This window comes from Thamnophis elegans, chromosome 4 (genome assembly GCF_009769535.1).
Source record: "Thamnophis elegans isolate rThaEle1 chromosome 4, rThaEle1.pri, whole genome shotgun sequence".
NCBI classification, from domain to species: domain Eukaryota; kingdom Metazoa; phylum Chordata; class Lepidosauria; order Squamata; family Colubridae; genus Thamnophis; species Thamnophis elegans.
The window spans coordinates 49,552,210-49,696,388 of NC_045544.1; the positions used below are offsets into that span (position 1 = coordinate 49,552,210).

General features: G+C 40.7%; 1 protein-coding gene across 4 annotated transcripts; it reads left to right on the plus strand.

The window, feature by feature from the left end:
• Positions 1 to 18,826: 18,826 nt before the first annotated feature.
• On the plus strand, positions 18,827 to 93,713 carry AIG1 (androgen induced 1). 4 transcript variants are annotated; one of them, XR_004255177.1, is made up of 6 exons: positions 18,827 to 19,679; positions 24,874 to 25,029; positions 31,983 to 32,084; positions 71,702 to 73,890; positions 76,540 to 76,642; positions 84,566 to 84,652. XR_004255177.1 is itself a non-coding variant. In XM_032215239.1 (6 exons), exons 1-6 carry the CDS (start codon positions 19,539 to 19,541, stop codon positions 91,062 to 91,064), a joined length of 690 nt encoding a protein of 229 aa, XP_032071130.1. In that variant the 5' UTR covers positions 18,834 to 19,538; the 3' UTR covers positions 91,065 to 91,636. The 4 variants fall into 4 exon arrangements, 3 of the variants coding, with proteins under 3 accessions (XP_032071130.1, XP_032071131.1, XP_032071129.1); XM_032215239.1 differs by lacking the exons at positions 71,702 to 73,890; positions 76,540 to 76,642 and adding exons at positions 89,467 to 89,630; positions 91,054 to 91,636 and having other exon boundaries at positions 18,834 to 19,679; positions 84,566 to 84,681; XM_032215238.1 differs by lacking the exons at positions 71,702 to 73,890; positions 76,540 to 76,642 and adding exons at positions 89,467 to 89,630; positions 92,939 to 93,713 and having other exon boundaries at positions 18,840 to 19,679; positions 84,566 to 84,681.
• Positions 93,714 to 144,179: the final 50,466 nt, after the last annotated feature.

A 144,179-nucleotide genomic window follows, 5' to 3' on the forward strand; every position in this document is an offset into this window, starting at 1 on the left:
ATAATGAGTTTGGCTGCTTTCCATTAGAAACATCAAACTGAGGCAAAATATCTAAGGTTTTGCCAAAATAAAAGAAGAGATTTGCATATGCATACAACATCAAATAGATACTAAATACAGTGGGCTGCTTGGGGAATTCTGGGAACTGAAGTCTGCATATGTTAAATAGTGCCAAGGTTGAGAGATCATCCTACAATAAATACAGAAACGTAATTCATATTACCAAATAATCTATACTGTTCCACAGTCTACAATGTATGCATCTTATCCACCAACTCCAGGTCGTCATTGACTTAGAACCACAATTTAGTTTTTGTTGCTATGCAAAACAGTTACCACAGTTATTAAATGAATCACTGCAGTGGTTAAGTTAGTAACCTAGTTGTTGAGTGAATCTGGCTTCCTCGTTGTCTTTGCTTGTCAAAGGTCACAAAAGGTGATCATGTGACCTTGGGACACTGTCATAAAAGCATTCCAATTGCCAAGCATCCAAATTTTGATCATATGACCATGGGAATGCTGCTATGTTGTTAAGTATGAAAAAAACATAAATTCCAATGCCATTGTAACTTTGAACGATCACTAAATGAATGGCTGTAAGTCAAGGAGTACTTGTATTCTTTTTGGTCAGCATCATTCTACTCAGTGAGCTGTAACTTCTCTAGTCAAAAAGCCAAAGAAGAAATGTTGCTTCCAGCCCATTACAGCCATCACACTGATGCTGAATAGCCTGTTTGGCCATGCCATAAGTCACTGTTTGTTGGGTCTTATGAACTCACTTTCTCCATCTTTAGAAAACATAAGAGAGACATGAAGATGAGCTTCCTCTCTGCGACATGTGAGAATCTTCAGGGAGAAACAGTTGGGAGTAGCCAGTATCTGCTGCTAACCACAATAAATCTAGATTTGGGTGGATGAGATGAAATGTTGCCTCCAGTCAAGGATCTTTATAATTAGAACAGTATTTTATTTCAAAAACCTGCTTTAATGCTCCAGGCAAGGGTGTTTCCTACTTACAACTGTATTTATTTCCAAGGTTTGCTTCAAAGCTGAAATTAAACTCCTTCTATTCAAAATAATATTTTATTTTATAAATCTCCCTCAGGCCAGGGTATTTCCTATACAGAATGGTAATTTATTATTATTATTATTATTTAAATTGCCGTGGGGCTGAAATAAAGCACTTCCCCTTTGAAAGGCAATACTTTACAGTATTTCAAAATGTTATTGGTGCATTATACCTATCCAAAAATCCAAGCAAAAATATCATGAATTATATTTTCTCCTTTAACAAAGACATTCTAAAAAGGGAGCTTAAAAGCTGTTTTAACAGAAACTCTTGATGTGCATGTGGTCATTTTGATGTAAAATGTCTAGGAGGTAGACCTGATCTTGGATCTTGCCAGTCCTGGTGAAACATTTTAAATATTATATTACACTAGCTGTTGGCCTAAAACCTAATGTAAGCAAGGAGCTTGATACCTTGAAACATTTATTAATAAGTGTATATTTAAAGTGTTAGGATAAACAACATTTAATCCTGAACCAAAATGTTTATTATAATGGTATCAGGAGTTCTTTCCATGAGAGAGCAAAATTGACACAGCTCACTCTTAAAGTAAGAATAGAGAATGTTTGACTCTGGAAAACTTTATACACAAAGAGGTTGAAATGGGAGACATACTCCTTCCAATTTTCAAGCCACCCACCTACCCACTCCAACAGCCATGTAGGTAAACCTGCATTTTGCAGGTTCTTGCTTTTATTTTATTGTAATGTGGCTATTCAGGAAACTATATTGGAATATGTATTTATACTGTGGTATACTGGCCCTTCATTTTCTAGCAGGTATGGCCAAAGAGGCTTTACAACCTTTCAAAGAATCAAAATAGCCCTGGGACTACAAAACACTTATCTGTGGTTTAGATGTGGTCCAGAGTTTTAAACACTCAATTCTGAATTCAGCATTTGAATTCCTTTTTAAGGTAAAGTAATATTCAATCTAGATATTACAGCATATGAATCAGTGTAGCTAGCCTATCTCTCTATATCCAGGAAATCTGATTAACTAGATAAAGCAAATCAAAGCTGCTCTGAGTCACAATGTTAGATTTTATAGCATGCCCAGGCTGTATCCTTGTTCCTTCAGGAAGAATGCAAAATCAACAAAATAGTATATAAACAAGACATATCAAAATAGATAATTCTTATTTATTCTACCCTGAAAATAATATTGTAAGTTAGTTTCGAGGCATGCTGCAATAGTATCGTACTTGAAATCCCATGATAATGTTATTAGCTTTATAGATAATATCCTGAAGCATACGAAAAATAAGATAGAATTCACTGAAATGGAATGCCAGTTGGAAGGGTTGAAGTCAGTGAGACAAAGAAAGGCACTTTGCAAACAAGTACAGTAGTCATATGACTATTGACTTGAAAAAAGCAAGAGGAAAGACGTGGCGTCTATATAAGGTGACCAGATTTTCAGATTGGAAAAGAGGGACACCCTTGACCGGGGGGGGGGGGGGGGGAGGGGGGGGGCTTGATTAAAAAAAATTTTTTTGTCAAAAGGTCACCCCAGGACACTGAAACCAGCATAAATACGAATCTGTTGCCAAACAAAATTTTGATCACGTGACCATGAGGATGCTGCAACGGTCGCTAAGTGTGAAAAATGGTCGCAACGTTCGCTAAGTGTGAAAAATGGTCATCAGTCACTTTTTTCAATGCCATTGTAACTTTGGTCACTAAATGTTTTCCCCCTCCTCGAGACTCCTCACTTAGCGACCATCAGAAATACGAATCTGTTGCCAAACATCAACATTTTGATCGCGTAACCATGAGGATGCCACAACGGTCGCTAAGTGTGAAAATGGTCGCTAAGTGTGAAAAATGGTCATCAGTCACTTTTTTCAATGCCATTGTATCTTCCTGATTATTAAAAGTGCAAATTCACTCAGAGTCAATCATGACTCCTGAGTCCATTTCAAAGTATTGTGCATAGAAAATTTTAAAATGGCTTGTTTCAATTTATTTTGGATAGAATCTTTTTTTAAATAGTCTAAGACAATTTAAAAAAAGAATCAACACAGAATACCACTATTTTAAAAAATCATATGCACAATAAATAAAATATTATTTTAAAATACATTGAGCCTATACTCCTTACAGTAAATGACTCATCTGGAAACAAGCCAATAGCAGTTTTGTGCTTTAAAATTTACAGATTTTCCAAAATCAGCTTAAAGTCCAAATATTTAAAGACCACCCCCCTCAAAGCTATCTTACCAGAGCTTTAAATATCTTCTGGGGAGGCCCTGCTAGTAATCCCATTCATGACAAAGGTAGGGCTTTCTCAGGAGGAAGGTCTCAGCTGGTGCCCATCCTTTGGAAACCTCCTCCAGAGCAGGGAGCCCTAACCTGCTGTCCATTCAGGAAGGCTGTACAAATTATTCTGTCTTCTAGAATCTAGAGCCATTGGGATTTAATATGGTTTTATCACTGGATTTTCTTTTTATTGTTTTTGTGGAATTGTTACAATGATTTTATAATAATATAATTTTATTTGGCATTTTTGTTGCTGTAAACTGCTGAAAGCCCCTGATAGAATACAAATTATTTAATAATAAATTAGGAAATGTGTAGCTGTTTTCTACACATTGGTTTGTTTGAACAGCTGAAATCAAGCCTGTTCACCCAAGGCAATTCTAGAGTAACATGTGCTTCAGGACAACCTCCCTCTTAGACTGCTTTTTAAAAATGAATTATGCCTTGCTTTTCTATATTATCTTCACTGACACTGTAGTTTTATTGTTTTCTTGAAGAGATATTTTATTATTCTTTTGTAAATCCTTTTGGATTTTTTCATGAAGAATTCCAGTATAAAAATAAAAAAACAACACCATAGAGTAAGCTATCTTTTTCAAATACACTTGCAGTGGCAACCTATTACATATTACCTGGCAAAAGAAATCAGTGTTTCTTAAAATCTCTCCTTGGAGTCCAGAGGGTCAGACCCAATCAAGGGTACTCAAAATTCAAATTTGCCAGCCTATGTTGAAATCCCATCAAACAATTGTGAGAATCCACAGTAGCAGTGAATACTTAGATTTCAATATTTAATGCAATACATATTGATAAATATAACCCATACAAACAAATACCATTTTGGGATCCTGAGAGAAAATTTTTAAAACAAAGACAGTAATATAGATTCAGGCGGCTAACACATACAACTGTAATGTTTTGAACATATTTTTCTCTCTACACTATACAGCCTTCTGATGCATGAAATGAAACTCTTACTCTTAACTCTATAGGCACACAATCTTTCCAGTAGTTCACATACTAGTTGGTAACATCTTAATTTGAGGCTTGATTGGAACATTATACAGTTATTGAAAGACAGTAAAATGGACATCAACAATCTCACACCCTGCTCAAAGTTGTGACAGCAAGTTTAAATTTTGACCTTAACTATCAAGAAAAAAAACAATTTTAAAACTGGCATGTCAGTGACTTCTTAAAAGTCAGGATGCCTGGTCAAGATTAAATTGCAGGTAGATTTCTTATCACTTTCTAAAAAGAGAAAAATTCAGAACATAACAAATAAAAGGTTGTGAATTTCACAGATGAGACAGAAAACCACAAATGGGCAAATATGACCTACAAAGGCATGAATCTCCCATATTATGGGAATCCCATAAACCCTGCAGATGTTCATAATGAAATTATATTTAACTATTTGGGACAGAAAGACAACACAGACTATTTTTTAAAAAATTCACCAATATCACACCATAAGATTCTTTATCTTTTCTTTGCAACAATTCCTAATGGCACAAGAAATCTCCATCAATATCTATCCCCAAGAAGAAAACTCTTCTTTAACAGCAAAATAATGTAGAAAAATTACAAACAATAACTCTTTTCAGCTTTATGCACCACCCCAGTAAACACAAATGTTTGATCAGAAAAAATATGTCCAAGATAGGAGCAATAAGCTATACACCATGATTTAGGAGTTTGATTTTTTTCAAAATAAATGCTAAATACTAAACTGTATATATGCACATTTAGGTAAATAGTGTTCTGTATACCCTCTCGGAGGCGGCGATGGATCCCAATCACGAACGGACGCCGCCAGCAGATAACTTCCACGCGATTCAGGGGCTTTTGCCAGGCGGCGGGACCCCCGAAAGCGAGAGGAAATTGTCTGCGGGTGGCTGGCAGCGCCCCAACCTCTCCTCCTGCCGCGCGGATCCATTTTGATTCACGAACGGATTCCGCGGCGGTTCAGGGGCTTATGCCGGGCGGCGGGACCCCCGGAAGTGAGAGAGGAAGTTCCGGAAGCGAGAGGCTGCCCCGGCGATCGATCCCAATCACGAACGGACGCCGCCCGCAGATAACTTTCCATAACTTTCCGGGCGGCGGGACCCCCGGAAGCGAGAGGATGTTCTGTGTGGGCGGCAGCCGCTGCGCCCATGCTCTCGGAGGCGGCGATCCCATTCACGAAGAGGCAGCTCCTCGTGGGCGCAGCGGCTGCCGCCCGCACAGAGTGGATTCAATTGGGATCGCCTGCGGCCGCGAGGACCCCTGCACAAATGGACTCCTTGCGGCCGCAGGCGATCCCAATTCACTCAGCTGGGGCGGGCAATTTCTGCACGAACGGACTACTCCTCGCGGCCGCAGGAGAGGGAGGAGGAGGGGGCAGCCGAGCCGCCGGCACAGAGTGAATTCAATTGGGATCGCCTGCGGCCGCGAGGACTCCTGCACGAACGGAGTATTCCTCGCGGCCGCAGGCGATCCCAATTCACTCAGCCAGGGCGGGCAATTTCTGCACGAATTGCCCGCCCCGGCTGAGTGAATTGGGATCGCCTGCGGCCGCGAGGAATACTCCGTTCGTGCAGAAATTGCCCGCCCCGGCTGAGTGAATTCAATTGGGATCGCCTGCGGCCGCGAGGACTCCTCACAACCGCAGGCGATCCCAATTCACTCAGCCGGGGCGGGCAATTTCTGCACGAACGGACTACTCCTCGCGGCCGCAGGAGGACAGGGAGGAGGGGGCAGCCGCCCGCACGCGGTTCAGGGGCTTCTGCCGGGCGGCGGGAGCCCCTGAACCGCGTGGAACTTCTCTGCCGCGGGCGGCTGCAGCTGCCCCCACCCTCTCCTCCTGCCGCGGCGAGCGGAAAATTCGATTAGAATTAGATTACTCACCAGTCAGCGCAGCTGCAACCTCTTTCGTCTTTTGTCGAAAGGAAATGGAAACTCGCGCAAGCGTGCTGAAAATTTCCCATCCCAGCCAGCTCACTGATTGGCTGGAGTCCAGGCCAATCCAATCAGTGAGCGGCAGGCTGGGCTGGCTTAAATTTGTAGGTAGTAGGTAAAAGGCTAAAAGCACGCTTATTTTGGCGCTCGCAGCTCCCGCCCATCAGCTGCTAGCTTGCTGGGCTGGCTCATCTGGTAGGATAGAGAACAGAACGATGAGCCAGCCCAGCAAGCTAGCAGCTGATGGGCGGGAGCTGCGAGCGCCAAAAAAAGCGTGCCTTTTAAAAAGGCGGGCGGGACGCGGGAAAATGCATTGGAAAGCGGGTGTGTCCCGCCAAAAGCGGGACGTCTGGTCACCTTAGTCTAATATATATAGGGTGACCAGACGTACCGATTTCAGCGTGACAAGCACGCTTTATAACAATTTTTCCTGTGTCCCTCCGCCTTTTAAAAAGTCCTGATTTTCTGGCTTCATGTTGAAAGCCCAGTGGATTTGCTTAAGAAATCCTAACCGGGGCAAGACAAAAGACACCCTGTCTAATCCCTCTCTCTCTCTGTCTCAGTACTTTCATTGAAGATATTAAAACGTTAAAGCAACAAAACGGACCTCCCCCCCCCCCGCGCGCCGGTCGCGTTTACCACATTTTATAAGAAAAAAATGATGTAGTACCATAGAGCTGCAGGAAATGGCTAGAGAGGTCGCCAGTGTTACTTCCTGGATTTTCCGGAGGGGAGGGAGGTTGGAGGACTCCAAAATGGTGGGAAAGTTTCTTTGAAAAATATTGACTTGGAGTTTCTGCCTGCTGGTAAGTGTGCTGGGTTTTTTCTTTTATTTTTTAATGCATTTTAAAATAATGTAGGTTTTTAAAAATGTGCAGCTGCTGTTTTTTTATTCAAAACAATATGTGATGTGCCATGGAAAAATCATTTTTAAAAACCCCTGAAAGAACAAAAGGGTTTTTTTAGGGTATTTTCCTGATCAAAACTATAATTGTTTCTGCATGACACCCTTAATCACAAATAGCCAACTACACTTCATTCTAAATAGTTTTATTTCCTTTATTGTATGTGATTACTCAAGTCCAAAACTGAGTTAATTGGATAAACTCAGCTCCACCATTTACTAATATACAGTAACAGGAATTTCATGTATAGTATGCTGTCTCTTAGGGGAATAATATGAGAGGGATTTGATGTAAAATAAGCTCTTTTAATGAATTCAAAATCAACGCAGCAGACAAGACATGGGAGTGAACATAATACACACTTTAACAATTTTTTTTTCTTTTAGCCATCAAATACTGCAGCAAGTGTGTCAGTAATTTGTATTTGTATTTGTATTTATTTGTCTTGTATGCCGCCCACTCCCGAAGGACTCCGGGCGGCTCACAATAGACAAGGGAAGGGGAAATAACTAGATAATAGCAAGACAGGCATAGGATTTTCCAGCCAGGTTAATTTTACTTTTTTATGGTTTTGAAGTTGTATTTAATTTTATCTGTATTAGAAACTTATGAAGGCTGTGCAACATTTTGAGGTGATATAGAGTATGTAAAGGCATGAATACAGTAGAACCTCTGGTGACAACCATAATTCGTTCCATAACATTGGTCACAAACTGATTTGGTCATGAATCAAACCTAATTTTGGAAATTTGGCGCTTACAAAAAAAATGGTGCAGAAGGGGAAATCAGCAGCCGGGGGGGGGGGGGGGGAGAGAATGTGAATATTTTGGTCAGAAGCGTTCGTGACCAGAGGTTCTACCGTATAACATCTTCACTTAAGACTTAAGATTCACTTAAGATATAACATCTTCACTTAAGATTCACTTAAGAACTGTGGCAAGAAAGGTGGTATAGTGACCAAAGTTACAATGGCATTGAAAAAAGTGACTGATGACCATTTTCACACTTAGCGACCATTTTCACACTTAGCTACCATTGCAGCATCCTCAGGGTCACGCGATCAAAATTTTGATGTTTGGCAACAGATTCGTATTTATGATGGTTTCAGTGTCCTGGGGTCATATAATCACCTTTTGACAAAGTCAAATGGGGAAACCAGATTCACTTATGTTACTAACTTATCAGCTGCATTTATTCACTTAAGAACTGTGGCAAGAAAGGTGATATAGTGACCAAAGTTACAATGGCATTGAAAAAAGTGACTGATGACCATTTTCACACTTAGCGACCATTTTCACACTTAGCGACCATTGCAGCATCCTCATGGTCACGTGATCAAAATTCGGATGTTTGGCAACAGTTACAATTTATATTTGTAAATTTTTGCATTGTATGAAAATTTTTGTTGCTCCGTATAAAATTTTTAATCAAACCCTCCCCCCCCCCCCGGTCAAAGGTGTCCCTCTTTACCAATCTGAAAATCTGGTCACCTTAAATATATATGAAGGGCAGAATTCATTCCTAGATGTTGTAAGATGGAATACTCATTTTCCGCAGGAAATCTACTTACCTAATTTTGACCTTGTTAGGTAATGTGGAACAGTGGGGAAGGTCTAATGATACAAATCTACCAACTCACATTATTGTTGTTGTTGTTAGGATGAAAGAATCTTTGGTTATCAAAGCAGTATGAAAATGTTTGAAGCCTTCCTTTTCCACCTCTCAAATTAATCTTTTCACACTTGTCAAATTAATATTTTGATATGGCTATCTGTGTGCCCTTAACAGTTCCTGGTTATCCTATGGTTTTCAAAATTCTTCTTGAAATCATAACCTGTAACTGTATTCTGAAATCCATTATGCTTTTAAATTCTATTCCCATCTCCTCTTAAGTACTTGCTAGAGCTCCTGCATATAACTTCCCACGCTTACCTCTGGGTCCCAAACTTTTCAGCACCAGACATTAGTCACACTAATACCGAAAGTCTCAAATCTTACTTAAACAATAAGTTACAGAAAGGTTTAGCATGACTCACAATATCAGGATTTTCTTTTGAAAGCAGGACTTACTACCTGAAGATTAATTTTCATGCCTGATACTTCACACAGTCTCCAAACAAAAGAAAGGCTGTCATCATTATTCTGTTGTAATGATGAGCCTCACAGTTCTCAATATCAAAACCAAGAAGTTTATGCATGTAAGTTCAATGAATAAAGATGAACTTTTCCCCATTGAAAAGTAATGTACTGAGAGATCCTATAAATGTTTCCACTTAAATTTAAGGATTCATTAATACATGCATAGAAAAGTAGAGGAATAACATTTCTGGAAAATTATACTATGAGAAATTGAGAATGATAAAGAAAAAAGAAAAAGACTTTAAACAAAAATGAACATATTTCCTTAGCATTCTTTTTTGATTGAAAGATACTTCTTACTCTGGAAATATCAAATATGAAGTGTATAATTGTTTATTAATAAGGTCATAATGTTCTGTATATTATATTTAAATATGGTTGATTCATACAACCATATTTAAATATAATATAAATTCAATACAAAAGTATTGAAAAACATTTCCATAAAATATCAGAATATGTATTAAATACAACATATGTGTTTAATATGAATTAAATACAACAGATCATCTGTCAATATATTTAATTTTCACATGATTCTATATAATTTTTAAAAAATCTTTTGTGCTATTTGTGGCTCTCAAAAAGAGACTCTTGGGGCCAGAAGTTTCTTAGATGTTCTCTATTGTCTTGGGAAAACAGGACAATCATTTTTTTTTCACAGAGATAACTCATCCACTGTACTCCTGATACTTTGAGTTGTCAGAAAATTAAGACAGAAAGACAGTATTTACCAACCTCTTCAAAAAAGGAAGCTCATTGAGGAAGATCCAACATGGAACTAAGGAGAAATTTCCTGACAGAAAGAAAAATCAATCAATGGAACAGTTTGCCTCCCAAGGTTGTGATCCTATGTCAGAAGTTTAATTTTTTTCACAAAGAGCTGGCTTACCCTCCCACTCTAATATCCCTGTCTAAATCCTTAAATCCTCTAGTGTTGTATGTTTCTAATATTGTTTCTGAAAAGTAACATCATTGAATCATAAATAAAATAGATTTTAGAAAATTGAAGGCAGCATCAAGATTGTATTTCAATTCACCATTCCCTTTGGTAAATAACTTTTGTAGTCTTTCATATTGTTTTAAAATTAAAGCAACCTGCTTGTCTAAGTTCATAATGGGACAAAGTAAATGGATGTGAATGGCAAAACAATTAAGTTTTTGCATCATATCATTGTTATACTTTAAAAAAACACATGACTTTTCTTTTCCATAATTAGCCACATTACCCATTACCCAGCTCTTATTCATTCTATTCTTACAAAATCTGGTTTGAGAAGCCAAATAATTTATGTCATGTTAAGGATTCCCTCATTCCTTTCATATGCTAAATCAGGTGAGCATTTTTCATGTCATAAGGCAATAAAGTAGGTTGTCCCTAACAAGTACAGACTTGTAAAACCAGAATGAACTTCACAAATAGAAAGCAAGAGTATTGCAAGTCCAGTAATGAGTTGCCTGCAGCAAATTGCAGAAACAGAAAGGAATTTACCTCCACTGTCATGTGAGTAGATTTCCATTGGTGCAATAGAAATATTTTTTACTTTTCTCTTAGCTTATCCCTTGAATTTGCTCAGGAGGCTCTCCCAACTTCTTGGATTAGATCTATGATGGCATTGCATGGGAACTTCAGTGAGGAAGGAACATTCAAGACAATTTACCAATTCTGTCCATTCTACTGTCAGACAGTTTCAACCCGATAGAAGTTAGGGAACTGAGATATAAAACAGTCTGATAGGTATAAAGAGAAAGAATGCCCAGAGTGAGAGAGACAGACACACAGACATATATGTGAGAAAAAGTGTTGACATAAACGAAGTGTTTTTCCGGTGAGATCGGTCTATCAGGGCAACCTGATCTACTCAAATATGGGACAGAGCATACTACTTCCACTTTCACCCCAATCAAGGAGCCTTCGCAGGCAGTCGCTTCCACGACAACTATTTTGTGTTAAATTTAAATTTACCGACAAGGAAATAAAGGGAGAAATAGTATAGCTATTTCAAGCTTTTTAGCTTTCATCAGCTAGCCATATCTTTCTGGGATTTGAACATTTTCAGACCTGAGTACTTTGTAGCACATCTGAAAAATAATGTCAGCCTAGACTACTGTTGTTTATATAAACTATTTAATAAAAAGTGAATTCTCCAAGAGATCACGGGGCTAGGATCCTGCACAATTAGATTACAGATTTCTAAAAGCTATTTACTTGCATCGTCCCTCGGATGCTAGGCTTTTACTTATCTGAGGAACCATTGAATCACAGGCTATTTGCATACATTTGCTTAGAATGTGTCCATAAAACAGGGTATGGTATCTTTTTATAATTTGATAACACATTTAATTGGACCTGATATATTAAAAACAAAATACAATCCAATGCAGTATTCGCTAAAAGCAGACAGTGGAGCTCACAGAAGTAACACATGCAATTTATATTTTCCTTTACTCTATATTTCTTTTCTTTCACACAAAAAGAAAATGTAGATTATAGTGCTAATGTTATTCATAGAGATTTTTTATATGGAACAAAACTTCTTTTGGACATTAGCTTATTCATGTTGCTTAAATGTTAAAACCAAAACATATTACTTTACTTAATCTTTTAAAAAATCCCAATCATATTGAGCAAATAATACCTGAATGCATATGACAACATATATGTGTGGTAATTTAATAGAAAAGAAAGAAAAGGAAATTGTAATATTAGGAAATATGCATGTGGACATACATTGTGACAACAAAAGTAATACATCCACGTGAATAGAAGAAAATCAATGTTTATTAAGAAAAATAAAATGTATTTATTGTACATTACAAAAATTCATACAGGTACCTACATATCTGGTTAGATTGTATTGGGAAGTTATTTTTTCCTATGGAACTGCTAGCTCAAATTCAGATCCATCTCACTAATGTGAAAAACTATGTATGTTCCCAATTTCTTTAATATAAATGGATTTTCAATTCCCCCCACCCCGAAGTAATATACTACTATGAAAACAAGATTTAAAAATGTGAATGAAGAAAAAATGATGCCTTTAAACTGTAGTGCTAGAGAAATTGTTGAGACTACTTTGGACTGCGAGAATTAATAATTCAGTAATACATAAAATAAACCATTCTCTTCATTGGAAGCACTAAAATTTAAGGTAAAATTTAAATATTTTAGACACATAATGTGAAGACAAAATCATTGGGAATGCACTGATCATTGGAAAAATGGAGTGGGGTGGGGTGAAAAAAACATGCGGCTTGATATTATCATTGATGACACAAACGAATTTATGAGTACTCGGTTATTGATAGATGATCTTAGAGACTTGAAGCATCAGAAATTATTGAACAGCAATAAGGAAGAAGACTATCAAAGTGCATCATGAGACAAGGGGGAGATGTTGATCCAAGAGATTTTAAATTGTTTATAGCATGCCTAGATGGTTAAGAGTCAACAATGATTTGACGACAACTACTTAATTTACTGCAATAAAACAACAAAGGATATTGTGGCAATTTAAGGACAAACTTTTTATTGCTTATAAAGTTTTCAGGATATTAATCACTTTGACCCAATTCATGTAACATACAACATTTCAGAAAGAAGTATTATATATTCATTAATTTAGGATGGACAAGGGAAATATTAGCTCATAACGTAATGCAATACAGGAACTGCAAGCAATGAAAATTGACAGTCATTAAGAAATCAGTGGTTGATCATGATAAATATATTCTTAATAAGTTGTTTTAAAAGTTTTTCTTAATATTCAGTCAAAATCTTTCTTTCTGACAGTTAAATCCATTATTTCCTCTCTTACACTTGGAACAATAGAGAAGAGATCATGACATTCTTCTCTAACTATTTCACATACATGAAACATATACTTTTCCCTCCTATACCATTCTTCCCTTCTCAAGGCTAAACACTGCCAATCTGTTTGAATGCTCCTTAAAGTGTGGTGCTCAGAACCAGACTCAAGGGATCTGCTCAATACAGAATAATGCAGCACAATTACTTTTCATTATTAAAAACTACTTTAAAAGCTTCTCTTCATGCAGCTAAATTTTTCATTTGTATTTCTGCAGTCACATCACCCTTCTAATTACATTAAACTGATAATCAACTACTATTCCAAGATCTTTCTCACAAGTACTACTATGTGGAGAATTATCCTGTCTTATTCCTATGCATTTGATTTTTGTTTTCTAAGTGCAAGGTTTTGCATTTGATTCTGTGGGGTTTCATTCTATTATTTTCAGCTCATTTTGGAAGAACATTTAAAGTGAATATTGAACTACAACCAGATACCCATGAGAAAGAGTTTATTGCACAGGACTGACTTTACACCTGAATGGTTTACCAATATATAGGTGATGAGTAGCATTCTACATTTTTGGTTCTTGGGCTTTGTTGATAGATATTTCCTCTATTTTATTATGGTTTCAAAATGTTCACTAGAATTTTTTTTTCATTGTGTCTTTGATGAGTTTGAAAAGAAATGACTATATGTTATTGTCTGCTATGTTCTAAACTAAAATTCAAAGCAGGCAAATATTCACAATCAAAATTGACAAGATCTTGAGAGATTTCACACAAGAACAATCTTGCAAAATCTAAACACAGTATCTTATGAATTCTGGAATTTATTGGTAGGTTACTAGAGATCAAAAAAGGACATACAAAATACAAAACAACAGAGTTGGAAGGGACCTTGGAAGTCTTCTAGTCATCATAAATGCACCATCCATGTCTATTGTATTGCTGCTCCACATTCCCAAGTAAGGAGATGCCAGAATAACTTCTCAAGGTACATTTTGTGCATTTGGGAGAAAGTTATTCAGAAAGTCATATAGCTCCTTTTGTTATTCTTCACCAGCTGTACCGCCATCTGTACCACCTCAATAGCTCTAAAATGAAGTACTGGAGCATTGTTTCAATAATCCAGCTTATTGTTTATTGTCATCAGTACTCTCCCTTTATCCACCTCACCAAGAGAAGATGTTGCTTTTTATATTATAGATGACTCAATCTTCTGCAAGCTTAAGAGATATGAGATAATAATGCTATTTGATAAGTACCGATAACTGTCTGAATGCAACAGAATGATTCTGTATAAAACCTTAGGTATATTTAAGGTGATCAGACGTCCCGATTTTGGCAGGACAGTCACGATTTCTAACAATTTGTCCCATGTCCCGCAGCATTTTAAAAAAGTCCCGATTTTCTGGCTTCATGTTGAAAGCGCAGTGGATTTGCTTAATAAATCCTAACCAGGGCAAGACAAAATACACTCTGTCTAAGTTAACCCCTCTCTATGTCTCAGTACTTTCATTGAAGATATTAAAATGCTAAAGCAAGAAAACGGAAACCTCCCCCGCCCCTTTTACTTCCTTTTATAAGAAAAGATGAGCCAGTACCATAGAGCTCCAGGAAATACTTTGGCTAGAGAAGTAGTGACTGTTCCTTCCTGGATTTCCTGGAGGGGAGGAGCACGGAGGTTGGAGGTTGGCTCGTGTGGGAAAAATGGTGGCTCCTCATTATTATCAAGGTTTCTTTGAAAAATATTTCACCATTTTAATTTGCTCAGTTCTTTGTATTAACATCTACATCATTCTGGATTGACTTGGAATGCCTGCCTGCTGGTAAGTGAGCCGGGTTTTTTTCCTTTATTTTTTTAATGTATTTTAAAATAATATTTTATTTATTGTGCAGGATTTTTTAAAATAGTTTTATTCTGTGTGGATTCTTTTTTTAAATTGTCTTAGACTATTTAAAAAAGATTCTATCCAAATAAATTGAAATAAACAATTTTTAAAATTCTATGCACAATACTTTGAAATGTATTGTGTATAGAATTTTTAAAAATAGTTTTACTTCAATTTATTCTGTGTGGAATAGTTTGAAATGTTTTACTTCAATTTATTCTGTGTGGATTCTTTTTTTAAATTGTCTTAGACCATTTTTTAAAAAAATTCTATCCAAAATACAAAATACCAGCTGCAGTTATTCACTTAAGAACTGTGGCAAGAAAAGTGGTATAATGGGTTTAGTGACCAAAGTTACAATGGCATTGAAAAAAGTGACTGATTACCATTTTTCACACTTAGCGACCATTTTCACACTTAGCGACTGTTGCAGCATCCTCATGGTCACGTGATCAAAATTTTGATGTTTGGCAACAGTTACAATTTATATTTGTAAATTGTAGTTATGTTGAAATAAAAAAATATTACAATACTATTTTTGCGTTGTATGAAAATTTTTGTTGCTCCGTATAAAAATTTTAATCAACCCCCCTCCCCCCCATCAAAGGTGTCCCTCTTTACCAATCTGGAAATCTGGTCACCTGCAACCACTGAAAAATCCATTTGGAATTCTGTTTGCCACCACCACCACCACCACCATCCCTTTCTCCCTTTCTCCCTTTCTCCCTTTCTCCCTTTCTCTCTCTCTCTCTCTCTCTCACACACACACACACACACACACACACACGTGTGTGTGTGTGTTTGTGTGTGTGTGTGTGTGTAACTAGATAGCTTTTAACTGCAAGGAATTTCCTACATAGCTGAATTCTTTTTATTCATAAAATAAACTTCTCAACAGTGAAGAATTTTAGGGATGCCAGATACTACCAGGTTCTGTTGAACAGTTTATTCAGAGAATAATTCACAGCAGGAAAGTATACAATGGAATAAATGCAGATGGCAGTGTCAGCGCCTGGGGGAATTATTTTTTTATAATTTTTTTTATTTTTTTGTTACATAAACAACACATACCCACAACAGTGGGGGGAAAAAAAGTCAAAACAAAAAAGAACAAAAACAAAACAAAGAAAAAAACAACAACACAAGTATATGTTATAAAAAAGTATATCAGCTGGTTACAACAAGCAACAATCTCTTCCATTAATTCATATTAATTCAAATATCTTAACTCAAATGTTTACCATATTAACATCATCATACCTCCACTTTTAGTTGACTACAGTTGTTTAAACATCCTTCATCCTTAACTATACCAAAAATTTAATCCATAACCACATGCTGGCATTTCATTTACTTGTTTATAAAATCCTCCATTAACATTAAATCCTCATATCCTGTTTTAGCTAAACATCCATAATATTTAATACCAAAAATTTCATCCTCCATGTATATAATTTATTATCATTCTCCTTTCTTTATTTAATTATATCGTATATCATAGCATTTTCCCCATATTAGTTAAGATTTAACTGTATAGTTTTATTTTATTTTTTATAATGATTATTATTGTTATTAATGATCTTATATATAGTCCATATATATATATATATATATATATATATATATATATATATATATATATATATATATATATATGGCTAATCTGGAAGTCACTGGCAAAGGAGGTTATTTCTAACCTTCCCTTCTCATATCCAATTATTACCCATCATATCAACTCAACATCATATACATTACTATCATTATCAATTTTTATTCATCTATACCTATTGCAAATGAATTCAACTAAGTTTAGCTAATTTTAAGTTATACTCCTCCATTAACATTAATTCCTCATATCCTGTTTTAGCTAAACATCCATAATATTTAATACCAAAGATTTCTAATTTATATAATTTATTATCATTCTCCTTTAATTATTATTGTGATTAATAACCTTTATATATAATCCAAAGTTATTTCTAACTTTCCTTCTCATATCCAATTATTATTTATCATAGCAACTCAACATTATATACATTACTATCATTATCAATTATTATTCAACTATATCTATTATAAATGAGTTTAACTAGGTTTAGCTAGTTTTAAATTATACTCTTCCATCTATCAGCCTGTGTCTCTCCAGTAACAGAACCACCTTAAATTTGTTGCCATTCGTGGGTCCAGTTCTCCAAACATCTTTATGAGCAAGTCCATACAAAAAAATCTTCGCACCTTTTTGCTTATGGTGCCTCTCATATAATGCTGCCGCCCTCCTTTTATTTCCTTTATCAGCTTGTCCTTAATTCTCAGTGGTGGTATCAAAAGTTTTGCAGATGGTATTTCATAAAGTATAAATTCTTTAATGCTTCTCACTCCTCCTGCACCATGTCTTTCGAAGTAAATCTTCTGTGTTGCTGCTCCCCCTTCAGACATTCCATCTTTTTCTCCCTCAAAGGTAAACCAGTTGCCCCGAATATCAGCAAGTTGAGAATCTTTATTCTGACATCCTTAGCTTGTATTTAAGGAACATTCTCAATTTTTCCCTCATATTTTGTTGCTAAAAACACCAAATAATCAAGTTTTCTCTCAATTCTAGCCTGTGTAGCAGATAATTTCTGTAGCGCTGAAAAAATCATTTGAATAGAGGCTTGAATAGACGCCATGTTTATACGCAGTTAGTATTTTTTCTTGAGAGCTCTGAAGTATTTTGCAAATAAGAGCAGGCTGGAGGCTATGCAATCTTATCAGATCTTAGACCAATACAGCCAAGCAATAAAAGTGTCAAGTTGTAAACAACCAAATTATAGTAAATTGGTTTACAGCCCGCTTGCAGAAGATCAGAGGAGATGTTGGAGCAATCTATCCTTTGTCCGTGTGAATAACATTTAAAACATTTAAAAAGTAGAATAACCACCGTCCAGAAACCAATAAAAAAATCAGGATCGCCGCTAGATTCTTCTGTTCATTAATTTAAATTAGCTTGAATTTTTAGGTGAACTGTTTATCTCTGAGTAATAAAATAATCTTACCAGTTGAAAACACTTTCGTCATTCTTTGGGGCTGCCTGCAGTTTCAATTAGCCTTATGGCTAATCTGGAAGTCACTGGCAAAGGAGGTTATTTTCCAATTCCCCAGAGACTTTGCAAACGTCTCTGGGACCACTGGATCTCCTCCTACCTTTCACTGTCTCTCCTGGACAGCTTGGGTCCAAAAAGGGACCGTCCAAATGCTTCGGAATAGAGGAATTTCAGGAATAGCCTGAAAGCCTGTCTTCTCACTGCTAAGCCCCGCCTTCTTCCCCTGGGGGAATTTTGAAGTACTTTATATTCCATTAACTGGTTTTTTATTTTAGCAGCTTTGTGGAAAACAAGAATGGGGAGGGAGGGTTGAGATGAATATGTGCGTTAGAATAATCCCAGGTTGGGAATAATGTAAGAAGACAATCAGACTGAGAAAGTGATTCAGAATGTTTCCGAGTCTAGCAATCAACATCACCGTCCACATTTATTTATTTATTTAGTTTGTCAAACATGTAAAAGATAACAGCTTATAAGTATAAACATAAATATGAACAGTAAATGGGTACGAATAAATGGAGACAGTAGGACAGGGATGGTCTTTGAATAGTGAACGCATACTTAAATGTGAGGTGCGTGTAAGTGCGCTCTCCCTATGAAAAATCTTTAAAAAACACCCCAGAAATTTAGTCGAGCTATAAACGGACAACCTAATTTCTCTGGAAAAAGAAAAAAAGATGTTCTTGCAATTGATAATGCAATGCAACATAGTTGTGTGGGTGTAGGTGCGTTTAGCTTTTAAATAAATGAAAATGCTCTGCGACTTTCAATGACTCCGATCAGGCTGAGGGCATCAGCCCCTTATGCTGGCGGAAGTTGTGGTTTTATTTCTCTATTTACATGGAAAAGTGAAAGCCGAGCGTAGGTCTCGAGCACAACAACGACGCGTACTTTAAACTTAAACCTTCCGAAGCTCCTTCTGTGTTACCCTGCAAATGCAAAGTGGACGGTAACGATGGAAACTACGGACGCATTCTTTTCTTTTTTTTAACCTTCCTGCAACTTTGCATTGTTGCCTGCCGGCAGAAGAGGGGGGAAGCACCTTGGCGCCCAGGTGCCGTCCAAGTCTTCCCTGTTTCCTATGGGCAATTCTCTTTCTTTCTCTTGGGCAATATTAAACGCCATGTTTAAAAATTCATGTCCAAAATCACCCCGGAAGTGGGGCACTGTGGGTGGATCTACTACACCCCAGAAGTCTACGCCTCCGCTCGCGTTGCTTTCATCTCCCTCAAGCGGGGAACACTTGAGCGGCGCCGAACGGGACGCGGAGTTTTTCGCTCGCGCTCCGCTTCCCCGGCTCGATGCCTGCTGACGGCGCGCGCGCACGCGCCCTGAACCGCGAACGAAGCGCGCGCCCGTCGTTTTTAGCCGCCCGCTTTCGTTCGGCGCTCAGGCCTTAATTGGGGAGTGGGGGAGTGTGGTGAAGAAGACACACAACATGGCGCTCGTGCCCGGGCAGGTGCTGCGGGTCGCCATCCTCCTCTCCTATTTTTCCATCCTGTGCAATTACAAAGCCATTGACATGCCAGCGCACCAGACCTATGGAGGCAGCTGGAAATTTCTGACCTTCATTAACCTGGTAAGTCACCTTGTAAGTCCCGCCACCGCCTCTTCTTCCTCGGGATGTGAAGGATGCGATCCCGTATCCCGGACAAGGAGAGTGGCTGCGTTCACCCGGCTAAAAATTTTGCCCCGGGGACGAGGCCTCTTTTGCGCGGAAGGACTGGTGACGGGCAGCGCTTTCAAGGGGACGCCAGAAGGGGAGGTGCTGTGTGAAGGAAGACGCTGTTCATTCGCACCGTCGTTTTTAAAGGAAGAAGAAAAAGGCACCGCGGTCGCAACGCTGTCATTTGGAGATGCCTGTTTATTGACTACGCACATGACCAAGTGCTAGGGAAGAGAGTGAAATATATTAGGATTATTGGCTCCCCCACACATAGAAATAGAGATACGAGGCACTTCTCCAGAAATGATATCTGCAACTCTGTAAGGAGAAAGAGAATTATAGGTAGCTGCTGGAGGATAGCAACCCCAATGAATGACATTATTGTACATTAGGAAAAGGAGAAACCAGAAAATCCAGTTGTCTCTTGAAAAAAACGCCTTTGAGATATTGTGCATTTCGTATATCACAAGCAAAGTGCTTTCCAAGAAGCTAGTTTCTTTTCTTTAGAATTGCCTCATATTTCATGACCATCCAAATTAAAATGTCACTTACATCTAACTATGTTTGATTATTATTTTATTATATTATTATATTATTATTAATGCAAAGTCACAGTTTACCAGTTCTTTAACTGGTGTTGGCTTTCCCGCGCATCAGTTCTTCCCAAGGACCTAGGATGTCTCTTTCTAAGGACCTAGGACGTTGTAATGGCATAATATATGTGTGAATCCAAGCAACGTGGCCTTTTGCAGTTGACAATTGGAAACTTCGTTCATAGTGCAAGTTTTCTAAGTGCTGGGTAAGATTTTTTTTGTTACAGCACCCAGTGTACCCATTTATTACTAGCCGAAGCTTTCTCCTAGTAAGGTAAAGGTAAAGGTTCCCCTTGCAAATATGTGCTAGTTGTTCCTGACTCTAGGGAGTGGTGCTCATCTCCGTTTCAAAGCTGAAGAGCCAGCGCTGTCCGAAGACCTCTGTGGTCATGTGGTCGGCATGACTAAATGCCGAAGTGCACAGAATGCTGTTACCTTCCCACCAAAGGTGATCCCTATTTTTCTACTTGCATTTTTATGTGCTTTCGAACTGCTAGGTTGGCAGAAACTGGGACAAGTAACGAGTTCACGGTGCTAGGGATTTGAACCACCGAACTGCTGACCTTTCTGATTGACAAGCTCAGCGTTTTAGCCACTGAGCCACTGTGTCGCTTTTTCTCCTACTAGGAACACATAAAAATATTATTCCAGCCACACTAAAGTACTGAACTATTATTTATCCTGCCATAGTTAGCTCTGCTCATTTTGGAAGAACTACCTGAAATTTTAAAGAATCTTGCCTCATTTTGTAGTCTAAAGGTTGAATTTGAGTTGCCCACAACTGCCCATAGCTGTCACTGCATATTTACATTGCAAAAGAGTTGTTGGATAATTGTAGGTTGCAGACAGCTGCAGATGGGCTGACGCAAACACTTCCCAAATCCCAACTGCACGTTGTGCAAAGGTGCACTTCCTGCATGCTGGTTGGTTGATCGACTTCCTGTTTTGTGCTTTGCTGTTAGGGTGCCCCCTAGTCAGAACATTACATTTTAGAAATAGAAATGGAACACCTATATAACCATCCCCAAACAACAAATGCATATTTTCCCTTATGTGTAGTGCTGGAGAATTCTGCTAGAGGGTTAAAATTGTGAGAGTAGGAAGTTTTTGTTCATTTTTTTTACTGTATGAGAGCAAGATACCATCTTCCAGTTTAGAAGATCCCACTAAAATTAAGTGTCTTTCCCCTAAAGATCTGAGAATCAGAAGTCATAACAGGGATTCATGACTTTTCTTGATAGATTTAAAAGTGACAAGTATAACTCCAGTGTTTTAGTCTGCCTCCTCAAATGATCTATCTCCAATCTTGGGTATAGTAGGATTGAATATGGGTATAAATAAAAAAGCAAAGAATTGACCCAGAGTTCAATATTAAAATTAAGCTCTATCTTTTGCATCACAGAGACTCAAGGTTTGGGTAGTTGATCTACAATGATATTTAAAAGTTTGAATTTTCAATCTTTATGCAAAAATATGACCTAATCTTGTTTGAATCGGTTTTTGAAGGTTTTTATTTCAGTTATTTATTTGTAACTATTATTGTTTTCTATTTTTAAGTGTGTGAGTTGCCCAGAGTCATATATGTGAGTTGGCCAGCTTATATAAATAAAATGGATAAATAAACAAATAAATCCCTTTCTCAGCATTATGTCTATCTTTTCAAGAATGGAAAAAAAACTTCCAGGTGACCAGGATGGCTTTGTATTGATGTCATATCTTCTTTTCAATTATTTGAGGTTAGACATAATATAGTCTCTTGCTGAGAAAGTGATCCATGTTAAATTGTGTTAAATTGTTTAGAAAAAAGGCGGAAAATAACTACATGTCATAAATATAACCTTTTGCTTTCTCAAATATGTGACAGCACATATTTGACCTTGTCTAGGCTTGGAGGCTAAGTAGTATCGAGACTAGCTGATATTTAGGCGACCTACAGATAGTATCAGAGCTGTGGGTAGAGTGGAAATCAAAAATACATCCCAGTAGAAAGTTATGGCAAATCACTTCCAAATCATTACAGATAAAATTACATGAATCTCTCAATGAAGTCACAGGGAGTCAAGCCAGATCAGAGGAAACTTTATTGTACCTTATTTTTTAATATTTCTAACAATACATTGGAAGCCTTCATAAATGCTTAGGGCACAAAACAAATGCATGATGAAGGAAGTATCAGACTGGGCTTTTCTGTAGAGTTTAATGTCCAATAAATTGTATTCTTTGATGGAATAATGTTTCCCACAGGATAGACCAATTTTACATACTTTTTCAAAGAAGTGTAAATTGTATTGACCAATAAATGTAGGTTGGAATTATTCTTAACTTTTAGTGATTGTCTGGAAAAGCCCTTGCAGTTCTCTTAGCACAATTTTTGAAAGGGTTTGTCATTGCCGCTTCCTAGAGGTGAAAGAAAATGAATGGCCCAACTATTCTATATTATCACTGTTATTAATTAATATTCTTATGATCAATTACAATACTTTGTTTTCCATATATATATGTAGATATTTAAATTGATGATAATTTACAAAATAGTACTAATAAGATTGCTACTAGATGGTGGGAATATACTATATATTATATCACTTAATTCCCTTTCCAGTTATTTATCTTTCTTTTCTCAGAGATAATTCTTCCTCTGTCTTTTTGGTTTCTTGAGACCTCCATATTCTCTGGCCTATTGCACTCAAAACAGGGAGGGGATTCTTGTGGGGATAATAGGAGGAGAAAGGTGCATTGGACCTGTTTGTCACCTTTAGTTATTTTTAAAAATAATAAAGGCAGGCTATAAACAGACAAACAAACCTGAAGTTTGTTAAGGAGAAGTACAGTATTATCTACTATGCAAAAATGCTTGCATTTTTAAAAACTGGATTGAGAGTCATTTGGGTTCATGTTTCATGTCGTTCTGCATTAAGTTGCCTCTGTATGTAGATTTGTTTCTAAAGCTATAAAAAAGACCAAATGATATTTTTTTTCTAGGATTTCCTCATTTCCTTTAGTTTGTTTTTAAATTGAATCATTTTAATAGTATTGTATACTTTTCCTATTCAGTTCTATTCATTCTGATATTATAGAATTGGGGACATAGATGAATTTTGTCAGAAGAGTCCAAATTATTTAGTACTGTATTTTGCATTTTTTTCCAGTTTGGCTAATTAAATATATACATAAAAATTATTTCTGGATGATATACAAAGTATGGATCTAAAATTCAGAGATAACAAAACAAAAATTAAATGTATTTGATGGACAAAATAATAAATTTAAAGCACTTCAAAGAGAAATCTTGCTGGAAACAGTATTTTCAAAATTACTGGATTAATTAGGGATGAACAGTCAAAGCTTATGTCACAGAGGTATCCTAATAGGGCAAGATCTTGCCTTCATCTTACTAAATTAGGAAAGCCACTTTGCTTTAGACCATGTGATATATTGTACATATTTTAGAATTTTCACATAAATAATTTGTCTGCTACTTATCAGAGAAAGACTTCTCTAAATCATTCTCTTTTGGTTGAGTGAACTATTTGTTTTAAAACATGATAGAGTTTTTATGATATTGTCAACTTAATCCATAAGTACAACTTAGTACAAATATCTGCAATAAATGTTTCTTTCCTTGCTCAAAAAGGAAAGTTGCTTACCTAGCTTCTAGTATTAATAGATGTTTGACAGATGGCCAATGTCCTAGGATATATCACTAATCACAACTCTAATATTGTGTGTAATATAAATATATTTAATTCAAAATAATTGTATATGCTGAATAGTAATCAAGCAAAATTAAACTTGAGAAAAGATAATGTGAAATGTGATCTTCATGTGTCTTGTAAACAGGACATGGAAAGTAATAAGGACAGATTTTATACAGACAATTCGGAAGAAACAGCAGCTAGCATATAATTTAGAGCTTTTTAAAATAAAAGGTGATGGTTGCTTATGTACATATCAAGGTGATTTTTATGGTTTTTTTTCATATATGGCAAAAGTGCAAATATGTTGTTGACAGTGGGGACCAGAAATAAACATTGGTGCATCAAGAGAGAAAAACATCCACAGCAACAGACATTATTCTTTCACAATGATGCCAGACTGCCCCTTGTCCTCAGAATTGGCATTAATACCATAATTGAAGAGGAAGAGTTCAGGATGAATGCACATATCCTGTCTACTCTTCCATGCTTGCTAAGCAGCCCTTTCATCACTGTATAAAGAAATGCACTCACACTTGGTAGAGCAGATAATGAGACTAATACATTTTCATTGCATGTTAAGAAACAGTGTTTGATTATTAAGCCAGGCTTACTGTGGACAGTAAAGACTACAGTTCCTCCTATTTTTTATGAAGCAAGGCTTCAGAGTAAGCCTGCACAATATCTAGGCTGAGCATTTTAAAAAGCTCAATAAATTCACTGCTGCCAAATGTCACCATCACCAGGCAGGATCTGCAGCTAAAATTGATATATTGAGACTGAAACATTCATGTTTCAATGTTTATGTTTCTAATGCAGGTTGTTCAAGCAGTCTTTTTTGGGATCTGTGTACTGACTGACCTTTCCAGCCTTCTGACTAAAGGGAATGACAGCCAAGAACAAGAAAGGCAACTAAGAAAACTCATCTCCCTCCGTGACTGGATGATGGCTGTCTTAGCTTTTCCCATTGGGGTTGTAAGTACCGTGGAAAGAAAGGAATTTCCTTCCAATTAGAGTATACCACCCTTAGTTTTAATCTCTTTTTAAAATGTCAGTTATTTAAAGGAAAGCTCATAGTCACCAGTGCAATTTTATAGACTAAAATGTGCCATTTATTTACTGCATTTATAAGTAATTCTATTTATTCATTCAGTGTAATTATATTAACAAAAATGTTTAGTATATAAATTCAGTGGGCAATATAGGACTGCTATATAGAAAAATAAACTGTATTTCCCAGCTTTAAATGTATATTTATCTCTATATGCCTCCAAATTCATATGTAGGATACTTGTAATATAAAAATAATAATTAAAACAATTGAAAGTACTGATAATTTAAAGTGCATTTGTAAGAGAAACAAAACAGCAAAATAGCATACAGTATTTAAAAGTTTGTGAATTGTTTTAATTTTCAAAATTTCAGCATCATAATCTAAAACATGATCTGTTCTTTGTGCAAGACCTACAACTAAAGAGGATGTAATTAACAATGAGTCAAAACCATTAAACTTATTCATTTATTCTTTGAGGGAAATTATCCAAAGCTACATATTTATGTGTGGCAAAAGTATGTGAACTTTTGCTTTCAGTTACTAGTGTGCTCTCCTGCAGCTAAACATTTCTGTTTACTGTTAATCAGTCCTGTGCATTGGCTTGGAGGAATTCTAGTCCATTCCTCCTTACATATAGCAGCTTTAACTTCAGGATGTTGGTGAGCTTCCTCACATGAATTGCCGCCTTCAGGTCAGTTCTAGGTTTAAAGTCAGAATTTTGACTTGGCCTTTCCAAATATTTATTTCTTCTATTTCAATCATTCTTTGGTTGTAAAACTTACCTATTTAAGGTTGTTGTCTTGCTGCATGACCCACTTTCAGCTTCAGTTCATACCAAATACCCTGACATTTTCCTGTAGAATTTTCTGGTACAATTCAGAGTTCATGGTTCCCATCCCAATCCATTGATACTCGTAGTCCTCAAGAGGCAGAAAAGCAGATCCAAACCATGATACTGCCCCCTTCATGTTTCATAGATAGGATAAGGTTCTTATACTGGAATAGTGTTTGCCTTTTGTAAGGTGACCATACGTCCCCTTTTGGCGGGACAGTCACGATTTTTCAAAATTTGTCCCGTGTCCCGCTGCGTGTTCAAAAGTCCCGGTTTTAAAAGGACACTGTAAAAAAAAAGTTTTATTTCTCTGAAGTGTCGTTCCCGATGTGGCCTTTAGAGGGCAGTGGTTTCCCTACCTCGGCTCCCTCCCCTCCTGCTCTTCCAAACACGATCATATCTCCCTTCCTTTCGATCTGGTTGCTTTTCTCTGGTCTCCTTTTGGTGAGGGGGGGGCGGGAGGGGGGGGAGAAGATCTGTCATTTTCCTTCCTTTATAAAAGGGGGGGGGACCCAGGATTTATTGCAAATAAAGAAATCCACCCCAAATGGATCGGGAGGCGGGATGGGGGGGAGTGGAAATTAGGGGAAAGGGGGATGTTCCTCCCGTGCCTTGGATTTCATTTATTTATTTATTTAAAAGTTGCTTTTCTTGTATTTCCTTTGCTCGTTTGTTTGGTTGGGGGCGGGATGAGTGGAGAAAAGAAAGAGAGAGGGAGATCTGGGAGCTTGAATTGGTGCGGCTGGAATTGGGGCTGCGGGATGGGGAGGGCAGTGTCTGTGTGTATAATTTGGAAGAGGCGGGGGGGATGGAGGAGATTTCCTTCTCTCCACTGCTCTTCTCTTGTCTCCTTCTGTCGGATGGGATTGGAAGTGGGTAGGTGGGGGCGTATGATCCCCTCTTATTTTTTTAATCTATCCTTTTCCTACCTTGTGATCTGCCTACTGGTAAGTGAGCCGGGGTTTTTTCTTTTATTTTTTAATGTATTTTAAAATAATATTTTATTTATTGTGCATAGGATTTTTTAAAATAGTTTTATTCTGTGTGGATTCTTTTTTTAAATTGCTTAGACTATATTTTAAATAGTCAGGAGTCATTGACACTGAATTTGCACTTTTAATAATCAGGAAGCACATACTGAGTTTCCTTGAAAAAAATCCAATAATTTAAAAATCCAATAATTTGTTTCCTAGTATAATTTGATTGCTTATTCGTAACCTATGACTATCACTAAGTGTTGTAGCTTATGATTCTTGATGAATGTATTTTTTTCTTTTATGTACACTGAGAGCCTATGCACCAAAGACAAATTCCTTGTGTGTCAAAACACTACACTACACTACTCTACTCTTCTCTACTCTACTCTACTCTACTCTACTCTACTCTACTCTACTCTACTCATTTCTATTTCAATTCTAATAAGGAGTTTAGCTTCTCTCTCTTGAAAATGTAAGCTAGCATAAGGCATTATAATGCAAGCTAGCCTTAGCTTTCAAACAGTTCATTTAGTGACCAAAGTTACAATGGCATTGAAAAAAGTGACCATTTTTCACACTTAGCAACCATTTTCACACTTAGCGACCGTTGCAGCATCCCCATGGTCACGCGATCAAAATTTTGATGTTTGGCAACAGATTTGTATTTATGATGGTTTCAGTGTCCTGGGGTCATGTAATCGCTTTTTGTGTGCTTTTGACAAAGTCAAATGGGGGAACCAGATTCACTTATGTTACAAACTTATTAGCTGCAGTTATTCACTTAAGAACTGTGGCAAGAAAGGTGGTATAGTGACCAAAGTTACAATGGCATTGAAAAAAGTGACCATTTTCACACTTAGCTACCGTTGCAGCATCCCCATGGTCACGCAATCAAAATTTTGATGTTTGGCAACAGTTACAATTTATAGAGCCAAGAGCCAAGGTGGCGCAGTGGTTAAATGCAGCACTGCAGGCTACTGCTAGATCAGCAGGTCAGTGGTTCAAATCTCACCGGCTCAGGGTTGACTCAGCCTTCCATCCTTCCGAGGTGGGTAAAATGAGGACCCAGATTGTTGGGGGCAATATGCTGACTCTCTGTAAACCGCTTAGAGAGGCCTGAAAGGCCTATGAAGCGGTATATAAGTCTACTGCTATTGCTATTGCTATATTTGTAAATTGTAGTTATGTTGAAATAAAAAAAATATTACAATACTATTTTTGCATTGTATGAAAAATTTTGTTGCTCCGTATAAAATTTTTAATCAAGCCCCCCCCCCCCCCCAATCCTCCCGGTCAAAGGTGTCCCTCTTTACCAATCTGAAAATCTGGTCACCTTACCTTTTGTCAAACATAATACTTTTCATTTAGCCAAACCTTTCTATTTAGTCTCATATTTCTACAGAACACTCTTCCAGTAACCTTCTGACATATCCACATGGTATTTTGCAAACTGTAGACGGGCAGCAGTGTTCTTTTTGGAGAGAAGTAGTTCTCTCCTTACAATTGTTCCATGCACACCATTGTTGTTCACTGTTCTCCTAATGTGTGTGTGTGTGTCTCATGATAATTGGGCATTTGCCAGTGTGAGAGGCTTTTAGTTCTACATCAGCAGTTCCCAACCTTTCCAATTCGCAGCCTATGAAAGGGGGGCAGAGAGAATGTTTTGTGTGAGGGACAGGTGCGTGCACACACACAGCTTCATTTGTGCGTGCATGAGTGGGGCTGCTTGTGTGACCCAATTCTCAATGGGCTGCAACTGCAGCCCAATAAAGGGCCATAGGCCAGGAGATTGGGGACCCCTGTCTTAGATCTTACTCTGGTTTCTTTGAAGCTCCTGGAGTATTGTTCTTGGTGTGATCTTCGGGGAGGTAATATTGGTGTTAATGTACATGATCTTCCTGATAGTGAACTGGTGGAGTCAAACTCTTTGGAAATAGTTTTGTAACTTTTTACAGCCTAGTGAGCCTCAATAGCGTGTCCTCAGAAATGTGACTTCGTTAAAGTCACTTTTCTATATATTTGTACAGTGAAGATCAGACTTGGTTAATGAATAGCCAGAATTCTGTACTTTAAGTAAGGCAAAACTTTCCACACTCATACCTGCTGAACATGCGATTGACTAAAATGCCTGAACTCTAATTTCTGCTTAAATAAAAAAAATTCAGGCAGACCTGCAGGGGCTGGCGAAGACTATGGATGGGTGGTAGGGAGCATAAGCAGGTTGGTGAGGGTTGCAAGCAGAGAGGTTGCTGCAGGTTAGTGCATGGTATTAAGGGCAGGCTGGTGAGGTGGTGCTATGGAGTATGAGATCTCTGGGACTTTGCTTCTGGGAAGCTGGCAGGGAGGTTATCAATGCTGATCACATGATTGTGGGATGATGCAGCCATGATAAGTGTGACTGGTTGCCAAATGCCCAAATCCAACTGTTTGTCTATGTGAGTGCTGTGCATCCAAAACCTTAAGTACTGGTTTAATTACCACTCATTCAGTGCCATCCTAAGTTTGAACAGTCACTGAAATTGGGGATAGCTGCATAACTTTGTACATCAATCATCTTTGTATATGTGATATTACCAAGAAATCACTTTGTATCTCAATTTTGTATTTCTGCACTATCAATTTCATTCATTATGCATATTCAGTAGGCTTTTGTCCATTAAAAGAGTTTTGCTGCAGGAAAAAGTCCTTTCCTACTTCCTGAGATGAAGCCATAAAATCTAATAGGTGCAGTTTCTTAAAAAACATATTTTAATAGTATCATTGTAATTTTTGGGGCAGTGATGTCTGTGTGAATTTTAGAAAGCTATGTTAAAAAATTGAACAAATAATGAAAATATAATAAAGATCATACATAGGGAAAAAGCAAAGACTCAATTAAAACCTTGGCAGAATAAAAAAGGCTTCAAGAGCAGGGAGAATATATGAAAACCATGTTCTGTTTTATTACATTTTTCTAGATTCCTAAAGTTGATACATCTTAAGGAATTGTTTGATCCCGATCTACTTTTTAGTAATTATGTCGATTATCTGTTGGGACACTTAGATTTTTAGGCAATGGAATGACTTTTAAGAAATGTTGAATGGGCAACTTGACTAAAATTAGAATAATTTGCTTAAGCATGCTTTTTGAACCTACCTGTTTCATTAAAGACGTTCTGGCCACCTGGAGCAGCAGATGGTTGCAACCAATTTTGCATACATTGGCTGACTTTGACAGGACAGATGGAATTTCCTGTCTTTTCCACTTTTACCTCACAGGCAAGGTCAATAAGCTTTCTGTGCTTCAGAAAATATTCAAATACACACCAGCTTTTAAAATGTTCCATTAATATCAAATTTACTTTTTGAAATCTAGCACTGAAGTTTCTTTTCTAATGCTTTTGTTTAATATGCCAGTTCATCTTGTTCTTTAAATGAAATATAATCTTAGATTTTATTGATATACAGAATTAAGAGACATAATCTTGACATGGATGGTGTGATCAAAATCATTCAATTTTTCAGGAAGTCACAAAGAAGCCCCAGGAAAGCATCCAGGGATTTTCAGGCTTAACTGATAGACTGTGGATTTGATTTGCAGAAGAACACTAATTAAAAATAAGATACATTGGAAAATAGCAAGTGGAAGCCATAACTCACTAATGCATACTATTCTGTAGTTTGCCATAAGCACATAGATGATCCCATCCTTCAATTTTTTTGGATTAATGTTCCAGAATCAAAAGTAGAACCATTCAGACTATTCAGGTGTCCATTATGTCTGGCAGAAATCAAGTATTTCAATAAAAAAGATACCAACTGTTAGGCATGTAAGTGATATTGTCATGGTATATCGAATATGCTTTGCTGCCTCACAACGGTATAACCTGCCATCATTAAAGAAAGAATGAATTGTGCTTTATAGTTTCCACGGGCTAATATTAATTAGTAATCTGCTGTATTTAAAGTTTGTGTTGATATGCCTTCACATTTGTCATCACCTCCTTAAAGAAGCTCCATCTCTTCCTATGCTCTCACAGTATTGGCTTGATCACAGAAAAATATACTTTTGATTTAAGGATGCAATATTTCAAACACCTAATTCATAGTATCATAGGGTTACTATTCAAGGTAGGAAAAGGCACCAACTTTTTAAAGGAAAGTATGACAAATGTGGTATATGTGCATCTGCATCAGCTCTTAAATAGATTTCTGCCTTAGAGCTACACTTCCCTAATATCATAACCAAACATAAGCTAAAACATAAACGAGTCATGCACTGATTGCCAGACATTCAAGCAAGGTCCTAGAGAACAGAAGAAGAAACAATTGGAGTGTTTTAGAATGACAAAGTCAGACTCTGGATCTAAAGTCCATAGTGTGGAGTCCAATCTGGGCATCGCTATATCCGGGTGTGGTGATTATTTGTGGTTTAGAGGAAGCTACGATAGTCCAAAATATCATTCTAACTTCATACAATACAGATCATAGTACAATAAGGAATACAGATAATCCTCAATTTATGACCATTCAAGTTATGACAACACTGAAAAAAGTCACCATTCATTCAGCAATCATTCAGATTTACTACACCACTGGACAAGGAGACTTATTATCATGTCCCCACAGTCATGTGACAGCGATTCAGATACTTGGCAACTGGCTCACAATTATAAAAGTCGTAGTAGCATCCTGCAGTCACATGATAACCACTTGACATTTTCAGCGCAAGCTTCCAGCAAGCAAGTCAATTGAGAAGCTGGCAGGAGGTTGCAAGTGGAGGTCATGTGATGCCATGCATAGCGGCCATGTGGAATTAGTTTAATAACTGAACAATTGAACTTGCTGCAACGGCAGTTGTCCTTAACTATGGGGTTGCCAGTCCCAATTACCGTTGCTAAGTGAAGACCACCCACATATGTATAAGCTTGCCAACCTAGATTTAAACTACTTTGTACGTTAAAAGCATACACAGCTGAACAGTAGTAACTGGTTGATGGTTGATACTGATAAAATGTAATTCTTACAATAAAAATGTGACTTTATATACCTGAAAATATATTTGTATTCTTTCTCTTTGCCCCAGTTTGTTGTGCTAATGTTTTGGAGCATCTATATCTATGACAGAGAACTTGTTTACCCCAAACTCCTTGATAATTTTATACCAACTTGGCTGAATCATGGAATGGTAAGTACAAAACAATTGTTGTTTCTTTGAAAGAATATTAAGGGAAAAAAATCATTTTTTTTTCATCTGTAGATATATGAAGTGTCCATGGATGTCTACAGCATAGTAGCAGAAAAAATGTCTGGTATTTTTTAAAGGAGTAACCTTTCTACAACAGCTTATTGTCACTTACTATTAATATCAGAAGGGAATTAATGTTGCCAAAATTAAGGCCACAGGCAAATAGAAAATCACAAGTTATTAGACAGCTGTTAAATATCCCAAGTTTCAAACCTGATTATTTATAAAATATACATATACATTCATTCCCATTAATGGTATTATTCCAATTTTAGTATATGTGTTGGCTGAAATGAGCACAAGTCCCATTATGGTCACATTAAATAAACAACACATTTTAAAAAAAAAACTTCATTTCCATTTCATGATTTCATGTATTAACTGTCTGAAATGATATCTTTACCTCCATTTTGAAATACTTTTCCGCTGTGTTTTGTTTCTCAATATTAAAAACTATTTAAGTTCTTACTACAAATATTTAAAAATAGGTTAACAATTAGCTTCTTACATAAGTTTATATTCTGCTAGGGTCTTAAATTCATAGAGGCATGGAAGTCCTTTTTTTTAACCTTAATTTCCCCCCCAGGATGTTTCTGTGGTTCAAAATATAAGTACAGGTAGTCCCAACGTACAACCATTCATCTAACAACCATACAGTTATAATGGCACTGAAAAAGTGACTTACAACTAATCCTCACATTTACAACACTCACAGCATCCCCATGGTCACATGATCAAAATTCAGGCACTTGGCATGTATTTACCATGGTTGTAGCATCCTGGAGTCATTGATCACGATTACGATCTTAATTAGCTTCTGACAAGCAAAGTCAGTGTGGAGAGGAAACCCAGATTCACTAACAAGCTCTGTGATTTGCTTAACAACTCTGGCAAAAATAATAAAAATTAGGTTCAATTCACTAACAGATGCCTTGCCTTAACAATGGAAATGTGGGTCCCTTGTGGTTGTAAGACACAAATCACATCTATGATGTTAGGTCAGGCTTTGTGAAAGATTCCCAGAGGATGCATTTTATTTATTTATATATTAAGTCAGCATTTAGAATACCCATGCCACCCTATAGAAATTGCAGAGATATTATATAGATAGTCCTTCATTTAACAACTGTTCATTCAGTAACCATTTGAAATTACAGCATCCCTGAATAAAGGGTCTTATGACCTACACACAAACATATGACCATTGCAGTGCTCCCCACGGTTATTTAATTGGATGTTGGGTGCCCAGAGATCAAGTGATGGCTATCTGCAATCTTTCCTACTGACTTAACCAGAAAGAGCAGAGAAACTGGAGGGAGGCCTGCAGGCCACTAGTCATCCTGAAATTTCTCCTTGGATTTCGGGACAGAGCTTTTTCAGCGATCCTCAATGAGAGCACTGCTTGGTAGAGAGAGTCTACCTCACATGACAGTCTGTCAGACAGCACTTTTGCTCTCAAAGAGGTTGGGCAAAAGTCCCCTGCAAAGGTTAGGGTTATGATATTACTTCAGCTTACCTTTGATTTACAGACCACAAAGTTAATAAATACAGGATTTAGTTGCTTTTTTTCATCACAATTGTCATACATATGGTTTTTGTAAGAGCAGTTGGTAAACAAGGACTATCTGTACTTACCAATGTAGTGAATGGGAATAAAATCTTATTTTGGGACAAAGTAAAACCATCCAGTAGTGAAGCTCAATTCATAGTCTGTCCGTGGCAGTGAAGTCGCAGGAAGGAGGGTAGTGTGCGCATCATTTTGTCAAAAACAGAAAGATTATGGTGCCTATTGTCCAATGATCAGTAATGCTGATTTCTAATTACTGTATTTTACATTCCTATTATAAAATAATTTAGATACTAGAGCATCTTCTTGACATACTTTAAATTTATAGATAGAAAGGCCTTGCTGGTTAATTAGTTACACTATGATGAAGGAAAAAGTAATATATGATTAGAGGATATGTGTTTATGTAGAGCTTCAGTCCTGAAAGGGGTGACATTTCAAACATTTGTGGTGGGAATGTAGATGTCTGACATAGCAACATAACATGTTCATAATTTGAGAGCAGCAAGGAAATGCAATGGAAGGAAATGGGATTTTCTGTAGACTGGAATTGTTAAAATAATTAGTATATGAAATGACTAGTTTTTTCCCTTATTGTCCCCCTCATACAAACAATGTGAACATTCTAATTGTCGATGTGTTTTCTATTGTTAATTTGTATATGCAACTCTGTAAAAGGCCATGCTAAAAAAACTTTAAAAACAAATAGTCTTGTCAATTTTGTTTCTCAAGTGTTTCTCTTTCTGAGACACTATGAAAGTATTTTGTTGTTGTGGTGTTTCAGCACTGTTGCTTTATAATGCTTTAACCATAATATTATCTTTACTGTTGATTTTTATTTTAATTCATTCTGATTTTTTGTACATCATAGGTAACCCATTTGAGGGAAGGGAGGGGGATTTCCTAACAGAATGTTTTATTTTTAAAAACATTAACATATTAACTCTTTGGAGAGAATCATGATTTTAGAGTGGACTTCAAGAACTTTGATTATATGCTGTATCTTTTGAGATGAATTGTAAATCTGAATCTAATTTTTCGTATGTCTAAGGGACAAATGTATGTATCTAAAAGGTGGTATGGATTCTTTAATCAAGTAGTTGTTTTGAGTGCTGCTAGAGCAGCTATTTTGAGTACTTTAAAAGTATCTCTTCAATTTAGTGACAGGAACCACAAAATGGCAAATGCAAGTCAATGTCAGGAAGTGTTATATGTATTGAAGCTAGGATTCCATGCTTCATTTACAAAATGTTGGGACTGAACTGTAACAAGCCAACCAAAAAAGCAGATCTTTAGATCACTGGAATTGTTCAGTGAAATAATCTGCATAGTGTGCATCAGCTCTAAAGAAGCAAATTCTATGGTACGGGTAGTTAGAAAAGGTATAATTTAAAACAAATGTAGATTTGAAGTGCTATCTGGCTGATCTCACAAGACCTGGCTTATGTGCTTGTTTAAACATTTACATGAAATTAAATTTAGTTGATTTACAAATATGCTGCTTTGTCACCTAAATATTTTTGCCATTCGTAACTATTCAAACAGGAAAAGGTATGTCTCCAATAAGACCCATCATACATTTGTAATGTATGTTATTATAACCCAGAAATGCCTGCATGGAATTGATTAAAACCCATTGGCAATTCTTTGCTAGTAAATAAATGTGTTTGGTTTTCTACCAATTCTCCCTGGGATGCCTCAGATGCTGCTGAGAGGGCTTCAGCTCTCCAAAGCTGGTCTCCAAGAAGCACAGCATGAAGAAGAAGATCCCCATCCCCCTCCAGTTTAACAGGGCCCAGAGTAGTACATTCCTGCAGAAAATCTTAATAAATTTGATCTTAATAAAATGTGATTAAAATCAGAGGAATTAATATTTTAAACTAGCTGATAACCTGGCATTGTCCAGGTATTTATTTATAGGGAGAAAATATCCAGACCAAATATAATTTCTAATGTTGGATTTTCCCCCTTACCAGAGGGAGCCCCCTTGTGTAGTACTGTGAAGCTGTTATCATGGCAACTCCACTGTGCTGTACAGTAGAAGCCATTTGAAGGCATAAAAGGCTGCATGGTAACAGAGCACACGGACCAAGGGGTGCTAGGCGTATCTTACCCCCTCCCCCCAGTATTTGTTTCCAGAGAGTAAGTCATCTGTGTACTAAGTTTGGTTGAAATTGCTCGAGGTGTTCCTGAGTTACACTGTTACATACATACATACATACATACATACATACATACATACATACATATTCATTCTGACCCCCGCCCTTGATGGCTCGTTAACAAACGCAGACAATTAAACTTAAAAGGACTTTTCTTTATCAGTTTTCCGTTCAAACTGGCTTCGAGCCCAGAGATACATAAACATCACTCTCCGATAAGAATTCAAAACAAAACCTCTTACAAAGGCAGCAGTTCTTCCACCCTCTGCACAGAGCAGGTTTACATGAAATACCAAAGCACTTTCCAGTGTAACAGCATAAATCACAATTAGTAATCAAACAATGTTTAAACCAAACACGGAACACACGAAGGAACGACATTGACTCCAGTGACTGGGGCATGGCAGCATCTGTCCTTTATCTCCAAACTTCCTCCCACAAGCCCCAGCTGCATACTGAATTTGTATCCCGAAAAAACTCTCAGCAGAACTGCTGAGTCACAACACTATCCCCCACCGCAGGGCCCTTTCCCCAGGGTCCGATGGTCGGGATGACGTGTCCCCAAGATGACCCGCACCCATTTTCCTTGGTGCCGTTTTCATGAATCCCAAACCTCTGGAGGCATAGCCCCCTTGAATCGGAACTCTTCAGGTATCCGGTAGCCACCATGTTTCCTTCCGCCCTTCCCGGCGTCGAAACCCCATCCAGGGACATCCACCGTCCACAAGCCTGACTCACCACCCCTCCTACCGTCAGAGGTTGATGGCAGCTCTACCGACTGCGGCCGAGCCTTCACTCCCTGTCTAGGGTCCTCTACCCTCTGCAAGGCCGACCCACCAACCCCCTTTCCGTCGGAGGTTGACAGCAGCTCTACCGACTTCGGCCGAGCCTTAACTCCTTGTCTAGGGTCCTCCACCCTCTGCAAGGCTGACCCACCAACCCCCTTACCGTCGGAGGTTGACGGCAGCTCTACCGACTTCGGCCGCACCTGAACACCCTGTCCAGGGTCCTCCACCTTCTGCAAGGCTGACCCACCAGCCCCCTTTCCGTCGGAGGTTGTTGGCACCTCTACCGACTTTGGCCGAGCCGCCACACAATCCCCTCCCGCAAAGCCCTTCCCCTGGTTTCAATGTTCGGGGTACAGCCCAGAAGGGTTGGTGACGGCCCCCCCCAGAACACGGTTCAAGACCCCGGCACCCCACCGGGAACCCAGAGACAAAGTCCAATGCTGCGGGAACCGTAGTCGACAAAGACTGGAATCTCGGCGGAGTTCTCTTTGTAGACCTGGCCCAATGACACTGGGCACATGACTGCACGCACCTCCATACATCATCTTTCAGATGGGGCCACCAAAATTGACGGGAGGCCAGGCGCAACGTCCGAACAAACCCCCAATGTCTTGATGCAGACGCGCAATGAATCTGCGAGAGCACCTGTCGACGGATGTGCCCTGCGGGAACATAGAGCCACCCCTGACACTTCAAAAGATCCCCTTCCAAAGTCCATGGGGACGCTGGCCTCACTTCCGCCTTTTGTCGCTCCACCCAGTCGTCACCCCGCTGTGCATCCCGTACCAGAGACTGCGTGCTCCCGGGATGACAAACAGCAGCGCAGATTGCAACGGGTAGAACAGTCCGAGGTGGAAGCGAGTTCGCAGGGTCGGAGTTCTTTACTTTACTCGGCAGGGCATCCGCCCTGGGACCCCACACACCCCGAACGCACACTATCTTGTGCGAACGGGGTATCACTGCCACACCAACGTGCTGATTGTCCGACTTGATCGTGCGTTGCTGAGGGACAGCTGCAGTCTGCGCAACCCTCCTGTTCTTCTTGGGGCAGCATATTTTACAGCTACGCTATATAGAAATGTCCAGGAAAGCCATTACTGCAATTATGCAGAAAGAAAATAAAATCCCTGTGGAAAAAAGTCCTACTGCAAATGTAGGCCTGGAAACAATAATTATAGAAATTATATGTCAGTGTATTATATACAATTTGATCCTCTCTTTGTAGTTACTATGCTTGTTTCCTTGCATGTTTTGTTTTCCTTTCTTCAAGAAGCACGGTAACTCAAAAACATTCTTAAATCCTTTATTGGAATTTAGGCATGTAAATGACCATATGGTCACGTTTTGCACAGAAGAGTAAACAGACAGGCTTCTGCACACATGGTTTTTATACATGCATTTTCATTTGATTGTTTTTAAGATTGAGACTAAGAATGCACAGTGTGATGTATTCATATTACACATGCAGCTAACATTATTGCTTATGGTCATAAAATTTTACACATTTAATAAATGAAGAAAAACCATGCTAAGAAAAATCACAATTCGCCACTATACCATCACTAAAATGATTTAGATTAAATCTAATATAGTGACAATATATAAACAATATTACTGCTACTCCTAAAATAAAATTCATTCATCAGATAAACCAAACTATGACTCACAAGGGAATATATTTGGGGAAGTCGTGCTGCATCTGTGCTACTGGCTGATACTGTGGTCATGTGATCTTCATTTTCAGTGTCCTATGACAGTTTCTCACCAACCTTGCAATCTCTCCCAACCCAGCTGTACCTGCCTGCTAAAAAGGGAAAGAAAGGAGGAAGAAATCCTTGTGCATCTTTCTAGGCTCGTGGTGTTCCCCAGTATGCTCCTCCCAACCTGTGTTGCTTCCCATGACCTCCACACCGTTTCTTGACCCCTACTGTATTTCTTGCCCTTCCTATCTGTGGTCCTCTCAGGCTCCGCCTGATATTTTTTTTCTTGTTATCCTCCTCTAAACCTAGGTGTGTCTTATGGTCCAGGGCATCTTATGGAGCGAAAAATACAGTAGTTAATTTCTGTCTCAGTCACTAAATATTAATATATATCCTTGAAAAAAAAACAAAGTTGAATTTCTGAACCATTGTGAATGCATTTTATGAAGAACAGGGAAATACAATTTAAATAAATAAATAAGGTTAGAATACTGAGTCTTGTTATAATTCTAATAATCATGTCATTAAACAATGGCTATGTCAAAATATATCATATGATAGAATTGAGATACAGTAAAATTTAAATTCTACTTTTCTGCAATAGAGCTGCAAGAAAAAAATGGATTTTTTCCTTTTTATTAACTATTTTTTTCTGAATCTGACTAATTCTGTTTAATTTTACTGCAATTTTTAAATATAATCTATCACGTATGTTGGCTTGTTTTAAAAACTGTAGTTTAATTAGAGCTTAGCATTTAGATATAATTTTAACATTCACATAAGTGGAGGAAAAGGAATACCAGGAAAAAATATTTTAGTTAAAGATTTGTATGATTTATTATCACATCCATAATTTGTTGTATTTATTATCACAACCAACCATAATTTATTATAACATCTAAATGCAGCTATTAGTAGTTTATTATTAAACTTGAAGTAATCAGTACAGGTTCACAATGTATAAAATCCAGATCTAGCTCTTTATAATAAAAGACATGATTCACTTCAATATCAGTATAAGTAACTTACGTTCCATGAACAAAACTAGTGAATTGAGGATGGTAGGGTAGAACTAATGATGGGTAACTTTATAGCAGCAAATATCCAGTAGAAAGTAGGGTGGCAAGGGATCAAAGTTTACTGATATGTTGTATTTTGGTCTAAGGGGCTTTTATGTTTTAAGTTCTTCAAAATGATCAAGAATCTTTATATTCTGTGACTGTATGGTTTAAAAGTAGTATTGCATTTTTTATGGTTTGAAATAAAGCAGGAATTGAGAACTTTTTGTGCGGGGTAGTGCTATAACCTTCTAGTTACATTGACCATCAGGAGTCATCATGTTACCAATTTCATCCTCACTGGGAATTGTCAGGTTTGCACCTGACGATTCTCAATAAGGGTGAGATTGTAACACAGTGCCTCCTGGTGGTCTATATAACTGACAAATACTATAAAAGACCCTAAAATAGAGAAAGTGGAAGGCATGTACCCCAAACACAGGGGCATAATATAACATCTGTGTCTCACTGCTTTTTGAGAGTTTAAGGGATGGTGGACTTATCTGAGAATAGTCAGTCCACCATTGTAGTTTTCAAGAAAACTGTAAGTAGATGAGTAATAGTTCCAGCATTTTAAGAGTATATACTTTTTTTCTCCTCCTTCCCAGCCCTTCCCTTTTCATAGTCTCTTTTCCTTTCATGTATGCAAACACAACACACGAAATTTAAAAGAAAGTACTGTACATCTGTAGGTGGAAGTGCTTTTGAAATATAGTATCAAAAAGTGATTAGAAAATTGTACTTTTTGTGAAATTTCAAAAACATTACAAATGCACTTTTGCTAACTAATATTTTTTGTCACAAAGTCCTCCTTAATAAACTAAAACCTGCTTATTTAAAATTCACTGTGTCTTAATCAGACCACAGATATTCCTTTATAAGCATTCCAAAGTATTTCATTTATTTGTTTAATTTGTTGCTATAGCAACTGAATTCCATCACGTTTAGCATATTGTTGGTGGTGGAGGTTTTTTTTTATTTTTCAAAATCACAACTCTGCAGTATGATCAAGTTGGTTTAGGCTTAGCAAGGAACATTTCTTTCAATTGAAGACATATGCAAAAAATTCAGCAATCCCCATAAAAATCCTCTAATATAATAAGAATTATTTTATAAATGGGTGACATTTAAATTGCCTTAGTTACACCTGGCTGAGAAACTAAACTAATGTTAGACGTGGGCAGTACTTATATTGGAGATATCTTACAAGATTAGATTAGGAAATTATAACATGTTCGAAAAGGTGAATGGCAAACCACTTTTATATATAGAGAAGAGGGAAAATTGCATTTAGAAAACTGGGAGACTTTACTTTTTAAAATACAAATTAATGTATAATTTTGGGGGGATAATGAAAAGTTAGAGCATTCTTCTGATTTTTGGAATGTTTCTTGGGAATATGTGTATTCTGTATAAACAGGACTGCACTCAAATAGTAAAGTAATTTAAGATGCCCTTGATTTTTCCCCTATCCAGTTTCTAATCATTACTGTTTCTACGAAGTGTTCGAACTGGCTTGACAGTGATCATATTTTCATGAACTTCAGGTAGTCCTCAACCTACGACCACAATGGTGCCTGAAATTTCAATAGTAAGTCATTGTGGTCATAAGTTGAGATACTACGTGACTGGACTCAATGTTATGTTCATCTTTGTCAAAACAAAGAAAAGGGAGAAGACAGGAATAGAGAAGTGGGACAAAAGACTTACTAGGAAAAAATCAGACAATTAGTAATCATTATATGGGAAAGATAAATCTGAGATATGTGGTTTATTCTATATATGATAATAAAACTGAGTTGCAAACTGATTGAATACGATAATGGAAAGATAATTAAATAAAGGTTAAAATATATGGAATATGGACAAATATGAAACTTATGTGGAGAATGTAAAGTAGAGATATGTGATTCACTTTTATACATGATAATGAAACTGAGTTGCTAACTGTGAATATGTCAATGAAAGGGAAATTAAGTATAGGTTAAAATATATGAAATATGGACACATGTAGAACTTCTAAGATGATGAACAAAGTGAGATGAGTATCGCTTGTTATTCTATATAGTAGATTAATGGAATTGTAACAAACATTGAACAGTAAGGATTGTTATTTAAAGACAATTAAGGAAAAGCTAAGTCAAGATATGGAAAAATGGAGAGGGAACATGAAATATACTTACAATGGGAAATTATTGAGATTATAAAGACAGAACTAAAAATTTGGGGCGTGTAAGGATGCATAATTATATAAACATAATGATGAGAATAGCTGGGAATCGTAACCAGGCTAGGTTTGTGTGTTAAAAATACAATTATTATATATGTATACTTTTTTTCTTTTAAAAAGAAGGAGGAAGATATATGTTAAAATTAAATATGTATATTGAAAAGGAATTATAAATACCATCAACATAAAATGGAGCTTGTTCAGAGGCTGAAATACACTAAGTAAATGAGAGGAAGACTGTGAAGTAGAAGAGAGAGGCAAGGGAAGAAGTGAGGGATAGGAGAGAGGGTGGGAGGGAGAGGAGGAGAGAAAGAAGGAGTGGAAAGGGGAGAGGAGAAGGACAGAGAAAAGGGAAGTAGAGAAGAGAAGGACGACAGGGAAGAAAGGAGGTAAGAAGGTTGAGGAGAGAGGGAGAAGAAAGTAATGGATATGGTGTATGGAGAGCAGAAGAGCCAATAATTGTTTTTGGGAGTTGATGATAACACTAATTGATATAAACATTTAACAATATAATATGATGTTGGTTATGAAATAGTATGCATGTGGTGATTTGTTATGAAAATGAAAAAATAAAAAACTTTATAAATTGGAAAAAAATGTTATGCTCATCTTTACAATAGTCATAAAGTGAAGCACCATAGTTGTAAAATGAATCATATGGTCATTAAAGAAATCATGCCATTTTTTAAAATGGGAAACTGAAAAAATATAGGAAAATGGGAAAAAGAATTGCAAATCATGACTACATGATGCTGTAACCAGTTACATGAGAGCTGGTTGTCTACCCAAATGCAATCATGTGATTATAGGAGAAGGGTGCAGCAGTTGTAACTCCGAGGATGGGTTATAAGTAGCTTTTTTAAAAATAACTTCAAATGGTAGTTAAGTGACTAGTTGTAAGTTGAGGAGTCCCTATAATGTTTCCTGCCTCACAAGCCTTTCATTTCACTATTTCTTTTTCCTTTGAAATACATTTTATTTACTAGTCAAGATCTCTGTCTTTCCTTCTTTCTTTTGTCCTCTGCAGAGAACAAAAATCAATGACAGCAACGGCAATGTTTTATTTAATAGGAAGTCGAACAGATTTTTTTCATGATCTAAGATACTCATTAATATGTTGATCAAGAAGGGCCTGAGGAAGTTGTTTACAGGCTACCAACGCTGAAAGGTTGGAGGTCAGAATATACAACAACAGAAAGTTAGTACATTCTGACAAGCAAAGGAAATCTGTATACATTTTGGATTCAGAGGCAATGTATATGATGAATGGAACAGCTACTGCCATGAATCCATCTGTGGGCCTGATGGTTTGTTCTCACTAAATCTTGTATAATTCAGTTGGGGCATTCCCAGGTTCAGTTCTTTACATTCCCTTCATATCTTATGAAGAAGGAAACATCTGTAAGACAGATAATCTCTCTTAGAGTTTTTAAAGTCTTACATTTACACTGGTATAGAAAGACTCCTTTTTGATGCTTAATGAATTAATCAGTGAATCCTGGGTATCATTTTGAAATAATACAGATGCTTTTTGGATGATAAGGATGAATGTAAAAAAGAAAAATTCTCTATTAATTGATTTAACAATTAGTATTTTTTATACAGAAATATATAACAAAATTATGCCCTGGTGGTAAGAGTGAAGCAAAAATAATGATGCTCATTTGTGAACCTTTTTGCAATAAAATTTCAGTGTTTCTTTGAGTTTCATGAGGCTATTTCATAAACATTAACAAATGACTAGCTAATTCTTTTTATTTGAAATTTTACTGGTTCATGGTGTTCTGATCCTAGAATGTTTTAATGATGTAGATTTCTGCATTGTATACAATTCTATCCAGTGAAACTATCAAATAAAAAGTGACATGAAACATATCCTATCTAACGTAGCCCAAGATGTCAATTATTCCTTTAAATTACAAGTTGATAGTTTAAATAATATTTAATTGGGAGTTCAATAGTTTTATGTTGTCTTGAAATTGTCTATACATTTTGCAGGGGGAGGGGCCGATGCTGTGACGAGACAACGCGCAATCTCAAAGCTCTGAGATCGCACTCGACACTTTTATTGCTGGGGGGTTCCAACGGACCTAAATCATCCTGAAGAGATGGTGAACAGGAAGATTACATCTTGCTGATCTCGGGGATATCGCAAAATCTCTGAGAAAAGCAAGGCAAAGTCTTCTGCTGGCAATAAAAATTCCAGTCTATCAAGGCTGACAAAGTCAGGGCAATATGGAGGAGAAGTGTTAAGCTGGTGAGAAACTTTTATTGTTTTTAAAAAAACGGACTGCCTATAAAATTTAAAAACTAACTTAAAGAATAGAAGAACTTAGCGGCGAATTTGATTTTTGTAGTGGTTCTGGACAGTGGTTATCTTACTTTCTAAATGTTATTTACATGGATTGAGTCTAAGTAAACCTTTTCAAATGGATGGATTACCCTAACATTTCTTCTGACTCTCTGTAAGCTACAAATTGGCTGTTTATATCTCGACACTTTTATTACTTGGCTGTTCTGGCTTAAGATCTGATAAGATTGTACAGCTGTTCCTCTGTAGTTTGTTTTTGCTTGCGAGTGTGTTTCAATCTTGCTGAGCTTCTAAGAAAAATACAACTGCGTATAAACATGGCGTCTCTTCAAGCGAAACTTTTAGCTTTGAAGAGGGTGTTTGATACAGAGGAAAGAATTGAGAGAAAATTGGACTATTTGGTGCATTTGGCAACAAAATGTGATGAAAAAACTGAGGATGTTCATCAAATACAAAATAAGAAGATGGAGATTCAAAAAATTGAAATGGAAGAGTTTGAGCTTGTTGATATTCGTGGCAATTGGTTTATTTCTGAGGGAGGAAAGAATGGAATATTTGAAAATGAATTAAATGGAGAGAAAACTTATTTCAAAGGACAGGACATACAAGGAGAAGAAAGCATTAAAGAACTTATGGACTATGAAATACTATTTGCAAAATATTTGATAACACTGCTGAGAATTAAAGATAAGCTGACAAAGGAAACAGAAGGAGGGCGTCAACATTATATGAGATATACTACAAACAAGAAGGTGCAAAGAGGACTCCGTACAGACTTGTTTAAAAAGATATTTGGAGAATTGGATCCACAAATGGCAGTAGATATAAGATTGTTTTGCTATTGGAGAGATACAGGTTGATAGATGGAAGAGTATAATTCAAAATTAGCTAAATTTAGTTAAATCCAGTGATAATAGGTATAGTTAAATAAAATTGATAATGATAGTAATGTATACAATGTTCAGCTGTTATGATAAGTAATAATTGGATATGAGAAGGGAAGGTTAGAAATATTTTTGGACTATATATAAACATTATTAATAACAATAATAATAAAAAACAAAATTAGACACAGTTAAGTTTTAACTAATGGGGGAAAATGTTATGATATAGGATATAGTTAAATAAAGAAAGGATAATTATAATAAATTATATACATGGCGGATTAGAAAATTTTGGTATTAAATATTATGGATGTTTAGCTAAAACAGGATATGAGGATTTAATGTTAATGGAGGATTTTATAAATAAGAAAATGAAATGCCAGCATGTTGTTATGTATTAAATCTTGGTATATTTTATGATGAAGGATGTTTAAATAATTATAGTCAAATAAAAGTGGAGGCATGATGATGGTAATATAATAAATATTTGAGTTAAGATATTTGAATTAATATGAATTATATCTGATGACGGTGGAAGAGATGCACAAAAGCCTTTTGTAACCAGCTGATACACTTTCTACAGTATGTAAAGAAGGAGAATTTGTATGTTTGTTTTGAAAATAAAAAAATTTTTTACAAAAAAAAAAAAGAAATTGTCTATACATTTTCTGTAAATTAAATTTCTTCTGTCATAACCAAATAAAATTTTGTGCTTATTTTGGATTGTTATGAGATATTTATAAGAAAGATGGAATATGTATGTATAGTTATAATTCTTTGGAATTTTCATTTTCACTTGAATTGTTAAAAATGCTCATTAGATAAGGGCTAGGAAAGCATACTTTGTGAATAAGTCAATGTCTTTCAAAAGTGAAGTACAAAGAAAAAGTATCAAGTATCAAGAGTACTAGCAATGACATCAAATTGCAGGGCTTTAATCTCAAAACAATCTTCTTTAAAACTAAAGAAAAGAGGATTGTGGCCTGGAGTAATAATTTTCTCTTTTTAAAAAGTAAATAAGTAGCTAATCTCAGCAACATGTTGTGCATCTTTCAGTCAAAGTTAATTCTCACTCCAATTCTATTGGCTGCCATGGTTTAGCATTATGATGTGCTCTGAAGATAGACCCCTTCTTCACCTAGATCTGAAATAAGCACTCACATAAATATTACAAAAAAAAAGTTTCTTACCTTTTCAATAATAGTGAAAAATACATTACAAACTCAATTAAGTGCTTTTATGGCATCATACAGGGTGTATTACACTATTCTTTGGCTATTGTATTGTTTTGTAACAGAATCTTGCAAGTCTTGTTAAGCTTCAACTTCTCCTTTTCTTATTCTCATATGGATTAGAGGTGTCTGAGACATTTATACATACTGAACCTTATCTTGAACTCAAATCATGAAAACATTCATCAACTTTGGGGATGATAAATTGAAGTTATAAAAATAATGTCAGTTATAAAAGTTTACACCTACTTTGAAAAGTACCCCTTTTCAGATAAGATAGTGTTTATTAGTTATTTCTCAAATGTGGCTTAGTTGGCATAATTGCAAATATTCACAGCTGTAGAAATGATATTACTGAGATCACAACAGTAGTCATGGATACCTGCATAGTTTTATACTATATTAATGTCAGATTCATTTTTCTGGAAATAACATTACTGTATAGGAAAATGAAAGGAAGTTCCAGTAGTGGTATCTTAAATTTGAGAGCAAGTGTTAACAGAATAAGCTTTTATGTAATTTATGGGTAAAATCACCTATATTTCAGGAACAGCACTATGTCAAGTGAAAAAGGACATTTGATAACTTATCATCAGAAAAATGAATTGTTTAAATTTTTTGACACCAAGGCAACCTACTGTACATTTCACTCATTTGATTTCCTGTGTCCTTGAATTGCATTTTCTTCCACTTCCTTTCTATGCTCTCCTCTAGTTCTTTCATTTTTAAATGCTGATTGGAAAAATGTCCTATAAATGAAACTTAGTTTTTACTGTTACAATTTTAATTTATTTAAAGTTAATCTAGAATCAAATAAGGATCTATTAAGTTCTAACACAGAGTTACCATATTTTAGCTAGCTGGATGTTGGGAAAGTTATCAATATATATATTTAATTAACTATAAAAATTGCCTTTTTTGTCCATGATTCTCTGAATTCTTAAGTTATCCCATAAGGATTGAGTTTGGCATTTTCATTTAATTTATTTCCACTTCACTGTCAACTATAGATTTCGGTTCTTGCTTCATGTGTAAAACAATCATTCTATGATGAAATGCACAAAGAGGTGTGGATCTTAGCTGATGGGGCCACATAGAGGTTGGCAATGTATCTTAATGAATAGTACGTAGAGATGCAGCATATAAAAAATAATAAAACACAAGAAATAAATAAATAATAAAAATAGTGTCAAAGGGACAGAACCAGTAGAAAAGAATGGTACATCAATACCACTTGGAAAGAGAAATTGTTGGCTCTTTTCTTCATTTACATTAAGGTGACCAGACGTCCCGCTTTTGGCGGGACACACCCGCTTTCCAATGCATTTTCCCGCGTCCCGCCCGCCTTTTTAAAAGGCACGCTTTTTTTGGCGCTCGCAGCTCCCGCCCATCAGCTGCGAGCTTGCTGGGCTGGCTCATCGTTCTGTTCTCTATCCTACCAGATGAGCCAGCCCAGCAAGCTAGCAGCTGATGGGCGGGAGCGGCGAGCGCCAAAAAAGCGTGCTTTTAGCCTTTTACCTCCTACAAATTTAAGCCAGCCCAGCCTGCCGCTCACTGATTGGATTGGCCTGGACTCCAGCCAATCAGTGAGCTGGCTGGGATGGGAAATTTTCAGCACGCCTGCGCGAGTCTCCATTTCCTTTCGCCAAAAGACGAAAGAGGTTGCAGCTGCGCTGACTGGTGAGTAATCTAATTCTAATCGAATTTTCTGCTCGCCGCGGCAGGAGGAGAGGTTGGGGCGCTGCCAGCCGCCCGCAGACAATTTCCTCTCGCTTCCGGGGCTCCCGCTGCCCGGCAGAAGCCCCTGCCTGAACCGTGTGGAAGTTATCTGCAGGCGGCGTCCGTTCGTGATTGGGATCGATCGCCGGGGCTTCTGCTGGGCGGCGGGATCGCAGCCTCTCACTTCCGGGGGTCCCGCCGCCCGGCAGAAGCCCCTGCCTGAACCGTGTGGAGGTTATCTGCGGGCGGCGTCCGTTCGTGATTGGAATCGATCGCCGGGGCTTCTGCCGGGTGGCGGGATCGCAGCCTCTCACTTCCGGGGGTCCCGCCGCCCGGCAGAAGCCCCTGCCTGAACCGCGTGGAAGTTATCTGCGGGCGGCGTCCGTTCGTGATTGGGATCGATCGCCGGGGCTTCTGCCGGGCGGCGGGATCGCAGCCTCTCACTTCCGGGGGTCCCGCCGCCCGGCAGAAGCCCCTGCCTGAACCGCGTGGAAGTTATCTGCGGCGGCGTCCGTTCATGATTGGGATCGATCGCCGGGGCTTCTGCCGGGCGGCGGGATCGCAGCCTCTCACTTCCGGGGGTCCCGCCGCCCGGCAGAAGCCCCTGCCTGAACCGCGTGGAAGTTATCTGCGGGCGGCGTCCGTTCGTGATTGGGATCGATCGCCGGGGCTTCTGCCGGGCGGCGGGATCGCAGCCTCTCACTTCCGGGGGTCCCGCCGCCCGGCAGAAGCCCCTGCCTGAACCGCGTGGAAGTTATCTGCGGGCGCCGTCCGTTCGTGATTGGGATCGCTCGCCGCCTCCGAGAGGGTATACAGAACACTATTTACCTAAATGTGCATATATACAGTTTAGTATTTTAGCATTTATTTTTGAAAAAAATCAAACTCCTAAATCATGGTGTATAGCTTATTGCTCCTATCTTGGACATATTTTTCTGATCAAACATTTGTGTTTACTGGGGTGGTGCATAAAGCTGAAAAGAGTTATTGTTTGTAATTTTTCTACATTATTTTGCTGTGAAAGAAGAGTTTTCTTCTTGGGGATAGATATTGATGGAGATTTCTTGTGCCATTAGGAATTGTTGCAAAGAAAATATAAAGAATCTTATGGTGTGATATTGGTGAATTTTTTAAAAAAAATAGTCTGTGTTGTCTTTCTGTCCCAAATAGTTAAATATAATTTCATTATGAACATCTGCAGGGCTTATGGGATTCCCATAATATGGGAGAGTCATGCCTTTCTAGATCATATTTGCCCATTTGTGGTTTTCTGTCTCATCTGTGAAATTCACAACCTTTTATTTGTTATGTTCTGAATTTTTCTCTTTTAGAAAGTGATAAGAAATCTACCTGCAATTTAATCTGACCAGGCATCCTGACTTTTAAGAAGTCACTGACATGCCAGTTTTAAAATTGTTTTTTTTCTTGATAGTTAAGGTCAAAAATTTAAACTTGCTGTCACAACTTTGAGCAGGGTGTGAGATTGTTGATGTCCATTTTACTGTCTTTCAATAACTTCTGTATAATGTTCCAATCAAGCCTCAAATTAAGATGTTACCAACTAGAAAGCCCTACCTTTGTCATGAATGGGATTACTAGCAGGGCCTCCCCAGAAGATATTTAAAGCTCTGGTAAGATAGCTTTGAGGGGGGTGGTCTTTAAATATTTGGACTTTAAGCTGATTTTGAAAAATCTGTAAATTTGAAAGCACAAAAAAATGCTATTGGCTTGTTTCCAGATGAGTCATTTACTGTAAGGAGTATAGGCTCAATGTATTTAAAATAATATTTTATTTATTGTGCATATGATTTTTTAAAATAGTGGTATTCTGTGTTGATTCTTTTTTTAAATTGTCTTAGACTATTTAAAAAAAGATTCTATCCAAAATAAATTGAAACAAGCCATTTTAAAAATTTCTATGCACAATACTTTGAAATGGACTCAGGAGTCATGATTGACACTGAGTGAATTTGCACTTTTAATAATCAGGAAGATACAATGGCATTGAAAAAAGTGACTGATGACCATTTTTCACACTTAGCGACCATTTTCACACTTAGCGACTGTTGTGGCATCCTCATGGTTACGCGATCAAAATGTTGATGTTTGGCAACAGATTCGTATTTCTGATGGTCGCTAAGTGAGGAGTCTCGAGGAGGGGAAAAACATTTAGTGAGCAAAGTTACAATGGCATTGAAAAAAGTGACTGATGACCATTTTTCACACTTAGCGACCATTGCGACCATTTTTCACACTTAGCGACCGTTGCAGCATCCTCATGGTCACGTGATCAAAATTTTGTTTGGCAACAGATTCGTATTTATGCTGGTTTCAGTGTCCTGGGGTGACCTTTTGACAAAAAAATTTTTTTTAATCAAGCCCCCCCCCCCCCCCCCGGTCAAGGGCGTCCCTCTTTTCCAATCTGAAAATCTGGTCACCTTAATTTACATCTCTGTCAGGATTATGTCCTAGATTCATTTTGTTATTCACCTCATTAATGAAATAGCAACAATATGTTGTGTTCCAAAAAGGGCATTTGAAAACTAGCTCAGCAAGCTTGCACAATGATTTTGCTGTTGATTTTGAAATCTCTGTGATCAAGCATACTAAGAATAAAAAGAGAGTTTGGTTATTGAAGAGGAATAGAGTTTGATTATTCTTTGACACATATTTGTGTTATCTTTATCAAGAAACCTTGAATGACATTTTGAAGTTAATATTCCAGGCTTTGAAGCAAGTTGGCTCTTTCTTTGTCTTTCACATTCAGACTCCAAAGTCATGGGCTAAGCAATGATTTTGGACATCCTCAGCTTTTGATCAAGGAATGCTCTCAAAATGCATGATTTGATATAATGTGATGTAATGACCAATGGGGTTATACACTCTTCTGTCAGAAAAAGCAGCATAACTTAGTGTCCGCTTTCATGCTTCAGATTTAGACCTGTGCAATACCAAATGAAATATATGACCACCTGTTCTACAATTCCCAGACATTTTGTGCAGTTGCTGGCAGTTGGAAGAATAGGGGGGAGGAAGGGAACTTCCTCTGAACTTGCTGCCACTGAGCGTGGGTGGCAGGGAAGTTCTTGGTTGCAGTCTGTTTCATAACTTCAATCTTTCACTGCCTTATGTTGCTTTTTGATTTGTATCTTTATTTCTGTCTCTTGTATTTATGAATACACCTATATTTTAAAGAGTATTTGTAGTATAATTTGTCATATATTGTATTGATCTGAAAAATCTTTTTCTTCAATAGATTCCCTATGTACCTGATTTGATTCTCAATTTAACCATTTATTTACTTGCATCTTTGGATTCCATCTTTCTATCATAGATATTTTAGGAAGTTAAAAAGTTTTTATCTTTTAAAAGTCATTTTAGAGCCGAGTCATTTAAGAGCCGAGGTGGCGCAGTGGTTAGAGTGCAGTACTGCAGGCTACTTCAGCTGACTGCAGTTCTGCAGTTCGGTGGTTCAAATCTCACCAGCTCAGGGTTGACTCAGCCTTCCATCCTTCCGAGGTGGGTAAAATGAGGACCCGGATTGTTGTTGGGGGCAATATGCTGACTCTGTAAACCGCTTAGAGGGGGCTGAAAGCCCTATGAAGCGGTATATAAATCTAACTGCTATTGCTATTTACCAAATTAAGATCTTTCACTAAAATTGACAGTTCAGTTCTGGTATAGCACTTTGTCATCCAACTATACACTAAACCTCAGCTCATAGGCATCCATAGAGGGAGCGGGTGGATACATGATACAAACTCTGCCGGTTTTATATGTCCCTAGTGATATTACACACACATGGGTCAAAGGCAGACCTTGAATTGCAACATTGTTTTGTCTTTGTTACATAACTGTTGGATTTTGCAGATATTCATGAACCCAATTGTTCTATAGTCTTACATTAAGCATAGTGAAATCACATCTTTGTGCTGGTAAGATTATCAACCTTGCTGTCAAGCAAAACCAAGCATTTAATAGTGAGTACCATACCATGTGCGCTAATCAAACAGGTGGCAAGAAAATAGGGGCAGTCAGGCACAACACAGGTTATGTAGACAGTAAACACAGGGTCAAACAAAATGGACTCAAATGTCTATACACCAATGTACAGAGTATGAGGAGTAAACAGGGTGAATTAGAAATTCAAGTAAATGAGGGCAGATATTGTTGCTGTTACAAAAACTTGGTGGGATGAAACCCACAAATGGAACATACAGCTAGAGGGATTTAAATTATTTAAAACAAATAGACCAAATAAAAGAGGAGGTGGAGTTGCACTATGTGTAAGAAATAACTACATCTCTATAGAAATAGAGCACGACAATGATGAGAATTATCTTGAATGCATTTAGTTCAGTATTAAAGGATCAAAGAAAAGGGAGTCAAGCTATTCTCCAAAACACCTGAAGGTAGGACAAGAAGCAATGGGTGGAAACTAATCAAGGAGAGAAGCAACTTAGAACTAAGGAGAAATTTCCTGACAGTACAATTAATAAGTGGAACAACTTGCCTCCAGAAGTTGTGAATGCTCCAACACTAGAAGTTTTTAAGAAGATATTGGATAACCATTTGTCTGAAGTGGTGTAAGGTTTCCTGCCTAAGCAGGAGGTTGAACTAGAAGACCTCCAAGGTCCCTTCCAAGTCTGTTATTTTATCTTATTCTATCTACATCATCATGAACCTGGATACTAATTAATTATAGATGTATGTTGGGCTGTGGACCAATACATATCCCTTAGCAAGTACTTCAATTTTTTCTATACATTTTGGAAGTTACATGCAAACATTGGTCTATTATCTGCCCAAATCAGGCCTTGAAGAATATTCACTCCTAAGGACTACTTTTTTGATTCTATCAAGCTTTGATTGCCAACTGTCATATCTTTATCCTGTTTCTTGACTTTCATTTAGCTCAGGGTGTGGGCAGGAAAAAAGCCCAGGATTAATTAATCAATTTAAATAAAACTTTTCTAATGAAATATGAGATAAGATCATTCATCAGAGCACCCCAAAGATTTTCCCTGTGCTAATCCAGTTTATTTTGGATATCAAGGAATTGTAATAGTAAATATAATAACAGTTCTGTGTCTGGGAGGATAGTTTGCAAGTATTGCAAGGCAGACAATCTGTGCATGCATTCTTTTCTTATCAGGGAAATGGGTAGCAACATTTCCCTTGCATGAAGAGGCAATCAGGCAGAGAATGAGCAAGACCAAAAAGACCCCTCCTTGAAATACTTACTGATTAATGGAATGCTAAAATTTAAATATCCAGTTTCCTAACTTCTTTTGTTTTTAATAAATAAGACAAGTGAGAATATTTGAGAATAGTGCACCTTGTTTCTCTTAAGGAGTTCTAGGAAATGGGAAGAAGACCCAGCATCTATCAACAGCAGGTTTTTGGAAGAGGTGACCTGTTGAGAAGGTAGTCAGTCAGTCAGTTTGTTGTGACTCAGCAGTTATGCTGAGAGCTTTTTCAGGATACAAAATTCAGTGTGGGGATTCAGCAGTTCTGCTGAGAGTTTTTTCAGCATACAAAATTCAGTGTGGTGATTCAGCAATTCTTCTGAGAGCTTTTTCAGGATCAAGATTCATTATGCAGCTGGGGGCGGTTTTCAGGCAGGTTTGGAGATAAAAGGAGGGAGGCTGCCATGCCCCAGTTGCTGGAGTCAACATACGTTCCTTCGTGTGTTCCTTGTCTGGTACAATATTGCCTGCTTATTACTCGTGATTATGCCTGTTACATTTGGATAAATGCTTTGGTGTTTCATGTAAACCTGATCTGTGAAGATTGCGAAAGAACTGCCGAGTTTGTAAGAGTTTTGTTTTGGAATTCTTATCGGAGATTTATGTTTAAGTCATTTTCTGGGCTCGAAGCCAGTTTGAACTGAAAACTGATAAAGTAAAGCCTTCCTTTTAAGTTTGTCTGCGTTTGTTAACGAGCCGTGCAAGAGGGGTCAGAACACAGTTGTTGCAAGGAATTTAAGGGGACCTAGATAATTTATACCCATTTCAGTCATATTTCAGGCCAGGCAGGTAAAATATGAGCATAGTGTAGGTCAGGCAATCCTTCATACTTTGGTTGAGAATGGGCCAACTCACTGCAGCCAACTTGCTGTGGCCAATGTGCTGCAGGATAACTAGTTTAACTTTTGTATTACTCATTTCATTCAGTTTATTTTATTTTTGTTGACCACATTCTCATCAAAATTATTTTGTCTCTTGTATTTTTCAATTCACTTTTCAATGATTCCATCAAAATTAATTTAAGTTTTATAGTTTATGTTTTAAGTTAGTTTTCTAACTAAAAATGTCAATTACATTTTTGGTTTTACGTGTTTTAATTTTAATCGTTGTCCTTTGTGACCAATTACCTACTTTTTAAAAATAGCTGTCAATTTATGTTCATACCTTGCAATATGCAAATTTCTGTATATAAGCTAGTAATCTTTTTGTTTTCTTCAGATGTCATAAAATTGTATTCATCAGTACCGATCTGTTTGCCTGCCTGCCTGCCTGCCTGCCTGCCTGCCTGCCTGCCTATCTATCCATCTATCTATCTATCTATCTACCTACCTACCTACCTACCTACCTACCTACCTACCTACCTACCTACCTACCTACCTACTTCTACATCAGAGGTGCAGAACAATGGCCCTTCTATTACTTGTGTTCTTCAACTCCCCACAAGAATTGAAACCCACAAGTAGTATAGGGGCCATCATTCCCCACCTGTGATCTGCATGGTGTCTGTTAAGCAATCACATGAAAGGATACTAAAAAACATTTCAGTTGAAAATTCTTGCAGAAGTGGAAACAGGTGCACTCATTTTTTCCTGAATAGCCAGTATTTCTGCTGGTGCCTGAAGTATTTTACCAAACATGATGTGGAACAAAGTTCTAATGCAGTTCTGAGTCTTTCTGCTGAATTTGGATGTGTGGCTGGATCTTGCTCTGTAGCTTAACAACTGACAAAATATTTACACTGCTTAGTACAGAAAAGGGTAATTTTTTCCGAAGTATTTATACAAGATTGGAGTTAGAAAATAGACAATGAATATTTTTAAAGAATTTGGATTTATGCATCAATAATTTTATTGAATCATTTTCCACAGACTCATTAGAACAGAGCATCAGTCTGCACCATATTGTACTTTTATTAAAAGGAAAGAATAAAAGAGTTGCCACTATGAGATAACTAATAGAGCCAATCTCATTTGGTGTGAGCGTCATAGAAACTATAAAATATGAATATATATACCAGCATATGAACCTCTGAAAAGGTATTTGATGTATGTTTCAAATTTCATAATGTAACTTAATAAGTTATATGAACAATGGAAAAGGTTACGTGAATAGGACAAAATCCATTCTATCCCTTTGCAGTCAGGATATATTGCAGGCTGCTGAAATAAACATAAACACTTCCATCCTAATTACAAAGTGTAGCATATTTTTTTTAAATTTGTGCAGTTTTTAAATGGCAAGATAATACATTTATATTGAAAAAGTCTAATCAATTTCATATAATTTGTGTATCATATATGGTAAATGGCTATGAAACTGAGCTATTCATTTTGAAATTCTTAGTTCATCTTTTTTGTCTCTGTACTTTTACACAAACAGGTTCTCTGTACATAGTGCAGCCTTTCATCATCCACTACATAAGTCTCCTGTCATCTCCTTTTTCAGGTGCCTAACAGTAGATGAATGCATTCTCACTCAGTAATTATATTTCTTCATTTTCTGTAAATGTCTAAGTCTCAGGCTACATCTTCAGGGAACAGATGCACATTTACAGCTACAGTGCTTTTGATTTATAGTCCTGAAATGTGTATGTGCTGTGATACCAAATTATTCCTCTTTGATGGATGCTACTTATGTCTTTTATGTCTGGTAAAGGACCTATAGTAGGTGCATAAGCTGAGCCCTGCAGTTATTGGCAATACAAAATGACTACCAGATACAGGGTTAAAGAGGGGGAAGCATTGCCTCTGAATAAGATGTTAGTAATTGCTTAGAATTTTGCAGAAATCTTAATCCAGCAAAATGTCTGCCCCAAGTTGTTCAGTATATCTAGTACCGTATATACTTATCAGAATACCTTCAGCATTAAGCATTGTATTCTATGAGCCCTGCTGTAAAAGGGCAGATAAGATCTGGTAGAACTTCTTAATTAACTAAATGATTTTCAAGAACATGGACAGATCTGTTGAGATCTTCTATGCTTGATCCAAATGTATGTTAGCTGGTTCTTCAAAGCCCTGCCCTATTGATTGATCTCTCTCTTCCTCATATGAGAATTCATCAGCACTAAGCAATTCTTAGCTTTGATCTAACCAATACATAAATCTCCTAATATTATTAAAATTAGACCCCCCATTGCTGCTGATTGGGTGTTTTTTTTCCTCCAACCGTCACAGCATCCAGCAACAAGCTCTTATTTTGAATATTATTTCAGTGCCAATTCTATTTCTGTTTTCTCCAAATATTCTCATACGATGGGATGGAAACTATAGTTTCCTCATGTCTCAATATAGTCAGGATCACAATTCCTGGATCATCTGCTACTCAGCACTACAGCTCAAAGAAAGCTAAAACCATTTTGAATATGACATAGCTTAGTTTCACCCCACGGAAAATTGATTAATCTATACATATATTTTTTTACAATTCTCAACTTCCCTATAAAATGTTGTTGTAATATAATTTGGCAGTAATTGGGACTTCATCACCATATTTTCTTCATTGTAGAGGATTAAGATGTCCTCAAGATTTTGTATGTCAAGATTTTGTAAGATATAGTCCTTGCCCACTATTACCCCTCTTCACCAAGTCACTAGAACAACATTAATAAAATTATAGTACCATGAGTTCTACCCCTGATATTTCATAATTCTAAAATAGGATAGAGGCATCTATTCCATTTATGAGTTTTACATGGTCCGTTATTACATTGATATCCAACAGTTCCAGTTGGTGGCTCTCCAGTCCATCATCCCTCTGCAGGACAGTGGTTTAATCTTAGTCCATCAGTACACATACCCTAGTAGTGTCATATGTCCATTACCAGGGATCACAGATGTTACCCTAAATTGACAAATTATTTCTTGTTTTCCCCAGAATAACTAATCTGATAGGTAATTTCATTCAGGCTCTGCTATACTCTCTGCCTTTCTGTTCAGAAACAGTAGTATGTCTTGCTACCCCTCACACAGTCCAGTCAATTAGGGCTGTTTGTATCCATTCTCCATGAACTCTTAAGTTTATTCAAGAGGCTAATTGTAAAGACAACATTTCTGGGAATTCAAATTTCCACATGCTAGCAAAATAATAGAACCATCCGAAGCTGATTAGAGTTTTACAGAAAGGGATTATCATGCTGTCTTTTAAAAAAGCTGAGGAATAGATAACAGTATTGCTGGTGCATGCTGGATAATTCAGAAAGCCAAATAATACAAAAAAGAATATATAGTCAATATACAACAGCTTTATTGACTATCGAAAGTTTTTCACTTGTGCCGATTATGACACGCTTTGAAATATTCTTAGAAAAATGGGAATATCAAGACATCAATTTTTCCTTGTATGAAACCTATAGATAGGACGGGAAGCCACAGTCTGGACAAAACATGACAAAGTAGGCTGGCTCCAAATTAGGAAAGGAATGATATAATCTAAGTTAAAATAAGATATACTCCTATTTGTTCATCGTATATACTGAATATATGTCAAAGTAAGCTAGATTGCAAAAAAAATGGGCATAATTTTAAAATTGAAGGAAGAAATATTTTTTAAAAATGCTACAGTGAATCTACTGCTCAGCTGAAAATGGAAATTTGCAGGTTCTCATAATGAAAGACAAGAAGCACAGTAGAAAAAAAGGAACTACAATTAAATGTAAAGACTGAACTAATGATAATAATTACAGCCTTAGAATTGACAATGAACATATTGATGTGATAGACGTGATTGCCTTCTAGGATCAACTATCAACCTAAAAGAAAAAAACAGTGAAGAATTGTACAGTAAACTAGCACTCAAAAGAACAGGCATTAGTTCTTGGAAATACTATGATAGTCAAGAAAACAATCAATGGAATTTATAATAAATCCATAGTTCTCCTAGGCGCTGCTTGGAGTGTCCAAGCTCGGGTTAACTTCAGCTTGCTGCCCAAGGAACTGAGTTTGAAACTTTGTTGTAGCTCCGCTTCCTGGTTGCTCCAGAGGCTCAGTTTTTAAAAACTCAGTCGCCCAACAGGACGTATTTCCAGGGGCTCCAGTCCTTGTGCAGCAAGCTGGCCCCCAATTTAGTAATTCCTAGAGAGTTGTAGCTCCTTTTTTGCTAGTTTGGATAGATAGGTTGTAGTTAGGGGTTAATTTCTCCTGCTCTTCGTCGTCTTCTGCGAGATATCTCCTCTAATTCATCGCGCAGGAAGGCTCCCTGGGGTGCTTGCAGCCCAGCCTCCACCTGGGCTGCTCCTTGCTCGGGTCTCCCTACAACGCCGGTTCAGTGAGTACATGGGGGGGCGATTAGGCAGCTAAAGCCCTTCTGAGCCCCTGACAGGAGCGCTAGGCTCCGTGCCGGCCCGACAACGCTCCAGGCGCGCGCGGCATGATCACCCGTCATTTTAAACGGCCCGTTTTGGCGCGCTTTCACTTCCAGACCTCTATTCTTGCCGCGTGGCCTCCTTTAAGCAGCGGATCGCCGCGGAGGGCCGCCTTAAGCCCGGAGACTCACGTGGGAGCCCACGCTGTCTCTTGCCCTCCTTCTCCTTCCAGCAGCCGCAGGGAACCCCGGCTTCAACCCCCCGCCTACCTGCCTTCAGCGCGGATCCGCAGGCGCTAGGCCGATCTCATCAGCCAGCTCCAGCCTCCCTCTCCTCTCTTCAGCCGGCTAGGCCTCTGAGCCTTTAAGGCCCAGCGTGTGGATCAGGTTCTGGCCTACCCCAGGCCTGGTTCCATTGCCATTGCCAGAATGGAGCAGCAGCTTAATACTGTTAGCATGGAAGAGAGGCAAGGGGAAAAGACTGGGCCCACTCCCAGTAAGCGTAGCAGGCCCAATCCATCGGGCAAGGGAGTTGGGGGGGGTTGTATTTCCCCAGGGGAGAAGCAGCCTAAGGCAGGCTCGGCCTCCAAGGCTGAGTAAAAAATGGCACTGCGCCGCCAGAAGGCCCTGGAGAAACAATTCCAGAAGGCCCAGGCCGCACAGCGCAAAATCCCTATGGAGTCATCCCCCAGTGAGACAGGGGGTAGGTCTCTCAGGGGCGAATCCCAGCGAGGGGAATCCCCTCTAGGCCCAGGCAGTGAGGACTTTGGGTTCTCCCCCAACCCTCATAGGGCTTCCTTGGGATCCCCTACCCATTCCATGGCTATGGATTCCCTAGCAGACATGGATTCAGGTGCTGAGGAGGAATCCTTAGCTCCATCTGAATTGGAGCCCCCTCCCCCTCAGGGTCAGGAGTCCATCCTATCCAGGGCCATGGAGGAGGTGGTAGCTCGTGCCATATCCAAAGGCATCTCAGATGGCATGGTTCAGCTGGCGGCCCAGTTGCCCTCTGTGGCGCACAAGCCAGCTCCCAGTCAGGCCAAGATTCCCAAGGCCTCTGAAGCTAGGGCACCCTTTCCTGCCCCCACGGGACTTAGTGAGGTGTCAGATCAGGAGGAGCCTGAGGCAGAGGTTCCGGTCCTATCGGAGGATGAGCCTGCCACCGAACAGGCCACGGGCTCAGCCCTATTCAATCCGGCCATGTTTAAGCCCCTCCTTACGAAGGCCAGGGCTGCATGCCCCCAGATGGGTCTCCCAGCCCCCGCACCAAAGCCTATACCTGACCCGGTCACGGGTGTAGTCATAGGGCCCCAGGACCCCGGCGCAGGCCTTTTTAATGAGGTTCCTCTGCCTTTGGACCTCGTGCCGGCACCCCAGTTGTTTTTGGACATCATTCAGCGACAATGGGTTCAGCCGGGGACTCTGGCCAATCCGAGTGGGACGGATAGGAAGCTATTCACCATGGAGGCTCCCCTGGAGGAGCTCCTCAAGATCCCTCAGGTGGATGATCCTATTATGGCCCTCACATCCCCCACTTCCCTTCCAGCCGAGCTATTGGAAGGGCTCAAGGCAGAGGACAAGAGGGTGGAATCTGCAGCTCTTAAGACGGCCCAGGCCACCGCCTGGGCCATGCGCGCTTCCGCCAACTCCTCTTACTTTGGCAGGGCAGCCCTCTTCTGGCTCCACAAACTGCGGGCTGGCCTCCCGGCAGGCAACTCCAGGACTAGGCAGGACATCACCAAGATCATTGCCGCCGTGGAGTATTCTGCTGATGCGTCCTTGGCTGCCACTAAATTTTCATCCAGGGCGCTGGCCTCGAATGTCACTTCGAGGCGCCTGCTGTGGCTCCGCCACTGGCAGGCTGACATAAAAGCAAAATGGAAGGTTGCTTCCGCCTCCTTCAAGGGGGGTAAGCTGTTCGGAGAGGCCCTAGATCCATTCCTCACCGAGAATAAGGATAAGCGCAAGGTACTCCCTCCGGTCACAAAAAAGCACGAACGGAAAGGTCAGCCCTTTCGCAAAAAATCCTTTTGGAATAATGAGCCCTCCACTTCCACTGCCGGTCCCAGTCGAGCCTACGGCGCCTCGCAGGATCGTGCCCAGGATAGGCCCTCCCGCCAAAGCCTACATCAATCACCAGGGCGGCACGCGTTCTCTGGCGCTGATGTCGGAAGCGGAGATTCTGGGTCGCTGGGCAGAGAATCATTTGGCGTCGATACGGGCAGACCACATCTCCGGCGTGGAGAACGTGACAGCGGACTGGCTCAGCAGAACCACCATCCAGTCTTCAGAATGGCGCCTGCACCCGAGACTGTTTTACCAGCTGTCTCAGAGGTCCGGCCACCCGGTGGTCGACCTGTTTGCCTTGCTGGCCAACGCCCAACTTCCAAGGTACTTCACCCGGTTCCATTGCCCCGGGGCGGAGGGCACGCTACGATCCTGCTGGCCCCCGGGTCGGCTGTACGCCTTCCCCCCGCTTCCTCTGATACCACATGTCATTCGGAAGATTCTGGAAGAGGCTGCGGAGGTGCTTCTAGTTGCTCCTCATTGGCCGAGGAGGACGTGGTTCGCCGATCTATTCAGCCTGTCGGTGTCCCGGCCGTGGCGCATACCTCAGGAGCAAATCTCCCTCAGCCAGGGGGTCGTCCAACATCCGGAGCCCCAGTGGCTGCAACTGGCCATCTGGCACTTGAGGGGGACCTCCTGAGGCTTCATTGCTTCTCCAACAGAGTCATCCAGACAATTCAGGACTCCAGACGATCGTCCACCATCAGAATCTACGAGGCTACATGGACGGCCTTTTCCAGTTGGTGCCTCAACCACCATCTTGTGGCATCCTCCGCGACCATTCCGCAAGTCCTTGAATTTCTACAGGATGGTTTGGAGAAAGGGCTGGCACCAAACACTCTCCGTAGACAGGTGGCCGCCCTGAGCACGATCGTGTCTTCTGACTCTCAGCTACCGATTTCACGACATCCTCAGGTCAAGGGGTTCCTGAAGGTTGCGTCCAACCTTTGCCCGCCCATTATTCACAGATACCCTACCTGGGACTTGACTGTTGTGCTTCAGGCTTTGACGGCATCACCCTTTGAGCCATTGTGGATGGTGGGCCTATGCCACCTTACGCTAAAGACTGCCTTCCTGATCGCCATCACCTCCGCCCGCAGAATCTCGGAGTTGGCCGCCTTATCTGTCAGAGGCGACCTTTGCATTTTCCACTCCGACAGAGTCATATTGAGACTGGACCCTGCCTTTGTCCCGAAGATTAATTCAGTCTTCCACAGAGTGCAGGAAGTGATACTCCCTGACTTTTGCCCTCGTCCCAAGCACCAGAGGGAAGTCACTTGGCACAAATTGGATGTGTGGCGGGGGGTGTGCATTTACATCAAGCGAACGCTCCTTTTCGAAAATTGGAGGCCTTATTTGTGTCATTCCAGCCGGCCTCCATGGGGAAGAAGGTCACGTCCTCTACCATCGGACGCTGGCTCAGAGCGTGCATCAAGATGTCCTACGAGACCCAGGCCAGACCGGTTCCCTCGCGCATAACAGCACACTCTATGAGGAGCGCTGCGACTTTGGCCGCCTGGGCTACGCAAGCTCCAATTGAAGAAATCTGCCAAGCTGCGACGTGGTCTGGTCCGTCTCCATTTATACGTAACTATAGACTAGACACTTTCGCCTCTGCTGAGGCATCCTTTGGGAGGAGAGTTCTACAGAGGGTCGTGGCAAGCACCGCGACAGAGGGTCGTGGCAAGCACCGCGACCCCGGACATTTTTTCTTCCCTCCCAACTTCGACATAGCTTGGGCATGTCCCGAGCTTGGACACTCCAAGCAGCGCCTAGGAGAAAGACCATTGGCTTACCTGAATGGTCGTTCTTGAGGCGCTGCGGAGTGTCCAAACCCGCCCTTAAGGTGGGGCCGCGAGGTGTGTTTTTAGCACCTTCGTGTCTTGGACTTGGACTTGGACTAGTTTGGTCATGGACTATCGATCTTCATTTTTTAAAACTGAGCCTCTGGAGCAACCAGGAGGCGGAGCTACAACAAAGTTTCAAACTCAGTTCATTGGGCAGCAAGCTGAAGTTAACCTGAGCTTGGACACTCCGCAGCGCCTCGAGAACGACCATTCACGTAAGCCAATGGTCTTTTTCATTTAAGTCATAAATGACCTGGCTTAGATTTTCATATTTTGACCTATTACATGAAGTTCCCTGTTCCCTTGAGAAGTTCGTAATTCTGGGAAAAGTGGAAAGAAAAAGAAGAGGGCAACTAGCAGCAAGGGGATGGACTCAGTTATGGTGAACCTTGAGGGACAAATCTTCCTGAAGAAGATATACTTAGATGCTCACAAAGAGTTAATCCTAACGTGGTGTCTCCTAATCAATTAAAAAAACAACTAGGTATGTTAGATTATTAAAATAAAATGGTTACAAAGTCAGATTTGCATTAGTCTTTTTGCATTCACTGATAATGAGTATTAAATAATCTTTCCTGGGATTTTAAGTCTTTTGCAGGCTACATTTTTATGTCTCTGGATTATTTTAGTGCAAAATATTAAAGATATCTCTAAATATGATAAGTAATTTTATTAAGTTTTCCCATCCCAGATTAGTTCAGAAATAACTAGTTATTCAAGTCTTATGGCTTACAACCAAATAAGATTATTTGGGGTTTTTGATCTTTTAATAAGATCTGGCAAAATATAGTCATAGTTATCATTGCATTTGAATGCTCTGAAGTCATATACTATTGTTCCTTTTGCCCGAACTAAAAAAATAAAAACAATTCCTTGCTGCCATTCTAAGGAACAAAATAAAAGTCAAATAAGGTTTGTATAGTGGTTTAGAAAGCTTTAAAAAAAAAAAACACTAATGAGAGTGATGTAATTTTGTGGCTTTGAATTATTGTCTTTTGGCTGCAAAGCAATACCGTGCAGCTTTAGCAGCAGGCTGCAAAAAGGCAGCAGCTTTTACATTTTTTACTAAACTTTAGAGTTTCAATAAAGGATTCCACCATCATATATATTAGGTATATATTATGAATATCACATGTAGAACATAGGGAGGCTGACACAGATAATAAAAAACAATTTGCAAAATAGACAGGCATTGTATTTTTTAATGAATCAGTTTTTGTACTTTTGGTATAAAGATTTTTTCTGATTATGACAAGACTTTAAAATTTATAGGTGAGCAATGAGATATGTGAAAAGAATTTTTGTTATAATATTAGAGAAGGTTGTAAATTTTGAAATTGTATTTGTCTTGATGATGGGAGGATTCATTTCTTCATATATCTTTTTTCTTTTTATTGTTTTTTATTATTTACTATTTTTTATTTTTCCTTTTTAAATAGTTTTCTGTACTTTTTATTTTGCTTAGTTCTGCTAGTTTTTCATTTTTATATTCGTAAAAGAATAAAAAATATTGCAAAAAAGGAATAATGGTTATAAGGATAGAAATTCGGATCTCATCTACTATATCTTTTTAAAAATAAGCCAATTTTACCTTTGATCTTTCCTTCTCCAGAACTTTGCCACTTGTGATTTATTTCACCAATGAGTCTTTTGGAAAATGAATTAAAGATAATGGATATAAAAAATCAGGATTCTCTATCATTTTCTCTTCATGCTATTTAGAAACATATACCCTCAAATCTTGTGTTTTCTAAATTCCATGTGCCCTATAAACTATTTTTACCTATGTTTGCTTTTAGTATTGATTCTTGATGTCTGCTTCCTAAAAGATGCTCATTTTTGTGAAGGGTTTTTAGAACCACTTTGTTTTATGTGAAGAGCCAGTAAAAAAAATCAGTTTGTACAGGTAGACTTCAATTTATGATAATAATTGGATTTGTAATCTCAGCCAGTGAGCGAAGCGGTCATGCATGAAGGAGAAAACCAGCTCCCATCCTTCCGCTCTGCTTGCAGTCTTTTCTGCCAGATTTCCCATTGACTTTCTGTGGAAGGTGGCAGAGAAAATTGCAAATGGTGTCCACATGATTGTGAGCACTTGTTAATCATTTATAAATATGAGCCAGTTGCCAAGCACTCTAAATGCAATCACACTAGAATTTCTTTACAATTCTTAAATTGACGACAACCTGTAAACCAGTAATTTAAGCAGATTTATGCTGCTCTTTACCATTCTCTCTTCTTGTATCCGCTCATGGTCTGTTAGATATACCTTAAGCTAAGCTAGTTTGGCAGCCATACATTCCATCTCTGTAGTTTCCAGCAGCAGGAAGCATCAGTTCATTCTGACATCCTTAAGCCATCTGTTCCAGGCTACATTCTTTCATGCACTCCTTTGAACACACACTTTATTTTTTTTAAAGAAAAGTGAGTATTGCCAAATAAAATATAAACTACATTGAGATTTTCTGGGGTGTAATACATTGGAACAGTATTAGAAAGAGTGTTGATGTTTATTACCGTTCCATTATCATTCTCCTGAGATTTTATTATTTCTTAGAGTTTCTCTGCTTAATCATTCTTCTCTAATAATTTACAGAATAATAATTCTGTAAATTTGAGTTGTGTAGGTAAGAAAAATCTAAAAAGTAAAATTGAAAGGTGATTTTAGGACGATTTGCCATTTTAAAATGTAGCAAATTATGCAGTAGATTGTGGCTAAGTGTTCATCTATATTTAGTGGACAACATTTTGGTAGAAAGACAAGAATATTTGGGATGGAAATAGCCGCTGTATTTAGGCAAATGCCATGCAGTGAGCAGGATCTCAAGAAAATTTGAGGCAGCTTGATTTGAAATTTCTGCTGTCTTTTTAAAAAAATTCATACATAATGGTTTTATATTTTATTTTTTTTATTTATTTTTATGAGAGATTGGTTTTTTAATGAATGATTGCTTTTTTACTGTTGTGCCAAAATTCAGTAATACAATCAAAGAAGGCTCGCAGCTGAAAACTGTTCTCAAGGCATGGCCACAGGTTGTCTAACTCTACCTATCATCAAATACATTTGAGTTTAATTTAGACTACTTCTTAGAATATTTGAAATCCTTGGAATAAAGAAAAATGTAAGAAATCATGTAATAAATGTAACATATTGGAAATCATGAACAAAATATATACAAAATTATACATGCAGACAATATATCTTTTTCCTCTACATTCTCTCTAGCAACAGGACATGGCACTTTGAAAATGTAAAGAATAAGGACGTTTTAAAAAACTGGAAGCTTTATATGGACTTTGTATTGGAAGAAGATGGAACTGATGGCTTTGGGGATTAGGGCTAAAGAGAAAGGGAAAAGAGTAAGAACGCAATTATTTGATAGAAAGAAAAAAAGACAGAAGTTAAAATTGTGGAGGAGTTTCCACTACTTTCCTTTTTTTTTCTTCTTGCCTATCTTTTTCCTATTTTTGTTTATTTGTTTAATTTCTTATACATATAGCCTGTCATAGGATTTTAATAAAATGAGAGGGAGGGAGGGAGGGAGGGAGGGAGGGAGGACTGGAGAGGTCTTTGTCTGCAACAAGTACTCAGGTTACAGTTTCTGGCCTGTACTCAAATTTCTTGCCTTTGTTTTTGTTGTGGTTCTTCCGCCTGTTCGCAAAGTTATCCCTTCTTCCCATTATATAACCCAAAGCTTAAAATCATCTAATGAAGCCCTTCTCACCGTCACCTCATCAAAGAGGACGAGGTGGGCCTTTGTGGGGGAGGTTTTCTGCAGTAGCATCCTATTTATGGAATTTTGTCCCCAGAATGGCTTGATTGGCACCCATGGTAGCATAATTTTGGCACTTACTTTACCTATCATCAAATACATTTGAGTTTAATTTAGACTACTTCTTAGAATATTTGAAATCCTTGGAATAAAGGAAAATGTAAGAAATCATATAACATATTGGAAATCATGAACAAAATATACAAAATTATACAAGCAGAGTAGGTGAAAACCTTCCCATTTTACCAGCCTTTGTCGCTGGTTTTTAATTGTACTTTAATTACAGTTTTAGTTTTGGATGGCAGCCTCACATTCTCCTAGTTTATTTGGTGTTGATTTTATGCACTGTGTTTTTATTTTAAAAGTTTTAGTGTACTTTATTGTAGAGAGCTTCATTTATTGGTGGTTTAAAAATGTAAATAAAAAAGTTCTATCTTAATGGTTTGTGCATCTAAAGAGGCAGTTTGCCAGATTTCTTATTTACAATAATGTGAAGTTAGGTTGACTTGCCAAAATTCTTCTCTAGACCCAGGAGCCTATTTGGAGATTTCATCCGGGAACACATGTGACATAGTGCATTCCTGGTGCATTTAAGAAAAGCAACTGCTTGATTGTACATTATACAGGCAGAGAGATGAGATCATATGGGGGCTGAGCTAAAAGGAATGTGAAATCCAGATGAAGCCAAATCAGAATTACTGCTTTGTTCAGTTATCTGCACCTGTGAATATGGAGGTGGGGAGTTATGAGGCTACTGGACAAGCTCAGTGTTCCAGTAATCTTCCTTCTTCCCACGACTTCTTTGCCATTCCTTCCAGCATCCAAACTCTTACTCCCGTATATTTTCATCTTTGAGAAACCTGAAATAAATTACAATGTTATGTTCAATCTGATGACTAATTACTGATAGGTACTTGCCTAATATAAGTCCTAATAGTTGTGGGGGTGGTTCATGTTTCCTTCTACTGCAGTTCTGTTGTTGATTGTTGGAATCTAATGATCCTAAACTGTTGTGCTTTCTGCTATGTTTGGTTCTTTGGAATGAAAGACGGGGCATATCATATGTATTCTCAAAAATGTCCTCAGTCCACCTTATGGTGAGTTTTGATTGCTCCACTTTAGGCGGAGACCATATTATCATAAAATCAACTTCAAGTACTTGTTTTTTGTTCTGAACAATATATAGCTTTAGAAAGAGGAAATACAGTGTTTCTTCAAATAATAAATAAACATTTTTTGACAATTTTGAATTGTTTATATTGGAAACCCCTAAATTTGAATCACCAGTTCCTTATTCTGCCTACTCTGTAGCAACTGATCTAAAAAAATATTTTAAATATTCAAGATCAGTGGTGGCATTCAATTTTTTACTATCTGTTCTGTGGGCATGGCTTGGCGGGTGTGGCAGGGGAAGGATACTGTAAAATATCAATTCCCTCCCCATTCCAAGGGAAGGTTACTGCAAAATCCCAATTTCTTCCTGATCAGCTGGGACTCAGGAGGCAGAGAATAGATGGGGGCGGGGCCTGAATAGAATAGATTCTGAGTGGCTTATAAAATCCAAATGCATATTGTGTCATTTAAACATCTTATTCTGCATTTAATCTCTCCAAGTCTTCCTTCCCTATATACTAACATTTGTACCATAGAGTTGGGTATCGTGCTAAATCACTGTTTGGCTTGGTAGATTTAGTTTTGAGGCTGTGTGAAACCAGGAAGCTTGGATTTATTTAACAAATAAACAAATTAGCATGATATTTGATGATCTCAAGTCCTGTAGTGCTGCTTCATTGTGAAGGAAAATGTGCCTAGGAGAGATGAGTGAAGAATGCTGATGGTATATTTTTCCAGCAGATTCATACAAGGTGTGAAGGTCATCCTAGCTTCAAGCTAAAGCTGAGGATCTTTTGCAAAATAAATGGTGTTTATTTTATTATATGTATAATTTTATCAAGAATTTTAGTTATAATAGTAAAATCTAATACAGGGCTGTCAAAGTCGCATCCCACAGGCCGGATGGGTCACACACTGGCCATGCCCATGCCCGGTTTAGCGAAGGGGGAAAAATCACAATAGTCATATGACGACACTGTGATAATGCAAGTGTAATACCCCTGATCTAATACAGACTATAGAAAAAGAAGTAATAGAAAGGAGTAAAAAGTACAAGAAAAAAAAAACAGAAGAAAGAAAAAAATAAGAATATAATAAGGATAAAAGAAATATATAAAGATCATTTCCAAACTTTATCACTACAAGTATAAACCAATTTAGTAACACTCTGTGTTACAAGGTTCAAAACAAGGAAAGTGGAAGATTGGATTTCCCTGATTTGAAATTGTATTTTATAGCTTGTTTTTTGGTTGGAATAAGAGTGGATATTGCTGAGAAATGGAAAACTTTCAGAGATAGGATATGACCTGAGATTTGATTGGCATGGATATACCACAAATTTGTCGTACGATAAATTCAAGGGTTAAGGTTAGGGTTTCAGAAATCATTATGGTAAATTATACTGAGAATATGGAATAATGGGCAAACACAGATGGTTAACATATCACGAGATGGAAGAATTCTGTCAATGTAAAATAACATTAAGAGAGCAACTGATGGCACAGCTAATAGTTTTATTATTACGGTAATCAGAAAGATTTAGAATAGATAAAACAATGTACGGTGTTGAACATTGTAAAACTGATTTTAAAACAATTGTATACAAATGATGAATGTGTGATTGCTAAAATTATAAAATAAAATGATTGCTAAAATATTGATTGAAATTTGAAACAGAAGAAGAACAAGTTAGGGAAGTATGATAAAGTAGGCTAAAATTGTTGATTCTAGAAGATATTCCATACTTACTTAGTATTAAAAGATAAAGTTAGATCAATACTCCAATCATTACCAAATCAGAAAGTTGCAGGAACAGATGAAATATAAGCCAAAACAGTTGGTCGTTGAAATAAAATTGTAAGTTCTCGATAAGCAGAGGGAGGTGCTACCAGTGGGCTATCATAAATCCTGATTGGTCCATAGACTGAGAGAAAATTGTTGCAGCTATGCTTCTACTCCTTCTGCCCAGTTTCCTCTCAGTCTATGGCCCAATTAGGCTGGGTTTCTTCATAGCTCTTGCTATTTTCTGTGGGTTACATTTTTTTTCTGTAAGATTTACCATTATTTGAGGAGAATTTGGCAAATTCGGTCTATTTCTTATCAAAATTTCGTCAAACTTTGGAGATATTGATTCAGTGAGCGGGGGAGGCGTCGGGCTTGTCGCCTCCTCGCACGGCTCCGGATCGCACTCGGATGGATCCGACAGTGTTTAAAATTACAGCTCCACGGCAGACGAGATAAGAGGTGGCTTGAAAGTTAAATTATAGCTGGCTCGGGCGGCTGTGGCCCTGGGCGGCAGGAAAAGCCTCGGCTCCGTTTTAAAGAGTTTTTTCTGACAGCCCTTCTCCTTCCCTTGCAGCGAGCCAGCAGCTACCAAAGCGCTTTTCAGGAGTCGGCAGGCGCGCTGGCGGGATTCTTGCAGGGGGCTCCCTGCAAGCTCTCTAAGTGCTGTATTTGATTATCGCCATGTAATCCAGCATTTTGCTCAGATGCCCGCCATTTCTACTGAAGCGGCCGGCCATCAATTGAAGGTGGCGGCCATTTTGAGTTGCAAGGACAAGTGGGGGCTATTTTGAACTTTAAAAAAAGACTAGCAGTGGCCATTTTAGGTGCCACGAGGCTGCAGCCTTCATTATAGTGAGTTGGAAAGGATTGTAAAGGTCATTCCAGTTGGAGCCGCAAGCCAATTAAGGGAAGGAGGACCTATTGAGTCCATTTTCCACAGTGAAGCAAGTGAAGATTAGCGCAGGCATGTCTTCCAGACAAGAGGGCACAACTGGGACTCAGGGTTCTGAGATGACAGTCGCTGGGGCGACACCTATGTCTGCAGCCGTGAAAACGCCAGTGGCACAACAACCGTCCAAGGCCACCTTATGAGATGAACAACGAAGGCAGAGGGCCCTGGAGAAACGTGTGGCCCAGGCAGAACCTTTGCTGGATCAACAGAGCTGGGCGAGCAGGTCTCCTTTCAGAGTTTCTAGTCCTGCTTCATCCTTAGCCCCATCTCCCACTAGAGAGGGTAGAGGTACTCGAATAGATGTTTCCCCTTCCCCCTCTGTCTCCCCTAGGGCCATCAGGGCTCTTCTAGAGATTTCCTCATACCTCATCCCTCGCTGGCTCCCCAGGTGGAGATTCCTGACATTGAAGAGATGGAGGATGATTATGAGGAATTGCAGAATTTAACCCCTAACATTCAAAGATTAATTGCTTCTGCAATATCCCATGGGATTTCCTCTGGCATGAAATCACAAGCTAAAGAGTCCACAGGTTCCAAAAAAACAGTTAAGAACCGACTGGTTGGTGTGGACAAGGGATCCGAAGCGGTTCATGTTAACGAGGAGGCCGAGGCTCCAGGTTTGCCAGTGAGGGGTCATTTACTGGGGAGGAGTCCGTGCATGAGCTGGCAATGTCTGTAAAGCTTCCTGTCATTCCAATATGGAGCAAACCTTCTCTCAGGCCCTCCAGGTGCCTGCGGTTGACACCCCTGATGCCGCTCTGTCTTCTTCAGCCGTCGTAGTTGCGAGAGATGAGGCAGACAAGCTGAAGCCTGAGGATAAGAAAGCAGAACTTATCCTTAGAAAGGATAAGGCTTCAACTTGGGCCATTAAGGCAGTAGCTGCTGCTTCCTTTTTCAATAGAACAACTCTATTGTGGCTACAACAATTGCAGGAATGCATACCCCCAGAGGACGCCCGCACAATGAAAGATCGTTGCAGTGACCCAATATTCCGCTGATGCCACTCTTGATTCAGTTAAATTTGCCTCTCGAGCTTTGTCTGCCTCTGTAGCCTCAAGACACCTCCTGTGGTTAAAGAACTGGCAGGTTGATAAAAAGTTGATAATAAGGAGGGTGGAGAGCGATCCTGGATCTGAAACATCTGAACAGATTCATTGTATACCACCGGTTTAAAATGGTGTCATTGGCCTCCATATTACAGGGTGTTAGAAAGGGTGACTTTATGGCCTCCATAGATCTCACCGAAGCATACTTACATATCCCTATCTTACCTTCCCACCAATATCTTAGATTCGCTAAAGAGGGAGTTCATTATCAGTATAGGGCGCTACTCTTTGGTCTGGCTTCAGCCCCGAGGACTTTCACCATGTCATTGCGGCTGTCGCAGCTTTCCTTAGGTCCATACCTGTGCGATTACAACTTTACCTTGATGATGTCTTGGCTCAGGCTCATACTTATGAGCAGACCGTGCGGGACGTCCAACTCACCATCAAGACCCTCCAATGGATCGGATTCTCTGTTAATTTTGATAAAAGTTCTCTAACTCCCACCATGAGGTTGCTGCACCTGGGAGCAGTAATTAACTCCAAGGCAGGGATGGTCTTTCTGTCCCAAGAATGTAAATCCAAATTGCAACAATTAGTTCTGGAAACCCGGGTCAAGAGGGTGGTCCCGATAATGGATTTCTCATGTCTTTTGGGGACAATGATCTCTTGCAGAGGGATAGCTCCCTGGGCGCGTTTTCACGCAAGGACATTACAGTGGGCCTTGATCCCATATCAGAGAGAAATGATGAGCAACTCACCTTTGGCCATTCCAGTGTCTCCACAGGTCCACATGTCGCTCCGACGGTGGTTGTCAGCGGCACGCAACTGGGGGTTGCAGTTCAGAGAGTCACAGAGAGTAACAGTGACTACAGATGCAAATTTCTTCGGCTGGGGAGCATTGATGGGATCAAAGATGACGCAAGGCCATTGGAGAAAGACAGATTTGCATCACAACATCAACTATCTAGAGCTCAAGGCGGGGCGTCTCGCTCTCTGGCATTTCCAGCACGACTTGCATCACAAACACGTGTTACTTCTCACCGACAACATCGCCATGAAGGTACATGTGAACAGGCAAGGTGGGACTCATTCCAGGGCTCTGTGGACAGAGGCACACAGACTGATCTCGTGGGCGGAGGCTCATGTGATATCGATAGTAGTGGATCACATTTCTGGGATTGCCAATCACCAGGCGGACTGGGTCAGTTGAGCCACAGTAGATCACGGGGAGTGGCAGCTTCACCCAGACATATTTTAGCGTATTTGCCACAGATTCAGGACTCCAGTTGTCAATCTGTTTGCAACTCCGGCGAACTCTCAACTGCTGAGATTTGTGACCAGATATTGGACTCAAGGAGCCAAGGACATGGATGCGCTGAGATGCCGATGGCCATCAGGCCTTCTCTACACCTTCCCTCCCCTTCCCCTTCTTCCAGGGACTATCAAGAATATAGTGTCAGAGGGGGCGGAGATAATTCTATTAGCGCCGGACTGGCCCAGGAGGCCGTGGTATGCGGACTTGGTCCAACTGGAGAATTCTCAGGGAGGAGACTTGCTTGTGCCAGGGAGTGTTAATTCATCCAGAGCCTCAATGGCTCAAATTAACCGCCTAGCACTTGAAAGGGACATTTTGAGTAGGGCACAAGTGTCTGTTAAGGTTATTTCCACCTTAGACGCAGCCAGGCGACCTTCAACCACTAGAATAAATAATGCTACATGGTTGGCGTCTATTAGAGCAGAGGACACGTCGGTGCCTCACATTTTAGACTTCTTACAAGATGGGTCAGACAAGGGTCTAGCATACAACACCTTACGTCGTCAAATGGCGGCGCTTTCCACCATTTTGCTAGGCGAAGGTCAGGTTCCCCTATTTCATCTTCCTTTAATTAGGAGGTTCTTAAGAGGGGCTGCCAATATTGCCCCTCCGGTGGTACATAGATTCCCTACGTGAGACTTACAGGCTATGACTGACCTCCTTTTGAGCCGATTCACTCGGTATCTCTTCAACTTCTAACTCTGAAAGTAATTTTTTAAATTGCTATAACTTTGGCTAGACACATCTCAGAGATTGGGGCTCTGTCTTCACATAACGATCTATGCACTTTACACCAGGATAGGATAACCTTAAGGTTGGACTCTGCCTTTCTGCCAAAACTTAATACTCCTTTTCATAGGGCACAAGAGATAGTGTTGCCCAATTTTTGTCCGGCTCTGTCTCACTCTAGGGAGTGATTCTGGCACAGAGAATTTATCTCAAGCGAACGGCCTCGTTCCGTAAATCAGAGGCTCTTTTGGTGTCCTTCCAATCGTCCACGCAAGGTGCAAGGGTGACATCTAACATGATAGGTAGGTGGTTGAGGAAAGCGATTTCCTTGGCCTATGAAACTAAAGGCAAGAGTCCCCCTCAGGGAATCACTGCGCATTCTACTCGCTGTGCGGCCACCACGGCGGCATGGGCGACTAGAGCGCCATTTGAGGATATCTGTAGGGCAGCTTCTTGGGCGACCCCTACTTCGTTTATTTGACACTATAGATTGGACGCTTACGTGTCAGCTGATGCATCTTTCGGCCGTAGAGTGTTGGAGTATTGGCTCCATCAGCCGTTACCGATTTATAATTTTTCCCTCCCTATGGACGCTAGCTTGTGTATGTCCCACTGGTAGCACTTCCCTCTGCTCATCATTGAGAACGATTGTTGGTTCTTACCTGAAAGTCGATTCTAATGATGACAGAGGGAGGGGCTACCTTCCCACCCTAGTAGGATAGCGGCTTGGGGGGAGGAGTTGTTTGTTCCTTGTTGTGACATTTGATTCACAGGTTTACTCCCTACGACCTCGAGGAAACTGGACAGAAGGAGTAGAGGCGTGGCTGAAACAATTTTCTCTCAGTCGATGGACCAATCAAGATTGATGATAGCCCACTGGTAGCACCTCCCTCTCTCATCATTAGAATCGATGTCCAGGTAAGTACCAATGATTGATCTCCTTTGCTGGATGTGTTCAAGGAGAGGCTGGGCCGGGGTTGGACTCAATTCCTTAAATGACATTTTCTAATTCTATGATTTTTGTAAACACAAGTAAGTGTTTTCTCCCATTCTAATTCTCTTATACGAGTTTGTTAATTTTAACAGTGTTCCTATTTGGCAGTGATAGTTATTAATATCATTCTGGCAGAAGTAACAATACAGCCCCTAGACTAGTTTGCATCAGCATTTGCACCTGAAGCCAATGGTCTTATTGCTAAGCATATTAAGTTTCTATTTAACAGGTGGTATTTTCATATTAAAATACACATTGTGTAATTTAGGCTGGTGGCAGAAGAGTGACCAAGAACACTTGATGCTTATCTGGAGTATAAAATTTTCAAATTGGCAATTAAGAAGTATTCATAACAAACAACAAACAAAAAATCCAAATCAGGATTCTGCCTTGATGAAAAGAAAATTTCTTTGTTGAGTTGAGTTTAAGCATTTTGCCTTGATGAACCAAAAATCTCTGCCAAATCAAGGTTCAGATGATTTGGGGAGTTGCTAAAAATACGTTTAAGCCATTGTAAACTCACAACATAAGAATACAACTTGTATTGACAATTTCCGCATTTGGTTGAATTAGCTTCTTATGCGCAAACCATTCCAAGAACTTCTTTGGAAGGTATTGTAAATATTGTTACACTATATTAAATGTGTAATTGCTTTTTACAATAAATATGTTTAGGGAGTTCTGTACATGTGTAGATGTGATGTCCATCTAAGTTGACACACATGACACAATACTAGTTTAAAAAGAAAACTGGTATTTGTATTTGTATTTATTTTGTATTTATTGGGATTTATAGGCCGCCCTTTTCCCTGAGGGGACTCAGGGCAGCTTACATTCGTAGGGAAAGGGGAAGTGCAATATAAAACAAAAACAATATGTGACAAAAATAAACAGTAAAAAACACAACTTTCATTCAGCATTCAACACTCGGGCGGGGTGAATTAGAAACTTATCCCCAGGCCTGGCGGGATAGCCAGGTCTTGAGGGCTGTGCGGAAGGTCTGGACGGTGGTGAGGGTGCGAATCTCAACGGGGAGGTCGTTCCACAGGGTCGGAGCTGCTACTGAAAAGGCTCTCCTCCGCGTAGTCGCCAGTTGGCATTGACTGGCGGATGGGATTCGGAGGAGGCCCAATCTGTGTGATCTAATTGGTCGGAGGGAGGTAATCGGCAGGAGGCGGTCTCTCAAGTACCCAGATCCACTACCATGGAGGGCTTTAAAGATGGTGAGTAATACCCTGAAGCGCACCCGGAAATCGACAGGTAGCCAGTGCAGCTCGCAGAGGATGGGTGTTATGTGGGCGAACCGCGGTGCGCCCACTATCACTCGCGCGGCTGCATTCTGGACTAACTGCAGTCGCCGAATGCACTTCAAAGGCAGCCCCATGTAGAGCACATTGCAGTATTCCAGCCTAGAGATCACAAGGGCTCGAGTGACTGTTGCGAGTGCCTCCTGATTCAGGCAGGGTCGCAACTGGCGGACCAGGCGAACCTGGGCAAATGCCCCCCTGGTCACAGCTGACAAATGATGGTCAAAAGTCAGCTGTGGGTCCAGGAGGACTCCCAAGTTGCGAACCCTATCTGAGGGGTGTAGAATTTGACCCCCCAGCCTGAGCGATGGAACACTGGCCAAATTGTTGGGAGGGAAACACAACAGCCACTCGGTCTTGTCTGGGTTGAGTACCAGTTTGTTAACACTCATCCAGTTCTTAACGGCCTCAAGACCCCAGTTCATCACGTCCACCGCTTCATTGAGTTGGCACGGGGCGGACAGATACAATTGAGTATCGTCCGCGTATTGATGGTATTTTATCCCGTGCCTCCAAATGATCTCGCCCAGCGGTTTCATGTATATGTTAAATAGTAGGGGGGATAAGACCGAACCCTGTGGCACCCCATATGTTAGGGGCCTCAGGGACGATCTCTGCCCCCCGACCAACACCGACTGCGACCTGTCCGAGAGGTAGGAGGAGAACCACTGCAAAACAGTGCCTCCCACCCCCACCTCCCGCAGTCGTCGCAGAAGGATACCATGGTCGATGGTATCGAAAGCCGCCGAGAGGTCAAGGAGAACCAGGATGGACGCATGGCCTCCATCTCTGGCTCTCCAGAGATCATCGGTCAATGCGACCAAAGCGGTTTCTGTGCTGTAACCAGGTCTGAAGCCGGACTGGAAGGGGTCAAGGTAGCTAGCTTCCTCCAAGGACCGTTGAAGCTGGAAGGCTACCACCTTCTCGACAACCTTCCCAACAAAGGGGAGGTTGGAGACTGGACGGTAGTTGTTAAAAACGGCTGGATCCAAGGATGGTTTCTTCAGGAGGGGTCTCACCACCGCCATTTTAAGCGCGGCGGGGAAGTGCCCCTCCCGAAGGGAGGCGGTCACGACCGCCTGGATCCAGCCACGTGTCACCTCACTGCTGTTGGCAACCAGCCAGGAGGGACACGGGTCCAGTATACAGGTGGAGGCACTCACAGCTCGTATGGCCTTGTCCACATCCCCTGTATTTAAACTGTATTTAAACAGTATTAAACAGTCGTCCATTGAACTGATTCCATTCATACCTCCATTCTTTCAGCAACTGTTAGAAATTGCAATGGTTCTGAACAAGGATTTATCGGACCCGTACCTGAAGTTGGCAGGTGCTGCACTACCCCTGCAGTTATGTGAACAAAATTCAGGTACTTGGCAATCTGCCTGCATTTATGACTGACTGCAGGGATATACTGCAGTGGCCCTACTCCCATCCCACTCTGCTGAATCCTTTGGGCTCATCTTCTACCCAGCTGGGTCCCCACAGGTCTTGGGCCTGCTTCCTGCCCCACTGGGTTCCACATCTCCTCCCCCCACCCTCTTCACTTAGCTTTTCTGAAGATCACTTTTGGAAAGGAGAACTGATTGATTTGCATAAAGCCTTCATATCCAGAGGGGCATGGTGACATTTTGGAAGTAGATGCCATTTTGGGAGTGGTAGAGGTCTCTTCATGACATCCTAGACTGGACTGACCACAAAAGCAATCTGCACAACTGTTAGCTTTCTGCCTTTTTGTCCCTGCATGGAATTAAATTTAGCAGTTATTTTTAAATACAAAAAATATCAATTTAATGAAAATATGCAAGGTTATGTAAAGAATAAAAAATATCTACTTTGTTTGATATCCAGTTCATAGATTGCATAACTATTTAATCTAATAAATTTGCTTTTGTCACTAAAAGTATTAGTCAGTTCATAATGAAGCTAATTCTCAAATTAATTTTATAATTTAATTGCTTTCTGTTTCACATGGACATATAGCAGGCCCAACAATGCATATAATGAGTAACAATTGCCTAAGTTAAAGTGAAATATCATAATAGCTAAATCTATTATAATCATAAAAACACAATAATAATAAATCTAAACAAGTACAAAGCTAAAATGAGCCCTAATGAAATTTCTGTGATAAGCAAATATTAACATTACTCCATCATGTTTAATATGATACTTTTTCTATATAAAGCCTGCTATATACATGTCAGTGTAAGTCAGTGTGTCATTAACAATAATGGAAGTAGTTGTTTATAGGCAAAAGTGAAAGTAGATTGTTTATGGTTATGTCTAGCATTGGTGCATGCAGATATATACTTTTTCCTGTAGTAGAACCAGAAACGAATATCTTCCTTCCCCCTAGTACCGAATGAATAAAAATGAATGCAACTGAAGAAGATGTATTATTTGGATCTTTTGTTAAATTCAAAAGCTTTTCTACCACCCTACAGTAACTGGGATCCTACACCATTTTTGGACCAAATTCTTATACTAAATTGCATTAGCTCTGCCAAGATAATCATTATTATTCATGTTGTTATTGGAAAACATTTAATTTAAGCCTTCACAAATATCTCCCAAGTGTCTCATATTATGAGCAATGTTAAAACATTTGGCAAAGTTCTTTGTTTTGCAAAATGTTGATGGGACTGAGAAAAAGGGGCAGAATTATTCTCAATAGTCTTCAAAGATAATGGAAGCCCAGAAAAAATGTTTTGGTATACAATCCAAATGAATGTACACTATATTGCCAAAAGTATTTGCTCACCTATCCAAATAATCAGAAGCAGTTGTGAGTGAATACTTTTGGCAATATAGTGTACATAAAAAATAACAGTGAGCAACGCCAACACCCTATTGATGGAGGCGGTTAGACCAAATGCACCAATGAACAATGGTGCATTTGATCTAACAATGAACTGAAGGCACGATAAAGCTTTACTCCAGAAGGTTTTTTTTTATATAAAGCTCTAGCTGTCAAAAATGGTCATCATTTGAGAATTAGTGTAACCTACTTAAAGATGAAATTATTTTCAAATTTTTATTTAGCATTATAGCACCATAAAGTTGAAAAATGCTATTTAGATATCAAATCCATCACCTTGTTCACTGTGGGCATCCAGATTAAAGCATCTCCAACATACAGTTTTCCAATCCTTATATGAAAACATATAAGAGAGCCAAACAATTTCTGATTGGTTCTAGTGCCCAACTGCCATTTCCCTTGTACTTTTCCTAAAAATTGATCAAAATTTATCTTGTTATAACTTAAATTCATTATTTCTTGTCCATTATTTCTTATGAAACAAAAGAGAAAAATCTTGATTTTCTTGTATGTGACTTCCTGTCAGATATCAGTATTTTCTATGTTTATCTAGTTTTATATCATGGCCCATATGGCACCATTTAGATGCAACTAGATCAAAAATTACTGCCCTTGATAGATTTAAAAACAGGAAGAAAGAATGTTAAAACAAGGTCTATGTAGACCTATGAACTAGAAACACTATGCTAGGAAAACACCAATTACTGTTGCTTGAAATAAAACATTGATTCTGTTAACTACTAAAAGTAAAGAAAAGCAAAATTCTAGATATTGATATATGCATGTTCACATTACCATTGACTAAACAGTCCAGAGGTTACACACCAGAAAATATCTATGGAAATTCTCAGTGATCCAGGTCATGATTGTCCTAAAAGTGCTTTTTCAAAAGGCAACTGGACTTTTTTTGTTTTTCCTTGAAGACATTTCGCTTCTCATTCAACAAGCTTCTTCAGTTCTTCAGAAGCAAAACGTCTTCAAGGAAAAACAAAGTCTAGTTGCCTCTTGAAAAAGCATCTTTGGAACAGACCAGAAAAGTTAAGGTGTTAATCCCATTCCAATTTTACATAGGCATCCAGTAATGTAATGGTACTAGATAAGTTGAAAATGCCATTTGAGATTGTGGTTGGACTGAAATATGCTTTGACAAAAACATGTAGAAAGCATTCCATTGAAATGACTGGTTGTCATGCTAATCATTGGCATGGTACTTGACTGCCCATCTGTTCTTCTCTGGAATCTTCATCTGTCAAATAAAAAATAATAATCCTTTTCTTTGTTTCATAGGATAACTATTTAGAAATGAGCATTGGACAATGGATACATGGCATTTTGGGGAGCTTTACAAAAATGTTGGGTTTTATATCTTACATACTACAGTGTTTCCCCAAAAATAAGACAGGGTCTTATTTTCTTTTTACACACAAAATATGGCTTGGGCCTTATTATGAGGGGAGAGTTTATTGTTTTGGGGTTGCCGGGTGGCTGCTCTCTTGCGAGTGGGCTCCCAAAGAACCGGGCACAACTCCATGGGTGAATGGCTGTGTTGCGCTTCGCAGCAGCGCAGCACAACAGCCATGAAGCGACCACACTCACGAGCAGCCACCCGTCAAACCCCCTTTCCAGCCAGGCACAGCACCATTCACTGACCTAGGGATATCGCCAAGCTGTGTGAGCACCTGTTCACCGCGGCCCGGTTCCCCCATGCAGAGCACCATTCCAGTGAATGGTGCTCTGCATGGCTGGAGTGGGGGGGTTGTGCAAGTGGCTGTTCTGCTTTCGCTCACGCGCTTCCCAGCCTCCCGATGCCCTGGCCCAGCTTTCCCTGCAGAGCCAGGGCACCGCTGCCACCACCATTGTCATCCCAGCATGGCTATTTCGGCGGCTTCCAAACCGAGTCTTCTGGCACTGGCAACAGCCAGCCCACAACCATAGAGCATACGCCCAGAGCGGCCATTGCCGAAAGACTCAGTTTGGAAGCTGCTGAAAAAGCCATGCTGGGATGGCAGTGGTGGAGGTGCCCTGGCTGTGCAGGGAGAGATGGGCCAGGCATCGTGAGTCTGGGAGGTTTGCAAGCAGGAGCGGAACAGCCACTCACGCAAGCCCCTTCTCCAGCGTGCAGAGCACCATTCACTGGTATTTCGAAGGCGGCAAGCCACAAGAGCTGGGAAGCAGTGAACAGGTGCTCATGCGGTTTGTCGATACCCCTAGGTCAGTGAATGGCGCTGTGCCAGGTTGGAAAGGGGGTTTTCCGGGTGGCTGTTGTGCCCGGCTCTTTGGGAGCCCGCTCACAAGAGAGCAGCCGCCCGGCAACCCCCTCTTCAGCTGGCACAGCACCACTCACCAACCTAGCGGTATCCCGAAGGCACCAAGCAACGCGATCACCTTTGCCCCCTCCAGTTACTGCAGCTTGGCACCTTTGGGATACCACTAGGTTGGTGAGCGGCGCTCTGCCTGGTCGGAAGTGGGGGGGTTGTCCAGGGGGCTTATTTGCGGGGGAGGGCTTATATTTTTGCCCTCCAGAAAAATGTGGCATGGCCTTATTATCAGGACATGTCGTATTTTCGGGGAAACACTGTATGTGATGCATGATATGTGTATTACAGTATATTATATATAAAATAACCTACCAATATGGAACATGGGGAAGGGACATATAGAATTATTAATGTTAATAATGCAACCTTAATGTTTTTATTGTCGCTTGTTTAACATACTGTCCCAGGCTTGCAATTCTACACGTATATTATATTGTATATGTTTAGTTCTCTTCTGTCATGTTCTCATAAAATGCTAAATAATAATTAATAATTAGCACTGTATAAAATTTTAACATTTAATTCTTTGAATGAATATACTTCATGTTGCTGCAATGTATGGATATAATTTTACATAAAAATATTTGTAATAGGTATGTTATCCTCTGAAAATATGTCCCCGTACTTATCTGCTTTCGATTATGCTCAGAGTATACCGAAAAACTCCTGTACTAATTTTGTCCAAAACTGAAGCCACGTAGTTCATGCATGAGACTGTCAGACATGAGTAGTTGCAGATGTCAGTGGCAAGGAGCCAGGAAGATGGATTAAGGCTTAGTCACTGAAAAATGCATGCCAGCACATCTGAGGCACCAACATTGCGCCACCTCATAAGGAAAATATGTCATGACCAGAAATCGATAACCTCTTGGAGGCAATATATTTGATTAATTATACTGGCGCATGCTTGGCAGTGTAGCTTCATCTAGCATTAACTTAATACTGTTTGCATGAGGTAGTATTGTAACCACTTCATAGGTTTTATTGCATATATTGATAATTGCATGTTTTTTACTTATGAGCTACAATAGCATTCGTTTAACTTAAATTATAATAGCATAAAATGGTTGCTTTCTAGAATGAAGCTGCTGTAATAAAACAAGAACAAAAACATACTGTGAAACAAGTTCAGATTGAAGGAATAGTTAGTCTCACAATGGAACATCTGTCCATAGTGGACAGGCAGCTAGCAGGTAGCAAGGAGAAGCTACCTCCTGCTTGCATTTTCCATCAATTGGTAGTTATGCTGAAGTTAAGAGAACCACTGGAATAGCTCTTTATTAAGCACTGAACTTTTCATTTTTCATTCTTTTTTCACTGACATTTCTGTTTCATTTGATTGCTTATAAAATAAATAGTAGGCACTTTAGAAATTGAAACATGAAACACCTGATACTTTGGGTTACTTCTAGACATGTATCAAGTTGGGTGGAGATTGGATGGGAGTTGAACAAAGTGTGGCAATTTATAATATAATTTATCTTGATATCTGGAAGGCAGGAATTCTGGTTGACGACATTTGTTTATACTTCCTATTTAAACTTCTGTTAAGTATTGCAGCATACACCATTATAAAAGTCAAAACTTGGCTATTGTGGAGGATATGCTATTTCCTAGACAAATGCTTGATCCTGGGGCAGGCAGTGGAAAGCATGAGGTTTGAGACGTTGCTGAACATTGACAACGGATGAGGGCAGGAATGTTTGTAGGAGGTGTCCAGAAAGTCAATATAGAATATGATTAAAAAGGGACTTGGATGTCTTCTAATTCAACCCTTTGCCCAAGCAGGAGACATTATACCATTTTGAACAAATAGTTGTCCAATCTCTTCTTGAAAATCTCCAGTGATGGAGCCACCTACACAACCCGTTCCATTAATTAATTGTTTTCACTAACAGGAAATTTCTCCCTAGTTATAGGTTGGATCTCTCTTTAATGATCTTTCATCCATTACTTTTTGTCCTGCCCTCAGGTGCTTTGGAATATAGGTTGATCCCCTCTTCTCAGACAGCCAGTGAAATATTGGAAGGCTGCTATCATGTCGCCCTTAAGCTTTCCCTATGATAGGCTAGACATACTTAGTTCTCTTAATCTTTCATCATACGATTTAGCTTCCAGAACCCTTATCGTCTTTGTTGCTCTTCTCTGCACTCTTTCTAGGACCTCAGCATCTTTTTCATATGGTGCCAGAAATCAGAACTGGACTCAGTATTCCAAGTGTAGCCTCACCAGTACAGTATAGAGGGGTATTATTACTTCTTGCAATCTTGATTTCTATCCCTTTGTTGATTCCCTCGTAGGACTTCATTGGCAATTTTAGGAGCTGCAGGACACCTCTGCCTCATACTTAAGTGATGGTCCATCAGTGTGATCAAAGTCCATTCTGAGGGAATGTATTTATATTTAACAGAGGGAATGTATTTTTATTTAACAGAGTTCTCTTTCAGAGGTTTGTTTTAAGCAGACTACCTACTTTACAATGTAGAATTAGAATTTTGTACTGATAATTATATCTATTACAGAAAGACACAAACAGGATTTCTTCCTGCTGCTCATAATCAAACTTTCATATCTCACTCTGAAGCAGACTAACCTACAATTGGTCTGCTGTTGATAACTACAATATTAGGCCATCAGCTGATGGGAAAAGTCCATCAATGTAAGTATAGGAAGTGAAAGTACACGAATTGTGAACTGTTCATTCTCACTTTTGTCCTTAAACTATAAAACCACAAATATTGTCACTCATCATAGAGAAAACATTTTGATGTTTTTCTGCAACTTTTCTACCTCTACAAGTAACATTTTTCACACAATATTTCAAGTGTGCTCACACCATTATTATTTTAATTCCCTGTTAATCCTCAATGTGAAACTTGTAACTGTTCAACACTCCAGTTTATGTGTTTTTACTGAGCAATTGGGAGGGGAGGCAGGGTTGTCATAATACCCACTGCTTGCATATCGAAATATAAGTTAGGTTACAATGCCCAGTGTCAAGTTAATTTTATGAAGTTCTTCATTGCTTTTTGTTTGTTTGTTTTAAATATCCAATGCTTTATTGCTAATTCCAGTTCTATTTTAAGGGTATTAGAAAGCATCAGTTCCAAAACAGATTCTTGGGAGATTCTTTTTAACCTCAAATGTCACTTGTGAAAGCTCTCCATTGATGTTTACCACCTGCGTCTTGTTCTTTTTTTAAAAATCAGCTACCAATGAACCAGAGCAGGGGTCTCCAACCTTGGCAACTTTAAGACTTGTGGACTTCAACTCCCAGAATTCCTCAGCCAGCAAAGCTCTGGGAGTTGAAGTCCACAAGTCTTAAAGTTGCCAAGATTGGAGACCCCTGAACCAGAGGCTTCTTTTCCTCTGATCCCATATATGCTTAATTTACTCAAATGTCTATATAAGATTCTTCTGCACTTGGAACAATTGTAGCCCTTTATTTCTTGTTTACTATCTTTCCTTTCCAGTAAGTTTGTTTCTACTGTTACTTCCTACTGCAATTCTTGCAGCTGAATCTGTATTTATACTGATTTGTATTTGGTTGTCAACTGTGAGTCTAAACATCACTTAAAACTTCATGCTCCTGTATATAATAATTAACAAATCACATCATGAAACTTAACATTCTGTTTAGGCTCAGTCTTTACAAAAAAAAGTAGTGATTGTGAAGCAGTGTATATAAAATAGAAACATTGTTTGTTCTTCAGTTTATGTTAATGATTGCATTGTTACCACCAGCACTTTTAAGAGCTGGTGAACAATTCTATTATATTAAATAACAAGTTTTTATTTCTAAAAAGTCACCTAACTGCAGCCTATGGTTGCAGAAAGCTGGAGATTGCGAAAGGGTAAGAAAAAGAAGATACAGTAGTTAGTTTCAAGAAGGCCAAATGATCAGCATGTAAAAACTCATATAGAGAATTTTTGGGAAAGTCGATGGAAATAGATAATGGAATAGAAGAATGCTTGGCAAGGTTGCAGGAAGATGAACAAGGGTAAACAATAGATAAAATGAATGGTGGGAACTAAAGGGGCCATTGGAATGGTCTTGAGAGAGCTAATGATTATTGCTAATTCAATAATTGCTTAATAAATAAATTTATAGAAAATTCATGAATTGTTTACTCCTATCTTGCTTTCATTGTAGCATACAACTGTTTTACCCTTTATATTAATTGAGATGCGAACGACCCATCATGAATATCCCAGCAGGACCTATGGACTGATTGCTGTGTGTACTTTTTCAGTTTGCTACATATTATGGTAAGGAATGCATTTTCACATTGTGAAATCTAATCATCGATATCTCAGTCTTGCCAAGCAGGATTTGATAAAAAGTTTCACACAGTGGTTTTTCTGATACTATATGGCTAATATTTTTAGGGACTTTCTCCCTGCCCCCTCCAATAAAACATTATTTAGGAATTTGTTCTATATCCTTCTCTTTTTCCAATCAACACATTTAAAAATAAATTTTCTATTTCTCACAAAAGTATTCAAGTAAAGATGGATGCAAGGATTTATGCAGAAGGGCACTTTACCTCAAAGCAATTGAAACATTGCCCAATTCAAGCTGGTATCTGAATTTGAAACAGAATTAAGAAACTCAAAGTTTTGATCTCCTGTATTGATTAAAATAGGAAAAGTACAAATTGTAACCTTTATAAGGCTTTTCAGAAGAAATGAAATAATCAGAGACTAGATGGGGGAAAAAACTTCTAATTTTTAAATGAGAGTATTAAGAGTGTTGCATTTTTCATCTCTGACATAATTAGATGACATATGGAGGCAAAACTGTGCCTTCTGAGGAGATTTATTAGCCAGTTTCAAGCTAATAGATGCAAATTGGGGGATTGCAAAAGGGCATCTTCATGTCTTCACAGTTTGGCTGAGGAACTTTTTGTTAATTCTTTTTGTTGCTTAATTGCTGAGGTCTGTAAATGGTGGAAGGAAGGGAGGGGAGAAAACAAACTTTCCTTGGAAGAAGGATTATCTATAGAATCAGGAAGAAGTATAAATAATATAAGATCATAATTTTGCCCCATTCTACCTAAAGCCAAATCAGTTCTGTAAGAAGTCTAATTGTTGTTGTTGCTGTTGTTAGTTGCGAAGTCATGTCCGACCCATCATGACCCCATGGACAACGTTCCTCCAGGCCTTCTTATCCTCTACCATCCTCTGGCGTCCATTTAAGCTCATGCCTACTGCTTTGGTGACTCCATCCAGCCACCTCATTCTCTGTCATCCCTTTCTTCTTTTGCCCTCAATCTTTCCCAGTGAGTCCTTCCTTCTCATTAGGTGGCCAAAATATTTGAGTTCCATCTTCAGGATCTGGCCTTCTAAAGAGCAGTCAGGGTTGATCTCCTCTAGGACTGACCGGTGTGATCATCTTGCAGTTCAAGGGACTTGCAGGAGTTTTCTCCAGCGCCATAGTTCAAAGTCTAATATGCCCTCCTAGTTCCAGGGCTATAATCTTTACTTTCAGATTCTGAAACCATAATATTTCAGGATGTGGGTTTTGTTGCCACATTTTTGGGCCTTATTTGCCAAAAAGCATTTCTTTTTTAGGCCAAGACTATTTTCAGGGAATAATCCAGGTTTCTTGAATATCTGAAAACAATTTGCAGTCTTAGCATGTCTGTAAATGTTGTTAGTCTATAAGCAAACATTGAAATCGTTATGATTTCTAACTCTTTTACAAAGAAACAAGAATTTCATTTTGGGTTCCCATATTAAAAGTGAAATATGTGCATTTAAATTCTTTATTTTTCCTTTTTCCCCTTTGCTTACCTTGACTAGAAATTCAGACCATTTCTTTTTCCCCCCAGGCATATTCAGTATTAAATTGCCTGTTATTTTATAAGACCGGAAAATGGTAGGGACTCAACCAAATGGCTACAGCATGGGACTCTAAAATGAATTTTAATGCATGTTCCCTTCTGCTTATCTAATAATAAGCAGTACAACAATTGTACTGTTGAAGGCATTCATTAGAGTTAATAACAAATAATCTTGTATGGAAGCTTTATGCCTAAGGTTGATCAAGCCATTATTGTGTAGTATTGAGTTAGCATGCATTCAAGGAGGAAAGAACTCCACAACAGAGGCCATCAGGTAAATGTTTCCATGACAGCAGCACTACTTTTTGCAATTCCCTACATAGACATTGCAAGAATACTGCTAATGCCACTCTTCCAAAGAAGAGAAAGATAGCGAGACTAATTGTATACAGCAGATCTTAGCTAACTGGCTAATCATAGATAGTTCTGTCTTTATATTTGATATAGAATTTAAATCAATTATTTTTTCATTGTTAATATGATCTTTCACTTATTTGTAATGTTGCTTTGAGGGCAAAAGTGACAATTTATTCAAAGTCATAGATTACAGGGTTCAAAGACTCTAGGATTAATCCTGTACTGCTTCCAGCTGGAAATCTATTCCAAATTCGGCTGAGAAATTGTTCATACAGACAATGTTAATTGGAAAATAAGATTACTATATCTTAAAGAAGTGTTCCAACAATGAATTTGACCCCCCCATTATCCTTCATCCCTTCAAAATGACTGCTATTAATCAGAATATTCACATACAAAGCTTCTGCAGTAAAACTTAACAAATTGGTAAGTATCAATTTCTGCTGTTTGAATTAGAACATCTAAGAGAAAAGATGTGATTTCTCTTGATAACAGCACAATTAAAGGGGTGAGAAATTTTCTACTGATTTCAATAATGCTTTTTCAAAAATATGCTTAGCAAATCTATCTTGATTTATTAGGGAGTAATGAAGCAGATGGAAACATTTAAAGAGTTTTTCATACAAAGCATTTTGGGACACACTGCACTTATTCCCCCCACCCCCAAGCCCCATATTTAAGGAATATAGTTTCACTTTAAATTTGGTCAGGCTAACTGTTCACTTATATCTGTATTGTCTAATCCAAAAGTTGTGAATGTGCAATTCCAAACTTGTTTTTTAAACAACAGAGCTACCCTGACCAATTGCAAACTGATGTGTAGTCTAAACTACAATAAAAATAGGTCACTCTATGCAGGTTCGGGCTGGTTTCCTGATTTATTTTCTCATGAACTTTTTGTAAACTGATTCTGTTACACAAAAGAGAGGATCAGGCAGGGGGGAAAAAGACAAAAGGTTATGGGTGGTGGTGCAGTTGTTTCAGGATAACTCTGCCCACAGCCAGGAGTTTGATCCTGACTGGCTGAAGGTTGACTCAACCTTTCATCTTTCCGAGGTCAGTAAAATGAAGATCCAGATTGTTGGGGGCAATATAATGACAGTGTAAACTGCTCAGAGAGTGCTGTAAAGCATTATGGAGCAGTATATAAGTCTAAGTATTATTCCTAGTTTTTTTCTGTATGCAGCAGTTGCCAAAAAAGCCAACATAGTTCTAGGCTACATAAACAGAGGGATAGAATCAAGATCACATGAAGTGTTAATACCACTTTATAATGCCTTGGTAAGGCCACACTTGGAATACTGCATTCAGTTTTGGTCACCACGATGTAGAAACGATGTGGAGACTCTAGAAGGGGTGCAAAGAAGAGAAACAAAGATGATTAGGGGACTGGAGACTAAAACATGAAGAACGGTTGCAGGAACTGGGTATGTCTAGTTTAATGAAAAGAAGGACTAGGGGAGACATGATAGCAGTGTTCCAATATCTCAGGGGGTGCCACAAAGAAGAGGGAGTCAAACTATTCTCCAAGGCACCTGAGTGTAGAACAAGAAGCAATGGGTGGAAACTAATCAAGAAGAGAAGCAACTTAGAACTGAGGAGAAATTTCCTGACAGTTAGAACAATTAATCAGTGGAACAGCTTGTCTCCAGAAGTTGTGACTGCTACAACATTGGAAGTCTTTAAGAAGATGTTGAATAGCCATTTGTCTGAAACGGTATAGGGTTTCCTGCCTAGGTAGGGCTTTGGACTAGAAGACCTCCCAAGGTCCCTCCAATTCTGCTATTGTAAAGATTGTATAGAATCTACTATATCTATCTATCTATCTATCTATCTATCTATCTATCTATCTATCTATCTATCTATCTATCTATCTATCTAGTTTTAGTTGCTTGAGTTCTTTCATTATGGCTTCCTAACTTTTTTCAGGAAAGAAGTAAAGATTGCTTATTGAAATTTTAATGAGCTTATGTAAATAGTTTCAGTCCTTCCTGTTGAATGAAGCATGGACAGAAAGAAACTGAGACCACCGATCTGTGCAGTGCTTTGGCTTCAAAGGCAAAAATAGGTTTTGGAGCCTGAGGGAAGTCACACATAATGCTTGCAATCTCTGAAATCAGATAGCTTTTCTCAGAGCTCAGTGCTGAGAAAAAAAATGCAGCTGCTTTATGGAATTACAGACAGGTGTTACACAAGTACCCACACACACATTTTGGGCTTCAAATTTGAACATATCAGTGTTGCTGATGCTTGATATAGACAAAAACTTTGAAAACGCAGTCAGCCTTACCAGATTATCAAGACCCAACTCCCCGGGAAGGCTAAAACTACTTTTATTGAGATTGGCTATAAACAGAATTTTTGAATCTAATTGTGCTGTTTCTCTTCCTCTTTTTATACTGCAGTGTATTAGAGAGGTGTCTGGGCCATATATTTTGATTGTGTACTTAACTTATGTTCTTCTCCTTGCTGTTTTGGTAATGAATCAGACTTATATCTGTTGAAATTATCTTCCTTGCTTTCTACAGATATCTCACTTTTTGTTGCCTTTGATTGTAAGTAATGTTAAATATGTTATTTGGAAATCAAATAGTATCACAGTTGATGCATAGAGTGAGTTAGGTCTATAGGTCCTTCTGTGAATGGAAAGAACCGTTGTTCCTACTTGTGATAGGAGCTGTGAAGGCTGTAATTCTATACTAATTTAATTGGGAATAAACCCCATTGTGTGGATTGTTTCTGAGCAAGCATGCATTGGATTGAGCCCTTAGGAAAACAAGTGAATTATTTATTGTGTTTTTAACTGAATACTTCATTATTAATAGTATTTTCTGTATGTGTTTTTTCTTAGGGTCTGTTGGATATATCATGTGACTGGGGTTTGGGTATATCCTCTCCTGGATTTCCTTGGTTCAACTGCTAAAATTATCTTCTTTGCCACTGTAACGGTAGTAATAAACATCTTTTACTTGCTGGGTGAAATACTAAACAACTGCATATGGGATACACAAAAATGTGAGTATCGGATTGAGAAACTTTTTTGAATACAAAATCATACTTTAGTTACTTTTATTATACGTCATACTTTTAATATTAATGTTGAAATAGTTTTACAAAGTAACTCCATTATTTCTTTAAATGTAAATATGATCATTATTTCACATATTATTACAAACATGATTGGACAGAAAGTGAGGTAATTAATGCTAGCTTGTAGCTAAAAACATCTGCCTGATTAGCTTTTTTTGTTGATTTCTTATCTGATTCTGGCTGTATTCATAGAAATACTAAATCTAAATTATTGAATTAACCTTTTTACTGGGTTTGATCAATACTCAAACAGATCCCCTGGATTTATATAATATAACAAAGTCATGCTCACCCCACCCCATCCATAAAATAAAATAGGAGTAGGATGTATGAAGTCATTTAAGCATGTTCTGAAGATTTCAAAAGCAAATATAAACATTGGTTTATTTTGGTTGATTGTAATTATAAAAGAAGTAGTAACATCTCTCAGTAGGTGGCAGAATCTTTCTGGGCTTAAGAAGGTAAACATGATTAATAGAAAACTTCCATGAAGTAGCAGGGAATAATTTGTCTAAGTATGCAAGAGGAAGAGAAGAGCAAACAACATTGCTATTGTTGCAAATAAAACTACATCAGGGGTGGGTTTCTCGCCCCGTTCCAACCGGATCGGTTGGAACGAGGCCGGCGGCGTCCTCACGCACGCACGCGGCATCCTCATGCACGCACGCGGCGCGCGCATGTGTACTAGCGTCTGCGCGATGCTCCAGCTGCTCCTGGAGGATCGCGCAGGCGCTGTATGCGTTCTGCGCATGCGTGGAAAGCGCAGAATTCAGAAAAACCGGGTAAGGAGCAGGCGCGGGTGTGCGGGCGCGCGCGGGCGCGGGGGGGGGGGTTCGCCGTTCCCGGAAGTTACTTACTTCCGGGTTCGGCGACCAACCGGATCGCAGGGACCGGTGCGAACCAGTCGAAACCCACCCCTGAACTACATGAATGTGCTCATGAATACACTCAGTTAAGCAGTATTCTAATTGCATCAGTGAAGAGACTGCTTAACTGTATTAACTTTGTATTAACTGTGTTAACTTTGGGGACTGATGTAAAATATTTGGAAAATATTCATCAATATCTTCTTGCAGATCACACAGAAAGAGGGTTCAGAAATATACATGTCAGATAGTGTTTTAAATAGTGTGCAGTTCCTAACTTATCTTAAAATAATGTACATGCCAGATGTAGGAAACAAGATGACAAAAATAAGAATTCCACAAATGGAAATTCTTAATCTGAACCTTTTTTTTTAAAAAAAAAGTTATGTTTAAATACCAGAACGGAATAAATTACAGTTGATTTCTCTAAAATAAACCACTAACGTGAGCAAAATAAAAAATAAAATTGTCTTATTCTCCAGGCCAGATTTGATTCACAAGCCTGGATGCTAGGATTTTGAACACTGGATCCATCAGCAATGAAATATTTTTCAACAAAGCTTAGATGACCGTTTTATAAAAAGCAAATAAAATTGTGGATATTTAAACCACTCGGTGGAAAATATTCTTCCAGCAGCAAAGGAAACAGAAGACTAGAAATTGGCACAACCGTAGTAGCCAAATCTAAACTGTGTTCTTAGAGCCATGCTGTTGTTTGTTTTCTTAAACCTTTGACTGCAATTTGATTGTTTTGAGTTTGTCAACAATACGCAGCTCACTGTATTTAAACTATTGGTTTTAACCAACCTCAATTGTTTTCTTATTATGTATTTCATTACTATCAGATTCCCTTGCATGCCTGCTATAATCAAAACCAGAATATGAACATCTTTAAAAAGAGTCCATAGTTACTTAGAATTTTAAGGTAGCCAGCTTTCCACACCTAGCAATTAAAAGGGTAAAGAAATGGTCACATTTCCTTGCATATTATGGTATAACAATGGCAGCCTCCAGATCAGTGGTTCAACCTGTGGGTTGGGACCCCTTTGAGGGTCGAACAACCCTTTCACAGGGGTCGCCTAAGACCATGAAAAAACACATATTTTCGATGGTCTTAGGAATTTTATGGTTGGGGGTCACCACAACATGTGGAACTGCATTAAAGGGTTGCGGCATTGGGAAGGTTGAGAACCACTGCTCTAGATGATCATTTTTATAATTATTGGGATTTTTCAACTCAATAAAATTACACAAAAAAATTAAAAAGAAAGAATAGCAGTATTAAAATGAATTAGGCTTAATACTATAGCTGTATTTCTATACATATTTATTTCAGAGAAAGCCTCCTGAATAAACATTTTAGAGTTAGCAAGAAGCCTTGATATGGAGAACTATTCGGATCAAGGAACTATTTGATGGATGTTTACTTGCAGATAAAAGTATATTGTAATAGTCTAACTTAAAAGAATAGCAGAAAATGTAACTTAACTTTTGTTAATGATAATAATGTACATAGTAAAATATAAAGATATATTTTTATAAGATATAAGAACGTTCTTTTTTTTACTTTTTAGAAAAATACATTGTTAATTTTTAAAATATGAATAAAATATAGCTTTATCACAAACAAACCATTCCAAGTCTTATCGTTGTACCTCAAAATGTTTCCAAGGGATGCAGGTTAATATATGAAATAAAATCAATAAAAATATTTGGTTGGAACTTTGTATTTTGTTAACATTCAAAAATCAGTGTCTTGGTAGGTACTTTTTCAGATCAACAATTTGATTTGATAAAGTGAGCTGTAAAAAACTTCTGCCTTTAATAAAATATGTTACTCTAAATGAACTATCAGACACCTCCTGATTTTTCTTTACCATAGACCAGAAGTGTCAAACTAAAGGCATGAATGCTCCCCCCCCCCAGCTCTGTTTTCAGTGCCAGAGGGTTGCAGGAGACTGTCACAGCTGAAAACAGAGCTTGCAAGGGCTACTCGTGGTCCTCCTGAGCTCCATTTTCACTGCCAGATGGTTGTAGGAGGCTGTGGCAGCCAGAAACATAGCTCAGGAGCCCATTTTCACTGGCAGACCACTCAGGCCACCACAAGTGCCCCCAACACAAGTGACATCAAAGTGGCTATGCCCACCCTAGCCACGGCCACCCAGGAACCCCAAGGTCAAACACAACCCCAATGCGGCCCTCAATGAAATTGAGTTTGACACCCCTGCGATAGACTAACATAGCTCTCCTCATCTATTGGGAAGACCAGTAAATTAAATCTATTTATGCAGAAGAAAAATAACAATATTCATTTTCTTGTTTACACAAGCATTTCACAAAAGCTGTTTTTGTTGTTGTTGTGATCAGGTATAGAAGAAGGAAAAGGAAAACCTAAATCAGACTGAACACAGGATAAAAGAAGAAAATAGAAGACCTGCTGTTATATGAACGGCATCTCATAACATCAAAAGAAATTTCAGAGGCTATTTATGTTAACAGTACATTCAAAATACTTTGTTTTTTTAAACGGGATGTTAATTTTATAATCTTGATAGCTGTGCTACAACATTTGGATAAATTGGGAAATGGTTATACCTCATATGCTGAATATGACATTATTTATACAGAAAGAGAAGGTGTGTGTATGTCTTTCGGGCAATTACATTAAGAATTAAGAAAGATCTATTTTGTCTTAGATTTGGAAACATTAGAAAAGTCAAATTTGAATCATTTGGGTTAATTCAAAAAGCTGCATCTGTGAAAGGATAGATAAGTCCCTTTGAACAAATTCAGGAGGTTTACAATTACATTTGTAATTGAAACACATGCATATTATTTCTTGCATATTAATAAAGAACACATTCCCTTCTCCCATTAGCTAATGGCCAAATGTTTCTCTCTATTTGGGTTTTTATAGACAACGTCGGGTATCTTGATGAGCTTCCACCCTATTAACAAATGACAAAGTTCATCCTCATGAGGCTTTTTCTTTTCATTAAATTTTTTCCTAAATGAAAAATAACTCATGGGATACTGCTATGTAATAGTTATTTATATTGGCTTATAATCCATATTACACAAAGAAAACTGGAATGGAGATGCATCTAATGGGAACAACTGAATACTGGTTCTGATGCCCAAATGATTCAGAATGACAGAGAGCGTATTGAACATGCAGTGTGAGAAGTGAACAATACACTACACAACTTTTGGGAGGCCTGCTGTAAGATCCCAGGAGAAAAGCAGGTAACTTTTATAGTGTTGTACACTAGAGAATCGGTTGAAAGGTTCCAATCGTGCCAGAAGTATTGTTCTTGAAATAGACTGCTCTAACTGCATGCTGATTCAAATTAGTATTAATAACTTCACAAATGTAAAACAGACAGCTTCCAACATACAAGCAGCATGTGTGTGTGTGTGTATTAACGTTTGAATGTAACGTTTGAAAGTACAGGTAGTCCTCAACAACAGTTCATGTATTGATGTTCAAAGTTTCAATGGCACTGAAAAAAGTGACTTATGAGCCTTTTTCACACTTACAACTGTTGCAGCATCCTGATCACATGGTCAAAATTCAGACACTTGCAACTGGCTCATATTTATGACGGTTGCAGTATCCCAAGGTCATGCAATCCCCTTTTGCATGACCTTCTGACAAGCAAAATCAGTGGGAAGGCCAGATTCACTTAACAACCTTGTTACTAACTTAACAACTGCAGTGATTCATTTAACAACTGTGGCAAGAAAGGTCATAAAATGGATCAAAATTCACTTAACAACTGTCACTTAGCAATATAAATTTTGGGCACGATTGTGGTCATAAGTCATGGGCTAGCTGTATATGTGTTTTACTTGCCAAAGAAATTTTGTGGAAAATTCTGATGAGACCAATACAATTTGGTGTGACAATAGTGAGAAAAGCGGTGGCAACTCTGATAAATGATCACATTTGCCAACAGAACTTCCTATTACAGTATAATGATTTTTCATTTAAGGGCATCCCCCTGAAAAGATCCTAATAAATCATTGGTATGATTTGCCTAGTCCTTTTGAACTAGAAAAATATTTAGCAATAGTAGATCTAAACATAGTGGACTAGAAGAGAACTAATAAAGTACTGAAACATAACATCCTGAAATAATAGGAAATAGCCAGAAAGGGCAACTTTGAAATACATGTTTTTAAAGACAAAAATGAGGGAAGAAGCAGGTAACACTCAACAAGATGGAAGAACATCTTGTGTACCAAAATGAAGAGATGGTACAGTTAACGGAAAAGCTTTAAAATGAGGAGTAACCAAATATACACCATAGTACAGTTTTTCCCATATAACTGAGGAATTTATGATGTAATCCTATTTATGTCCAAGTGAGAGATCGGAATGCTGTAATGGGACTTGTTCCTTGGTAAGTGGCTTATGACTGCATTTACTATTTGCAACAACGGTTAAAAGAGCTCAGTTGAATCACTTATCGTTTATCAGGAAATATTTGCTGTAAATTGAGGGTATTTAAACACTTCACTGGTACAATGTAAATTAAGGTTTCATTGCCAACAATGTAAATTTAACTTGATAAAAAATAAATGCCTGCAGTTTTGTTAATAGTACTCAAGCATGTTCATATGGCAAGGCTTACATAACTCATTTTTTTTGCTGCTGGGACTTTAAGTCTGTATTTCTCATTCTCATTGTTTTATTCATTAACTAAGTGTATCCTCTGAGTTCTTGTAGCAACATCACTTCTTTCTTCCTACTTCTTGTTTCCAAGGAAGTGACTGATGTCTAGTAACTACAGTGTGAATTCTTATTATTCGCCTGAAGTCTCATGTTTATTTTGCTGACAAGGGTAATGTGAGGAGAGGTCCTTAAAGTGCCACAGCTGACCAAAGGATGTACAAATTGCCAGTTACAAGTACCACCATCTAATAAGTGAATGGGGTGGCCATCAGAGCCCCCCTCTTTAACAAAAGACCAGATTACAGGTATTATCTTGGTAAATTTAATAGCAAATCACCTTGGAACATTTTAAGTATTAAGATTACAAAAAAGCTTGTACAAAGTAAAGAATTATGAATGAACTGGATATAAATTTCAATAGATATATTTTTGTTTATAAACTGGACCTTTTTCTGATTTAAAAAACTGGTTCAGAATAGCTTATTTTCTATGTTAAGGGGCAAAGTATTGGACTTTGGTAGCAAAACAATGTTTTCTGGTTTACAGATATGCTTATGCTTTCTTACAAAATCTCTCAAAAATCAGTCCAGATACAAGTCTATAATTGTAGGGTCTTCTAAAGATTTATATAAAAATTTATGGTGATTTGGTTTGTCAAACATGCTAAAGTAATACAGGTTTAGATTTAATACCACTCTCCATGAACAGCAGTTTTCTTGTCAACAAAAAAAGCAGGAACAAAATCTGGATCAAAAACATTCTTTTGTTGAACTTTCCCAAGCTAAGACTAATCTTTGTACTTGTCATGTTTAGTCAGTGAATAATTGGCCAACATTGAAATGGTTAATTTCATTTCATTTCATTTATTAAATTTCTATGCCGCCCAATCCCGGAGGACTCCGGGCGGCTTACAGAAATGAAAAAAATTAAAAAGAATTATTAAAAACAATTGGACACAACAAGGTTAAAAAGGGAACACAACAAACACCCAATCAGGAGGGGGTGGACCTCAATCAAGGGGTCAACAGCTCCAAGCCTGCCGGAAAAGCCAGGTTTTAATGGCTTTGCGAAAGGCCATGAGAGTGGGTAGGGCCCGGATCTCAGGGGGCAGCTCATTCCACAGGGCAGGAGCGGCAACAGAGAAGGCCCTACTCCTAGGCGTCGCCAGCCGGCATTGTCCCACTGACAGCACCCGGAGAAGGTCCATCCTGTGCGATCTTATTGGTCTGAGGAAGGTATGTGGCAGAAGACGGTCTCGCAGATACCCAGGTCCTAGGCCATGTAGGGCTTTAAAGGTGATGACCAGTACCTTGAATCGTGCTCGGAGACCAATGGGCAGCCAATGCAGCTCGCGGAGGATAGGTGTGATATGGGTGTACCTTGGCACACCAGAATCGCTCGCGCGGCTGCATTCTGGACTAATTGCAGTCTCCAAACACTTTTCAGGGGCAGCCCCAAGTAGAGCGCATTACAGTAATCCAGTCTTGAGATGACGAGGGCATGAGTGACTGTCTGAAGTGCCTCCCGGTCCAAATAGGGCCACAATTGGTGCACCAGGCGAACCTGGGCAAAAGCCCCCCTGGTCACAGCTGACAGGTGGTGTTCCAAGGTCAGCTGCGAGTCCAGGAGGACCCCCAAATTGCGAACCCTCTCTGAGGGGGGGAATTTTTCTCCCCCCAGGGTTAAGGACGGACTGGATGGACTGTCCTTAGGGGGCAACATCCGCATCCAATTTTTGGGAGGGAAACACAACAGCCACTCGGTCTTATCAGGATTGAGTGCAAGTTTGTTCACTCCCATCCAGATCCTAACAGCTTCCAGGCACTAGCACATCACTTCCACCGCTTCATTGAGTTGGCACGGGACGGACAGATACAACTGAGTATCGTCCGCATACTGGTGGTATTTAATCCCGTGCCGGCGGATGATCTCGCCCAGTGGCTTCATGTAGATGTTAAATAGGAGGGGGGACAGGACCGACCCCTGCGGCACCCCATAATTGAGGGGCCTAGGAGTCGACCTCTGTCCTCCGACCAACACCGACTGCGACCTGTCGGAGAGGTAAGAGGAGAACCACCGTAAGATGGTGCCTCCCACTCCCACCTCTTCCAGCTGTCGCAGAAGGATACCATGGTCGATGGTATCGAAGGCCGCTGAGAGGTCAAGGAACACAAGGACAGAGGAATGCCCTCTGTCCCTGGCCCGCCAGAGATCATCGGTCCGTGCGACCAAAGTGGTTTCGGTGGAGTAGCCAGGCCTGAAACCAGACTGAAAAGGGTCTAGATAATCTGCTAAATCCAAGGTCCGTCGGAGTTGGAGGGCCACCACCTTCTCAACAACCTTCCCTAAGAAAGGGAGGTTGGAGATTGGGCGATAGTTTTTAAAAATAGCTGGGTCCAGAGAGGGCTTCTTGAGGAGGGGTCTCACCACCGCCTCCTTAAGAGGCCGTGGAAAGGATAGCAATAGCAATAGCAGTTAGACTTATATACCGCTTCATAGGGCTTTCAGCCCTCTCTAAGCGGTTTACAGAGTCAGCATATCGCCCCCACAGTCTGGGTCCTCATTTCACCCACCTCGGAAGGATGGAAGGCTGAGTCAACCTTGAGCCGGTCAGATTAGAACTGCTGAACTGCAGATAGCAGTCAGCTGAAGTGGCCTGCAGTACTGCACCCTAACCACTGCGCCACCTTGGATCCCTCCATCAAGGAGGCGTTCGTAATTCTCTGGAGCCAGCCTCGTGTTACCTCCCTGCTGGTCGAGACCAGCCAGGAGGGGCACAGATCCAGTAAATAGGTGGAGGCACTCATCGCTCCCATGGCCTTGTCCACTTCATCAGGGGTGACAAGCTGGAACTCATTCCAGAAAGTCTGAGCAAGACCATCCCTCGGCATCTCGGCTGGTTCTGTCCAAATGGAGTCCAGGTCTGTCCGAATCTGAGCGATTTTGTCCGACAGAAACTGAACAAACTCTTCAGCTCGACCCTGCAAGGCATCCCCCGTTTCCCCCCCATTCAGGAGGGAGCGGGTTATCCTAAACAGGGCAGCTGGGCGAGATTCTGCGGACGCAATAAGAGCGGAAAAATGCGCACATTTTTCCTCCCCTATCGAGATAAGTCCTAATAAAGGCTCTTAGCAGTGTTCGGTCGGATTCAGAGTTACTAGCCCTCCAGCATCGCTCTAGGCGTCTCTTTTGGTGCTTCATCTCCCGGAGTTCCTCAGTAAACCAAGGAGCCCTCCTGGATGCACTGCTGCAGAGCGGCCGCAAAGGCGCAATCCAATCCAGGGCCCCAGTCGCCGCTATGTTCCAAGCGGCGACCAGGGACTCTGCCGGATTGTGGGCAAGAGAGTCAGGTATCTCCCCAAGCTCCTTCTGAAAGCCCAACGGGTCCATCAGGTGTCTGGGGCAGAACCACTTAATCGGTTCCACCTCCCTGCGGTGGGGGAGTAGCTTCCAAAAATCAAGCCTCAACAGGAAGTGATCTGACCATGACAAGGGCGAGATGTCTATTTCCCTTAACTCGAGATCACATCTCCACTGCCCCGAGAGAAACACTAGGTCAAGCGTGTGTCCCACTCTATGAGTCGGACCCTGGATTACTTGGGTCAAGTCTATGGCTGTCATGGAAGCCATGAACTCCTGGGCCCCATCAGAGCGTTCGCCTAAGGACGGCAGATTAAAGTCCCCCAGTACTAACAGTCTGGGGAACTCAATCGCCAACCCGGCTACTGACTCCAGGAGCGCAGGCAGGGCTGTTGTGACGCAGCTAGGAGGTTGGTATGCCAACAACAAGCCCACTTGAACCCCTAGGTCCAACTTCACAAGAAGGGACTCACACCCAAAAATCTCGGGAGCAGGGCTCCTGCGAGGTGCTAAAGATTCCCAGATAATGATTGCCACTCACCCACCCCTTCTCTGGTGTCGTGGTTGATGGAGCACCTGAAACCCTTCTGGGCACATTTCGGAGAGGGGGACTCCTCCCTCATGGCCCAGCCAGGTCTCAGTAATACATGCCAGGTCTGCCCCCTCGTCAAGTATTAAGTCCCGGACGAGGGGAGCTTTCTGGATCATAGACCTGGCATTTAGCAACAGCAACATACAAGTATGTGCAAATGTATCTTATTTATGAATTTCTGTTCAATGTGACAGATTTTTTAAAATTCTGTTTAGATACCACTTTAAGTAAAAATCATGTCATTACACGTATTTTTAAAACACAGTTTATTAAAATGTTAAATCTTTACCATATGGATAATATTGCCCAATCTTTCCATTGCACACTCTGTAAGCAGACAATGAACACAAGTCAAAGATTTTATGTTGAGGATGACCCTGACCTTCCATCATAATAAAATAATCTTTGCTACACTTTGTGCTTTCTAAATTTAAGTTTTTTCATATTTTGATAATTTCTACATTTTTATTTTACAATTCAGCAGAAGTATCACTGAATTTTGACTAAAACAAGAACCAAGATCTTGCCATCATACCAGATGTTTATGTAATAGTACCCATAAAGGTTCTTAGAACAGATTGGATTCACAAATAATTTATCAGTCTTTCAAACTCTCCCTCCCCCCCACTCTCTCTCTCTGTATATGTATAATGTATATATGTGTATGTATGTGTGTGTGTGTATGTATGTATGTATGTATATGTGTGTGTGTGTGTGTGTGTGTGTGTGTGTATATATATATATATATATATATATATATATATATATATATATATATATATATATTTGTGCTGATAAATAAATAAAGGGAGACTACAGGGTGGGGCATAACCTTTTCCTAGGGGGTCACAGCAAGATCGACAGCAGTTTACAACTTCCGCGACACCTCATTTTAAAGCCCATAAAAAACTGAATTGAATGAGCTATTAAATGTTAAATTTGCTTTAAGAATGGCTGGAAAATTCGATTCGGAAGAACAAAGGATCATTGACAGAATAAAATGCATTGCCTTTCGAGAGGCTCGCGATGCTGGAGCGACGTTTATCAATCCACCTCGTTTGAATGCTGTTCGAAGGGCTAATGGTGGTCATACTGACTATTAAATCGTGTCAATAAACTCAGTTTTTGATGGGCTTTCGAATGGTGTATGAATTATTTGTGTTGTTATTACAAGTGTTGCTGTGACCCCCTAGGAAAAGGTTATGCCCCACCCTGTATATATAGTTTTCTTCTATTGTATGTTAAAACATCTTTTTAAAAAATAGGCAGCAATAGATTAGAAAATTAATGCATTTCAAATGTTAACAAGAGTTATTGATTATTTCTTCAGAAATCCTTTTTTCCTTCCCTAATGCTCTTAATGTTTTAAGAATCTAGTTCTACATAGATCCTTATCACACAGTTTTGGACTGAGTCCATTAGAATTTAATATTAGATAAACATCTGGGAAACTCCCTACAAAGCAGGTCTAAGAGTAGTTCTTTTGTAGCACTAGATAGAAATAACTTCTTCATTATAGTAATTCTTTCTCTCCAACTTTTCCCCAAATGTCCAAAAGAATGTACTCAGCATACTGATGACACCTCACTCTACGGCAATAGATGAATTCACCCAGTTATCTTACGTAGATGTTGAATAAGAGAGAGCACCGACTTCTGTGGCAACACTCAGGGTAGGTACCAGGAGTAGGATCAACCCCAGAAAAAAGAAATGAACCAGCAGAACATCATGCTACCCAACCCCAATCAAGAAGGATCCTGTATTTGATAAATTAAAGGCTGCTGAGGGGTGAAGTAAGGCAAGGATGGATGCACTACCATCATTCTGCCCCTGCCAGATATCACGCACAAGTGTGACCCATACAGTGGTGGGTTCCGGCTTCCATTTCAACTGGTACGGTTGGAATAGGCCCGGCGGCATCCACATGGACGCGCACAGTGCACACATGATTCTTAGTGCCTTCGCGAGCATTTGCGACGCTGCAGCTGCTCAGCGGAGTGTCGCGCAGGTGCTGTACACGCCGTGCGCAGAAGCGCCGAAGACTTATAAGACCGATGAGCTCAGGTAGGTGGGCCCTCCGGAGCACTGGAATGGTATCCGGTGTTCTGGGCAGGCTCAGGTACTGGGGCGTACCACCTACAACCCACCACTGGACCAATATCATTTCTATTCCATATTCAGTTCTGAAATATGACTGAAAAAGATCCAGATAATCTGCTTCATCAGGATCTTCTGAAATTGCTGCACAACCACCTTCTCAATGCCTTCCCAAAAAGGAAGGGATCCTGGGCAAAATTTGTCCCCCCCCCCCACTTTGTATATTTGTATCTTACTTTTGAATATATACTTATATATTATTATTTTCTTCTCTATTCCCCCCTCTTCCCTCCCCCCTTTTTCTACATGACAGCGTATCATCTGGGTTCCATATCTTCTCCTTACTTTCTTTTCTGTAAAATCTTCCCCATGTCTTGAAGTACACCGATTCCTCTTTATCCTTTATTTTCAAGGTCAATCTGTTCATCTCCACACAATCTAGTTTTTTTAAAAATTATCTCCTCTTAGATTGGTTCCTTATTTAATTTCCAATTTTGAGCAAATATAATTCTTGCTGCTGTAGTTACATGTATAACCAAATAGGTATTTTCTTATATTTCTCTGGAAGGATACCCAATAAAAATGTCTCTGGTCTGGACTCTTATCTTTTGTTGTAATATTTCCTCTAACCATGTTCCTATTTTGGTCCAATAGTTCCTTGCTTCTGCACATGTCTGCCACATATGATAGTAGGAACCTGTTGAGAATGAGAACCCAGATTATTGGGAGCAATATGCTGACTCTGTAAACCACTTAGGGAGGGCTGTAAAGCACTTATAAGTATTATATAATTCTAAATGCTATTGCTATAGCTCTCGGCATCTGCTCTGAACCTGCAACAAGGCAAACATCCAACTGCAAGTGAATCTGAACAATTTTGAGCAAATCCCTCCATACAGCCCTACAAAAGTTTCCTTGGGGTCCCATAACCCAAGATGGCTCGTATCACCTTAAAAAGAGTTGTGGGGCGCACACTTCCGGTTTGGCATCACGCCGGTGCGAGCTGCCGACAGATCCTCTGCTCGGTTCGCCCGGCCTTTTGCACGAGTGTGGCTGTAGCAGGCAAGGTCTTTTCGAGGTGCGAGGACCAGTGGAGAGGGGAAGCATCGGAGCAGTGGAGGGAGAAAGGCGATCTCCCCCCACGAAGTGAGAGGCTCCCTCAGATTGAGTGCAAAGGAGGGCGGCTGATTAATGGCCGACCAGAAGATGTGACTGCCAGCCTTTAACAAGGAAGGGAAAGACAGCTGCAGGGAACATATCGGATTGAAAGACGGTAAACGAAAGACCTTGATTTAAGAGCCTAAATTTGAAGATATTAATAATTTAACTGTTCTGAGCACGGATACGTAAGTGGGTGCATTAAGCTGAAGCGGCTAGTAAAGACGGACAGGGAGAGATTTAAGAGAGTCGAGTGGCAGATCGGATAGAGAAGGACTGAGTTTTTGAATATTTAAATTTGGAGGATTAACAGTGGGCGAGATGGAGAAGAGAAAGACAGTCGGTTGGATCTGTCCTCCTCGTGGGAAAAAGGGGAAAAAGATCTGTGAGCCACGAGGGTTTGAATCAGCTTTAAAACTCTGGTGAGGCGGTGCCAAGTCATACTGATAGAGACAACAGAAGGGCGACACCTTGAAAGCGAAAACTGAGCGCCGGGGGAAAAACAAACAAACCATCCCCCCCTGCCTCTTTCTTCACCTCACAAGAAGTGATTGATGGGTGAGCTCTGAAACACTTTCAGGAGCTCTGACCTCCCCCGTCTCTTGACTCTCCACGCTGAAACGTTTTCTCCCTATCTAGTGGACGTCTCCTAGATACTACAGAACTGTTCTATTGTATACTGTATAGTACTGCTCTAATTTAACTATCCTGCTTTTTTTTGGGTGTGCATTATAGTGGATTGATTGTGGTTGAACAACACACTGAGACTTGGGTAACTGATATATTGTTAACATTACTGTCTAGATACCTAACTCATTGGTTAACCAATTAATTAATTAAGTATAAACTATTCAAAAAGTTTATAGATTAATGTAATAGAACTGTACAAATACTCTAACAGCAGCTAGAAGGTACTGGAACTACAGATCAAAGGGGGAGAGCTGAATTAAGTTAAATGGCAACAAGAACAGTAACTTTAACTAAAGGAAGCAAAAAACAAACTTCTCTATCCACTCCGGTGAGGGAAAAGACGCCTGAGGGCAGGCAGACGGGAGATAAGACAGCCTCAACTTCACAAGGCCAGGAGGTAACAATGGACTCTCTACAGGAAGCAATACTGAAGATGAATGAAAACATCACCAAAGGCCTGGAGGGAGTAAAGAATGAAATGAGTGAAGTTAAAAATAATATGGGGAGGATTGAGGAGCGTATAGGGGCTATCCAAACAGCTTTGTCAAGGAATGAACAGGAAATCGAAAATGTTAAGGAGAGAACGGAAGTAGCAGAAAAAAGAATAGATAAGACAGAGGATAGACTGGAATCCATAAACACAAATCTGGAGGAGGCCATCCTCCACCTAGAATTAGAGAGATCAGCGTTTTATTTGAGACTACAAAATGTAGAAGAAGCGAGAGATGAAAATCTTCGGGAGCTGATTGGAGAAATTCTGGGACTAGTTCTCGACAGGCCGAAAAATGAGGTCATTAACGAATTGGATGAAGTTTATAGAATTAACACAAGTTTTGCGAGACGCCATCGACTTCCGAGGGAGATCCATGTGAGGGCTCTAAGAAGACAATTGAGAGAGGATATTCTAAGCACAATAAGAGGGGACTCATTTACATATAAAGGTAAAGAAATTCTCATCTTAAAGCAGATCCCCCGGAGAGTTAGAGAGAAGAGAAGGAAATATAACTTCCTCTCCTCACAATTAAATAGACATAGAATCCAGTTTCGATGGCTCCTTCCAGAAGGAATGCTAGTAACATGGAGGGAAAAGAAGTACCGGATAGACACCTTGGAGAAAGCTCAAGAATTCCAGGAACTTTTACTTGCAGACGAAGAGAGGTTTAATAAAGAAGGAACCTTAAGTAGAAGACAGGAAGATATTATAACTGAATCCCAACTGGAGGGGCGAGAGACGGGAGAGGTCAGAGAGCGAGAGGGATATGGCAGAGAAGAATCAAGAGCAAGGTCACCAATTGAGACAAGATCTAAAGGTGCCCTCAAAGCAAATAACATGTAAAGGAGTTGAGGAATGGGAAACGAATATACTATCAGCAAATATAAATGGTCTTAACATAACATCCAAAAGAAAACATGTACTGTTGGATTTATTGAAACAAAAGTTAGATGTAAAATACCTAATAGAACAGAAACTTCCAGTCTTGCCGGAGGAGATGAGAGAGATGCTTGATAAGGAAATTACACAAGAGGAATTGAAAAAAGCCATTCAAAAACAAAAAAACAATAAAACACCTGGTCCAGATGGGCTTCCATCGGAAATCTATAAAAAACTCCAAAATACCGTAGAAGACAAATTATTAGAATTATTTAATGAGGCACTACAAAACGGCAAGGTTCCAAAATCATGGGGGGAAGCTTTCATTACCCTAATACCAAAGGAAGAGGCGGATAGTAGTAAAATTCAAAACTATAGACCTATATCCTTGTTAAACGCGGATTACAAAATTTTTATATCAATTTTGGCGGAAAGATTAAAAATAATATTAAATCAAAATATCCATTCGGACCAAAATGGCTTTCTTCCTAAAAGACACATTCGGAACAATACAAGAATAATAATTAACACCTTGGAATTCTACGAAACAAGATCTGAGAAACAATTAGCATTAATTTTTGTCGACGCGCAGAAAGCATTTGATAACTTAGATTGGAATTTTTTAATCACACAACTAAAAATGATGAAATTCGGCAACAAATTTATTAAGATTATAGAAACTATATATTCACAGCAATCAGCAAACATTATAATTAATGGAGAACTAACAGAGGGTACGAATTGGAAAGGGTATTAGACAAGGGTGTCTGCTCTCCCCATTACTATTTATTATGTCGTTAGAGGTTCTCCTAAATCAGATAAGGTTAAATCAGGAAATTAGGGGTTTGACCATAAAAAAAGAACAATATAAAACACAGGCCTTCACGGATGACATGGTCTTTATTGTGGAAGACCCTCTAATCTCAGGACCGAAATTAATGAAGGATATTGAGGACTTTGGGCGTGTGGCCGGATTAAAAATAAATAAGGAAAAAACAAAAATGATTATAAAGAACTTTCCCAAAAAACAGATAGAAGAACTAGAGAAAGCAATGGAATTAAAGGTAACTAAAAAGGTCAAATACTTAGGGATTTGGCTATCTGCGAAATGCTCTTCTATAAAAGAAGATAACTATGATAAACTATTACGAAACATCCAAAAAGATTTTAAAAATTGGTCGAAGCTACAAATATCATTGATGGGAAGAATCGCAGTAATCAAGATGAATGTCTTGCCAAAAATCCTCTATTTATTTCAAACGGCACCGGTCAAATTAGGAGAAAAATTTTATAACGATTTGGATAAAATGGTACGAAATTTTGTGTGGAATGGCAAAAAGCCTAGAATAAAATATAAGCATCTTCAAGATAAAAGAGCGCAAGGTGGAATGGGCCTACCAGAATGGAAAGCATATCATCAAGCAGCAACAACAATGTGGATAAAAGAGTGGGTAATGTTAACCAACAAAAGAATCTTAACGATAGAGGGCCACGACTTGCAATGCGGGTGGCACAATTACTTATGGTGTGAGGGAAATAAAGTCCACAATTATTTTAGAAGACACCATTTAAGAGGGGTACTGATTAAGGATTGGCTGGAAATTAGAAGGAAATTTTATATCCAACTACCCAAATGGATATCCCCGACGGAAGCCCTGATATACCCAAATTTGATAAATTTTGACAAAAATGTTATTTACAAACAGCTGTTAGATGATCAAAATAGACTAAATTCCAGGGAAAATTTGGCTGAAATGGGAATAAATATTGATTGGTGGCCATACTTTCAAATACAAAATAAATACAAATCAGATCTAGCACAATTTGGCTTTCAGGACAAGGACCAGGAACTGGATAAAATTTTAATAGGACCAGACGAGAAATTAATCTCGAAAATATATAACTGCTTGCTGATTCGAAAAATGGAAGCAGAAAGAGTAAAAGAAGTCATGGTAACCTGGGCCCAAAATATCGGCCACACAATTGACCTGGATGACTGGGAAAGGGTATGGGAGTGGAACCTAAAATTGACGAAATCGACGGCCTATAAAGAAAATATATATAAAATGTTCTACCGCTGGCATCTCCCTCCGACAAGACTGGCAAAAATTTCCTCAAAATTATCGGCCAAATGCTGGAAATGCAAAACAACGCTGGGCACGTACTACCACATGTGGTGGACGTGTCCGGTTGCTAAGACGTATTGGAAGCGAACGCTAAGATGGCTGAATGAAATCATGTCAATTAAATTAAGTCTTAAGCCGGAAATCTTTCTATTAGGGATAACAGATAAAAAAATATGTAAAACCAATCAATACCTTCTCGTCCACATCTTGACGGCGGCAAGGATTGCTTACGCGCAGTGCTGGAAGAGTGAAAATGCCCCCACTAGCACAATGGTGATGAACAAAATCTTAGAATTAGCAGAAATGAACAAATTGACAATGCGGATTAACGATAAAGAAGACACAGACTTTTATAAAGTCTGGGGGAAATTGTACAAATGGCTTGATGAGACAGTGAAGATTCAGATATAAAAGGAGATAGCTGACTAACTTAAAACGATCTAAGCAACAACTCAAATAAACAATACACAAAGATAGAGGGACAAATGAGAGTAGAAATGTATTAGAGGTGAGAATTCACCGTTGAGTAACACCATTAGACCACAACGTTGGAATAACTTGAAAAGCTGATAGGTAATCCGTTATAACTACCTGCATGGAATTAGCAACCTAGTTTCATACTAGGTAAGGCGAGATGAGCAATGGGAGATGAAAATATGTAAAGAGCTTTATCTATTTTTGTATCTTGTATTTTGTAAATCTTGCCTTTTTTATATAACTTTCAAATAAGGGGAAAAAAGAAAAGAGAGAACCAGGTCATCCTCTGAAGAGGAGAATATGTAAACACAACAACGGTTAGAGTGGATGGAGGGAGGAGTAGAAGGAAAGATAGGAAGGAGAGGAGAAAGGAGAGGAATAGGAGAAAGGGAAAGGCAGAGGAAGAATGGGAGGGAATGTAAGAGTAGGAAAGAGGGGAGGAATGGGAAGAAGAGGGGAAGGGTAAAGGGGAGGAAGGGGAAGGAGAGAAGGGAAAGGAGAGGAGGAAGGAAGGAAGAGAAGAAAGGGGGTAGGAAGGAGGGAGGGAAGGAAGGAAGGAGGGAAGGAAGGAGAGAAGGAGAGAAGAAAGGAGGGAATGTAGGAGAGAAGGAAGGGGGAAGGAAGAAGGAAAGGAAGGAGAGAAGGAGAAAAGAAAGGAGGGAGGGAAGGAAGGGGAGTAGGAGAGAAACGAGGGAAGGAAAGAGGGAGGGAGGGAAGAAGAAGTAGGACCGTTGTAAGATAAGATGGATCTATGGGATGATAAAAAAGCAATATTCAAGTATATTGTCAACAGTAGGGAAAAATTGTTATAAATACATATTATTAATAACAGGTATGAGATCATATAATTGTGAATGTATATATGAAATTGATAAAATAAAATAAATTTTTAAGATCACAAAAAAAATAAAAAAATAAAAAGAGTTGTGGGGTAGCCATCTGAAGATGCAATAAGGATGGAGAAGTACTGCTCCAAGGTAGGCCATAATAGCATCTCTAACACATTCAGCCATATTTGGCTGTTTTTGTCTTCGTGAGCACCCTAGATATCTCTTCTGTTACATCTCTCCGTAAACCATGGGAGTGACAAGATGCATAGGAGTAATCCAATCCAAAGCCTCAACAGCCCTTTTGTTCCAAGCACTGTTAAGGCTTTGCAACACCATGGAGCAAACCAGCAGGAGCAATCCCAGCTCTATCTGGAACAGCAAATTAGCTGTTGTTTTTGGTAGATATATAATTTACCAGTTGTAGAGGAGAGAGTAAATTATCTGTGTAACCAAATCATGCATCTCTGGTCAGCTTCAGACACTCAATCAAAAGCAAAAGATAACTGTTCAAAGACGGAAATACACACAGGTCCAGAATATTTCTGCCTTCCAAGGCTTTAAACTTAGTAAAAATTGTTTTAAGTTTGATGATGCAAAGGAAACTAATAGCAGTTTGGAAAATGTAAAGCAAATAGCACCAACCTGACTTTGATATCTGAATTCTGATCAAGCTTGTCAATTGCTTTTTGAAAGATTCTTCCTACAGATTCTAGCAAGTATAGAAATGTTTCAATTAAAAAAATGTTGTACAACACTCTTTCCAGGTAAATTCCATCATGCTGGTAATTTAGGAAAGGGTAATATTAAATACCCCCCCCCCAAAAAAAAGTCCAAATACAATGAGCTTATCTAAAACCTTATTGGGGGCAAAGATATATGAAATATTTGTGACTAAAAGTATCATTAAAATTCAGCAGCCAATCTGGTCCCGAATGGAAAAAACTAATTAATGTACATTCAGAATAAAGCTAATAAACCCCAAGAAGCTAGAAATAAGTCCTAGTAAAGTCCCAGCTCCCCAAGACTCTCTTCATGGGCATACATGATTTCTCTTTCCAAATAAATCTTTTATTAAAAATAAATCCTTGTGTTTAGGCAATTATTCTGGGTCAAACGGTACATTAAAAGTTAAAATTGGAAGGCTTAAAACACTTGGGTCACTATCTTTTTGCTGAATATTACATGAGAAACCTGAATTTGATGTCTGCATCAGTGCCATCAAATGTCATCAGCTGCATTTTTATTTCTCCTAGTTAGTTGTTTCTAAAATACCTCTATGCAACAGAAAATGCTTAAAAACAGAAGGCCCATGCATGGATTGTTACAGCAGCTTGTACTATGGATACAAATTATAATTGCATTTCATGTGCACCTCTACAATTTCCTTTACAGGGTCAGCAATAGCATAATGCAAAATGGTGAAAAGTATAGTGCTCTAAGCAATTTTTCTTAAAATGTTCAATTTCGGTTTAAATATTTATGCATTTAAAATAGTATAAGACGGGAATCTTCCTGGATATATTTTGCATAATATGGGATTTCTGTCAGGAATTTGAAGTTGGAGATATGAGGGTGACACAAACCACTGTCAAGATTTCAGCAGGGTGGAGGTGAACCATGGAAAAAGAAGGAAAGATGCATTTATGGGTTTCATAACATAAGTAATATGAGAACATGTAAATTCTTTGAACCACAGTATTCTCTTTTACATGTGTAAAGGCAGATGCTTACAATGTGCAAATTTGTGACATTGTGTGGGAAGCTTGTTCAATTGCATGTTCTATATAGGTGCCAGGAAAAAAAATATGTTGTCATGGTAATTGTTTCTCTTGCTGAATATTAAATAAATGAAAAAGCAAGGCACTTTATATTAAAATAATATGTCAACCTGATTCAACCAAAATTGCTTAGGACATGAAGCCAAAGTCCTATTCCCCTCACTCACTGGACTTTTGAGCTGCTGGAACTTCAAGGGTTGGTCTTTCTCCTTCCTTTTTGCCATTATCACCAGCAGCAGCCCGCTGGTTCATTTGACCAGCAATCTGGGAAGACCAGATCATACTTATGGCAATGCCAAAGCAATGATCTAGGAGAACTAAAAGCCTCCTGGCTTCTTCCTTCTGCCCAAGGTCCCCGCTCTAAGCTTCCTACCTTTCTTTTTCATCCAATCAACACTGCTTGAGGAACATCTCTAGAACAGTGTTTTTCAACCTTTTTTGTGCAAAGGCACACTTTTTTCATGAAAAAAATCACGTGGCACACCACCATTAGAAAATGTTAAAATTTTTTAACTCTGTGCCTATATTGACTATATATAAAGTAATTCTCCCACGGCACACCTTACACTATGTCACGGCACACTAGTGTGCCACGGCACAGTGGTTGAAAAACACTGCTCTAGAAGACACTGGCTTTTTTATTGCTTTCATGCAGCTGTGGGCAGGAGTGGTATTCACTTACAGTATCTTCCCTACCGGTTCACAAATGTGAGTGCGCTTGCTTTGCTCGCATGCGCTACCTCCGTGCATGTGTTCAGCCTTCCGCACATGCACTTTTGGCGAAAAAAGGGCCTAAATGGGATGCCATAAAGCTGGGGCGGGTGGGCAGAGCCACCCGCGATTTCCGCTACTAGTTTGGGCAAACCGGTCCGAACTGGTAGAATACCATCTCTGATTGGGTAGCAAAACACTGGTACTTCTTTTACAAAAATAAAAATGTTGGCTTTGAGGGAAAAGTTTTGGAACACTTAGAGGCAGGTTGCTTAACCCTTTCCCCACAACCCTTTCTCTGCTCTACCTCATCCCCAAGGATCTCTCTAGGGAAGGGATGGGCAACTATGGCCCCTTTAAAACTGTAAATTTCTGAGCTAGTCATGCTGGCTCTGGAATTCTGGGAGTTGAAATCCACAGATTGTAAAGGGTTGCCCACTTCTGCTCTAGAGTTCCAAATTTACTCTTTACCTGCTATTCCTATTTCTGGTAGATGTACTGGATTATAGTACCCATATTCCTTATATATTTAAACAGTGGTAAAGAATTGTAGTCCAAGATACTTAAAAGGCACATGTGCCTATTTTGTCCTAGCATTTCTTACTCCGGTGGAGGGGAGAGGCTATAGATCAGAACCATTTGGGAAATGGAGAAGGAAGCAGGAAAAGTAGTAAGTTGCCCGTTTCATATTTTTTTAGCACTTAGAATTTTCTTCTATAAAAATGTTTAAGGATTCCAACACTTCTGATCTGTTATTGATATATTATATAACTCTCTGGGAAACTCTGAATCAACCATACACACAACTGTGCTGCACTGAAAGGAGACCTATTTAATTTAGTCAAAAACAAATTCCAACCCACTGTTGCTAATGAACTGAGTCACAATTAGTTGTCGATAATTACAAAAACAACCATTCTAGGTGGATGACAACCCTGAAGTTCCATACAGTACTGCATTTCCTTTAAAGCCCAACTAAGGTTTGGAAGTTTTGGAGAATCAGGCTGAGCTACATGAAACCTATTTTAGGGTGTTTCACACACTTGTCTCAAAATAGCAATTTTCAACACATTTCTGAAGCAGCTTTTGACAGCATCATCCTAATAAGCAGAGGGTCTCCTACTCCCCCCCTTTCATATGCTGCAACCCATCATCACTTTCTGCCAATCCCTGGATTGGCACATGGAAGAGTCAGTCATGGATGGCCATATAAATCACTTAAATAAAATAATGCAAAAAAGTTAATCCCAGATTGCATAGCTCCTTTCTGAGTGCTAACCTCTTTCAGATGCATTGCCTCCTGGATCTTGCTGCTTCTGTCTTCTTTCTGTGTTTAAGAGCCTGATATTCTGCAATAAGGCTGAAAGCAACAAGTAAAAAATATATCTTGGCAAATATTTGCAGTACACTGGTGTTGATTACTGACAATTTTTTTTGAAAACCTTAACAAAATACATACTGTGAAATCTCTCTTGAAATCAATATTGTTGTTAATGTTCAAAGCTGTAATTGTGTGGATATTGCACAAATACTACAGACTAAGCAAAGCAACAAAACTGTTTTCCTTCTTCAGTGATTTTGACGCTATTCCCGCAACTTTCCGGAACAGCAGCCTTTGTGATGTAAATGAACCAACAGGTGTTTAACATTTGTGCTATGCTTTGACCAAATCAAGACAGACAACACAACCTTGTGTGTTTGTTCAGTGAGGTCCAGATGGCTGTCAATTGCAATCTGAACTCAGTGGGTACTGTCTCTGCATAAACATCCTGACATTCACACGTACATGTGGAAACATTGTGGTGACTCCTAAGGGAAATACACCTTTGCAGGCCTCTTTGTTTGGAGCCAAAGTCACATATGCTCTCCATAATGAGAATGCAAACGTTTTACTTGCTTTTTTTTTTTTTTTTTTTTTTTTGGTCTTAAAGTTAAGGTAAAGGTTCCCCTCGCATATATGTGCAAGTCGTTCCCAACTCTAGGGTGCATCTCCGTTTCAAAGCTGTCCAAAGACGCCTCTGTGGTCATGTGGCTGGCATGACTCAATGCCAAAAGCACACAGAACCCTGTTACCTTACCACCAAAGGTGGTCCCTATTTTTTCTATTTGCATTTTTACATGCTTTCGAACTGCTAGGTTCGCAGAAGCTGGGACAAGTAATGGGAACTCACTTTGTTACACAGTACTAGGGATTCGAACCGCCAACATTTCTGATCGATAAACTCAGCGTCTTAGCCACTGAGCCACCGTGTCTTTCTTTTTTCTTTTTGGTCTTACTCAGATGCAAACAGTCCAAATGACAATTTTGCATTTGGTCATCAGCAGACTTACAAAACAACTCAAACTCCAGACAGATTTTTAGACAGATCCTTGCTAAAGTTCAATCAAGGCAACCAAAGGAAAACAGTAAAATAGAAAAATGGGACCTTACGCATATCATGTTTCAATAATTGTGGAGGATCACCCTGCTAACTGGTCAATAAGGAAGACCACCATACTACCAATCCAGGAAAATGTAGCCGTCTGAATATTAGCATACTACAGCTGCATCCCATTCAGCAAGGCTCATGGAAAGAAATGCCCTAGAATACATGGGCACCAGCTATTGCTAGAGCATAAAAAGGGATGCAAGGTGAATCCATGGGTCTGTTTATTGGATGTGCATGCTGCTTCATAGTCCTTGTAAGACTGCCTGTTGCAAATATTTTTGTCTGTCTGTCTGTCTGTCTGTCTGTCTGTCTGTCTGTCTATCTATCTATCTATCTATCTATCTATCTATCTATCTATCTATCTATCTATCTATCTATCATCTAACTATCTGGCTCTTTCTCTCTGTGTGTCTGTGTTCCAGCATAACTCTGGAATGCCTTGAGCAATTTCAACCAAACTTGGTACACAGATGACTTACTTCCTGGAAAAAAATATTGGGGGGGGGGGGTAAAACACCCCTAAAACCCATCGGGGTGTATGTTCTGTTTAGATACATCTTGTTGTGCCTTAAAATGACTTCTACTGTACTGCCGTAAAATGGATTCTACTGTACAGCGTAGTAGAGTTGCCATGGTAATGGCTTCACAATACTCCACAAGGGGGCTCCGTCTAGTAAGGGGGGAAATCCAACATTAGAAATTACATTTGGTCCAGACATTTTCCCCCTATAAATAAATACCCAGGCAACACCTGGTTATCTGCTAGTATAGCATATCTAGAAACCACCCATCTCCCTCCTAGAGCAACTCTGGATAGTGTTCAAGTAAACATAAAAACAAAAGCCATACATATAATTTAAAAAGTTAAAAATAAGAATAAAATAATTAAAATTTAAAAGGTGTGGGAAGGGCTTCAGGATGCTAACCCGCCCCAGGGAGACAAGCTCTTCTGTGGGCCCTAGCAAGTCAGCAGAGTCAGGTTTTCAAGCATTTATGAAAGGCCAGGAGAGTGGGGGCTCACCTCACCTTTTTGTGGTGGTGCGGGGGGGAGGGGGGGGCTAGAGGATATACAGACTAAATTGTGGATTAAACTATTTTTTTTTCTGTACAGCAGCTTAAATATTCTCATCAGAACAATATGAACAACTTAAAAGCTCAGCAATGTAGCCATGGAAACAAGCACAAAGTCAGGGTGGGGTAGGGAAGAACTTGCACGTGGCTGAGGCCAACAACTGAACTGAAGGATAACTAAGAAACCTGTTACATTCTGAGGGAAGCTAAAACAATTCTGTCCAGTTTCAGGTCTGAGGAAAGAAAACACACCCATTGCTGGTTATCTTCAAAGCTGTCGAGGAGGAGGAGGAGAACGAAGATATGCTGAAAGGATTCTAGATGGCCAGAAATAACGGAGAAGATGCCCTGCAAATCATTGCATCATATATGTGTTGCAACTATTAATTTTTCTAAATAGAGTTTTTTTATTATCTTCCCTGCGAAAATAGCAGCCTTCAGAAACTCTTTAGACATTACCCCCATCTGCTGAATGAATGCTATTAATTTCAAAAGCGGAAGCAATTTTATGAGATGCTACTTCCACAATATATGGTTTGGCACAAGGAGTGTATTATCCATTGCATTAACATAGCATCAAGAATCTGGCTTAAGTGGAGACAAATACCATCACCTTGGAAATCGTAAAGTTAAATTATCAACTTGAAGTTCTCTGTTCTCGCTCGAAACATTTTGGCATTACAGATGATAGATCTGGGTGAATTACTGAGCCCTCCATAAGGCATGGCCGAGGTACATTTCACTCAATAATTTCAGGGAGGTAAAGAACAAATAGCCAATTTCATCTTGCCTGAATTGTCATGGAAAGGTTCCAGCCCTTCAGAAGGTTACTGTCAGCATTACTTCATTCAGTAATCAGGAAAGAAAACCACTGGACTCCATTTGAATTGAAATCAAGTGTACTTTTACTAATTATAAATGAACAGTTGCAAAGCTAAGCTGAGTCTGGTTAATTAGGCGCGAAAGCTAATAATATAATGCATAATTCATTCCCCTCCCCTTGGCATCCCTGTGCACAGTCCAATCATATTGCCCCCAAATGTCAGGTGTGAGATAACTTCAAACGGCATCACCAGGATGGAATGCTGGACCATTGCTGGACCGTTGGCCTTGGCGGGAAACTCCCTTCCTCCACATGCGCAGTAAGGTGGTCAGTTCAGCATCTAGAAGCTTCCTCCAGCACAGCAATGATTCCCATCCCAAATACCATGCCCCCCTCCCCGTTTCAATGGCAGCCGAAGCAGCAGCAAAGCAGAGGCTGACATCCGGCCCTCCTCCAGAAAAGGGTGGTCAAACCTGCAGAAATGAAAAAAACACAAACAAACAGACAAACAACAAGACACGAAAGAGGGAAAGGGGAGAGGAAGAGAGAGAGAAGAGAGAAGAAGAAAAAAAATTAGGAGAATGGCCAAATCAGGGCTTGTCAGGATAAGTAGAGTAGAACTTGCAGAGCAGGCGAGGCGCCCGAACATGGGACCCGTCAACCCATTCAGTGTGAGAAGGGGGAAAATGCTTCCAAGTGACCAGGTACTGGATATGGTTCCGGCGTTTACGAGAGTCCAAAATCTCGCGAACTTCTAAGTGCTGCTCACCCTCAATCAAAAGCGGAGCGGGTGGAGGACGGAGAGGTGGACGCAACGACGAAGTGCAGACAGGCTTCAGGAGGTTAACATGAAAAACAGGGTAAACCTGGTTGAGGTGTTTGGGCAGCTGAAGCCAGACAGAAACAGGGTTGATGACCTTGACAATGGGAAACGGGCCAACATACTTAGGCCCCAATTTCTTCGACTTCTGGGGAGTCTGAAGAAATCTAGTGGACAAATAAACCTGATCACCAACTTTGTAGTCATACAGGTTAGTCCGTTTCTTATCAGCCTGTTTCTTATGAGCGCGGTGTGCAGCATCCAGAGTTTGGAGAGCCAAAGGCCAAACACGCCGAAGGCGGTCACTACACTTGGACAGTGACGACACTTGGGGTTGCTCATGAGGAACTTCAGGAATGGGTACAAAATCCTGGCCAAACACTACACGGAATGGGGTGAATCCAGTGCTGCTATGCACAGAATTATTGTAAGCCACCTCCGCATGCGGCAACAAATCCACCTAATCATCCTGCTGGTAGTTGAGTTCCCCAGACTTATGATACTTCAACTTGCCTTCGCTCGGCGAACACTCTGATGGAGCACAGGAGTTCATGGCTTCCATGACAGCCATGGGCTTGACCCAAGTAATCCAGGGTCCGACTCACTCAGCGGGGCACACACTCGACCTCGTATTCCTCTCGGAGCAGTGGAGTTGTGATCTTGGTCTGAGAGATAGTGAGACCTTGCCCCTGTCATGGTCGGACCACTTCCTATTGAGGCTTGACTTCCGGAGACCAATCCCCCGCTGTAGGGAGGAGGAACCGATTAGGTGGTTCCACCCCAGGTGTCTTATGGATCCCCAGGGTTTCCAGACGGCGCTTGGAGTTATGCCTGATACTCTCGCCCGCAGCTCGGTGGAAACCTTAGTCACTACTTGGAACTCGGTGGCGGCTGAGGCTCTCCACCGGATTGCGCCTTTACGGCCGATCCGCAGCAGTGGATCCAGGAGGGCCCCTTGGTTTACCGAGGACCTCCGGGAGATGAAGCGCCAAAAGAGACGCCTAGAGCGCCGCTGGAGGTCCAGTAAAAACGAGTCAGACCAAGCACTATTAAAAGCTTGCATCGGAGCATATCTATCGGCAATACGGACAACTAAGAACAACTATATTGCCGCTCTGATAGCGTCCGCTGAGTCCCGCCCTGCCGCCCTGTTTAGGGTGACCCGCTCCCTCCTAAACACGAGGGTTGCGGATAACCCTTTACAGGGTAGAGCAGAGGAATATGTCCAGTTCCTCGCGGACAAAGTTGCTCGGCTTCGGATGGACCTGGACTCCAATTGCGCAGAGCCAGCCGGGGTACCGGGGGAAGGTCTTGAACGACATCTCTGGACTGACTTTCAACCTGTTGCCCCTGATGAAGTGGACAAGGCCATGGGAGCGGTGAGTGCTGCCACATGTATACTGGACCCGTGCCCCTCCTGGCTGGTTGCAAACAGCAAGGAGGTGACACGGAGCTGGATCCAGGCGATGGTGAATGCTTCTCTTCGGGAGGGCTTCTTCCCACCGGCATTGAAGATTGCGGTGGTGAGACCCCTCCTGAAGAAGCCATCGCTGGATCCAGCCATTTTGAACAACTATCGTCCAGTCTCCAACCTTCCCTTTATTGGGAAGGTTGTTGAGAAAGTGATGGCCTCTCAACTCCGACGGTCCTTGGATGAAGCCAATTATCTGGACTCCTTTCAGTCTGGATTCAGGCCTGGCTACAGCATGGAAACCGCTTTGGTCGCACTGACCGATGATCTCTGGAGAGCCAGGGATGGAGGTCATCCCTCCATCCTAGTGCTCCTTGACCTCTCAGCGGCCTTCGATACCATCGACCATGGTATCCTTCTGCGACGGTTGCGAGAGGTGGGCGTGGGAGGCACCGTTTTTCGGTGGTTCTCCTCCTACCTCTCGGACAGGTCGCAGTCGGTATTGGTCAGGGGGCAGAGGTCGACCCCTAGGCCCCTGAAATATGGGGTTCCTCAGGGTTCGGTCCTGTCCCCCCCTCCTGTTTAACATCTACATGAAGCCACTGGGTGAGATCATTCGACGGCATGGGATAAAATACCATCAATATGCGGACGACACTCAGTTGTATCTGTCCGCCCCGTGCCAACTCAGTGAAGCGGTCGATGTGATGTGCCAGTGCCTGGAGGCTGTCAGGGTCTGGATGGGGGTTAACAAGCTTGTGCTCAATCCAGACAAGACCGAGTGGCTGTTGTGTTTCCCTCCCAAAAATTTGGTTAGTATTCCATCACTCAGGCTGGGGGGTGAAATTTTACGCCCCTCAGACAGGGCTCGCAACTTGGGAGTCCTCCTGGATCCACAGCTGACTTTAGAACATCATCTGTCGGCTGTGACCAGGGGGGCATTTGCCCAGGTTCGCCTGGTGCACCAGTTGCATCCCTACCTGAACTGGGAGGCACTCGCAACAGTCACTCACGCCCTCGTGACCTCAAGACTGGACTACTGCAATGCGTTCTACATGGGGAAGCCCTTGAAGAGCATTCGGAGACTTCAACTGGTCGTAACCAACCCTTCCTCCAATTAATGCGAGGGTTCCATTTAGGAAGCCAGGGGAGTCCCAAAATAAGGGGCCGGTCCATGCCAGGTGCCACAATAAAAGTTATTAACTCCCGATGGGTCCCCATTTTCATCTCTATGGGCTCAGTAGAAAAATGAGCAGGGCTGCCTCCCGCAATAGAACCATCAATTTGGCAAAAAACAATAGGGGTTTTCAAAGTCCTCATTTTTAAGCCTAGTTTCTCCACCATTTAGGACTTATCATACAGCAAGAACAGCCGGAATCAAGGAGAGCTAAAAGTTTCTCAGTTGCACCAGAAGATGGCACTCTCATCTCAATTGGGATAAGCATGAGGCCCGTTCTGGAATTTACCCAGCGATGAGACTCCTCCTCATCCGATTTGTCAGACAAGCTGGGGCTCACGCCTCCCTCCTCCTCCGGCTGGAAGTGCTGGGGAACATTTTCAGCAGTGAATGCAGCCTCCCTCCTCTTGCTTGGGGTCTTCATTGCTTTTCCCTCTCTCTGGGGGGGGGCAGTCTGAGCCAATTTTACGCGGCAATTTACAGCGCGATGGCCTTCCTTCCCACAGCGGAAGCAAGTGAACAGCTTGGCTTTCCCTGTGAAACCTCCTTTTCCCTCACTCCTGGGGTGGAGGGGGGGTTGGGGACTGCTGGGGGGGATTTCTCCACATCTCCCTCTTTCATGCATTGAAGCCTGGCTAAATTCAACTCCACGTCTGCCGCATGCTCATACCAAACGGTTACACGACGGGGAAGGCGTCTGTTTATGCACTGTTGGTATATTTTTTCATTCAATCCCTCAGCAAACTGATCCAGCAAAGCCTCTTCTGACCACCCCCTCATATAAGCTGACAACTCCTGAAATTCCTGGACATAATCTGGCACAGATTTGTTTCCCTGCTTCAGAGCCATAAATTTCAGGCGCCCGCGTCTCTTGGTCAATGGGTCATCAAACCTCCTTCTCATGGCTGTCATAAAGTCATTAAAATTCCTCAGGAGAGGGGAATTGCATTTGTGTAGGCCGACCATCCATTCGGCTGCCGTCTTCTCTAAGGACATCCTCACTTTCATTTCATCTGTCTCTAAATCAGGTCCATATATTTCCATATAATTCCAGACCTGAATTATAAACAACCCAAGACTTTTAGGATCTCCATCATATTTAATGGTTAAGGGAGGGACTTTTGCCATTCGGCATCGCCTGGGCCCCCCCCCCCTGCTCTTTGAGCGACTCTAGCTGGAGGGGGGGAGTCTGGTTCTGGGTTTTCTTGCGCACAACCCCCCTTGGCCCCTTCACTCTCCCTTAAACTATGCATTGAGTACCTTTGCTCAAATTCCTCTGTCGGCTCCCTTTCCACTGCTCTCTCACGGTTTCTGCATTCAGTCCATGCTTCTTCGAGAAGTCTCATGGCGTGGGAAACCTTGTAATCCTCTTCCCCAGAGTCACCCCAATCAGCTGATTTTTTCTTTGGTCTCCTTCTTCTGACTCCAGCATCCAATTCCTCAGGCTCCTCTTTTTGTCCCACACCCCAAGTTCATCTGGGACGAACGGCAGGTTCTTCCACTCTTAGTTCGGCCAGCCTTTCGGTTAAAGATGGTCCCGCCATTGCCCCCTCCTCTTCCTCCTGGTCACTTACATGCAAAGACATTTCTTTTCTTCTTGTGAGGGCACCCCTATCGGTAGGTTTTAGCTTTTTGGATGGGTGCGAAAGGAGACTCAGCTTAATGTCAGCATTACTTCATTCAGTAATCAGGAAAGAAAACCACTGGACTCCATTTGAATTGAAATCAAGTGTACTTTTACTAATTATAAATGAACAGTTGCAAAGCTAAGCTGAGTCTGGTTAATTAGGTGCGAAACTAATAATATAATGCATAATTCATTCCCCTCCCCTTGGCATCCCTGTGTACAGTCCAATCATATTGCCCCCAAATGTCAGGTGTGAGATAACTTCAAAAGACATCACCAGGATGGAATGCTGGACCATTGCTGGACCGTTGGCCTTGGCGGGAAACTTTCTTCCTCCACATGTGCAGTAAGGTGGTCAGTTCAGCGTCTAGAAGCTTCCTCCAGCACAGCAATGATTCCCCTCCCAAATACCATGCCCCCCCCTCCCCGTTTCAATGGCAGCCGAAGCAGCAGCAAAGCAGAGGCTGACAGTTACTGTCAGATGTTTCAAAGTCTTTTTTCAAAAATATCTCTGGCTGGAAAATGAGATATTTTTTTTCAAGAATTAATACAAACCATTCAAGACTATAGCAGTATCACTTTCTTGCCTATAACTATTGGCATTCTGACCTTCTCATAGAACCTTGGAACAACAAAGAATCATTCTTAATACTACCTGTTGTTCTCGTATCTTTTTTTTTAAGGACTCCAAGACTGCCTTATAATGCTTTCCACAATTCAAGACAGTATTTTAAGGCAATACTAATTATGCTGGCAAGCAGTGTGCAGAAAGGAAATCATGAAAATGAAATTCATCACCTGCAAATCATCCCAGTAAGTTTAGTTGAGTATTACTTTTGAGCTCATCTCCTAATGTTGTTGTTGTTAGTTGCGAAATCGTGTTGGACCCATCATGACCCCATGAACAATGTTAGGAACATAATCTAACGGTTGGGTTGGCAATATATAAATCATGTAACAATGTTGTAACTGTTTCTTTAAAGCATACTGTAAAATGTGATTGGTTGCTGTTTTCCTTATCGGCCATAAGAGGGAGCCAGAACGACTGTTAGCTCTCTCTCTCTCTCTGTTTGTTAGATACTGGGCTGATCTGATCTGAGTGCCTTGAGCTATTGTAAGTTTTGCAAACTTTGTGTACCGAACTGATTGTATGATACTGGACTATGTTATTATCGCTTAACTGAAAGAAATTGATGACTGACTGTCTTATCCGTGTATGACTTGGACTGTTTGATGGACTCTGATACCTCTATTTCCACAAAAGTAAAAGCCTAGGAATTGGACAAGGCCATGGGAGTGGTGAGTGCCTCCACCTGTATACTGGACCCGTGCCCCTCCTGGCTAGTCTCGACCAGCAGAGAGGTGACACGTGGCTGGCTCCAGACGATAGTTAACACCTCTCTTCGGGAGGGTTGCTTCCCACACCTTCTAAAGGATGCGGTGGTGAGACCCCTCCTGAAGAAGCCTTCTCTGGACCCAGCCATTTTGAGTAACTATCGTCCAGTCTCTAACCTCCCCTTTGTTGGGAAGGTTGTTGAGAAAGTGGTGGCCTTTCAACTCTGACAGACCTTGGATGAAACCGATTATCTGGATTCCTTTCAGTCGGGTTTCAGGCCTGGCTACAGCATGGAAACTGCTTTGGTCGCGCTGATCGATGATCTCTGGTGAGCCAGGGATAGGGGTCACTCCTCTATCCTTGTGCTTCTTGACCTCTCAGCGGCCTTCGATACCATCGACCATGGTATCCTTCTGCAACGGTTGCGAGAGGTGGGAGTGGGAGGCACCTTTCATTGGTGGTTCTCCTCCTACCTGTTTCTGTTTATTAGTATTTATAGGCCGCCCTTTTCCCTAAGGGGACTCAGGGCGGCTTACATAAAATAAGGAAGGGAGGGTACAGACAATAGACACAAACAATGCATAAAAGTAAAATAGTAAGCAACATTCATTCATCATTCGGGTGGGGACAAATTATCTTTATCCCCAGGCCTGATGGACTAGCCAGGTCTTAAGGGCTGTGCGGAAGGTCTGGACGGTGGTGAGGGTACGAATCTCCACGGGGAGATCGTTCCAAAGGGTCGGAGCTACTGCTGAAAAGGCTCTCCTCCGTGTAGTTGCCAGTCGGCACTGACTGGCAGATGGAACTCAGAGGAGGCCTAATCTATGCGATCTAATTGGTCGCAGGGAGGTAATTGGCAGGAGGCAGTCTCTCAAGTACGCAGATCCACTACCATGGAGGGCTTTATGAGTGACAAGTAGCACCTTGAAGCGCACCCGGAGATCAACAGGTAGCCAGCGCAGCTCACGGAGGATAGGTGTTATGTGGGCGAACCGAGGTGCACCCACAATCACTTGCGCGGCCGCGTTCTGGACTAGCTGAAGTCGCCGGATGCTCTTCAAGGGCAGCCCCATGTAGAGCACATTGCAGTATTCCAGCCTAGAGGTCACAAGGGCCCGAGTGACTGTTGTGAGGGCCTCCCGGTTCAGGTAGGGTCGCAACTGGCGCACCAGGCGAACCTGGGCAAATGCCCCCCTGGTCACAGCCGTCAAATGGTGGTCGAAAGTCAGCTGTGGGTCCAGGAGGACTCCCAAGTTGCGAACCCTCTCTGAGGGGTATAAAATTTGACCCCCCAGCCTGAGCGATGGAACACTGATCGAATCATTGGGAGGAAAACACAAAAGCCACTCGGTCTTCTCCGGGTTGAGTACAAGCTTGTTAGCCCTCATCCAGTCCATAACGGCCTCAAGACCCCGGCTCATCACGTCCACCGCTTCATTGAGTTGGCACGGGGCGGACAGATACAACTGAGTATCGTCCGCGTATTGATGGTATCTTATCCCGTGCCTCCGAATGATCTCGCCCAGCGGTTTCATGTAGATGTTGAATAGTAGGGGGGATAAGACCGAACCCTGCAGCACCCCATATGTTAGGGGCCTAGGGGTCGATCTCTGCCCCCCCACTAACACCGACTGCGACCTGTCCGAGAGGTAGGAGGAGAACCACTGCAAAACAGTGCCTCCCACCCCCACCTCCCGCAGTCGTCGCAGAAGGATACCATGGTCGATGGTATCGAAAGCCGCCGAGAGGTCGAGGAGAACCAGGATGGAGGCATGGCCTCCATCTCTGGCTCTCCAGAGATCATCGGTCAATGCGACCAAAGCGGTTTCTGTGCTGTAGCCGGGCCTGAAGCCCGACTGGAAGGGGTCGAGATAACTTGCTTCCTCCAAGGACCGTTGAAGCTGGAAGGCCACCACCTTCTCGACAACCTTCCCAACAAAAGGGAGGTTGGAGACTGGACGATAGTTGTTAAGGACAGCTGGATCCAAAGATGGCTTCTTCAGGAGGGGTCTCACCACCGCCGCTTTAAGTGCGGCGGGGAAGTGCCCCTCCCGAAGAGAGGCGGTAACAACCGCTTGGATCCAGCCTCGTGTCACCTCACTGCTGTTGGCAACCAGCCATGAGGGACACGGGTCCAGTGCACAGGTGGAGGCACTCACAGCTCTCATGGCCTTGTCCACATCCCCAGGGGCAACATCCTGAAACTCAACCCAGAGGTGGTCTACCAATTCATCCTCTTGTGCCTCAGCTGGAACTGCAGGGATGGAGTCCAAATCTGACCGAAACCGAGCAATTTTGTCTGCTAAGAATTGGGCATAATCCTCAGCTCTACCCTGCAAGGGTTCCCCCGTATCCCTCCTATTTAGGAGGGAGCGGGTTATCCTAAACAGGGCGGCTGGGCAGGACTCAGCGGACGCAACCAAGGTGGCAATATGAGATCTTTTTGCTGCCCTAAGTGCCCTGATGTACTCCTTGGTGCTAGTTGTTAGGATTGCTCGGTTCAGTTCGGATTTATCGGACCTCCATAGGTGCTCTAGGTGTCTCCTCCGGCGCTTCATCTCCCGGAGCTCCTCGGTGAACCAAGGAGGCCTCCGGGATCCGCTGCCTCGGAGGGGCCGTAGTGGCGCAATCCGGTCAAGGGTCTCCGATGCTGCCAAGTGCCAGGCAGCAACCAGAGTCTCCACCGGACTGTGGGCGAGAGTATCAGGAATAACCCCAAGCTCCGTCTGGAACCTCAGAGGCTCCATAAGTCACCTGGGGCGGAACCACTTGGTCGGTTCCTCCTCCCTACAGTGGGGGTTTGGTCTCCGAAAGTCGAGCCTCAGTAGGCAGTGGTCTGGCCACGACAGGGGTATGATCTCATTACCCCTCAGACCAAGATCACAAGTCCACTGCTCCGAGAGAAATACGAGGTCGAGCATGTGACCCGCTGAGTGGGTTGGGCCCCGGATTACCTGGGTCAAGCCCATGGCCGTCATGGAAGCCATGAACTCCTGCGCCCCATCAGAGTGTTCACCGAGCGAAGGCAAATTGAAGTCCCCCAAGACCATAAGTCTAGGGAACTCAATTGCTAGCTCGGCTACTGACTCGAGGAGCGAGGGGAGGGCTGCTGCAATGCTGTTGGGAGGCAGGTACGTTAACAGCAAACCCACTTGACCCTTGAGGTCCAACTTTACCAGCAGAGACTCACACCCGACAAGCTCCGGAGCAGGGATCCTACGAGGTGCTAACGACTCCCGGATAACGATAGCCACACCCCCACCCCTTCCCTGGGCTCTCGGCTGGTGCAGCACCTGAAATCCTTCTGGGCACATCTCTACGAGGGGGACTCCTCCCTCCGGGCCCAGCCAGGTTTCAGTAATACATGCCAGGTCTGCCCTCTCGTCTAAAATTAAGTCCCGGACGAGGGGAGCCTTGTGAACCACAGACCTGGCATTTAGCGACAGCAGCCTGAGACCAGGGTCCTGATTACTCGCGCCATCTGGCCTCGGAGTGGGACTCATAGGGCCGGAAGGAGGGATCTCTGTAACGTAGCGAACCCTCCTTCCCCGGTAATGGCCAGCCCTAAAGTCCCCGCCATATCTGCCCCTCCCTGTTACGACTGTAATGCTCCGGCCCTCTCCCGTGTCTCTGCCCCCCCCAACCACCCCAGTGCCCCCCGCATTCCTCGGCAGGTCCTCCGAATCATACATACTCATTCACTCACCCAGGCAATCCCCACGTAGTAATTAAAAACACAAAAAATACAACAATAATAGGTAATAAAAAGTGGGAACATTCACTCAATCACATACATATCCCATGCATATCCCATACAAAAGAAAGAAGAAAAAGGAGAAAGAAAAAGAGAAGAAAAGATAGACTGCGCAGTTATTAAAGGTGTAAGTTCAGGTGGCAATTAGTTGATAAAATAGTTAATAAAATAATTAAGAGTCCAGCTCCAATCCATTGAGGGTATACAGGGGGGGGAGGGTGGCGTTTCCCCCCCTCTGGTAAGGTCGAAAAGTCCCAAAAGTCCAGATGGTTAAAAGGACCGCCAGAGATGTTGGATCCGGGTAGCCAAATGTGTAGCAGGGCGTGGGGTCTGGGTGGCCGGAGTGATGTCTCTAGGGCAGCAAGGGGTAATGCTGGTTGAGCTGGTATGGTTTGTTCGTGGATGTTAGACTCTGAAAGCTGCAATTGTAGGCTGGGTGGATAAGTGCCAATTAAGAAGATGGTAGAAATGACTGACCTTCTCCCTGCCCCTTTCTGCCAGAAAGGGGAGATATCTATAGATCTTATAAGATATACGAACCAGAATCCTGACAGGAGCTTCATTGAGCTCCTGACGGCGGCAGGCTCCTCCCCCCGAAGCCCAGGATCTCTTTGTAATTCATAGCCTTTTTTTGCTGTGAATGGAGAAGAGGTTCAACATTAGCTGAGCCTTTACTCCGGCCAGTTTTCCGCGCTGCCTTTTTTGCAGCCCTAGGCAGATTGCCCCCCCCCCCCAGGACAAAGCTAAGCTATTTAAAAGTCAATCCGGGCGGGGACCATTCCTGAGGAATTTCTTCTATTACTATCTAAAATACCAGCTTCAATTTCGCAAAAGGCTCCCTTTCTTTTTTAGCTGCGTCACAAGATGGCGATCTCGTAGCTTTTGTGTTTGATGTGACGTACTTAGTCAGCCCTACCCTCCTGAAGGCTTCTCCGTACTAATTGCTAAAAGATTAACTGAGGGGAGCAGAGACTTTGATTTTTGGCTCGCTTGATTGCTTGTCTTTTATTTTTACTCTGGAATGGCTCCCAAATCTAAACAGAAGCGCTTCCTTAATAACATATCTCCAAAAACTGCTATGAAGCCGCTGCCCTTGCCTCCTACACCCTCCACGGGAGATTTGTTAACACAAGAATTTCTTCTCAAAACGCTTAATGATTTCAGACAGGAAATTAATCAACTGATATCGGATTTATATGATCAATTTGATGCTAAAATTGCTCAGGCAAAGAAGGATATGATCGGAGTAATGACAGTCATGACAGATTATATTGCTGAAACGGAGGACAAATTGGAACTTTTGGAAGAAACTAATCTTAATTTGATATCCAAAATTCAAACGTAACAACAGGAAATTGAAAATGCTCAAAAACAACTTGTCATGATAAATTATAATAAGACTGCCTTTGCCATAAGAGTTAGAGGATTGCGTGAAAACCAACAGGAGAATTTGAAACAGATCTTCTTTGAGGCTTTCAGCCGCTTGGTGGGAAGTCCGGGATTTAACTTTGATTGGCAGATTCAAAGAATTTACCGCCAGAATTCGTGGGTAGCAAAACAGCGACAGCTTCCGAGGGACATAATTATATACTTTACCACAAGGGAATCCAGAAATGAGATAATACAGAGGCTTTACAGCAAGAGGTTGAGAATTGATGGACAGGACTTGATTGTTTTTAAAGAGTTACCATCTCAAATATTAAGATCAAGGAGAGAGTACGCTTTCTTAACCGAAGAACTCAGAAATTCTCAGATTCCATACAAATGGGAAGTCCCAGCTGGTATTACAGTTACATTTGGCAACCAAAAACACCGCATTAATTCTCTCTGTGAAGCCCGAGAATTTTACTACGAGACCCTGAAGGCGGGACTTCCTGATTCATCCGGACCTGGGGAGAGACAAGGAGAAGGAGAAGACAAACAGCGAGACACGTGGCTACAAGGCGGAGGGTGTTGCTTTCCTCTTCCGGAAGGGCAGAAGACTAAAGAATAAAGACTTAGCGATGTTCTTAAAGCTTTATGATTTCCGTCTGGGATAAAATGGAAAGGTTGTGTATCGATGGTGGGACATGGAGACTGAAAGAAGCGTTGCTGATTGTGGACACATATTGTATATAAGATTTGTCTGAACTCTAACTCAAATTGCGCATGAATTGTTTTCCTGGGCGAGGAGAGCGGAGATTGCGATCTTTTTGAGTTGTGGTCTGGGACGAACGGAGTTGGGAGGCGCGTGGGAGAGGGAAGGGTAGCGAAAGCTTAATTAGACTACCTGGGGCTAGAATGCAAGCTGATGTTTGTTTGAGTTGCTATTTCAATATAAGGTCAAGAAAGATTGGTCGGAGAGTCTTCAGGAAAGTGGAGTAAATATGGGAGGAGCAATGGATGCGGATAAAATATATATGTGGATATGGATAAAGGCAGGGTGGAAGGTAAAAAAATTTACATGTGGAGGTGGGTAAGGATAGAAAGGGAGGTGTTGGAAATGAAAAATGAAAGAAGTACTTGAGTTTAATGGTTTCATAGAAAGGTTTGGATATTCGGATAAAAAAGAGATAAATTAAAGGTCTGAATAGATAGACAAAGCAATGAGACTTTTAGTTGGGGAATCCTAATTGATCAACTTACCTGGCTCTAATACAGTTTGAAACCCTGCAAGTAGTAAAATAACCGAAATTTGGAATGAGCTACATTGTTTAAGATTTACAGATAATGGGAAGCTGTGTTAACGTAGTGGGTTCATTGACCCTTCTTGTTTCTCCTTTCTTTTTGTGTGTGTGTGTGTGTGTTTTTTTATTTTGTATTTTTTACTACTCTCTTTTTTTTTTCCTTTGGCTTTACTTTTATTTTATTTTTTATAATTTTAAAGTTAGCTGGCCTTATTATACTCAAATGCTTGTTAAAGAATTATGCCGGGTATGGGACCTGCGAAGCCGTAAGGGGGTTAGGGAGGGGGGATTATAGGGGGGAGGGGGGAGGGTGGAATTACAGTTTCAATTCTTAGAACAATAAGAATTCACTTGTATACTGCGGCTCGTTTTTCTTTTTTCTTTTTCTCTTTTAAAACAAACTGAAATGTATGGATACACCAAAGCGAGGAGAAGAGGGAAAGAGGAGGGAGAAGTAAAGAGGGAGTGAGAGGGAATGCAAGGAGGGTGAGATGGAGGGAGGGGGAGATGTCTGAGGGGGAAGGGAAGTAGAAGAGGGGAATGCTGGAGGGGTGAAATGAAAGTTGGAGGGGGAGAAGAGAGGGTGTATGGGGGAATGAAGTGTCATGTTGGGTTTTTTTTTTCTCTTTTTTTTTTTTACGCACAGTATATAAGTGATTGTATAAAATGAAAATGAAAATGAAATAAATAAAATGTATTCACAAGAAGATGGTAGAAATGACACAGCAACGACAAAGACGTAAGAAAGGTACCAGCAGTGGCCACTGGGGGGAGTCCAAGCTCCAAATACGTTGCCTCTCCGGAGTAATGGTGACTAATGTAAAGTGACTCAGTAAAAGACAATAATACTGGTCAGCACAACACTCCTGGGGCAATGGTAACAATTGATGGTATTGGTTGCCACAGAAGGCCTGTCGTTGAGATTCTAAAGTTCCAGTCCCATTCCCAGCAGATAGATAGTCCGGCAATGTGAAGCCCCGCAGGAATAGCGGTGAGGTGGAAGAGAAACGCCGCACCAGGATGCAGGGGGAGGAGTTATCGAAGCTGCAGTGGGGACAGGAAACTAGTTCCTCTGTCTCCCAGTCCAGTCTAAGCATCTCTCCTGGGCTCCCCACCCCCTCTTCGGGGTACAAACCAACCCCTCGATGCTGTCCAATCCACAAAAGAGTTCGGCGTCTCTCAAAGCAGCGGGGCCGAAGCCGCCGCCTCTCACTCAGAGCTGCCACCGCCGCTCCCCAGCTGTTCCAAAGGGCCGGCGTGGGAAACCGCGTCAGAGGAGATAACGCCGTCTTGGAGTCACTCAGAGGCAGCCCCCTCCTCAGACAACCACCCCCCTGGGCAGCCCGAACGTTGGCGCTCCACAGGAACCCCTCAATTACCATTTCAAAGGTCCTGGTCGCCAAAACCGGTCTTTTTCTTTCTTCTAACGATCGGAGCAACGAGGCTCCGGCAGCCATTCCTGTTCTCACGCATGCGCAGCTCTCTACCTCTCGGACAGGTCGCAGTTGGTGTTGGTTGGAGGGCAGAGATTGACCCCTAGGCCCCTCAATTATGGGGTGCTGCAGGGTTCGGTCCTGTCCCCCTCTATTTACATGAAGCCGCTGGGTGAGATCATATGTTGGCACGGGATTAAATACCACCAATATGCGGACGATACCCAACTGTATCTGTCCGCCCCATGCCAACTCAGTGAAGCGGTAGAAGTGATGTGCCAGTGCTTGGAGGCTGTTAGGGTCTGGATGGGAATGAACAATCTTGCACTCAATCCCGACAAGACCGAGTGGCTATTGATGCTCCCTCCCAAGGATGGTCTAGCTATTCCATCTCTCAGCCTGGGGGGTGAAATTATATGCCCCTCAGAGAGGGTTCGCAATTTGGGAGTCCTCCTGGATCCGCAGCTGATGCTAGAACATCACCTGTTGGCTGTGACCAGGGGGGCCTTTGCCCAGGTTCGCCTGGTGCACCAATTGCGACCCTATCTGGACCGGGAGGCCCTTCGGATGGTCACTCATGCCCTCGTCACCTCAAGACTGGATTACTGTAATGCGCTCTACATGGGACTGCCCCTGAAGAGTGTTCAAAGACTTCAGTTAGTCCAGAACGCAGCCATGCGAGCGATAGTGGGTGTACCTAGGTACTCCCACATTACACCTATCCTCCGCAAGCTGCACTGGCTTCCCATTGGTCTCCGGACACGCTTCAAGGTGCTAGTTGTTACTTTTAAAGCCCTACATGGTATCGGACCGGGCTACCTGAGAGACCGCCTCCTGCCAGTTACCTCCCAGAGGCCCATAAGATCGCACAGACTAGGCCTCCTCCGGATTCCATCTGCCGGTCAATGTTGACTGGCGACTCCCCGGCCCTATGGAACGATCTCCCTGGTGAGATCCGGACCCTTACTACCCTTCCAGCCTTCCGCAAAGCGACTAAGACCTGGCTGTTCCAGCAGGCCTGGGGCTGTTGACTTTGTCCAGCCCCATCCTAAGTTGTGAATGTTGTGGACCTTTTAATGTTGTTTTGTTTTTTGTATGTTTCCCCTTCCCTTTTTTACTTGTAAGCCGCCCTGAGTCTCTCGGGAGTGGGTGGCATACAAACTAATTAAAATAAATAAATAAATAAATAAATAAATAAATAAATAAATAAATAAATAAATAAGTATGCTCATTTGTGTGTTCTCCAACACATCTCTCACAACGCTTTGCTGAATGTACTTGCTCTCCCAACGGGAAGCTTAGCTAACACTGATTATGGGCCCAGAGTGTACCAGAGTGTAGCTAAAGAAGAGTTGCTATTGATACGGAATACCACATACAGACAGCTGTTTATTTAGTGATTGCACTATCCTGGAGAAGATGGCAAGCGACCCATCAAAAAGCCTATCTATGATAACCCGGTTGGATGGAACAAACTATGTTTCCTGGTGTATGAAATGCAGTCTACACCTGAGTAGGGAAGGTTTATGGGATGCCGTACAGAATCCACCTGATGTAACTGCTTGGAATCCAGATAACGATGATGATGCCAATAAGATAGCAGATTTTCAGCAATGCAATGAACGAGCATTGTGTATTATTGGTCTAACACTGAATGACCAACAGTTAGTACACATTCGTGGAGAAAATTCTCTGCAAGATGTTGGGAGAATTTGAAGAGGATTTATGTACGTGACACTGTAGGTGCACATATACATCTTACACGCAAACTGTTTAGGGCACGTCTTCTGAGAAGTGGAGATATGTTAGCTCATTTCACCTTTATGAAAGGGGGTTTTCAGGAGCTACATGAAAAATAATTAATCTTTTCTGAGCTACATCAAGTTTATATCATACTGTCCTCACTGGATGAGAGTTATGATGTTTTTGTGTCATATCTTGAAGTCCTAACCTGAGATGAACTAACATTGACTGACATTACTGCACGACTGTTGGAAGAGTCAAGGAGAAGGATGGAGAGCGAACAACTGAGAGAGAAACCACCACAACATGAGGAGTCACCTTCTACTGCCTATACTGTTAGAAAATGTTTTTCCTGTGGGGCTAAGGGACATATAGCTAGGTCCTGTAAAAAGGCAAAACAGCAGAATGCCGGAAGAGCTAGAAAAAATGTCAACTTAGCTATGTCTATTTTGGCTATGTCTAGCAATGCATTTGCCCAGGTTCGCCTGGTACACCAGTTGCGTTCCTACCTGAACCGGGAGGCCCTCACAACAGTCACTCGTGCCCTTGTGACCTCTAGGCTGGAATACTGCAATGTGCTCTACATGGGGCTGCCCTTGAAGAGCATTCGGCGACTTCAGCTAGTCCAGAATGCGGCCGCACGAGCGATTGTGGGTGCGCCTCGCTTCACCCACGTTACACCTATCCTCCGCAAGCTGCACTGGCTGCCTGTCGATCTCCGGGTGCGCTTCAAGGTGCTACTTATCACCTATAAAGCCCTTCATGGTATTGGGCCTGGGTATTTGAGAGACCGCCTACTGCCAATTACCTCCACTAGACCAATACGATCGCATCGATTAGGCCTCCTCCGAATTCCATCTACTAGCCAGTGCAAACTGGCAACTACCCGGAGGAGAGTCTTCTCGGTGGCTGCTCCGACCCTCTGGAACGAACTCCCCGTGGAGATTCGGACCCTCACCACCCTCCAATCCTTCCGCGCCGCTTTGAAGATCTGGCTGTCCCGGCTGGCCTGGGGTTAAGATTCCAACCCCACCCGAATTGTGTGACTGTTGTGCTCTCTCTTTTAATATGTTGTATTGTTTCCATATTGGAATACTGTTTGTCTTCCCCCCCCTCCCTTTTTGAATTGTGAGCCGCCCTGAGTCCCCCCAGGGAAAAGGGCGGCATACAAATAAAGGAAATAAAGGAAATAAATAATAAATAAATAAAATTTCAAATGATGTTAAAGACAGCTAGAATCGAGCACAAACGTTCTGCTCCTTATAGGCCACAACATAACTCGTTTGTAGAATGAAGGGGGCAAACATTACAGGCCATGGCTCGAACTATGATAGCTGATTCAGGTTTGCCGGAAACACTGTGGGGTGAAGCTATGATGTGTAGTAATCATGTTTTAAATAATGTGGTGAATACAACAACCAGTGAATTACCATTCACTAGGTAGCATGGCAGAAAACCAGATTTAAGTTACCTACATACATTCAGAGCCCCAGCATGGGTGCATATACCATCACAAGTGCGACTGAAAGGGCAGAAAAGAGCTTGACAGTTATTTTTCGTAGGTTACGAGGCCAACCATAGATTGTTTAGATTTTGGGAGAAAGGCACAACTAAGGTTCACTGTAAGCGCTAGTGCTAAGTTTATAGAACACATGGGGTGGAATAAATTAGAACCAACTGACGATATAATTATCGACACCCAGGTAGTCCCTAGTGATGAAATAGTAAAACCAGCAATTAAAGAGGAAGTGCAGGTACAGGAGGAACTAGAAGAACGGGAGCAGGTGAAACAGGAGAGTCCACTGGTGAGTCTTGAGTTGCCTAGACGTTCAACCCATGTAACACGACCACCTGACAGGCTACTATAGCGTGTCAAGTAGATAAAGTTCCTGCTACTTATCATGAATTAACCCTGTATCCTAAGGAGGAGCAGATAGTTAGAAAACAGCAATGGAAAAGGAACTGAAATCCTTAAAAAACGTGTGTATGAAAATGTAAGGTTACCACCAGGTAAACATGCCATAGGATGTAAATTACCTCCCAAAGACCAATTCGATCTCACAGGCTTGGCCTTCTTTGGGTTCCATCTGTGGGAATCAGGCTGTCGCCTTAACAAAAGCTGGGCAACATAGCTAGGGAAATAAAGGATAATAAAGTTATCTGAATTATAACCTTAGTGAAAAGTTGCCATAAGCCATGTTAAAGACAGCCCTGAGAAAATCAAGATAATATCTGGAATTCATCCTGAGTGTTTACATGAAAAATAGTTCCTGTCTTCTGAACCGTTATCTGTTATCTGAGATATAAACATGCAGAGTCAAAAGCCTTGTACCAAAAGAACACCCTTGTAACCTCACGATCATAAAATGCAGCCTAGTGTAGCAAATCTAATTACTCCCAAACATTCTTATGCTGAATTATAACTTTCTGTTAACTCCCTGCTGTGAACTACAATCCTTATCTCCTGTTAATGTTATTCAACTGTAAACCTTTGTTTTCCTTTTCTGCCTCCCTTTTGTCAGGATGTTAATTTATAGAATACTGTGAACTCTTCTGTTTGATTAATTGTGCCACATATGTGCCTTTGATGTGTCTTTTTCCGATAACGATGTAATGAGCTTTGCCTAATAAAAGGACTCTTCTGAAAGGGAGAGTTAAGCTACTTTCAAGCCATTTCCAGAGAGAATAAAGCCATTTTCAAGCCATTTTCACCCAAGATTGCTGCCTCGTGTCATCCTTTGGCATTACATCATGAAAGTGCTTCACCCGGTTGGGGAGACCTCTGCATTTCTGCAGACGTTGTCTCTTCATCCATCGGCCAGCCAATGTCGGCTGGCAACCCCCCGGGGGAGAGCCTTCTCTGTTGCTGCGCCGGCCCTCTGGAATGAGCTCCCCGTGGAGATCCGGACCCTTACTACCCTCCCGGCCTTCCGTAAAGCTACCAAGTCCTGGCTGTTCTGACAGGCTGGGGGCTGTTGAAATATCCAGCCCCGCCTCAATTGTGAATGTTGTGCATTTTTAAATTCTTTGTATTGTCTTATTTATTTCCCTTTCCCTGTTTATTGTGAGCCGCTCGGAGTCCTTCAGGAGTGGGAGGCATACAAAACTAATAAACAACAACAACAACAAACAACAAATGGATCTACAAGATTAAAACAAGTGTAGATGGGACTGTTACCCATAAAGGCAGATTGGTAGCACAAGGGTTTGCTCAGTCAGCCAATGACTATGATGAGGTCTTTGCACCTAGTCTAAAGGCTACAACATTACGTGCATCATTAGTGTGGGCAGCTAGGCATGGATATGTAGTGAATCATTTAGATGTTGAGACTGCATATCTCCATGCACCGTTGCAACATACTGTATATTTAAAGAAGCCTTTAGGGTTAAACACTGGTAATAACACTGATTGCTGGAAGTTAAAAAAGAGTCTTTATGAGGGAATGAATGGAATCAATGCATAGTGAAGGAATTAACTAAGATGGGTTTTAAAGCTGGCATAGCTGATCCATGTTTGTTTAAGAAAGAAAGTGATGGTGTGATTTCATTGTTGCTATTGTTTACTGATGACATAGCACTAATCACTAAAACTGAACAAGAAGCTACTGAGATTATTACACTGTTGAAAATGAAGTTCAGTATAAAACATCTCGGTGAGATTAAGCATTATCTTGGTTTACAAATAAATAAAATAAGGGGAGGATACAAAATCTCACAAACCGAGAAGATTAACCAGCTACTCAGAACGTTTAGGATGGAACTGTGTAAACCAGTTAAAACTCCAATGGGACTGGAATTTATCCATGAAGGTATTTATCAATCAATTGGTAGCTTATCGTATCTGAATAATTGGTCAAGGCCCAACATAGCATACAGGGTAAATCAATTAGCCAGGTTTAATGCTGAACCTACTGAAAGGCACTGGCAAGCTGCTAAGAGGATGTTAAGATATCTGAAGCAAACGATGCATTATGCATTATATTTAGAACCTAGAGATGATCTGAGCTTGACTGCATATGCTGATGCAAGTTTTGCTACAGATGTGTCTACACGGAAATCAACATCAGGGTTTGTTGTATTCCTGGGAAAGGCACTAATTGGATGACGGTCTATTAGACAAAAACATTTAAGTCTATCGACTATGGAGGCTGAGTTCTCATGTCTGTCATTATTATGTACAGATTTGGTTTGCTATAAACAGCTCCTACTGGATATGGGAATAGACATACGAGAGCCTATTGTTGTTTATGAAGACAATCAAGCAGCAATCCAGATGGCATCCAATCTTGCTGTAAAAACTAGGTCAAAACACACAGATATAAGATATCTGAATGTACGGCAAAGTGTGAATAGTAAATTAGTTTCACTGGAGTATTGTATGTCTGAGGATAACATTGCAGACCATTTTACTAAAGCCCAAGGTAATATAAAGCATAAACGTTGTTGCGAGGAATACGGATTAAAATTGTAAGATTTATATATTGTCCTACCCAAAGGAGAGAATGTTAGGAATATAATCTAATGGTTGGGTTGGCAATATATAAATCATGTAACAATGTTGTAACTGTTTCTTTAAAGCATACTGTAAAATGTGATTGGTTGCTGTTTTCCTCAATCGGCCATAAGAAGGAGCCAGAACGACTGTTAGCTCTCTCTCTGCTTGTTAGATGATGGGCTGATCTGATCTGAGTGCCGTGAGCTATTGTAAGTTTTGCAACTGTTAGCAAACTTTGCATACTGAACTGATTGTATGATACTGGACTATGTTATTTGGATTATCCCTTAACTGAAAGACATTGATGACTGACTGTCTTATCCGTGTATGACTTGGACTGTTTGATGGACTCTGATACCTCTATTTCCACAAAAGTAAAAGCCTATTTAAACTGCAGTGTCTCTGTATGCTGGTTTGCGTGTTCTCCAACACAACTCTCACAACGCTTCACTGAATGTACTCACTCTCCCAACGGGGAGCTTACCTAACAGACAACATTCCTCTTGTCCTCTATCATCCCCCGGAGTCCATTTAAGCTCACGCCAAGTGCTTCAGTGACTCCATCTAAACACCTCATTCTCTGCTGTCCCCTTCTTCTTTTGCCCTCAATCGTTCCCAGTGTTAGACTCTTCTCCAGTGAGTCTCCCTAATGAGAAAGCAACATATGTAAATGATTATTGAAATATTCTGAATTGATACTCAGAAGCATTTTTCCTCAACCTAACGCTCTCCAAGTTCATTGGACTACAACTCTTTTGTTCTAATATTTCTGCCAAGGAGTTTTATCTGGGCACATCAGTTTAAATGTATATATTGCTAGATCTATTTTGACATGGTCTGATGCATAGGTTCTGTTTATATGGATACTTCTAGACTTTATAATAACCCTTGTGAACCATAAGGATTTGATACTGAAGAGGAAAAAAAAGCAATAGCCAAATACAACCTTCTAGAATTGTTTTTACTGTATAAAAACAGATAATATAAATTAAACCAGTACAATAAGAGTAGGCAATCTTGCCTTTAAATGGAACTCAACTTCTGATGACTGGCATGAATAAATCCATGCGTTTATATTTACAGTTGTCTTCCAGGATGGTGTGGTTTTGTTATTTACTTCCCAGTCTTCAATGCAAAAAGTCTATATTGAAACATGGAGAGGGAGCTTTGTGGCAGTTATCCATATAATATTACAGAAAGTGTTCTATGAAGATCAAGTGATTAAACATTATTGATGTTCTGTTGGGTATCAGCAGTTCACATCGGTGAACTGTCGAGAACTTCTAAAATCGAATATTCCACTCTTCTACCTTAGCAGGTGATCAGCACTGGCAAGAGCTAGTATCAATTATCTGTTTACCATAGAGATCTCCTGTCTTTCACATAAGTACCGTGCAAATATATTTCAGATGGATCAGTCCATGAAAAGATGTTTTTAGAGGCTACCATAAATCACAATTCAGCTTAACATGGGGAGATTCAGGAGAAGAAATATGTGAGATGCATTTACCATTCCTCCTTTCCCAAATTAACAACTGACAAATTATGTTCTCTAGAGTTACCGGATCTCAGTTGACCACTAGAGGATATTTCTGTATGCCTATTTTTGTCAAGCAATTGCCTAGCTTTTTCCAGTACAGATCTGCTAGATCTACCATCCTGCTCACGGATAGTATACTTGCTCGCACGTGCCACCTCCGCACATGCGCTTTTGGCAAAAAAAGAGCCTAAATGGGGTGCCATAGAGCTGGGCACAGATTGGCAGAGCCACCCACGATTTCAGCTACCGGGCGATCCGGTCCAAACTGGTAGAATGCCACCTCTGATCCTGCTACTTTCCACCTCGGTGTTTTCATGAACATTGAATTGCCTATTAATTGTACATAATTGCATCATGGAAATATAGTGATATAAAAAGAGGGTAATGGATTAAAAGAAGTTTTCTTGGCAACATTATGCTGATTACTTTCTGTGGGAAGTTTTTTTTTGGGGGGGGGATTTCACCATCTAGCCAAAATTCCCAGGTCATCTCCCACCCATGTCTGATCCTGATCAATTCCCAAGGTCAGCCAGTATCCTCCCATAGTTGGGATCCCTTTGTCTTATAGAGACAATATCTCTACTACAAGCTACCACTACTAAGTTAAGCCATTATAGGGTCTCAGCTGAGGAACTCTTGTGAATACACTTCAACTGTCTTCCCTGAGGAGAGAAAATAAAAACTGTTATAAAACCAACTGTTATTAAGTTTCAGCTCTCTACAGGACAAAACCATCTCAGCTACCTGGGAGATGCTTTCTCTCTCCCACTGCTGTGTATAATTATCCCCTTTCCCCTTTTTTCTTTCCAGGGACAGTAATGACGATAATGTACAAAATTTCAGGTTTATATACTTCTGAATAGGCTTCTGAAAAATAACCTGAGACCTTTAATATCTCTGAAGAAAACAACTTTGCAGGTATCTTTATATGAATTGAAAGAATAGAATAACTTGGAACATTAAGCACTTAAGAGCCATTATCAGCTCTTCCTTGCTTTCAGCTGCTGTACTTGGGTTGATAAATATACGGTGACATATCATTGCTATTGTGTAAGGCAAGTATGACTTCTTCAGCAAATTAAAATTGGATGTTAGAAGCATTCATCTAAGTATGAGGAAGAATTATGTTAAATAAAATCAGGACAAAGGAAGCATACTTGGGAGGTGTGAACAAGTTTGAGAGTTATTGCTAAAATCTTTTACCAAAAAATACACTTTCTGTCATTTGAAACCACAGTTGGATTCTCCAACCCAAGATACAGAACTCTCTTAGAAAAGGAAAAATTTCACCAGTGGCTGCCTTGTTATGGTTACCAGACCTGAGATGCAAAAATTCTGAAAACCTGTTAGCTGGCCACAAAAAGACATAGCCAATTCTAATTCTTTGCTGCCATTTTATATTTGTGGAGGAATTTTTGCAGTCCTGCTGTAACCCTCCTCATCATATCAAGAGAGGGAAAAGGAACCATCCAAATAATGTTTCTAACAAAAGGCAAACACAAAAGCAGAATAGCAGAGAGCAGCTGTATGAGTTGTGTTGTTTTTGAAAGTAGGAAGGAGAAATTTGTCCAAATGCAGCCACAGCACCCTCAAAAGATAATGTTTACACTTTGCTTTTCAGTGCAAGCTAGTTAAGATACAACCAAAGGCAGAATTAGCAGGAGGTGGTCTTGCCAACACTTTCCACATAAGACTTTCTACCCTGCATATTTGCAGGGGGTTAGTGGGTGTCAAGCGAGAATGCTCGCCTTAAATCGCAAGCACCCCAGCTTTTCACAGGTCAGGAGTTTTGTCCTTTAAAAAAACCCATATGTGTATCCCCATAGTTCAGCTGGATTTTGCTTTCCCAGGCACAATGAATCCAATTGCAATTCTGTTATTTTACCTTGACACAGAGAGCTCTGATGATTAAAAGTCATATGGTCATGTGAGTGATTGGGGTGGGGTTTTTTTTCTTTTTCTTTTTGTAGTTTTGACTTGGTTTGTTACCTAGAACAGAACACCACATCAGGGTCGGCCTTTTCTTAGGCCAGAAAAGAAGGTGCAAGCCTTCAAGCTCACTATCTAGCTGAGCTGCCAACAAAAACAAACTGGAAAGAAGAGGAGGGGAGAAACAGCTGGCTGGTGTGGAAGCAGCATTTCAGCACAGCCTTTGACTGAAATGAGGGAGTAGGTTTCAGGCATTTCGAGTTGGTTCCAGTTGTTGAGTATAGAGGTGATTCTTGGATGTCCTTTGGATTCTCCCTTGCACAGAAATTAACAGAAGCAAATTAACTTACTTGCTGGTAGATGACAAGATGATCTGCAAGAGATTATCTATTACAATCTCTTGCTCCTTTCCACCATCTTTCTTAGATGTTAGATTTTATTCAGTTTGTATGCCGCCCTATTCCCGAGAGACTCAGGGCAGCTAACAATCAGAAAGGGAAGGGGGTACAAAATAAAAATAAAAAGACAACAGTATAAAAAACACACAACAGTCCGTAACCTCCGCTGGGGCTGAAAGATTTAACTGCCCCAGGCCTGCCGGAACAGCCAGGTCTTAGTAGCTTTGCAGACAGCGGAAGGGTGTAAGGGTCCGGATCTCAACAGGGAGATCGTTGCAGAGGCCATAGCAGCCACAGAGAAGGCCCACCCCGAGGAGTTGCCAGTCGACACTGGCCGGCAGATGGAATTCGGAGGAGGCGTAATCTGTGGGATCTGATAGGTCTTTGGGAGGTACATCGCAGGAGGGCGGTCTCTCAAGTACCCAGGTCCGATACCATGAAGGGCTTTAAAAATAACGACTAGCACCTTGAAGCGTGTCCGGAGACCAATAGGCAGCCAGTGCAGCTTGCGGAGGATAGGTGTAACGTGGGTGTACTGAGGTGCACCCACAATCGCTCGCGCGGCTGCATTCTGGACAAGCTGGAGTCTCTGAATACTCTTCAAGGGCAGCCCCATGTAGAGCGCATTACAGTAATCCAGTCTTGAGGTCACGAGGGCGTGAGTGACTATCCAAAGGGCCTCCCGGTCCAGATAGGGTCGCAATTGGTGCACCAGGCGAACCTGGGCAAAGGCCCCCCTGGTCACAGCCGACAAATGATGTTCTGTCAGCTGTGGATCCAGGAGGACTCCCAAATTGCAGACCCTCTCTGAGGGGCGTATAATTTCACCCCCCAGACTAAGAGATGGAGTAGCTGGACCATCTTTGGGAGGGAGCATCAATAGCCACTCAGTCTTGTCGGGATTGAGTGCCAGCTTGCTCGTACCCATCCAGACCCTAACAGCCTCCAAGCACTGGCACATCACTTCCACTGCTTCACTGAGTTGACACGGGGCGGACAGATACAGTTGCGTATCGTCCGCATACTGGTGGTACGTTGATCCCCAGTGCCGTTGCATGATCTCACCCAGCGCTTCATGTAGATGTTGAATAGGAGGAGGGACAGGACCGAGCCCTGACAGCACCCCATAATTGAGGGGCCTAGGGGTCGTTTCTGACCTCCGACCAACACCAACTGCGACTGCCCGAGGTAGGAGAAGAACCACTGGAGGACGGTGCCTCCAACCCCACCTCCCGCAACTGGCAGAAGGATACCATGGTCGATGGTATCGAAGGCCGCTGAGAGGTCAAGAAGCACAAGGATAGAGGAGCAACCCCTATCCCTGGCTCGCCAGAGATCATCGATCAGCGCGACCAAAGCAGTTTCCATGCTGTAACCAGGCCTGAAACCGGACTGAAAGGAGTCCAGATAATCGGTTTCATCCAAGGATCGCCGGAGTTGAAAGGCCACCACTTTCTCAACAACCTTCCCAACGAAGGGGAGGTTGGAGACTGGACGATAGTTACTCAAGATGGATGGATCCAGAGACGGCTTCTTCAGAAGAGGTCTCACCACTGCATCCTTTAGAAGGAGCGGGAAAGACCCCTCCCGGAGAGAGGTGTTAACTATCGTCTGGATCCAGCCACGTGTCACTTCCCTGCTGTTCGCGACCAGCCAGGAGGGGCACGGGTCCAGTATACAAGTGGAGGTACTCACCGCTCCCATGGCCTTGTCCACTTCCTCCGGCACGACAAGTTGAAACTCAGTCCATAAACTCCACTCAAAACCCTCCCCCGGTACCTCGGCTGGCACTGAGCAATTGGAGTCCAGGTCTGTCCGAATCCGAGCGACTTTATCCCGCTAGAAAACTGAAACAAATTCTTCAGCTCTACCCTGTAAAGGATCATCCGTGTCCCTCCCTTTCAAGAGGGAACGGGTTACTATAAACAAGGCGGCTGGGCGCGATTCAGCAGATGCAATAAGAGCGGCAAAATGCGTACATTTCACCGCCCGTATTGCCACGAGATAGGCTCTGACATAGGCTCTCATCAGTGCTCGGTCTGACTCAGAGTTACTGGCCCTCCAGCGGCGCTCTAGACGTCTCTTCTGGCGCTTCATCTCCCGGAGTTCCTCAGTAAACCAAGGGGCCCTCCTGGATCTGCTACCTTGGAGAGGTCGTAAAGGTGCAATCTGGTTTAGAGCCCCCGCCGCCGCTTTATTCCAGGCAGCGACCAAGGTCTCCACCGGACCTTTTCACCAAGCAATGTTGTCTCTTTGAAACAAAGTGAAACAATTTATGAGTCTTTGACTATTTGCATGGAAGCTTTTCTTAAGCCTTCAGTGATCTTTGGTGCTTAAAGCTGCTCAACTGATCCAGGCAAAGTGTGCAGGACTGCAGAAGGGAAATCTCTTTTCTTGGGAGAAGTTTGGTCCATGTCATACCCAGCTCTCTGGTACACAATATACATAATGTGTCTGAAAGTATACATATGCATCCTATATTTGTGTGTTAAATTTATATTTTACTAACAAAGAAATAAAGCAGAAGCAGTATGCTCCGTCTAATAATTGGGTAGACCAGATTGCCCTGATAAAAAACATTTAATGCATCCTACATGCTCTCAAGTATGCAATATTTATTACTACATATAGAATTCTATAGTGGTAAACTATAGTAATATAGTAACATTCTTCCCTATACTTGTCCCTATTTTTACATCTGACACATGTCCATATTACCACACCTAATACAGAGTATCACCTAAGGCCGTGATGGTGAATCTATGGCATGCATGCCAGACGTAGCATACATAGCACTCTCTTCTCGCGAAAGAAAAAGATCTCACGAAGTTGGAATTGAGTGAACTTTTTCACTGTCATGCTTGACAATTGGGGAGATAGGGTCCTGTCCTCCTTCTGAAGCCCATTATGGGTCGGCAAAAAAGCAGTTGCTTTTCCTGCAGAGCTGCTTGTGTTGGGATGCCAATCATCCCAGCTAGCCAGCTGAGCATGGGCACACTGCTCCTGGGCTCATCAGCCTTCGGACGTCATTACCACCACCCAGCACCAGTTCAGGGGTTCCTTCCCCTCTCCCTCTCATGTGGGGAAGTGGGGGGAGAGAGAGAAACAGAGGGAGAGAAAGAGAGATAGAAAGATAGAGGGGGGGAGGGAAAGAGAAATCATATTACACAAAAAAATTCTTTTTTATTGTTGCTAAATGTATTATTTCAAAAGCAGAAAAAAATGAAGAGGCATAAAAGTGCATTTATCATGTTTTTTCTTAGAACAATTAGCTGAACTCTGTGTTGTTTATCATTATTTTAGGTAGTAAAATCTCATTATTCAGGTTAAATTGCCATGTTGGCACTTTACAATAGATAAGTGGGTTTTGGGTTGCAGTTTGGGCACTTGGTCTCTAACCATCAGCGACCTAAGGGAAACATTTAAAAAACTACTACTGCAGTTGGACCCAGGGCAAAAAATAAAGCTTATTTGATTAGATTTTATTTACATTGATATGTGATTAAATTAAACCTAGCTAATATGATGCTACCAGCCATATATTTAATAATACTTTATCTTCTGATAAAAATGTCCATTTGATAACTCTTTGAGGCTTCAAGCCCCACCCTCCAAGGTGTCAGGCCTGGCCCAGTCGGCCCCCTCAGGAAAACAAGACTTTTGAACCCATTGAATTGAATCAAAAGAACTTTGACTGAGAGAAACTGGATGAAGTAACGTCAGGCAGAATCTGAGGTTTCTGCACAAAGTAAAAACAATTGTTTTGGTTTCCCAGGCCCAACTCTCCTAACCAGTCCATTGGCAGCCAATGTGATGTGAGATGATGTTTTGAGAATGCTGAGGTGCTAGGCAGTGTTCATGACCAGGGTTGCTGAGGTGCTAGGCAAATGTTCATGACCAGGGTTGAGTTCCGGCTTCTGTTACTGTGAATGCACAGAAGCAAAAAAAAAAAGGGGGGGGCTCCTACGGCCAATAGAACTGGTTCAGGGGTGTGCCCGCTGAGTTACTACCTACTTGGCCGAACAGGTCCGAACCAGTAGAAACCCACCTCTGTTCACAATGGTGAAAACTGGCTGGGAAGGAGTCAGTCACATCTTTGAATACAGTCCCCCTCCCTAATTCCCAAGCGTACAGCAGAAGTGGAAAAATCCCAAGCAGGACATGATAATGGACCTGACACAAGGTTTTTTGGGGGGGCGGGGGATGTTGTCCTTTAACCAGAGTTCCAGCATTTCACTTCTACTTTTTAGACAAAAAGAGTACTCTAAGACTGGTTCCGAGGATGCTTAAAAATCAGTATAAGAGTGGGATGATTTGAACACTTTGGTATAATTGTATGTAGTGACCATTTTATATTAGAAAGATCTTTGTATATTAAACGGACCAATGATGATGTAATGAACAATTGATATACATATGATTTGAAATACTTAACCACTATATGGATTAATAATTAATAATGGAGAACTACTCTTCGAACTCTGGATGATTGGTGGCATTATGATCAATTGAAAATATAAATGTATATTATAAATTAATGGGAATTCTTTGTTCTAATCTCCGCTTTTTCTCCTTGGAGATAGGTGATATTACAATACTTTAAAGACTTATTGTTCTTTGATAGATAATTATGAATTCAAGGAAATAAGGATTGTTACAAATGAAAGAATATTAATGGTAATTTGAACACATAATGCTCAATGACAGCGAAATATTCAGTTATGTTTAATGCAAAACCAGTGATGTTATTTTTAATCTTAAGAATTGATGCAGAAAAACTTGTAACCAAATGACAGGCTTGATGAAATGGAGGAAAGTTGTTTTTTTCTTGCTCTTGTTTTGTTTTTTAAGAAAAAGAATAAAAATATATATTTGAAAAAATCAGTAAAAATAAAATGATTTCCTTATTCAGAATTTTTAAAGGAAAAAAGGAAGAGGAAGGGTAAGGAAAACAGGCACCTGTTTTCAGATGAAATGTTTCTATAATAGTACTTGCAGTTGCTCAGAGCTCAAGGGAAGGCTTCAGTGGGCATTCCAGCATATGATAAACTGGATACAGTATTCATCACTGCAATCCCTCCATCTAT

Bases quoted from the DNA above. Each gene is read 5' to 3' on its own strand.
- AIG1 (XM_032215238.1), top strand. From the start codon at position 19,539: ATGGCGCTCGTGCCCGGGCAGGTGCTGCGGGTCGCCATCCTCCTCTCC. The intron at 32,085-84,565 runs GTAAGTACAAAA...CTTTCATTGTAG, and splicing joins CTTGGCTGAATCATGGAATG to CATACAACTGTTTTACCCTT. The intron at 89,631-92,938 runs GTGAGTATCGGA...TGTTGTGATCAG, and splicing joins CATATGGGATACACAAAAAT to GTATAGAAGAAGGAAAAGGA.